General features: G+C 44.5%; 3 protein-coding genes and 1 non-coding gene across 14 annotated transcripts in view; 1 reads left to right on the top strand and 3 right to left on the bottom strand.

Moving 5' to 3' along the window:
• The window catches only part of FLCN (folliculin), a 20,020-nt gene extending 13,257 nt beyond the window's left edge, over nucleotides 1–6,763 (bottom strand). The window contains exons 1-2 of one of the 4 annotated variants that reach the window (XM_033090239.1): nucleotides 6,572–6,763; nucleotides 759–1,031 (exon numbers count right to left, since the gene is read on the bottom strand). In XM_033090239.1, the coding sequence (XP_032946130.1) occupies nucleotides 759–1,031; nucleotides 6,572–6,640 (342 nt within the window). In that variant the 5' untranslated portion in view covers nucleotides 6,641–6,763. The other 3 variants (XM_033090240.1, XM_033090238.1, XM_033090241.1) reach the window with 3 other exon arrangements.
• Nucleotides 6,764–15,808: 9,045 nt separating this feature from the next.
• COPS3 (COP9 signalosome subunit 3) lies at nucleotides 15,809–40,717 on the bottom strand. The gene is given in 11 exon segments (XM_033090942.1): nucleotides 15,809–15,922; nucleotides 21,535–21,618; nucleotides 24,925–25,098; nucleotides 26,660–26,689; nucleotides 26,691–26,798; nucleotides 29,371–29,550; nucleotides 32,459–32,551; nucleotides 33,992–34,041; nucleotides 34,130–34,242; nucleotides 36,770–36,899; nucleotides 40,594–40,717. Coding segments are annotated over 10 exon segments (942 nt in total). The 5' UTR covers nucleotides 40,649–40,717; the 3' UTR covers nucleotides 15,809–15,922; nucleotides 21,535–21,609.
• A 22,283-nt stretch (nucleotides 40,718–63,000) lies between these two features.
• NT5M (5',3'-nucleotidase, mitochondrial) lies at nucleotides 63,001–105,680 on the top strand. Of its 8 annotated transcripts, none has more exons than XM_033090792.1 (6): nucleotides 63,001–63,455; nucleotides 66,751–66,851; nucleotides 77,660–77,720; nucleotides 103,444–103,558; nucleotides 104,497–104,555; nucleotides 104,922–105,680. In XM_033090792.1, exons 1-6 carry the CDS (start codon nucleotides 63,186–63,188, stop codon nucleotides 105,426–105,428), a joined length of 1,113 nt encoding a protein of 370 aa, XP_032946683.1. In that variant the 5' UTR covers nucleotides 63,001–63,185; the 3' UTR covers nucleotides 105,429–105,680. The 8 variants fall into 8 exon arrangements, with proteins under 8 accessions (XP_032946683.1, XP_032946682.1, XP_032946685.1 ...); XM_033090791.1 differs by having other exon boundaries at nucleotides 103,444–103,576; XM_033090794.1 differs by having other exon boundaries at nucleotides 103,444–103,576; nucleotides 104,497–104,605; nucleotides 104,922–105,239.
• Nucleotides 69,155–69,228, bottom strand: TRNAM-CAU (transfer RNA methionine (anticodon CAU)). The gene has a single exon. It is a non-coding gene; the product is annotated as a tRNA-Met (tRNA).
• Nucleotides 105,681–134,304: the final 28,624 nt, after the last annotated feature.

Genomic DNA, 134,304 nt, shown 5'->3' with positions numbered 1-134,304 from the left:
TATCAAAAAAGGTAAGCAACATCGTTGCAAGTTCACGAACTTAAATTGTTACACCTCGTATTATGAAAAGCTCTGCATAAATTACCTCATTTAATCCAAAGCACAGCCCTGAGATAATTACGGTGAGAATGCCCATCACACAGAAGGCAAAACTGAGGCTCACAGCTGTGAGGTGGCTCACACAGTTCTCTGTGCTGGCTTCTGTCCTCGATCCTGACATAACCACATGGCAGGGGTCTCAGGAGAAAGCCACAGATGTCAGCATTGGTGTGAGCAAGAATCCAACACTACCCCTGATTGCGTGGCCCAACTCAGGTCCCTCACGTGAAGAAATGGCCAGTGAGGGAAGTTCAACTGCATTTCCCAGAGTGCGTGAAGCAGCATGAAGAGGAACGCCCAGAACCCCGCGAGGAGGAAGCTCCCCGAGAACACCAGACTGGGGCATCAGAGTCAGGTGTGCACATGAGCGTGTAGAAGGGAGGGATGAAAGGCAAATGTGGTAGTGGTGCCAACTGCTGGCACAGAGCGGACTGAAAAAGACAAAGCCAGGATAAAAGGAGAGAGCCAAAGGGACATAAAAGCAGCAAACCGGGTCCACAGAGAACGGTCAGCACACATCACCCGAACAGTACACCTTCTGTGAGGTTCCGTCCACTGTGCCACAAGGCCTGCTGTCCACCTGGGGGAGGCACCACGCACAGGCACCAGCACGAGCCCCTGGAGAGAAGGAAACGTCCCCAGCCCCGAGAGACACTTGCCTCGCACATGTCCGACTTTTTGGGCCCTGGGCTGCTGGACTCCGCACTGGCTCCTTCTGCTGGGCTGTGGGTGCGGGTCCGACTGCTCATCTGAATGCCGCCTTCCTCCTCCTCGGCCTGTTCGCCTGGGCCAGGGCTGTCCTCATTCTCAGCCCCTTTCGGAAGAGGGGCGTGCAGAACCTCGGTGCAGAAGAGGGTGCGGGGGCCATGGAGCTCGCAGAAGTGACACAGCGCGACGATGGCATTCATGGTGCCTTGGAGACAGCACGAGGCCTGGGGGTGGGAGGGGACACCGTGAGCGCCAGCGCTTTCACAGCCCAGAAACTGCCGGCCACTCTGGAGCACAGGGCCTGGGCAGGTGTCATCAACGGGCTTCCCGGCAGCAGAGGCAGGTCCGCCAGCCGGGCAGCACGAGTGGAGCACCTACTCCGTGCCAGCACTGCACTGAGTGTAGGGAAACCAGACAGACACACAGACAGACGGACAGGGTCCCTGCCCGTCAGGAGTTACAACAAACAGGAGGAAAAATGTAACTCAACAATCACAGAGAAAACCTTTCCGTTAGAACTGCGAGGGCTACGAGGCGGAGAGACAACACACTCGTGAGTGACGATGCAGCAAACGCCACTGGAGGAGATGCTGTTATTCACGCAGCAGCTGTTGAGCAATAGCTGTCCTGCTCAGGTCCTGGGCAGTTTTAGGTGCCGTGATGCTGCCCTCACAGTTTCCCTTCTAGGAGGGGCGGGACGCAAGGAGCTGCTTCCTCTCCTGGGATGACAGCATCAGGAATAAAATACAGAGGGCCCAGGGCAGAGAATCACCGGAGGAGGTGGGAGGCGGTTTCAGACAGAAGGGCTCCTGGAGCAAGAACTGAGGGAACAGAGAGAACCATGGGGGGACAAGGACAGGGCGTGACTGGGGGTATGAGCGTCGGCAGTTAAGGGAATGAGGACAGAAAAGTAGGGGGATGCAGATTTGGGGTACCCCTCCAGGCCATGGGAAGACCCTGAATTTTTTTCAGAGATTGGAGAGCCTTTGGTGGGTTCTGATGAGAAACATGATACATTGGAATCTTATTTTAAAAGGATCATTCTGGCTGCTGTGCAGGAAAGAGACTTTGGAGCCAGGGCAGAAGCAGGGAAACCAGCTGTGGCGTTCCCACTGCCTTTCGGGAGAAGAGACGGTGGCCTGGGCTAGGGTGGGCGGTGGGAGGTGGTAAGGGACAGTCAGACTGTGACGCTGTTCCCATAGCAGAGCCAGCACTGCTCAGGGGTGGGGCGGGAGCGTAAAGACGGGAGCAAAGCTAAAGGAATGTGGGCAGCAGGAGAAGAACAAGTGAGGGGCAGGGCAAGAGGCAGTGCCTGCTGGGCCTCCACAGGAGCTGATGGAATCTGGGGGCAGAGCGGAGGGGGGCGGGCAGTCCTGGGGGGGATGGGAGCACCTCGATGGGGTCTGGGGCCCTCCAGAGCTTAGATGTGAGGGAGAGAAAGAGCTGGCAAGGGGGACAGAGAACGAAAGACAGTGAAGCAAACTCGGGTTACTCCAGAGACAAAGTGAGCAAAACAGAATCACGGGAGAGGCCGAGTCCTGGAGGAGGTCGTGGGGGCTGGGCCTGGGCAGCAAGTCAGCAGCTTGTCCGTCGCTGAGGGAGGGGATGGGGACGCAGACACGAGTGCCCTCTGGTCGGGAAAATCGGGCAAGGCTTTCCAGGTGGGAACATGTCCACGCGGCTGACAGGCAGGAGAGGTCCGGAAATGAGAGAACCCAGGAGCAAAGCCATAGATGTAGGACAGTGGCAGCCCAGCTGGCCTGACCCGTGTGACACAGAAGGGCCTGAAAGCCAAGCTAAAAAGGGAACGTGTATTCTCTAGACCCATGTTGTCCAATCCAGTAACCATGAGTCATGTGGCAACTTACATGTAAGTAAAATGAAAAGCCCCTTTCCTCAGTCTCACTGGTCACACGTGGCTCAGTCACCATTTTAAAAGGCCAGTGCAGATCATGGAACATGTGCATCATCACAGAAAGTTCTATCGGACAGCCTTGCTCAAAACAATGGGGAATCATTTAAGTTTCGGAATGTCTGAGGAGTGGACAGTGGCCAGGTTCTAAACCCTCTTCTCCTATGGGGACCCCATCCCCCGTTGTGGAGCCAAAGATCACAATCCTCTGTCCTCACCCCGTAAGCAGCACGGGCACGGCCGTGGCGCGGCCAGTCACAGGTGCCTGTCTGGGACGCTGAACCTCGAGAAAGGAGGCAAAGCAGCAGCCAGTGTGAACACGCACAGCAGGGATGGGGTGTCCCCTGGCGGACAGCACCCTCAAAATCTATTTGCACTGTGTCCCTGGATGTGCCTCCGGGCAGCCTCCCTGCTGCTGGCCCTGCTCACAGCCTAGCCTGCCTGCCCCCTGTGCCACCCACCTGATGTTTTGCAATCAACCTCTCAGCTGATGTGGGCAGGGGCTGACACTCAAGTGGTTACAGCAGGAATGGCAGAGGCCGGCACAGAACAGACATATGAAGAGAATGGCAGGTGTGCTGACAGCAAGTCAGGCCTAGCGATCAGACATGGGGAGACGGGTGGCTGGCAGGTACGGAAACCCGGGGCATGGGTAGATTGTTCTGCAGGAGGTGGGCAGTGGGAGAGAAGACAGAGTTTAAGAGCTGGGAGAACATGGGGTTGAAAGCCCTGCGAGTTCCGTGGAGATTCTGGACCGCAGGATCAGAGAAGGCAGGCCTGGAGAGAAAGGCCCTGAACACCCCCCACGGCCTTCTCCTGCCTCGCCCCTCCTCACCAGTCTGCGTCTCCTTGCGCGTCCCCTTCTAGGAGAAGCTCCCGGTCAGCCCACCCAGAAGAGCTGTCACCTCCCACTTCCAGCCCACCACTCGATGCCCGCCCCGCTGGATTCCAGTGGGATGAACGTCCCCAAGGGAGAGGCTTTGTGTTGTCTACAGCAGCTCCCAACACACGGGAAGGACCAAATCACTAGGCGTTGGAGAAACGAGGGAATTTAGAAGCTGCCCACAGAGAGATGACAGTTGTTGCCACAGAAGTGGAGAGCTCATCAAGGGTATCGACAGGCAGGAGAGGTTCAAAAACGCAACCCTGGGGAACCCGAGTCCAGGAGCCTCGTGTCACCAGAACCAAATAAACCAAATTGACAGAAAGGTTCCACGGGGCTCCTTACAGGGAGGTCAAGGAAAATAATGGTTTCAAATCCACTGTGGAAGAGGCGGTGAGGCAACCACTGAGGGAATAAGAACCTTGAAGACAGGTATTGGGACTCAAACTAAAGGCAGAGGAGTTCACCCTGGACAAGGGGCCACGTCTCCCTCGGAGAAACAAAGAAGAGAAATAAAGACGGCTTCGGGCAAGACGTCCACATGAAAGCAGCCCTGGGCCCAGGTCACCCCACCTGCAGCGCATCCATACGAACTTCTATCCTCAGCAGAACCACGTCCCTCATCCTGCCTCGGCTAGTGCATGCAAGGCCATTTCCAACTGAGTCAAGGAGGACAACGGCAGCCATACTTCAGCTCTAAGACCTGACATTTTCTAGGTAAAGAAAAAAAACCAGAGCTAATTCTAAGGGCAATGCACTTTGTGGCATGAAAAAAAGTTCAAGCAGCTTACAGCCAACCTCAAATTAGAGCAACACAAAAGAGGATTTGGGGGTTCCAGTGGTTCTGCATGGCTTAGCAGGCCTTTCTCTTTTGAGCAGTAGCTGACAGCAGGCTGACACTGCACACAAAGCCTTGACTGAAGTTACACCTCTATAGCAGTACTTCATAAAGGCTCTCTTGAAACATAGTTATATTTAAATATTTTTGTTAAATATGAAACATAAAAAAGTACAATGTAAGTCCTACTTTTGGTTATAAGGCAGTGGGGTACTCTAAATAACAATTAGCTCCGGAGTCCCACAGACCTTCTGCTCCCACAGACCTTCTGCGTTGGACAAAAGCCTGTCTCCAGCCCTTACCAGCCACATGATGTCAACACGTTACTTTACCTCTCTGAGCACCACCCTAAAGCTGAGAAACAGAGGGCCAAACCCCACCTCTCAGTTAGTGGAATCAAAATTCTGGGCAGCATGAGGTCACTTCTTTATTCATGCTCCCATTCCTGAAAAAAAACAATCTGGTTTGCGTATGCCTAACAGTTCTTCCTTTCCAACAAGCTTTCCAGAATATAAGGAAGAAGCAGAAACCTTCACCCATCCAACATTATACTCAAAGCAAGTTCTCAAATACCTAGAAGCAGCAGCGTCCTTCTTCGTGTCCGGCTCCCACAGTGGCTGAGCCTGACCTGGACGCTGATGTCCCAACCGTCCTCCCACTTCTGTGGTGCGTCCCCCCCCACCCCCCCTCTGCACCTATTTAAATCCCCACTTCCTGTGGTCTTCTCACAAGACCACAGAGGATTAAAGATAACAGTTAAGTATGAATACTCTGCAATTAACTGAGGTATTAAAATGGCTCTTAACCAGTGGTCTGCATCAGAATCCCCTGCAGCTTCTCTAACTAGTCTCCCACAGGGGAGCCTGTTGGGATTCCAGCAAGCCAAGGTGGAAAGTTCCACAGGGGATTACTTCCTGCTCAGACCCACTCACAGGGTGGCTCTACTCTATCTACCGACTTCACTTGGATTTCTGTTTACAGAGCTCCCTGACGTATAACACTGGAAGAGCCAACAGTTTCACATGCTACTTGTGCCACTATTACTCTTATTTGATGACACTGATAAAGTCGTGTGTCCATCATGTTCTTTGCTGTGACATGGAGTCCATCTTGCCACCCTGGAATGTCACCAGGGACTGGAGAACCAGTAGTTCCTTTCAGCAGCCCCTCCTTGCCCCCTGCATCCGATGGCTGCTGAGGACCCCCGTGCACCTCAACCCACAAGGAGCCTATCCCGGGGCTAAACGTTCTTCCAGGCAATAGGATGTGTCCGCCAACACCCACCCAACTGGAGACAAATGTCCTCTCCCCTCCCTGGAGAACACTGATCTGGGCCTGAAGCTCATCAGAAGGCCCCCCTCGGAATGTCTCCTGGGAAAGAAGGAATTATGACACACACCCTCACCCCTAAACCAGAGGTGAGGCAAAAACGGGGGATGGGGACGAGGGGCAGGCAAAGAGTGCAGCCTCACAGCAACGTTAAAGGAGAACAAATCCACGGTGCTGAACCCAGGTCACGTTTCTCATCCCCTCCCTCCACACCTCGGGTGTCTGCATCCCCTTCCTGTCTGGCCCCTAACCACCCCGATCACGCAGGAACCCACCTCACACCTACTCAAAACTCAGTTGTGCCCCCTCAGCTAACCCGATGGCCGGCAGGTCCCGACCTCGCCACCGGGGCTCATTCCCCTTCCTGGTCCCAGACCTGCCACAAGCGACTCCCTCCAGCCCCACCGCCCACTCCTTTCTCGGCCCTTCGCCCGAACCCAGGCGTCCCGTTCCCCTCCAAGAAGCAGCCCAACAGCCCGGGTCCAGTCCCAGACCCGCCTCGGACTAAGTGGACGAGCCAGGTCGCCGCTCGGGGCCTCTGTCCGCACGGACCAGGTGGGGCCTGCCCCGGCCGCGAGCCCACCGCGGCGCCGGCGGAGCTGCATTCCGACGGGTGCGGGTCTGGCACTCGGGCCGCTGCGCACCTGACAGCGCGTCTTGCCCCGCGGCCCGCCCTGCGCCCCTCGTGGAGTTCGTCGGCCCCGGCGCCCAGCCCTGCAGGACGCCCGTCAGCTCCACGCGAGCCCAGGTGCCCCACTCTCTGCAAGGCAGCCTCAGCTCTGCCCACGACCGCCGCACTCACCCGAGTTCCGCAGCAGCCGCAGCCCCGAACCCCGAACCCGAGGCGCGTGATTCGGCCGGGCCGTACCATCCGCCCAGCTTGCGGAGGGGGCGCACGGACCGTCCGAGCGCGCCCCTACGCCGCGGAGCGAGCGAATCCTCCCCAGGTCCCCCACACCCGAGAAGGCCGCGCGAGCCCGGCAACCTGAAGCAGCTGCCGGCAGCCCGCTCTGCCTCCGGCCCTGTCCCGCACCCCCCACCGAGAACGGAATGGTTCAACCCACACCCGCTGGGGTTATTGGAGGAAACCATTTCAAGAGGGGGGAAATGCTTAAATTAAAAAAACATATATATATATTTTAAAGAAATTTGAGGAAAAAATATCGCCATCCTAGGACTTTAGGTCCACACTGAAGACAAAAGGAAAGAGAACGTCTCAACATTATAAAAACGTCTGTATTTTCTTTTAAAGTTGGTTTTTAAACAGTTGGTTTTATTAAATTGCCGAGGAACCCCCGTCTTCGGTAGAACGTGCCGGCCGGGGGCAGGAGGCGGTCGTCACGCGACACGAGGAACCGCCTCCCCTCCCAACGCTGGTGAGAGGGCCAGATCGGTTTCTTGAGGTGGGGCAGGGAGGGAGTGCGCATGTGCACGACTATGTTTTCCCCCTTCCCCCACTGACTCACCTACGTGAGTGGTATTCCAAGTTTTTAAAATATATAAATAAATTATTAAGTGATATATTTTAAACTTGCGCGCCAGTTATTCACTCTACTTAAAAAATTAATTTGAAAGTCATCGGTGACTGATGTAATGTGGGTAGAGATGAGAGGCAGATCCCGAGCCCTAGAAAATTGGGCTTGGCCTGCGAGGTGGTGCTGCCACCTTGTGTCCCGTCCCATCCAAAGACCGCTATCTCTCAACTGTGGGAACCCTGGTCGCTGTGGCTCTGGCAGGGTGTCCCCATTGTAGTTGTTCTGAAGTGTTGGGGGAAAAACATCAGCCTTCGTAAAGTACAAATGTGTGGTTGCGTTTTTTTTAAAATCGCCGAGGTCACTTCTCTCTCTCTGAATTTCCGTGTTATGCTGAAGGGAGGACACAAGAAATGAAAGAAATTGCAATTTGTTTTCTGCCTTCTTTTACTGGTGTGGAAGACAAGGTTTTTAAAAAAAGATTAGGCATATGGGATGGAATTATGAGGTTAGACATTGCATTTATGTTTAATTACTCTTACCAATACAATTCCTCTTGATTAGCACAAACTTCATATATTTTTTAGTAGTCACAAGATAATTTCTGAAGCAAACAATAAAAACCCACAAGGATATACTGATTTGGAATTCTATTTTTACTTTTGCTAAGATACTTGAGTTTCATTGAGTTTGTAAAATCTTTGTAAGTCTTAGTGAAAGGTTAAAGAAATATTTGCAGCCTCCTTGTACGATTGAGGCTTTCCCAATTTCTAAAAGAAAATACTTCCAACACTTGTCAAAGTGAACAGGAATCACCATTGAAAATGGCCACATAGCAATTCTGAATACAAATCTGATTAACTGACTTCCACGCTAACGAGCAAAGAGCAAACTCCAAAATGTTCAATTAGTTTCCCTGTTTTTTTTAAAAAAAAAAAAATTTATTGGGGAATATTGGGAAACATTGTGTTTTTCCAAGGGCCCATCAGCTCCAAGTCGTTGTCCTTCACTCTAGTTGTGGAGGGCGCAGCTCAGCTCCAAGTCTAGAGGCCATTTTCAATCTTAGTTGCAGGCGGCACAGCCCACCATCCCACCATCCCATGCAGGAATTGAACCGGCAACCTTGTTGTTTAGAGTCGAAGCTCTAACCAACTGAGCCATCCAGCTGCCCCTCTGGAAGCTCAGGGGCAGCTCGTTGTCTTCAACCTAGTTGTGGAGGTGCAGCTCACTGGCCCATGTGGAAGCAAACTGGCAAGCCTGTTCAGAGCTTGTGCTCAAACCAACTGAGCCCTCTGGCCGCCCTTAATACCATTTTTAAAAAGAAATCCGATTGTATATTCTATTGCCTCAATCCGGAAGACAGGTGTTTTTCTTTTTTTACTAATCTTGTATTTTCCCATTTCAGAGTTAGGTGTTCTTGAAACTAACATCTATTAGCCACGTTTTAAGCCAAGAAAAAACATTTCTTTCTGTCTTATAACTTTAATTCGAGGAATTAACTTTCTGTGTTAGTGGAGGACACCACCTTCCTCACATTACTCTTATTTCCGTGATGATGAGCTAATGAAGGTCCCAAGTGGAGGAAGGTTTATTCAACCACTGCCATTTTCAGTAAAATTCAATGTGCACTGGTCTACAGCTGGACACCGTTTATGCTATTATATCTTTTTGTTTGTTGCTTTTTTATGCCATTATATCTTTAGCTAGCACCATTGGCTTCAACCACCTTTTTCGAAGGTGCTTTCTCAAAAAATTATAAATCTGCTTAAAAGTAACAACTATGTGCCAATTCTTGCCTCAGTGAATTGTACCAAGGGCTAATTAAAACTGGCTCTCAGTGTAAACTTTCAAGAACATTCAACAGGAGAGACAGCATAGAAGTCAGAAAATGTACCCCACATTGTCACGTTCAACTCAACGTTCCTATTGCGTAACGGGAATTTTATGAAAAGTTACCAAAAGCATACTGAGGGGCCTTCACAGTCCAGAACATGTTTTTCCACCACTGAAATGAGCTCCATCAGAATGAAAGATTTCCTAACACTTTTCTGCCTTCCTAGTGCTACACTAAGAGGCTTAACGGAGTAGGTATTGATAGCTGAGCATCTAGGCTGACAGAGTGCTTTGGGATACCAGCTGCCAAGACTGCAGAGCAAAGGGAAGCCAAGTCAGGTCTCATTGTGAAATTTCTCAGAGGTTTTTAGGTGCACCCTCACCAACATAGGGCCTCATTTAGCTACAGAACACAGTTGGGCTTTGTCTTTGAGTCAAATCATCATGTCCCCGAATCAATTTGCAGTTTCAGGAAGAAGAGGTAGTTTCATTTGTAAGCAATTGGATCTGATAGTCTAAATCACATCTCATTATTTTGAGAGTACCATAGTAGTAGACTCCCTGTTGTAAAATAATTAATAGCCTAGGCTTTCCTCTCTTCCAGAAACCAAGACAACATTCTCTGTGTTTTCAGATGTGTTTAGCAGTGTGGGAGTTCTGGCTGGCTGCTGAAAGGCAGCAAACAATGGGTGGAACTCCATGCACATCCTCTGTCACTTATTAGACAATCAACTCTGCATATAAAGTGTCCAGCTAGTTACCCGGGCAAGAACTCTTAGTAGTAAGTAGTCCAGTATTTTTCTCTTTAAAAAAGCACATTAATGTTAACTTAGTATTTTTTATCATAGCACTTTTAGAATGCTTTTAAAAATTAACCCCCTCCCCCCAGTTAGAATTCAACTGATAGGTGTTTTGTGTTTTAATCTAATACTGGCTGCTTCTTAAATCACCAAGTGGTTTCTTTTCAGTCTAATAAACTTTAACAGTTCATTATGAATCCAAGCTTATTAAATGCCTTTTATAGTTAGCAAAAGTCATCTGGTCTCAACTTTTGATTTTAGGAAAGGAGGCAGATAGGATTTTGTTTTTGTTCACCATCATTAAGTAATTCAACTGCTTAAAAACAGTAGCCCTCTCATTTTCCTATTCACAAATACTGTATCTGATTTACCCGGTCATTTACTTACTCTGGGCTCTTTGCAACTTGCTCAGACTGAGGTCCAAATGTGTTCTTCTACAGATTGGCCACCATTTCAAGTTGCAACCCAGAAAGTTAGAACTTACAAACCCAAACTAACTGCATCTTTGAACAGCAACGAATGGGAGAGAATTAGAATACAACTTGACCATTGGCATAGAAAGAGGAGGGAACTTGAGCTAGGTAGTCCACCAATGAACACCAAGACTTCTATCTAATAACCTAAGACTTAACTTCCCCTCTGCCAAATTGTTTGCTAAAAAGGTAAAAGTACTTGTCCCTGATTAAATAGATTACACAGGCATTACTCTGCTATTAAGGCTACTTGGTATCTTATGCAATGTAAATACATAAGTGGAGCCACTTGAAAATGGAGGCAGAACTGTTATCCCAGGGGAACTGCCTTGCACCTTTTATGCCTCAAAGCTTTGGAATGTTAAACCAGGACAAAATACCTTTGGACTGGGCCTAAAGCAACACTGTTGCCCAAAGAACTGTTTGCAAAGATAACAAGAAAATAGTTATTATGACTACTGGACTGATGACTATTAGACTGAAAAGTAACACATTCTTTAGAATTAGCGGTTGCTATGTTAGCTTATCTGCCCCAATAGAAATGCTTTCCTTCTATTGATGTAATTGTTCCCCTTCCCTTTCTCATAAATACCCACTGCCTTCTCTCCTCATCGAAACACTGTTTGGGCTTCTGCCTAATCAGTGCCTCCAAAGAGCTATTCTTTTTTGATTTCAAATAAATGCTTGTTGTCTCTCACTTTGGCCTTCTATTTCTAGGTTAACAGTTCTACTACCTAGCTTTATTTGGGATTTTGATTTACTAAACAAAATAAAGAAGGTGCCATCCACACAAGGCAGGAAAATCCCACTGCTTTATTGCCAAACAATACTATTGTTTGGCTCAGAAAACATCTGCCATTTTCAAACATGCAGCCAAATGTTTCTTTAAAGAATACTTCATACCAGCCAGTATATCCCACATCCGAGATCACTCAGACCAAGCACATACATTTAAAAAGTCTATATTAAAAGATAAACATTGTCTCTTTCGACAGTTCACTTGGTACCATATGAATAGAAACATACATAATCCAAGTGTCCCTGCTTTTTGAAAATTTGCATTATGCCACTTCACTTTACAAAAGACCGACATTAGTACCTGTTTTCGCTAACTGAAAGAAATCTGAAGAGGATTTTCACTTTTTCATAAAAAGGTGAAAGTGAAAAGTGTTCAGTGTTTGTTTTGCAGCGAGCTGTTGTAGAAGCAGCGTGTGCCTCAGCAGCAGTGAGAGGCCCCCCTCCAGCTCACTCCACTTTATACACTGTATTTGTCATATCATTTGTATCATTCCTGCTTTTGCTATGTTAGTGTCACTTTAGGTTTTATGTGTTGTTTGGTATGATTTGGTAGGTTATTTTGGGGGTCTGGGAGCACTCCAAAATGTTCCCACAGAAATGAATGGCAATTGCTTCTTTGCTTTACGCCGTTTGATGTGCAGACAGTTTCGTAAGAATGCTCTCCTTTCCGACAGCGGAGGAAGCAGGTGTTCTAAGGGCAGTCATTCTCATTAATTCAGAGTATTTATTAACATCTGAGATTACCATGAAAAGACTTGAAAAGTTCTCAGAGAACTCTTAGGCTACATCCTTGGGCCTCAGGAACGGCCCTATTCCCCTCGTGCAAACTCACTCTCTTCTGGCATCATCAAAATGCTCCAGGTTTTCAGAAGGAAACTTGTTCACAAAGTAAGTTGCTGCTGAGAATTAATTCAGAGAAACAGCTAAGGCTGTCTTAACTATTCATGCAAACAGATTCTGATAACTATTCAAAAAGAAGAGAGGCATAGCCAGGCAACATATTTTTCAGGGGCAGCATGTGTGAAATCTTATTCTCCTTAATAACAAACGAAGCCACACATCCCCTCTACCCCTTAAGATTTTCAAAAGTAACTCCTGTCAGAAGAGACAAACCACTCCAGTTTCTTTAACAAAAACAATTGACTAGGTCCATTAATCAGATATTGGAGAGAGAAGAGTCTCATCAAGGCAGTGACTGCAGGAAGCAGATACCAGCACCCTTAGGGCTTGGGGAACAAAGGGAAGAGATCAGGATTAGCAGAATTTAGAAAGTTGGAGGAGGCGCCCCATGGAACTGGGTCCCTAATCTGTGGGGAGGGGGGAGGCCTGCCTCCTGGGGCCGGTATCTCTAAGGGGGTGCCATGAGCAGAAACCACCTGGGGCTCACTGCTGCTGCTGGAAGCATCCTTACCAGGGAGAAGCTGCTGCTGGCTCCTATCGTCAACAGGAAGCAGACAGCAAGGAGCCCGGCCCTTGCTCTCCCCTGGCTTTCTATTCTGCCTCCTGCTGGCAAAAAAAAGTGGTTTGCAGAGTTCTAGCCCTAGAATCAGAAAGAATAAAGGTGGCTGTAAAGCTGAAAGACAATCACAACCACCACCCTCTTCTCCATTGACCCAGGAGGGGCAAGGATGCGTGGTTCGCAAATAATATGAAGAGACCTTAAGTACCATACCCGGTTGAGTTCAGTTTCAAAATGATGTGGTGTTCGAATGAAAACATTTTGGGGAAAAAACTAATAGTGTCCTTTCATTAGAAGCTCACAAGAGTTACTCTACTTAAATGTCATAACTGGCAGCTACTAGGATTTTCAAACACATTTTAGGTGATTTTAATTCAGATCCAGGTAAATCAGTTGTCTAATTTGTTTTAAAAAGCAAAACTGTCTGTAATTCACTACACTGATAAAAGGTAAAAGGAAGATTTCCATTCAGTATTCTCTTTCCTAAGTATAAAGTGTAGGCATAAGTGGCAATGATGCAGCCCCCGGGGCAGCACCAATTTGAGAACTTGAGCTTCATTGAGGAGTCAAAGCCAGCCTCCGCCTACACTCGCTGACTTACATAGCAGATGGTCTGTGGCTGCTTTTCTGCAGCAAAGTGGAGTAGTTATCACAACAGACCACATGACCTTTTTACATGACTCATCAGGTTTCAGAATTTCTTTTTGTAAATAAGGAAAATGTGACTACACAAGTTGACACATTTAAAAACGTGAAGGTTGCTAGGGAGACAGAAACATTTTTTAAGGACCAAATTCTAGTTTAATCTAACCACACGTTACAAAGGCTCCACCTCACTGCAGGCCTAAATCAGTAAACCCTAGTCAGACACATCAGAGTTCTGTAGAGGAGGGACCCTGAACATAATCAAAATGCATCTGCACAGCTCAACTTGTAGAAGAAAAAGTTTGGCATCTGTCTCATAAAAAAAAAAAAAAATTCGCAAGACTTTTAGTGTATAGCACATAGCAAAGGTTAGAAAGAGTGCAATACTATCTCTTTAATTCATAATTCATACTGCCACTAAAATGCATGCTAATTCTAATTATTAAAAAATTAGCTTCTGCCTTAGGCTCTCCCAGCTTTTTTTAAAGGCAATTGATAACTTCAGATCCAAATCTTCCAAAAATGTCTAAAATCTACCTATTTCTGTTCAAAACAAATGTTTTTAAAAAATGTTTCAGAAGAAAAAGAGTGATACAGAAGACACATCAATGTTCAAATAATTTAAAACAAAAAGGCAGATTTAATGCAATAACAACATTAATCCAAGGATAAATAAATCCACAACAGATTTTAGATTTTTTTCTCCTTTGCAGAGAATGGTTTTCTGAAAGCACAAAGGACTGAAGAAGTCAAAACAAAATGTAATTTCTTAACGTCCAGGTGAAACAGGCTTGGTCCTCCCTGCTGCCCTCCTAACACTTGCTACTGGCCAAGGTGATAGATTCTCTCATTTCACTCAGGATGGCCATTTGTTTCAAGAGTAACTGGATGGTTTGTTTCCGGAATCATCTTCTTGTGACCCCATGCTCTGTAAGAGAGTGAGGCAGTGTATGTAGTCACGTGTGCCTTTGTCAAGAGTTTCCACCAGCCCCAAGCACACCCAGGCCTCCCAGAGGACGGCCCCCCTATAGCTTTGTGTACAATAATCTTTGTGTACAATGAAGAGCAGGCAATTCCCAGTCCGCCCTGCACATCCTCCTCCGCACACTTCCAGGCCGCAGTTTGAAAATGCTCTCAACAGTGTCTCTGTGAACTTAGTGATAAAGATTTTCAACAACTTCTGGCAGTTAAACATTTCACCTGAAATCAAGTTCACGTTCCTCATGTGGAACGCCCTTTCATCTCCATCCAGCCCACTTCTAGTTAATGAGGGAACCCTAATCACCTTTTGCACGAACTGGGGGTTCACCGTGATCTCCTGGTCCATGGCCTTCAGCCGCTCGTCCAGCTCTATGCACTTGAGCATCTGTGTGAGACAAGTTTAAGGTGGTCAGTAAGCCGGTGTAGGTCAAGTCCATCATCTGGAACCTAGACAATTACTACGGGTGCTGCAGGTTCACAAACCCCTGACCTGAAAGCCCTGGGGGCTAGACAGGTTTTGGAGTCAGACTTTTTTGAATTCAGAAAGTTAACACAGTGCAAGTATTGTATATTAACTAACATCCCAGTGGGATTTCGGGCAGCAACCCATTATCAAACACATTGATATCTTTTGCAGTAAAACCTAAAAATGTCCACACTAAGTGGGATAAATAAAGACTATAAATCATTCAGGTGACATTTGTCATCAAATGAGTTACCAAAACACTTCTAGATTTCAGGGTTTTACTCCGATTTTGAATTGCAAAAAAGGGATTGTGCAAGTTAAGTATACTACGCTACTATGCACTGCTTCCAGGTTTTTGAGATTTAACGTTTGGTTCAACCCACTTCCCTAACCAGAGATAAGAAACACAGACTGCCCAGGCCCGGCTCACGTCCAGAACCCAGAGGGCAGTCCGAGCGACATGACCTCAGAAGACGCAGCAGTGACTGCTCCACGGCCCATGGCTGCAGGCAACAGGGAACTGCGGGCGGCTTTCCTCGCCCAGCTACCCCACTCACCCCACTCCTGACACACAGATGTCTTCTGAACTCTCGACCTGGATCTCTAAATACATTTTACCACAGAAACCAGGCTCTACCTTATAGGTGGCAGGTGGGTGTGGGTAAAATTATACTCATTGTAAGACCTTTCAGGTGTTTTAGGAGTTAAAGTAGGCTTTGGTGAGCGAGATGGGAACGCTAACCCACCATTTACTTATAACCAACAATCTGGAAGGGTTTTAAGCAGCTCATTTTTTTAAAAATTTTTTTAATTTATTGGGGTGACAATTGTTAGTAAAATTACATAGATTTCAGGTGTACAATTCTGTATTACATCATCTATAAATCCCATTGTGTGTTCACCACCCGGAGTCAGTTCTCCTTCCATCACCATATATTTGATTTAAGCAGCCCATTTTAAAATTAACTTTCTAGGAACCAAGATATTCCTAGAAACTAGTTGAGAACTACCTGTATTTAAAACTAAAATAATCCTGTAGCACAAAGGCAGTATTTCAAATGCAACATCTTAAAACATCAATCAAAATATCAAAACCTGGCATCCACATTTACCTCTTGATCAATGTTATGAAGCATGGCCGGGTTATTATATTTTTCAGGGTTATCATGGAAACTGACCATACCATCCTTCTGATTAATACTTGCAAAAATTTCACCATCTTCTATCTATAAAAAAAGAAATCAGTAAACACTATGTGAATATACAGTGATTCAATATAATCAGGGGAAAGCACAGAAAACAATAAGTAAATTTGTATGTGTATTTTTAAGCACCAGCTGTTTATTCAACAAGTATTTATCGAACACCTACTATGTGCTAGAAACCATTATAGATACAACAGGGTGCAAAACTGACACATACACATACTCACAAAAATCCCTGCCCTTGCATTTTTTATTTGGATTTTATTTTATATGTGAGGCAAAATTCACATAATGTAAATCAACCATTTTAAAGTGAACAATTCAGTGGCATTTACTTTGCAATGTGTAGCGACCCCTTCTGTCTAGTCCCGAAGGGGATGATCCTGTCCTGTTACGCGGTGACTCCCTATTCGCTTATGCTCTCAGCCTCTGGCAATCACCAAGCTACTCTTTGCTCTATGGATTTGCCTGTTCTGGACATTTCTATAAATGAAATCATACAATATGTGCCTTGTGTCTTGCTTCCCTTAGCACAATGCTTTCAAACTGTCCTTGCATCTTTACATTCATTTCATCATATATAATTTACATTTGCCCTTGCATTTTAAAAGCTGAAATGCTAACACATTTTTATTTCACCCCACTAGAAATTATCTTCTTGTCCTTTAAGAAATCTTTCCTGCCAGTGCTGAGTCCAAAGTAGTCTCAAGGTCAGGTCTATGCTCTTTATTTTCATCAGTGATGGGGGATTTATTTGACTGATGCTCACAGCCCAGTCCTGTCCATGCAGTTAAAACGTGAGAGGCCAATAAAAAATAAAAGTTCCAAACAGGTATCATGATTCCTAACAAACTGCTCCACAAGGTGACAACAATGAGACCATTAGTTACAGAGGCACTGGCCACTCCTTCCTGGCCCTGACGGGACAGATGCTGTTTAATGATACAGCAACCAGCCCAACACGTATTCAATAAAATGCATAGCTCTCCGACCATGTGATCACAGGCAGCTTCCTCTTTAAACAGTGGGTGGAATGTATCCAAATGAAATGCAAACTTAGGGTCACCACAGCAGCACCTTCGGTAACAACTAAAACTGGAAACAACCCAATGTCCATCTAATTAGAATGGAAAGGTATACTCATACAGCGAAACACTGCAGCCCTGAAAATGAATGAACTAAAACCACACACAACAAACACTGTGTATGAATCCCTTAATGTTGAGCAAAAAAGCCAGAACCCAAAATGTATATTCTATGTTTCCTTTTATTTTATATAAAGCTCAAAGACAAACACAACTAAAATAGGATGTGAGAAGTCAGGACAGTGACCTTTCCAGCCAGGCGTAGGGCTGGAAGCAGGCAGGACAGATGTTTCTGGTGGGTGCTGGTACTATCCTGATTCATGATACGGTGTCAGTTGCATAGGTGTCTTCGCTTTGTGAAAAGGTATTTAGCTATACACTTAAGTGTAGTTTTCTGTACATAGGTTATACTTCAATTAAATGTTTATTTTAAAAAATACCCAACATACAATCTGAATAGGTCTATATCTATTAAAGAAATTGAATCAATAGTTAATAACCTTCCAAAACAAAGAGCACCAGAACCAGGAAGGTTCACTGGTGAATTCTACCAAACAAGTAAGGAAGAATTATGCCAATCTCTACACTCACTTTCAGAGGATAGCAGCAGAGGGAACACTTCCCAACTCATTCTAGGAAGCCAGCATTACTGATACCAAAGCTGACAAAAATATTATAAGAAAACTATACCAGTATCTCTCACTAACATACATGCAAAAAGTCCTCAACAAAATATAAACAAATCCAACTATACATAAAAAGAATTATACACCAAAACCTAGTGGGATTTATCCCAGGTGTGCAAGGCTGATAGGACATTCAAGAATCAACTAATGTAATTCATCATATCAGCAGGCTACAAAAGATCATGATCATATCAACAGATGCAGAAAAAGCACTTCATAAAATCCACTATCCAGTCACAATAAAAAGAACATCAACAAAAAACCTACAGCTAACATCATGCTTAATGGTGAGAAACTCAAAGCTTCCCCACAAAAATCAGGAACTAGGCAAGGATGTCCCATCAGACCCCTCTTTTTCAGCCTCGTACTGGAAGTTCTAGCTAATACAGTAAGATAAGGAAATCAAATGTATATAGATTGTGAAAGAAGACATAAAACTGTCTTTGTTCACAGATGACATGATCATCTATGAAGAAAATATGAAAGTATCAACAACAAAAAACTCCTTGAACTAGGAAGCAATTCAAGCAAGGGGTGCAGGATACAAGGTTAATATATAAAAGTCAATTGTGTTCCTATATACCAGCAATGAACAAGTGGAATATGAAATTAAAAACAATACCATTTACATTAGCATTCCCCCAATGAAATACTTAGGAATAAGTCCAACAAAATATGTACAAGATCTAGCTGAGGAAAACTACAAAAGTCTGGTGAAGAAAATCAAAACAGAACTAAATAAATTGAGAGAATTTCATGTTCATGGATAGGAAGATGTCAGTTCCTCCCAACTTGATCTATAGATTCAACACAATCTCAGTCAAAATCCCAGCAAGTTATTTTATGGATATTGACAAACTAATTCTAAAGTTTATGTGGAGAGACAAAAGACACAGAAAAGCCAACATGATATCAAAGGAGAAGAATAAAGTTGGAAGACTGACACTACCTGACTTTAGGACTTATTATAAAGCTATAGTAATCAAGACTGTGTGGTATTTGGCCTAAAAAATAGAAAACAACAAACAAACAAAAAGACAAACAGATGAATGGAATACAATTGGGAGCCTAGAAATAGACCCACATAAATATAGTCAATGGATCTTTGACAAAGAAGCAAGACAATACAATGAAGCAGATAGTTTTTTCAACAAATAGTCCAGGAACAACTGTACATCCACATGCAAAAAATGAATCTAGACACAGACCTTACACCCTTCACAAAAATTCCCTCAGATGGATCACAGACCTAAATATAAAATGCAAAACTATAAAACTCCTAAAAGATAACATAGGAGAAAACCTAGATGACCTCGAGTATGGCAATGACTTTTTACATACATCATGAAAGTCATGATCCATGAGAAAAATAAGCTAGACTTCATTAAAATTAACAACTTCTGTTCTGCAAAAAACAATATCAAGAGAATGAGAAGCCACAGACTGAGAGAAAATATTTGCAAGACACATCTGATAAAGGGCTAGTATCCAAAATATACAAAGAACTGTTAAAACTCAACAATAAGAAGACAAACATTAAAAAACGGGCCAAAGACCTGAACAGACACCTCACCAAAGACATACAGATGGCAAATAGGCACATGAAAAGATGCTTAACACCATGTGTCATCAAGGAAATGTAAATTAAAACGAGGTAACACTACACACCTATTCGAATGGCGAAATTCCAGAACACTGACATCATCAAACGCTGGTGAGGACGTGGAGCAACAGGAACTCTCATTCAGTGCTGGTGGGGATGCAGACTGGTGCAGCGACTTTGAAGGGCAGTTTGGCGGTTTCTTACAAAACTAAACATATTCTTACCATATGATCCTTGGTATTTGTCCAAGGGAACTGGAAACTTATGTTTACACAAAAACCCGCACAAGGATGGGTATAGCAGCTTTATTCGTAAAGCCCAAAATTTGGAAGCAACCAAAATGTCCTTCCACAGGTGAATGGATAAACTGTGCTAGTATATCCCAAGGCAATGGAATGTTAGTCAGTGCTAAAAAGAAATGAGCTGTGAAGCCATGAAAAGACACTAAGAAACCTTAAATGCATATTATAAGTAAAATAAGCCAATGTGAAAAGGCTGCATACTGTATGATTCTAACTATATGACATTCGGGAAAAGGCAAAACTATGGAGACAGTAAAAAGAACAGTGGTTGCTGGGGGAGGGATGAACAGGCACATCACAGAGGATTTTTAGGGCAGTGAAAATACTCTGTATGAGACCATAAGGATGGATACGTGTCATTATACATTGTCCAAACCCACAGAATTCACAACCCCAAGAGCAAACTCCCCTAAAGGATGGATTCTGGGTGATGATGTGTCAAGGTAGGTTCATCAACTGTAACAAATGCCCCACTCTGCTGGGGGATGCTGATAATGGAGGAGTCTATGCCTGTGAGGGGGCAGGGAGTGCCTAGGACATCTCAGTACCTTCCCCTCAATGTTACTATGAACCTCAAACTGCTCTAAACAGTCTTTTAAAAAAATCAGGCCCTCATGGCTCTTACTGTAGGGCAAAATTTTTCAAGCAGTACTGACGTTTTGGGCCAGATAACTGTTGTGTGGGCTCTCCTCTGCGTTGTAAGATGTTTGAAAGCATCCCTGGCCTCTACCCCTAGATGCAAGCAGCACCCCTACCTGTGACACCCAAGAATGTCTTCAGACATTGCCAAATGTCCCTTGGCAGACAAAACACCCCCAGTTGATCCAGGGCCTGTCAGGGTTTGTCTAGGTTGGTCACACAGTGTTGTCTCCTTTGACCCCTCAAAGCATTTTGCCAGCTCGTGTGTCTTGGCTGGTATCATAACCATTCATGTATTTCTTCTCACCCACCACTTACAGTGAGTCCCAGGGAGATTCTGTGGCTTGTTCACTCCCTGTAACCCGTCGGCTCAGCCAGGTAGTCTTCGTAGCAGGTTAAATCGACAACCTTGGTTAAATCGACACAGGTTTTGTTTGGGATCTGTATGTGTGTTTTGAGGGTTAGGGTGAAGGGAAAAAAAAACCTCAAAACATTTGTAAATTGAAATACGGAAGTAAAATACTCCATTATCACAATGAAAATAGTTTTACTACTCCTAGTCCTAACATGGCAGTGCTTCTGAAATCACAGCGGAGATCACCCAGCAGAAAAACGCAGAATGCTTACTTTCTACAACGCAAGATTTGCCTGACCTGAGCTGAGGACAGGTTTGTTCTGGTGGGTCAGATCAGAGCCATGTCTCCAGGAATATCATAGCAGGTAGGGCAGATGACAATGCATCAGCTTGGGTTACCGTGTAGCCAACTAAACAATGCTTATCCAAATACGGGGAGTGGCAAGTGCTGCATGGGGGTGTCAGGTACACTGGCAACACCTGATTTCTGCAGCTCAGTGCTGACCACTGGGTGCCTGCTCTAGCACCCTTTACGTCCACACTGGCTGCGATCAATGATGTCACTAGGCAACACTGCCGAGCTGAAGAGGACTCTGTTGGTGACGGCAAGCAGTGCCCCGAGCTACATATGGGTACAAAGTTCGTGACCTTACCACCGACCAGCACGTTAGCAGCTGCTTATGCATCTTATTATCCAAAATATTTCACGAGTATTTTAAATGATGTTTATAAAAACTCTGACCATGGAATTGTAAATAAGGAGCACAAACAGGACACATCATGTAAATTATATGCGTATACATGACCTGGAAACCCTATAGATCGTAATAACCAAAATGTCCACGGGGGGGACTGAGTGTCCTCCCCTTCCTCCTTTTTCATATTTTCCATAATGAACATCTATTACTTTTAACAAGGACAAAAATTCACCAATAAACTTTTTAAAAATGAAGACACACTTACCATGTGTAAGACATATTTTCTGCTCCTGAGGTCCAGATAACTGCACACGACTTGCCATATCTTGTAACGATAGTGTTAAAAGGTCTGAAATTCAAAAGTAGAGTTAATCACAGGTAGAAACACCTGAGGAATTTTATTAAAGGTGGTGCAGAGTTCTACTAAATCATTGAAAATGTGTTTTCCATTACTGTAACAAAACTGTTTTTTGTTGTGGAGATGATTCAAAATTGATGAACCCAGTAGTTTTAGTCATCAATGGGTACATACGTAGAATACATTTCTAGACGGCATCTAGGAGTAATGACGTCTAGAAATATATCCTACACATACGTTCCTATGTCTGAAATGACATGTGCAAGGTTATTACAGTAGCACTATTACGATAGCAAAAGATTGGAACCACCTAAATGCCCATCAACAGAGGACAATTATATAAACGGACTACTTTGCAGTTGTAAAAAAAATTTTAAAATGAGGCCCTTTTATGAACAGAAAAAGAACCCAAATATGTACATCATTAAATATAAAAGAGGAGGCTGCAGACAGTGTATGTGGCACACTAATATGTGTGTAAAGAAAAGGGAAGTGTATATGTATGTGTGAGTGTGAGAGCATACGCACGGTGTACGCATGCTTATACGTGCATAGACAATTTCTAGAAGGATACTGGGTTGCCTCTGGGTGAAGAAAAAGGGTGGCTGGGGTATACGAAATGGAGGAAGATGTTTTGTATCCTTTGAATTTTGTATTGTAAACATATTACCATTAAATAAATATATATATATATATATATATATATATATATATATATAACATTCATCTTCAAAATTCAAAGCAAACGTATAAACAAATGGACAGTTAGAAGGAAATCAGTGTTTACCACTGCTCTGCTTGGGACCTAGTCAACATGCATCTTCCAGGAAACAAATTAAAAGAGCCTTTTCTTTTTCTGAGGAAAGCTGGCAAAATCTCTAACAATGGCATTTTCAGAGCAGAGCACATTAAAACTCTGATTTTGAAAAATTCTTGATAAATCAATGACCAAAAATCCTACATATACTTTAGTTCAGAGAGTAGCACCCATGAAAATGAAATTACTCTTAATTTTAAGTACATAAGTAGTTTAACAGGAGAACTCTAAAGTGAACATTTCTAAGTACTCAGAACTATCATTTTTTTCTATTTCAAAATAAAACAGAAACTTCGAACTGAATGTCCGTGAGTAAAGGACTGGCTGGATAAATTATGAACCATCTGCACAAGAATTCTATGACGGGGAACTGACACAGGCTTACGTTGCCGGGAACAAGGGTTAAGACATATTGAACAGAATAACAAGCACAGATAGCACGTGGTGTACGACCCCAGCCACATTCACTGCCGAGTGTCCACATATACAGAATCTGAAAAACGTGCACCAAAGTGTTACCAAGGAGTAGATGTGACCTCCCTGTGACAGATAAACCCGTCCCTACTTGCCTTCCAGCAATATTACGGGACACAGTTCCTGTCACCAACAATAATACACAGTCTCCCTATTGAGACTTCTTGAAAAGCTTTTGATTTCTGACTTTTGAATAAGAAAGAGACTATTGTAGCTGGGAAATCCTTTGATTTTTTTCCCCTTTCTATTATTCTGGCAATAGAACGTGATGCCAAAAAGTGTAACAGCCACCATCAAAGAGGTAACCTTCTGACTAGACACGCCTTTAATGATTTAAGGACACTTTCCCTGCACACTAGCAGACCATGCTGTCCCTCCCCTATTCCCCTGGGCTGTGCTTAGGTGGTCCAGTGGACTCCAATCAACACGAGGGAGTACATGCAAGACCAGCCACGGCCCCAACCCTGACTAACCAATGGAGTCTTTCCTGTTCGTTTGGTCAAACTCATGGTTTGGATTTATGATCCAAACCAGAAAAACATACTTTCCTCTACAGCCTTCCAAAATATAAACTATCAGCTTATTCCTAAGTGACGGAGTGTGCTGGCTACCTCACAAGATAGTTATCTGATGATTTTCGCAGTGATGCCTACTTAGATTAAGTTCCAATCTTCATTTAACTTTACTCGCCATTTTACGACCTAACATTTTCTGAAACACATCATCTTTAAACCTGGTAATACTTTGGCTCTTATATCTAAACCTCAAGTACGAGTCACAAATGTGGTAACTTTTTCAAAGGCTACTTCTTCATGGTGAGACAGGAATTTACTTAGAGTGGTTCTGGTGGCACCTGGACCAAATAAACACTTTTGTGGGGACAATTAGGCTGCGTATTACTTGAGTCCCTTAGAGCCTTGTCTTTTTGGCTCCTGGGTCAAGTGTTTTTTTCTGGCTGACAGGTTACATTATTTTCACCTTTCTTGAGGTTGCGTTTCTCTCTTCACGTTCTTCATTTTCTCTTACAATTAACTTTTTACAAATTCCCTGGCTGCTTTCCTTAGGTTAGCCAGGGAGCTAGAGTTACTCTCTGTGGGGTATTTAGGAGTTTCCTTTTCTTGTTCAATGACCCGCCTCCTCACCGTCCTCCCCCTTCTCCTTGCGTTGCTCTCTCCGGGCCTCCATGGCTGGCCCCTACTCACCTCTTCTCTCCTCTAGAGAAGCTCAGGCCCCCAGACCACAGATCCATCATCTTTTCCCATCCTCCATGCAGAGCCCACCGGCCCTTCCCTTGCTAGGTCACTTAGCAACAGACCACCTATTCTTGCCTCTCTGCTTCTTTCCCATCGTCCCACTGCACCCATGTTCTCACCATCTGTGAACTGCTGCCTCTAACCACGCTACCTCTCAAGAGAAAAAAGCAATCCTCAATTTGTATAAGCTGCTCTTAGTTTCCTGTTCCTGGCAGTTTATGCCTCCCAGCTGACAGGGGATTTCATTTTTCTTTTATACTTTTCTATAATCAAAAAACATCAGGTTATTTGCGCTTTGAAAATACAAGGTATATAACTGGCTTACTTTCTACAGTTCGAATGCACATAGCTTATGCAGCTCTGGCCTATATGGTAATTAATGTCAGAGTAATACTATGTTCCAACAGAGGTCCCGAGGCTGGCACAAGCGAGTAACATCTGCACTGTCTGCGTCACCTCATCTGCCCAGGAAACTGTTTACTCTCTCAGGCCACTTTCCTCTGCCTCCCAAAGTAGCTGTATCTCCTACCTGCCTTCCTCTTCACCTGTCCCTCTTCTCAAATACCCTGCTCTAGCCCTGAAAAGACCAAAGGAGTATAAATTAAACTCTTACGAAGAAATTGGTTGCGACAGTTCTCTTATAGAAATCCTACCAGACTTAATCCCTGTACCTGCTTCCTCAACACTGACAAGGAAAGGAGGGGGGAGGCCCCGGGGAGCCCGGCGATGCATGGAGGGCAGCACTGGCCTCACCTTGGTTAGCCTCTGGATGTTCTTCTTATAGAGAGATGACAAGCACTGTTTCACCAGCCCCATGTTGTTGTCACGAGTGAAAGTTTCGCTGTGCTTATTCACCAAGTTGCGGAGTTCTGAGGGATTGTTGGTTGAATAAACTTGTGCTAACTCGTGGTATGCATTGCTAAGAGGCTAAAGGTTTGAAAGTGGGGGAAAAATAAGATTCAAACATTAGAGGAATAAACTCTGCATAGGAAGTGAAAGAAAACATGGCACTGTATTTTGAGCAAATACACTCAACATCCTTTATTGTTACCTAACAAATTCTAACTTACCCATCAAATGCCTAATTTTTAAGACCAAGGACAGACATTTACTGTGGGGTAATTTAGCGTTGGAAAACTTTGTAGTATACGGCAAGTAAGTGCATGGCAGGTAGAGGTGCCCGGTGGTTAGTAACAGCTGCACGTCGTTTTTCCCTCTGTCAACGGCTCAGGGTTTGTTTGTTTGTTTTGATAAATTACATTGGGAAGAAAGAATTCCCATCACTCTCAACTCTCTTGCACTCTCACACAGATACCCACCTTCCCAGAAGCAATGACGCAATCTGCTACTTTCGATAAGAAGGAAGACGGGGCTAACGGTAGCTGAGGGCCTACTAAGAGCCTGAGCCGCGTCAGGCATGTTATTTTATACACTCTACCCTTTAACTGAAATACTAAGAAATTGGGGCAGAAGTCCAAAGACTGCGGAGTGGTCATGGGGAACACAGGTATAAACTGGTTTCACACCTGTGTCTCTACTCTGAAGCCTGTGTTCTTTTCACCCTTTATGGTATCACCATATACTACTACTGCTTCTGAATGATGCCACTTTATAAAAGCATTCCTTCTACAATAGGCCAGCTCAAGGGCCACCTGAAGGACCCCTGGGAGAGCTCCAAAATGACCCGAGAACATCTACCTTGAGCCTGTCCTGCCATCACTCTTCATGGGGTCTCTCTTACCCACCTCCCCTCCCCCACCCCACTCCCAGTCCACAGCCTAGAGCCCCGAGACCCACAATAGGGCTCTTAGGTGAAGACACTGGTTATCTTCAACAAGACAGGATAAAAATCTCATCAGGAAGACTTTCAAATTGATATCCTGCAATTTTGAGTTTTGTACAAGGACGAACAGAGTAAAATTGTTACTAAAATGATTATGACCTTATAATCTTTTGAATTGCTCAATCTTTTTAAAAACTATGACCAGGTACTTCAAAAAACAAAGTTTTAATAGTTTATTTATTTTTTAATGTGATCCCAAAGCTGGGTCCTCAGGGAAAACAAACAAAAGTTCAGTGACCAGAACTTGTGGTTTTCATACGAGGGCTCTAGTAAGATTTGCCAACACTTGGGCAGATTGAGATTTCAATAAAACCAACATTACTTTTTCAGCATTTCCACTAAATTGTAATGAAGAAATGAAAAAAAAAAACTGTTTAAAAGCTCCTTATTGGAGCTTAACATCTACAGCTGTAATTACCCAGAGCAAAAGTCTGAAAAAATTCCTGAGAAACATTCTGTCCCAGTCAGGCGACCAGAAGGTGTGTGAACGGGAATGGAGGTACAGAGCCTGCCAGAACTGCTGCTCCTAACTGGAAGCTGTTGGGAGAGCTAAGTCACTATGAAATTACAGAACGACGTATCATGACAATTTCCCTATGGACTTAACATGTCACCTAAGAAATCCGTTTTATTTTAAAGACTCACCTTAATGAATCTACCCACAATTGAGATGTATATTCGGTAGCTGTTGTACTTTTCCAAGTAATATCAAAGAAACTAGAATATACTTTTTATATGATTCCAACATGATGTGACTGACCGCCATGGCAGGGGTTGTGATAGCCTGAGCAAGAGAACAATGTTTAGTATGAAGACAGCACACCGTAGCAGGGAAGAGCAATCAACCACATGTATCATTTAAATAAAAACCAATCCTTACATTCAATGTCCTGTTTTTTTTTATAACATCTTTATTGAGATATAATTCATACCCTTCAAAATTTACCCTTTAAAGTATACGATTCGGTGCTTTTGGTGTATTCACCAAGTTGTGCAACTATCACCACTACCTAATTGCAGAACATTTTCGTCGCCCCCCAAAAGAAACCCAATACCCATTCACAGTCATTCCGCATCCTCCTTCCCACAGCCCAGGCAACCCTTACTCTACTCCGACTCTATGGATTTGCCTGGTCTGGACATTTCCTATAAATGGCATCATAAATATGTTTTTCTTTTGTGACTGGCTTCTTTAACTGAACACACTTTCAAGGTTCACCCATGTTGTGGTATGTATCAGTATCTTATTTCCTTTTATGGTTGAATAATATCCCGTTGTATGGATGTACAATATTTCCTTTTTCATTCCTCAGTTGATGGGCATTTGGGTTTTCTTCTATCCCTGGCCACTATGAATAACGATGCTATAAACATCTGTGTACACGTTTCTGTGTGAACACTTGTCTTGGCTATATTCCTAGGAGTGAAATTGCTGGGTCACATGGTAGCTATGTCTAACATTTTGAGGAACTCCCAACTCTTCCAAAGTGACAGCAGCATTTTACAATCCTATTGGCAATTACGCGGCTTACACATTCTCCATATCCTCGCCAACATGTGTTCTTGGCTGACTCCTTAATGTCAGTCATCTTAGTGGGTGTGAACTGGTATCTCTGTGGTTTTGCATTTCCTTGCTGAGTAATGATGTTGAGCATCTTTCCACATGCTTATTGGCCATTTGTGTATCTTCTTTGGAGAAATGTCTATTTAAATCCATTGGCCATCTTTAAATTTCAGTATTTTTATTGTTGAGTTGTAAGAAGTCTTTGTGTGTTCTGGATGCAAGTCCCTTATCAGAAATATGATCTGCAAACATTTTTCCCATTTTGTGCCTGCCTTTTCACTTTTTTTCACCTGGGCTTATGAAGGTTAAGAAGAACTGAAAACCAGCACACCAAAGCAACCCACTGTTCCAAATCAAAACCCAAACCACTGAGCCTAAAAAGCATTTCTGAGATTATTCTACAAAAGCACTCATACAAGCCCATGAGGACACATGTGAAACGATCCTCACCACAACACTGAAATACCAGAATCGACTTAGACTAGTAAGCTAACGAGGTCAATCTGGGGTGTGATGAGAAGATAAGGTGCTGTAACTGTTTTATTTATACAATGCTGTACCGAATTCTTTTCAGTAAGTACCTCCTTTTGGAATTTTTCTTTTTAAAGCAGAGAAAAAATCTGAATCACCTTCTGAAATTAAGGTACTAATATCTATAACTCCATGCACATTATTAAAACACAGTGGCATAAAGTGGCATAACACTAGACAACGCTTCTCATTAGGACAAAATCAGGGAATAAGTATTTTTTCAGTTAAAAGGCCTTTACCTATAAATATAAAAAATGTTTTGCTTTTTACATTTTAATTAGTTGTGATAGAAATATTTTTCTAAGTACACCGCAAATTTTCCTGCCTTTTTAATGCTCATACCACCTTGATATTTCTCGATCAATATGCTCATCAGTTATTATGCTGGGCTGCAAAATGACAACGCATTCAGTGGCTATGAAGTGTGTGCTTATAATTTTCTGAAAAACTGAAAGGTTTGACTCTGTACTCGAAGATTTTATCTTCTAGACTCATCCTTTAATGACACCGGCACCCTCTGGTGACCCTTGCCTAGGTCCCCTCGGCACTGTCCACCCCACTCACCGAGGCAATGCTCAGTCACAGATGGGTGCATGTGTATTTACGTGTTAGCATTTCAACTAAATCGTGAGCTCCTTGAAGGCTTAGAATATCCTTTGTTACTTTATACGTGCTATAAATAAAATAAGAACTTGGGAACGTCTGACAGATTTATCTTAAAACACGAGGATTAGCCAATATTGTACATCTCTTTTCCTGACTCTGAGTAAACCTCCAGAATATCCTACCAAATTGTGTAGTATGTCTCATTACAAGACCAGAGGCCATTACATAGAGACAGACAAAGGTGGGAGGGACTTTTCACTGTGTACTACTTAATACCCTTTGAATTTGAACCATGAGAATGTTTTACTTATTAAAATAAATAAAACTTAACAAAATATCACACATGGTTTTAGAACAGGTCACTTCAAAGATCATTCAGTTCAATCTCTTACCTACATGCAAGGGAAGCTATGAAGGTCGAGAGATGTACAGAACTCAGCCCACCGCACACAGGGTGAAAGTGACAAAGCCCACATTACACCCCATCATTAGTGCTCTTCCCTCCACCGCTATGCCCGTCAGCTTAAGAACAGACTGCCACCATTTACATGATTTAGAGAAACAGCCTTTGAAAGGACCTCCACCTGAAACTCACAGGCCCAGGCTCAATGATCATACAGGTTCCCAAGAACCTCAGGGGCACTGAGATGATTACCTGTTCATAAAAGTAGAGCGCTCTCTCAAAGTTCTTCAGCCCGGTATAGATCATCCCTCCATAATAATAGTAACATAAAAAGTGCTTTGCATCGTAGGCTCCATTCTCTTTACAAATATCCATCATATCCACGTCAAGATACGGGAGGGCAGGCTTAAAGCACTTTGCCAGCAAACAAAGCTGTGAAAAAATTTATATTAAGTTATCATTTTAATTGTACTTTGGCAAACTTTAGCAGAATGAACAAATTCATAAATTCCAGAAAGTTTAAGAAAATGATTTTTGTTTACCATTTTTACATTTAATGTATTGATTAAAATGATCTAAATGTCAACATATTCCTCCATTTCTCAAGCATTCAGAATAAAACAGCATTTCCTTATAAAAGATTAACCAGCCATGAGATAAAGTATGCCACAGATGAATTAAAGCTCACCAGTCACTTAACCCACCCAGCACCCATTCTGTCTACAGATGTGCAAACCAGTGAGTCCTTTTTCTCTTTGCTGAACTAGTGGAATAGAAATCGATCAGCAGAGTGTGATAAAAATGGAAATTTTTCCTTTAATTATACCTTTTCAGTTTCTGAATCCTTCAGGTAAGCGGAAGGAATTGTGTAACTCAACATTCTGTGTGTAGATGATGGTGGCACAGGTGTAGACATAGATACAAATTCACTAAGCTGCACTTATTAGAGCACTTTAGATATGGTACATTATATTTCAATCACAAAAGGTTTTTAAAAGATAAAAAAGAAGAAGAAAGCACATCGTCATGTGAAACTATAACATGTGTTTGAAATAATTCACATACCATGCTATTCATTAAGAAAACAATTTAAATACCCTATAGGGACTGGTTAAACCCACATTATGGAATACTCTGCAGCCATGAAGTACTGATATGGAATCATCTCCGAGATACATCAACTAGAAAAAACCCAAGGTATATAAGAGTTTGTAGAGATTATTTATGTAAAAGAAAAAAAAAGTGAGAGAGAAAAATATACATATTTGCTTGTATATGCATAAAATATCTCTGGAAGGAAAATAAGTACCTGCTAACACTGGTTTCCTATGGAAAGAAGAGATGTAGCTAGTGAGCAGGGTATGGGGAGACTTTATTACATACCTCTCCCTTTCGCCTGCTGGATTTTGAACCATGTACAATAAAATAAATGAATAATTTTAAGGTGTAAGAAGTTGTCTGTGCTTATTTCAGGCTCCACAATTCCTTAAAAAGAAAACGACTTGGGATATTTTTTAACATCACAAAGCATATTTTGCCACGTATACTGCACACTTTTTTGCCAGGATTTGTGAGGGAAAAATAAGAATGCGCATTATACATGGGTAGTACTAATTCTGTATCTACATAAACGCTTTTAATTCTTTTATTTATGCTTATGAGTTAAAAGTGAAACTCTAGAAATTAATAATGATATCCGTATGCAAAATAATACCCTGGAATACGATGAGTAAGTTTTGTTGAACTTACGATGAACTTGCAACGATGAAGAGTTCTTGGTTTTATAGCGTAAATATCGTAAATTTGTTACCGGTACCTAAAATTTCTTGTACTTTGTATCTGTTCTTGTGTTTTGTAATTATTTGTTACATAAAATTTCTTGTACCGTAACATGTTTTTTTAAAAATGCTAAAATTCCTTTATAATACAAAAAACAAGTACCTAAATGTAAATGTAACGCAGGGTCTCTGGTCCCGTTCCCTGCATAAGAACGCAGGAAAGGGTGAGGCCAAAATGGAACACCAATGGAGCCATACATAGGGGAGTCATACCACTATATTCTCGATGGCACATGGTCAAGACACAAATCCTAACATCCACCAGTACCCCAACGAGGGGGTCTTCCTGCACCCCAGTCTTGCTGGAGGCCAGGCAAGACACAGGAAGTAGGATCCACATGATCCACAATCTGCTGTCCGCTTCTCTGCCAACCAACCAACCCCCTAATGTAGCCACAGCAGTTATATTAGTGGCTAATGGCTAACTGGTTACAGCTGATGGCCAACTAGTCACAGCTGATGACCATCTGCTACCCGAGCCAGCACCTGTCCACGTGAGGCCGAGAGCCTGGAAACTGCTCTCCTGGCTCTGTCCCTACACTAAACAAACAAAAATTTGAATAAAAAAATTAAAACAAGGGGCGGCCGGTTAGCTCAGTTGGTCAGAGCGTGGTGCTCTTAACAATAAGGTTGTCAGTTCGATCCCCACATGGGCCACTGTGAGCTGCGCCCTCCACAACTAGATTGAAACAACTACTTGACCTGGAGCTGATGGGTCCTGGAAAACCATACTTACAATAAATTTTGGAAAGTTAAAAAAAAAATTAAAATGAAAGATTTTTTTCCCCTGAAAGTTTGGGCCAAAAATGTGGGTGCATATTGTACACTGGAGTGCATTATACTTGGCAAAATACAATACTCTGCCTGTTCTACTCACATCACAAGCTCACTAGCTGAGCACCATTCTACAGTTGGCATGCAGCAGCCTGCTAAACAGCAGCCTGCTAAACTGTACCTGTAGAGAATAGGTACACCTGTGTATTTCAACTCCTAGAACACATCACGGTCTCCGCCAGATAGCTGCACACCCACAACCAGGGTTTCCGGGTGGGAATTCCTGCCTGCTCTCGTGAATTTTTTTCGCTTTCCTGTTCCCGAATCCCAAGAAAGTTGGTCGGGAAATAGGGAAAATTGGCTCCTTGAACCCAGTGATACCCACAATGGGAAATGAACACACTACTCACAGTGTAGCTCTTAGACATTCTTCCGATTTATCGCTAGGATTTCTCTTGGGAATTTTTTTCACTTTTCCATTCCTGAATCCCAAGACAAGTTGGTTGGGAAATCGGGAAAATCGGCTCCTTGAACCCAGGTGGTTGGTAGTGTCAGCTGTCACTTTGTGGAAACGATTCATCATGGAGAACAGAAAACAGTTTATATCTTGGGATTCGGGAATGGGAAAGTGAAAAAAAATCCTGAGAACGGGAGGGCATTCCCGCCTGGAAACCTTGCCCACAACCAACCCTCCACCTGCCTGTGATTCACACTCTCTGGCTGCTCACCTGGCAGAGATCGGCGTGTATGGAGGTCAGCTGGTTTGTGTTCATCTGCATCTTGTCTATGGCTTGCTTCAGGACGCCAATTCCTCGCAGGGGCTGTCAGAAACGACATCTCTTTCAGATAAGTTCTCAAAGATGGCAGCACATTGGATCTTATGTTGTCACTTACAAATAAAAAATAACACTAATTGATAGGTTCCTTTAAATAACAATATGAGGTTTCCATACTCTTTCAGGATTGTCCCTATTCAGTCAGAAAATGTTTTCTTAAGCTGTTTCTTGTGGTAGAGTAATTCAGCACCATTTTTAAAATCATAAAGCTTTTTTTATAATGAAGATCAGCAAAAGCGGTATTTTCTCAACAGTTCATTATATTTACATCTAAACAAAAATTTTCCAAATCATTTATTACAACAGATGAGAGCCTGTGCTTAGTAAACTTAATTGGGATAAGGAAGCTGGCATTTTCCTATAGGGCAGTTTAGGTGTCATCTATAAATTCTTTCTAACAACATCTCTACCTGATAATAAATGACTATTGAAACTGATACCACAAGTTATAAACAGATCATTTCCTGCTCTGATTATAAATAACAAGACTAAGTTTCAAGTGAGGTACAGTCAGTTTCTGGGTAGGAGATGCGACTCTAACATAGCTGAATAACTTACATGGTTTTTTCAGTAAAGATTTGTTGATTTTTTTTTTTAATCATCTCTTCTTTCAAACCACAATTTATTCAGTATTCTTACAAAATAAGAGTACCAACTTGTTCTGTTTTCAGTCTCCATCAAACCACTAGTCGAGTTCAATTTCAAATAAAAAAGAAACACCCAAATTATAATTTGTGTCAATATAACAAAAATCAAAGACCAAAGAACCGTTCCAGATCAAAGGAAACCAAGGAGACATGACAATGCAATGCACCCATGAACTGAGATTTTTTTCCTTATAAAATAAATTAGCAAAACAACTGGCAAAATCTAATACAGTTAGTAGCTTCATTAAAGGATTATATCAGGGTTCATCTGATGTTGATCACTGTATCGTGGTTATGTAAGAGAATGTCCTATTTTTTAGGAAACTCGAAGTATTTTGGATAAGGGGCATCATATCTGCAATTTACTTTCCAATGGCTCAGAAAAAAAGAGAGAAAAGAATAAGCAAGTGTGGCAAAATGTTAATATCTGGAGAATCTAGGCGAAGGGTACGTGGGAATCGTTTAGATCATTCTTGCAACTCTTTGTAAAGCTAAAACTGTGTCAAATTAAAAATTCAAAACCCCAGCAGATTCGACATAAGGGCACCGGCACGTAGCTCCACGCAGCAGCCTCCCTGAGGCACTGCTGGTACCCTGCATCCGCGAGTCCACAAGGGAGGGGCCGGCTGTGCCTGCCCCAGATGCTTTGTGTACTTTAAGGCGACCCGCAGATCTAAGTGTTGGGATGCTTAGTACTAACCTGGAAGCTTAACAAATTAGTTCACTGTGCAAGCTAGACAAATGAAAGAACTATAAATGCTTGAACAACATTGCCTACCTGTTTTCGTTCCACGAGGGCATTTGTTAGCTGATGGCAAAGCCCAGCAACTAGACATAATAACAAAATATGGAAAATATAAATGACTAGACAGGCAAAATACATTCCATGGAAAAGAACAAAATGTTACTAGCTTACACGTGTCTGTTGCGTATCGAATGTGCTCTCCATTAGCAGTACTGATGAAAAGCTGAACCTGCGAGAATAATGTTTCGAAGTCAGGAACACTGGGCATGGAAAACTTCACAAATCTGCAATAAAGAGAAAAGAATCCATTTACCCTGTTATTTCATGTGGTGGAAACCTAGAAACAACTGAGGACAGAGCCCATCCAATGCTCTGTGAATTAAGAGTCACAGTATCGTGAAAAATTAAGAAACAGAGTCTGTGAGAGTCTCCCGACCTGGTTCTTTGCACCATCAAGACACATAACATAGACACAAAAAGAGGTTAAGAAAAATATGCTTTTAAAAAAACTTTCAAAAAAGAAAACTCCATTAAATGAGGTCAATTATCAGGTCGTCCTAGTAAGTGTAAGAAACTGAATATAAACTTTTAACCAAAGAATTTTTAAAGTATTTTTCTTTTGAGCTCCAATGTGGTCAGGACCCTTTACTCATTTAAAAACCAGTTGCTGCTCTTCCTGCCTGAAGACAATAGGCTGAAGGGTACAAGGAATAGAGCTACGGATCAGCTGGAGGCCATGGCAGTTATTCAAGTTAAGATGCGCTGCCAGGACCACAGCCGGTGCTGCTGTGGTCCATGTGGCAGAAAGGACTACCCGCTGGCAGGACGGGAAGGACTGGGGTGCTGAGAAGAGGCGGGATTCCCACGGCCCATCCTCCGTCATTGGATGGTGCCTTTCAACTGCCCACGAGAACCACTCTGAGGGGCTGAAGATAGGTTTGGGGCAAGAAATCCTATAAGCTACCGCCTCTCAGGCACTGCTTACAACTAAACTTCAAGCTCTTCTTTTTCTCAAAAACGAATTGTTGAAACTATACTCGGGCGGCCCGGTGGCTCAAGCAGTTGGAGCTCCATGCTCCTAACGCCGAAGGCTGCCAGTTCAATTCCCACATAGGCCAGTGGGCTCTTAACCACAAAGTTGCCGGTTTGATTCCTCGACTCCTGCCAGCGATGGTGGGCTCCGCCCCCTGCAACTAAGATTGAACACGGCACCTTGAGCTGAGCCGCCTCCCGGATGGCTCAGTTGGTTGGAGCACGTCCTCTCAACCACAAGGCTGCCAGTTCAATTCCTCGAGTCCCTCCAAGGGATGGTGGACAGCGCCCCCTGCAACTAGCAACGGCAACTGGACCTGGAGCTCAGCTGCGCCCTCCACAACTAAGACTGAAAGGACAACAACTTGACTTGGAAAAAAACCTGGAAGTACACACTGTTCCCTAATAAAGTCCTATTCCCTTTCCCCAATAAAATCTTTAAAAAAAAAGAAAGTACACTCAAGAAAAATGGAATGAATAGATTGCCTAATACAATTTTTCCTATTAATTTGTACCTCCATCTATATAGTATTATTCGACTTAATGGCACCTTACACCTGTAATTACACTTTCTAATTAATTAGCAAATGTGTCTGAAACAACCTCATTTGGGCTTCACAATAGGTCAGTAAGGCGCTGTGGTTCCCACTTTATAAATAAAAACATGCAGCTCAGGGCCCCATGTCACATCGGAAGGCCATAATTCAAATCCAGGCTACTAGAAACAAGTTCAGGGTTCCTTCCAGATTTTCTTTCACTGATATACAATAGGAAAATAGCTTCAACATGCTCTCATGTATATTCTATCTCACTCGATATATACGTCCATGTAAGTTTACATGCATATAAAACATGCATGCTATGGGTTCTTTTAATCAGCAAACACAGACAGTAGAAATCTTCACCAGCTAGCACTATCCAATGGAACTTTCCACAACAGTAGAAATGTTCTTTATGTGCGCTGTCCCACACAGTAGCTACATGCAGCTACTGAGTACTTGAAACATGGCTAGAGCAACTGAGAAGCTGGATCTTTAACTTTTTAAAATTAGTTTGCATTTAAATAGCCATATACAGCTAGGGCTTACTGTATTACAGATCCTTTCACGTGGACAGAGTTCCTTCTGTAAACTGTTCTTGACCCATATCTTTGTCTCAAGAATCCCAGCACGAGGAAAGCCAGACCCTCGCTTTTAGGTCTTCTTAGTTTATTTATATTATTTCAACTTTCACAACATCCACAACGTTCCAATTTATTATACTCAACCATTAAGAGGAAAAATAATTCTACCGTCAGGTACACAGAGTGACAAGGAACCCCAAATGAAGTAAGGTCTAATCAATTTGGTCTTAAACTTGTTTGAAGAGAAGCAAAGCAATGTTGCTTGTAAGCACTGCTAACCTCACCCAGCGTATTCCACCAGGCCGTTTCGTCACTCTCCCCTATTTTCTTCCCAAGTTAGAAAATATGAACGATCCGATGGGTTGTATGAATAAAAGTATGCAGAGAAATGCAAACTATAGTGCCCACAAGGGAGATGGCCATTCATTTTTTTAAAAATAAATTTCAAATTTTGTAAGAACATAAACAAGAGTTAAAAAGTGATAAAACTGAACAAAATACAACAAGTAATGATTAGCTGGGATGAGTAATGACTTTACTTTTGCAAAAGAGCTCAAGGTTGTGTACATGGCTTACTTCCTACACCAAAAAACAGTCACAAAGTAAAGAGTGTTCCGTCTCAGCAAGCACAAAACTATAAAAGCAGATGCCCTTACAACACAGCGAGGACGCCCAAGGAGTGCTCTTGTACATCCAGCGCCCCAAGCACCGTGTCCAGATGGGATAGGTTCTTTGCGAGGAGTTCCCCACTCTTGTTGATCAGTTCACAAAGCTGAGTCATTTGCCCTGGAAAACAGGAATAAAACTGCATCATTTAGTTACAGCACTGACCAAACGAAGGGAAGTATAACCAGACTCATACCTCAGAGTAAGAAATACCTAAAGATAATTTCTTACATCTTTCATTTCACATGAAGACCCAGAAGGGCCAGAGAAGTGAAATGACCCTGCCCACGGCCTCACATCTTGACCTCCCATTTCCCTCTGGCCTTTGAAAGTTTTTCCTTTTCCTCCATTCCAAGCCAGAAATGTACACGTTACTATCACGACCACTCTCGGCTCCCTCTCTGTATCCAAAATGTCACCAAATATGATTTAATTTTACTTGTGTCTCAGCACCATTCCTCTCTCCCCTGTCTTAATTTGTATCACCATTTCTTGTCTAAACTACATCATAAATCTTCTAAACGGCCTGCCTACTCCACTCTTTCCTCCAACCCTTACTCCACATTGCTACCTGTGTGATATTTCTAAAATGCAAAATTTAATCAAATTACTCCAATGGCTTTAAGAAGCCCAAGTGCCTCAACCCAGTAACTGGTCCCTATGCCTTCCCAGCCTTATCTCCTGCTACTTCCCGTCACACAGCTTGGTTACACCAAGCTCAGAAAATTCAATCAACATTCCACGTTCCCTCACCTTCATGCCCCTACATGTGTTCTCCATGCTGAGTGCCCCTTCCTTCACTCTTCTCCCCAACGACCTCCACTACCTGACTCATACTCTTTGCTCACAGTCATCCTGAGCCTTCCCTGGACCTCATCTCACCCCCTTCCCATGGCTAACTTGTATTTGTCCCCTCTGTGCCCTCTTTGCATCACCTGGGGTGTGATCAGGTAATTCAATGTAAACTCAGTAGAGAGACTGTCTCATTTCTCTAGCTTCAGAATACAGTGCTTGCTTAGCAGCCTGTTGAATCTCCCAATGGATCCATTCATATTTCCCCTATACCACAATGTTATGCTTTAACAATTAAAGTATAGAATCTACTTAGGCCCAAATTGGTACTTTGAAGTAGACTCGCCAATTTTAATAGGTTATTCTGACACCATACAGCATGCCACACTCTATACTCTCAAATGCCACCACTTGTCTTTCTGGTGGGTGGCGATGGGGGGTGATGGTGGTGGTGGTGGTATAATATATAAGCCCATGGGCACCAACCTTTTAAACTCATCCCTTCAACATATTTTTTGGATTTTGCACTTTAAACTACCCACACCAGGTATTTCTATTTAGTAGCTGGGTGATATTTTCCATTACAAATCATTTGAGTACTATAATGCTTAAAATCCAAGTGATTGTAGCCAGGAACTTTGATAATTTAATGTCTGAGGCGCTATAATACTTTATATTTGATAAGTTTTACCAAAAATAAAGGAAATTTTCCATTATTAACATATGCATTGCAAAGCAAGAATTAAAAAACTCCATGGTCTTTATTAGGTATCATTTTTCAAAATAATAATACAAGTTAAACTGGGAAATACCAATTTACCATCATTTTTTCCAAAGATCTCACAGGTAGGTATGAAATACACGGCTTCTTCCAGTTAAATAATCTGACCCCCCCTTCAACCCACTACTCTAAATACATTTACAATGATTTGAAACACCCAGAAATAAGCATTTCAGTCCATTTTTTTCCCCCAATTAAATAATCAATGCTGAGTTGAGACTTAAAATAAAAGCTGGGTTACCATGAAATCATAAGAGTTAACTAGTGCAAGGCCTAGTGCAGGGAGAGTCAACAGTTAAGTTTAAGCATCACAGGGCACATCTAAAATGCGCCCAACCCAGAGATCTGGCTAATGAATTTCCTTCACTTAACGTCCATGTTAGAAAACTTGAATAAGAGCAGAGAAAATAGACACTCACAAACATTTAGTATGCTGTGAACATGAGGCACAGAAGCTGAGGACAGTAAAAGTGTATTTACCTCTGCCTGGCAGACTGTTCCTGAAACAATGTCTTGCACAGAGCATGTATACAAAGCTTTCAGATAAATGAAAGCTTTCTTGATGCTCAACAGCCAGTTCCGTTTTGTAAATGAGAAAATTGGCCCAGGGAAATTAAGTGGTTTGCACATGAAATGACTGAGAGAGGATTCCAACCCAAATCTTCTAACCGCACTACATCCTAGAAAGTAGAAACTAAGGTGTGTGTCATAAATTAATACATGATTGGTTTCTTCATTCATAGAATACAAGTCTATGCATTATCTGTGAACCTAATTTCTATCAATAATAAAAAAAATGAGGGGCCAGCCCAGTGGCTCAGGTGGTTGGAGCGCTGGTCCCCTGTTCGATTCCCACATGGGCCAGTGAGCTGCGCCCTCTACAGCTAAGATTGTGAACAAAGGCTCTCCCTGGAACTGGGCTGCCCTGAGTGGCTGGCAACCATCGTGAGCGGCCAGCAGCCAGAGAGTGCCCGGCAGCCAGCGTGAGCTGCCGTGGGCTGCTGTGTGCTATCGCGGGCTACTATGTGCTGCCATGAGCAACCAGCAGCCAGCGTGAGTGGCTGGCAACCAGCGTGAGCTGCTGTGAGCGGCCGACTGACCAGCGACCAAAAGCCTCAGCCGTGGGTAGTGCAAGGCTTATAATACCAGCGTGTGCCAGGGAACTGGGTCTTACACAACTAGACTGAGAAACAACGGCTTGAACTGGAGTGAGGGGTGTTGGGAGGCAGAAGAAGAGAGGGAAAATGAGATAGAAGTATTTCATTAAGCATGTCTCCTTACAACAGCGAGGTAGCTAGCACCTCTCCATTTTGAAAAATGGAAATAAAAAGAGACTAAAGGTGACTTGTCCCAGGTCACGCAGTTCCTAGAACTTAACAATTAATGGCCATTAACAATAATTTCTAACTGTATTTCCTGCACCCCATATGATAGGCTTACATGGCTTCTCTCATTCAATCCTAATAACTCCAAGAAGTACGGACTTTTTATTTTACAGATGAAGAAACGGGGTGGTTAAAGGGGCCTTCACAGCCAGCAGCTAATTACTTTAATCCTGAGCCCAGGGCAATCAAGTGATGATGAGATGAATGAACTAAACAGCATGAAAATCAAGGGCAAAGTAATAATGGTCACAATTCTACCCCGAGTAATGGAGTCCTACGAGCAAGAGCGCCTTCAATTTTCTGCAGGACTAAAATAGGCGCGGAGGCTTCCCGAGGGCGCGCCGAGCGGCAGCAGAGTGGCTGGCCAAGGTGAACCTCAGAGCCAAGGCACCCAGAAAAGATTGGCCTCGCTCGCTCTGCCCGCGGCCTAGCCAGGAGGCGGCTGCCGGGGACAGACCGGCCCGTGTACCAATCACCGCAGGCAAGGGAGGCCGAGGAGGCCAACAGGCGCTCGGGAAGGCGTCCAGCGGAAGTCACCGCCCCCAAATTGTCAAGCGAGGCGCCCGGGTAGAAGGGGCCCGGGCCGGGGGGGTAGGAGGATCCAGGCGGCCCCAGAGAAGGGAGGCGGCCGGGTTGCCGAGCGCAGGGCCGGCGGGCGGGGACAACGGAGCCCGAGAGCGCGACGGGGCTGCTCAAACTCAGCCGCGCTCGATCCCGCCCGGGTCTAAGCTCTATAACGGCGAACTCAGCCCCGGAGACGAGGCTCGGGACTAACAGGGCGGTCCCAGCCGCTCCCGCTGGCGGCTGGGGATGCAGGCCAGTCCCCGTGGCTCCGAGGGCCACCCCAGGACCTCACCTTGAGCCGAGAGCTGTCGGACGCTGTTCACGAATTGCTCCAGGGCAGACGCCATGTTTCCCCTGGGCGGCCCGAGCGGCCGAGCTAGCTCGCGCGAGAAAAGGCCGAGGTTCTGGGAGGTGGGGCCGCGGTTATCCAATAGAGAACCTCAAGAGTGGCTAACGTCACTTCCGCCGACTCAAGTCCCGCGAGATCTCACCACCTGGGAACCAGTTACTGTTTCCATGGAAACAGTTCCGCTGTTCGAAGTAGCCGGAAGTTAGCTTTCTCTTCCTTCTTTTTTCGTTCTGAGTACTGGTGAAATCCCTCCTCCTGTTTAATGGGGTTGGTAGGCAAAGGAAGAACCTAAACTCATAATTAGGCACCTATTTTTCAGATTTTGCTAGGAATGGCCATTCGGTTTTCCACCTGGCCAAAGTCTTCAGGAGCTGCTTAACTGGCACTTCTTCCATGAATATTGTCCTGTGAGGTAGTGAACTTAGACACTGGAGCCAGGCAGGTAGCCTCGGTTTATATCCCTTTCCTACCACTTAGTAGCTGTGTGACTTTGGGCAAGTTATTTGGCAGTCCTTTGCCTTGTTTTCCCCATCTGTGAAATTCTTACGATGACCTCAACTGCATCAAACACTTAGAATAGTGCCTAGCACATAGATCTATGTGTTCATTCAAGACATGTTGAATGAATTGATTTCCCCACCCTGAATTGATCTGTCCTTCCTCCACTTGACTCCTAATGCACTTTGTTCCTCTCATATAGCCACTTCTACTCTATTGCAGAAATTTGCCTCCATGATCCATACCATATCCACTGCTCTTAACTGTCATGGAGTTCCTTGAGGTCAAGCACCTGTCTTACCTCTGTACCATCTTAGGACCTGGCACAAAATTTGGTGCATAGTAGGAACTGAGTAAATAAACATGCAGTTTAAAATTTCATTCCACATATATTTATTGAACATCTACCACCACGTGCTGTGCTAGGCACTAACTATACACTAGTAAGTAAAAACAGTCATGATCCTTCTTCCCTGCAGAAAATGAACAAAAGAAAGATTGGGAAGCCATTGAGAGTTTTATACAAGCGAGTAGGATGATTGGATTTGCATTTAGAAAAGTTTGTCTGGCTTCACATGGATAACTTCAGAGAACCATTTAGGAAGATATTGCGTAGTTGACATGAAACATAATAGTAATATTTGTACATTGAAAGTGGAAATGGAAATACATTGTTGAATCTCGAATATGTTTACATGAATGACTTCAACACTGTACTCGAAGATGGAACTGCCCCTGAATGCTTTATTTGGTCCTCAATCTTTGATCTCTTGCAACATATAAGGCAGATATCTTGACTTACAGGACACATTTCTGTGGATGTACAGATTTTAATGAAAGCCAACTATGTTGCAGAGAAATAAAGCACTACAATAATTCAAACTATCTACAGCTACTGATGATACTTTAAAATTTGTTGCCTATTTAGATTGTGGCAGTTGTTCCCAAAGTGTGGTTCTTTAACCAGCAGCATCAGTATAACCTGGGGATTTAGAAATACAAATTCTTGCCTCCACTCTAGACTTACTGCATCGGAAACTCTGAAGGTGGTGCCCTGCAATCTGACTTTCACAAAGCCCTGCAGTGATTCTGATGGATACGAAAGCTTGAGAAAGTCTGGATTGTGATATAGAAGAGCCAGGATACAAATTATACTCATTTCAAAACAACTAATAGTCATTCCACCCTTTTTTCTTCCTCTCAAGAATGAAATGATGGATAACCTTGAGTACATTCTGATTTGTATTGTTTTAAAAACCAGTCATTTGTGCAATCTGGCAATTACTTGAGACACACAACAAAGCACTGCAGTGGGTGGAGATGTGACATTTAATCATCTGCTCTTTCATTCTTTAAATACATATTTACTTTGTTTCTAATATGTTTCAAGGGCTGTGCCAGCTGCTAGAGGCGTATTTGTGAAGGCAACAGGAAGTCCTCCTGACATGAAGTTCTGGATTGGGGGGTAAGACAAAAAGCAAGCAAATAAAATAGTTTCAGATAATAATATCTGTTATGAAGAAAAAACTCTGTGATGGGGTTTCAGAAGGTCGGGAAATGCTTCTCAGAACTGTAGGATGAGAAGGAGCCAGTTAAAAGTGATCTGGGGCAGAGAATTCCAGAGAAAGGACAAACGTGGTGTGCAAAGATCTTAAGACCCAAACAAGCTTGGAGTGTTTTTGGAAAAGAAAAAAATGCCCGTTAGGATAGAATATAGTGAGTAAAGAGGGTCCTGTAGTGTCTCAGTTGAGTACTACTTGTCTATAACAATAGTAATGGTCTCTCACATTTGTCCAGCTTTTTCCATTAGCAAAACATTTTTAGATCCAGTAGATGTTTTCAGGTTCATCACTGAAATATCTTCAAGTGCAGTGACTTGAAAGAAAGGCATATTAGATAATCCTGACGGGGTAAAAACAGTATCAGGCACTGGTGTAAACACTTTCCACACTCTCCATTTCTCTTTGGAGAGCCATGTGGTTCCAGGGAACATGACTTGGAGATCTGAGCCAGTGACCTAGGGAACCCATCCTCAGGGTTCACACCCCTCAGGCCACCTAGAGTATATGACTTAGGATGATTCAATTAGAGGTAAGCTCAGGACTTCTGGGGACACTCTTTCCTACTGTGTTGAACAAGGAGCTTCTGGCAGCTACCTTGGGGCCCTGAGAGGAGCAAGGCTTAAGATGGAACTAATATCTCAAAATACAGAAAAGAAAGACAGAAATAAACCAGTCCTGCCCATCACTGAGCCACTGGATCCAGTCTTACCTGAAGCAATCCTGTCTCTACACCTTTTAGCCAAAAAAAAACGTGAGCCAACGAATTCCCTTCACTCTTTACACTTTTATTGTTTAAGTTCACTCTTTACGCTTTTATTGTTTAAGTTCCGTGGTGTTTCCTCTTGTAGCTGCAAGCATCTTGATAGAGCAATTTAATGGCATTGTCCCCACAACAACCCTTCAGGGCAGGTTCTATTGTGGAAGTTATGGGGCTATTCATAAATATTCCATTTTTTCCCCCTTCCATACCCTTTGAAAGTAGGCGAGACTATATGACTTTATTTGGCCACCAAAACAGAAGTAGCAGAGGCATCTGTCACTTTTGAGTGGGAGTTGTAAGTGCCAGCATGCATCCCTCGCCTGCCAGGGTCATCAAGGGGCAGGTGCCGAGATGGAGCCTCTGTCAGCCTGAGTCCCGGACCAGTGTGGGCCAAACACCCCTTCCCAACTCACACTGGGCATGTAGTTATGTAACAAATGACCCTCAAACTTAATATTTCAGGAACATTTACTATCTCACAATTTCTGTTGATCAGGAATTCTGCCACAGCTTGACTGGGTGCCTTTGCCTCAAGGTCTTCTCACAGGGCTGCAGTCAAAGTACTGTCCAGGGATGTGGTCTCATCTGAAGGCTTGATAGCCAGCTTCTAATTCATTCACATGGTTGCTGCAAGGACTCAGCAACTCTCAGACTGTTGGACCTCAGTTGCTGACTGGCTGTTGGCTGGGATCTACCTTCATTCCTTGCTATCTGGGCCTCTCTGTAAGGCAGCTCACACCATGGCAGGTAAATTCCCTGAGAGAGAGAGAGAGAGAGAGAGAGAGAGAGAGAGAGAGAGAGAGAGAGAGAGAGGAATAGGAGGGAGAGAAGCAATACTAAAGTCACCATCTTTTTGTAACCTAGACTCAAGACCAGGGATTTTTCAAAAGTGTGACTCCCAGGAGGCAGGGCTTATGGGGTGGCATGTTAGAGGCTGACTACCACAATAAAAAAGAAATAAACTTTTGTGAAGCCACTGAGATTTGGGGGCTGGTTGTTACTACAACCTAGTCTACCCTTATTTGATACATTTTTTATTCCCAATTGTTCGGGAGAGGAAACTGATGCTCCGAGAGATTTATGGGTTTGGCCAAAGATACACAGCTAGTTACTGACAGAACTAGGATTCAAAACTATGTCTAACTGACTCTAGAGCCTGAACTTTTATTCGCTACATACCTTGGGAGATGTCGCGTCCAGTGCAACATGGGCAGTGAGGGAACAAAAAGGGGTGACTTTAGCTTAAGTTTTTTAAAAAAGAAAGAAGCAGAGACTTGATGCAGTTAAATCTCAGAAGGCCAGGGGCCTTGCAGTCATGGTAGACAGGAGCCCAGAATCAAGCCGACTGGTGGCTTTTATTGATATTCACATAAGGCAATAGCAGTATTTATTCCACGGTCTGTGAATCTCATACATCTTAATAGAAAACCGATTGGAGTCAGTCACCCTTGCCTGCAGGCCGCTGGACCCTAAGTCTCAACTTCCCCAAGGACAAAACCTATATGCATATGACTAGATGGAAAGCATTTCATTGAATCTCTTCCCTTGCAGGTTTTGGGAAGGAATGCAGCCACAGAGGCAGAGGCTTTCCTTAGCCTGAGGAAGGTGGGGGGCTGTGCCCACCTCTGTGAACCCTGGGGGTTCTCCTGTTGGTCCCCACGACTGCATCTGGCTTGGTTGTTCCTTCCATGAGGAATCTTACTCGTCATTGACTGTCCAGTCATCTGGACCAAACAGGGAGGCATAGGGGGCAAACACAAAGGTTTAGCAAAGTTCCTGAAAGGATCCGTCTTGCAGACTCTCCTTTCTTTGGGGGCAGGTAGAAGGAAACAAAACGGTTAAGCTGTTTCGTGGCTATACTTGGGGGCATGGGAAATGGGGGGATGGGGAAAGCATTCAGTTTCAGTCATTGGGACAGTAGTGACCCCCCATAGCAGCCAAGGTCTACAGATCATGTGAGGTGAGAGGGAGAGAAAAAAGAACCCAGACAAAAACATACACTACCATCTTGTAATCTGATTCTGAACAATTCTTCATTTCCTACAATATAGTGATCTAAATTACTGGCTTCAAAGCGCCTCCTGTTCCCAGATTCGTGATGTTTCTTCTGTCAGCAGGGTCAAGTTTCTACCCACACGCACATGCAGAATTTGTTTCTTGGGAAGATGGACACAATCAAGGACAATTTGTCTCAGAACATTTTGTCAACCCCTTCCTATCAACAAAGACCAGAGAGGAGCTGTAACTTGCCCAAAGTCACACAGCACACTGGGGATAGAATTAGGACTGTGACCTACATTGCTGGAATCTCAGTCTAAGCTTCTTTCTCTGACAGCACATGACAACTTCACAGAGATTCTATACAGCAGATATCAATGTCCTTTATATGTTAACAGCTCAAGCTCATCCAAACAAGCTGTACATTGTACAGAGCTGGAAGGCCAGTCAAGAGCTTTCCCACCTATTTTCTGCAGTACTTACCCTCCTATCTTTCCACTTCTACTTTTAAAATTCCAAAAAGTATTTGATGCCTCTGATTGCTTGTACCCACACCCTACTTACATTCTAGGCTCCATCCTAGTCGTTCAGAGATCAGGGATGTACTGCTCAGGACTCAGAATTGCAAGTGACAGAAAGCACAATTTAAAATGCCTTAACTTAAAAAGGGAATTCATTGGCTCATATTACTGGAAAGTTCAAGGGGTTAACTGATTGTTGATTCAGGAAAAGTTGGATTTGGCAATGTAGCAATCTGAATATTGTCTCCATTTAATTTTCTTTCTTTCCACTTCACGGATAAACTTTGTTTTTAAATTGAGGTGTAATTGACATACAAAAAATTGCACACATTTAATGTTTGATAAAGTTTGATAAAAAACAACTGCCATTGTTTTAATGGCACCGTGCAAATTTTATATGTTGTGTTTCCATTTTCATTCAGGTCAAAATACTTTCTAAGTTTTCTATTGATTTCTTCTTTGATCCATGGGTTATTTAGAAATGTGTTTTCAATTTACAAACATTTGGGGATTTTTCAGAGATCTTTTAGGCACTGATTTCTAATTTATTTCCATGTGGTCAGAGTATACTTTTTAGGATTTGTATCCTTTTAAGTATGTTGAGGTTTGTCTTATGGCCCAGAATACGGCCTATCTTGGCATATGTGTCTTGCACTGGACGAGAAGGTGTGTGGAGCATCATAGAAATGTCGGTCAGGTCAGCTTTCTGGACCATGTTGTTCACGTCTTCCATATTTGTACTGGTTTCCTGTCCACGTGTTCTATCATTTTTTAAAACAGAGATATTAAAATCTCTGACGATAATTGCGAGTTTGTCTGTTTCTCATTTCAGCTTTACATATTTAAAAGGCTATTTCCTCTTATTCTACCTTTATAGTCATTTTTGATACACAATTCACATAACAAAATTTACCATTTTAAAATGTACACTTCAGTGGGTTTTAGTATATTCACTATGTTTTGTAGCCATCAACACTACCTAATTCCAGAGCAATTCTATCACCTCAAAAAGAAACCCCACACCTATTAGCAGTTAGTCCCAATTTTACCCACTCCATAACGCCTGGCAATCAGTAATCTACTTTTTGTCTCTATGGATTTACCTATGTTCTGGACATTTTATGTAACTAGAATCCTACATTATGTGGCCTTTTGTGACTGGCTTATTTCATGTAGCATAATGTCTTCAAGGTTCATCAATGTTGTAGCATATGTCAGAATTTCCCTCTTTTTCAACACTGAATAATATTCCAATGTTTGTATATACCACATCTTGTTTATCCATTCATCAATTGATGGACACCTGGGTTGCTTCTGTTGCAGAAAAATCACGAGGACCGAGAGACTCAAGCGGCACGCAGAGATCAGGGAGAACACAGCTTTATTACGCTGGCGGGCTCAGTGGGATTGTTTCCAAAGAACTGAGCACTTCCCGGGGTTGGGCACTTTGTTTTATAGGGTTAGACCTCCGAGTTTGTGGGAGAAATCTGGCCGGGGTGCCGGGGAGGTCCGTCCTTAGCAACTGTGATTGCTCAACATTGTTTTGACAGGGAGGCCTCTAACTATAGTGCCGCGGAGACATCTCCGATAAGGGGATGGAGGGAGACAGTTCCGATAAGGGGGGATGGAGCTCTTAGCGGGGGGCCTGCAGGAAAAACCGACCCAACACTTCCACGTTTTGGCTATTGTGAACAATACTGCTATGAACGTGGGTGTACAAATATCCGTTCATGTCCTTCCTTTCAGATCTTTAGAGTATGTACCCAGAAGTGGAATTGCTGGATTGTAACTGTAATTCTATTTTTAACATTTTGAGGCACTGCCATAATATTTTCCATAGCAGCTGCACTATTTTACATTCCCACCAGCAGTGCATAAGGGTTTTGATTTCTTTATATCCTCATCAACATTTATTTCTGTTTATAATAGGTGTGATTTCTGTTATAATGGGTGTGAAGTGGTATGTCGTTGTGGTTCTGATTTGCATTTCCCTAATGATTAGTGATGCTGACCATCTTTTCCTGTGCTTATTGGCCATTTGTACATCTTTTTTTGGAGAAATGTCTACTTAAGTCTGCAATATTGTCATCGTGGATGAAAAAAATGGATTCTATGGAAAGTAACCTCACAGGGTGATTTGATCACAACTTCCTAACTGGGCCGGTCTTGGTGGCTCGTCATGCTCCAGGCCTATGACTTCTCTTATAAAAGGTTTATGTTTGCCTTCGGTAAGCCCTGCCCATTTTTTCCATGCATCTTGAAATAAGCTATAACTACCCTCAAGAAAGTGAATAATCTTGGTAACAATCCTGTAACCCAACCTCTGCCTTGCTTTTTCCCACCTCCATGTAATCTTCCTTATGTTCCCTCAATTTCAAGTGCATAAAAGAAGCTGCAAAACTGTTATTTTCCAGAGCATCTGAGATCTTGCTCCTTAGCATGTGTTGTCAGTTTGGCTCAAATAAACTCTTATAAAAAGGGTTTAAACATTTCTTACATCAACCTGATTTTTAAGAAATGGGGACCAAAAAAAGGGGCCACATATTAAACCTGATAGGCTCAGGGGAGACCAGCATGGCAGGCGCTACAAACTCCGAGACCACATAGGATGGTCAGAACATGAAAATTCCTAAATAAATGCAGGTCGTGGCTGGTAGTCACATCCTTGGCCTGTAGCTTCCTTGACAAAGGTCAGTCTTTACCTCATGTCTATCATCTTTTTTTACATCTAAGATAACATACCCTTGGAATGTCAGAGTAATCAGAGTAATCCCTTTCTCCTGACCCCTCAGGATACAACCCCCCACATCAGAGCAAGAAACCACAAAATCCTTCATTGTTGTTGTCCCTTGATTTCCATCTCTATGTGCTGTACAATGCTATTAACTACCCACCCACCGATGTAAAATAAGTACCTGTCTCTCCAATTTACTTTTATCCAATCCCAGAGATTTTCCCGCTTTGTTTTCTCCCACCCCCTTAATCTACCACCAGAGGATTTCATGTAACACTCTTTGATTCGAAAGTATAAAATAAGTTGCAAAACGGCCGTTTTCCAGAGCATTTTTTCAGTCTGTTGAGATTTTGCTTCCCGGCAATTGTCATCAGTTTGGCTCAGATAAACTCTTATATGCTTTCTCTTACGCTGGATGTTTTTTCGTCTACAGAAATATATATTTTGTCATTCAGATGACCAAAATATATTTCTCATATATATTTAGTTTTCATGTACAATTCCTGGCTCACAGCTCCTGAAACCCTTGGAATTTCCCAACTGTTGAGAGTGATAAGTGTGTCTTTTGTTATGCTAATGAGGTGACTTTTATAAAGCACCTAAGGATGGGGCTGATTGCCAATGGAGCCAACCACGTGATTAGAGGGTTGGAACTTTCAGTCCCACCCCCTCAACCTCCATGGAGGGCACAGGGGCTGGAGATGAAATATATTGCCAGCAGGCAATGATTTAATAAATCATCCTCATATACTGAAGACTGCATAAAAACCCAAAGGACGGGGGTCAGAAATCTTCCGGGTTGGTGAACACATGGATATGAGGCCAGTCATGGTCTTGGAGGGGGCGTGGAAGCTTGCACCCTTTCCCCATATCTTGCTCTATGTATCTCTTCCATCTGGCTATTCTTGAGTTATATCCTTTTATAATAAATCAGTAATCTAGTGAATAAATGGGTTTCCTGCTCTCTGCAAGCCATTTTAACAAATTTATTGAACTGTAGACTGAAAACTATAAAATGCCAACATAAGAAATCAAAGAAAATATAGGGGAGATGGTCTGCATTCATGGACTGGAATACTCAATATAGTTAAGAATTCAAATCATTCCAAATTGATCTACAGATTTAGTGCAATTCCAATCAACCCCAGCAAAATTTTTTTGTAGATATAGACAAGCTCATTCTAATATTTATATGGACAGACAATGGAACTAGAATAGCCAAAACATTCATGTCATTAGAATTACAGAAAGAGAAAAGGAAAACTACAGTGTAAAAAAAATATTTGAAAAAATAATAAAACACTACCTGTTTTTATGGCTTATTACAAAGTTAGAATAATCAAGACAGCTTGATATTCACGTAGAGATAAGCATACGAGTATAAAGCAAGGGAACAGAATAGAGTCTAAAATAGACCCACACACATATGGCTGATTAATTCTCTTTTTACACAAAGGTGCAAAGGCAACTTCAATAAATAGTGTTGGAAAATTGGACACCTACATGTAAAAATGATTTCATGTCCATTAATGTGACTATTATAAAAAAAACAGACAATGACAATTATTGGTGAAGATGTGGTAAAACCGGAAGCTTTGTGCATTGCTGGTGGGTATATAGCCGAAAGAATTGAAAGCAGAGACTCCAACAGACACTTGTGCACCCATGGTCCTAGCAGCACTATTTACAATAGCCAAGAGATGGAAGCAACCCAAGTGTCCATTGACAGATGAATGAAAAACCAAGATGTGATATATAGCTATAGTGCCAAAAAAATGTATACACATTTTAAGAAAGGAAAACTGAGTTAAAATTGTAATACTCAATATATACCGATAACAAAAGATGAATGAAAGTCACGTTTGACTTCTGCAATTACAAGAGGTGTTCAAAGTGGTTACCATCAACGTCCAGACACTTCTGCTTACAGCGAAATACTGCTTGAGTAATGCTGACCGATATATACCGGGAGTGCCAAAAAAATGTACACACATGACTTGTATTCATCTTTTGTTATCAGTATATATTGAGTATTACAATTTTAATGCAGTTTTTTCCTTTCTTAAAATGTGTATATATATTTTTGGATATATATATATATATACACATATATATGTATATATGTTTTGGATATAGGAGTATATATGTGTATATATATATATAGTCATATACATATATGTATATGTATACATATACATATATAATACACATATATAGTCACAGAATGTAAAAGTACAGCGTAGGGAATTTAGTCAATGGTATTGTAACAGCTGTATAAGATGTCTGAGGGGTAGTAGACTTGGAGGGGTGTTACCACTTTCTGAGGGGTCTAAATGTCTAAGCCTTACGTTGTTTTGTACACCTGAAACTAATATAAAAAAATAAAAATTAATAATAGAAATAAAGTTTAAAAAATTGTAAATGGGATCATTTTCTTAATTTCTCGTCTGAAAGTTTGTTATTGGTGTATAAAAATGCAACCCATTTCTGAATATTAATTTTCTATCTTGCTACTTTACTGAATTCATTTATTAGTTCTGATAGGTTTTTGGTAGGGTTCTCTCTATATAGTATCATGTCATCTGCAACTAATGACAGTTTTAATTCTTTCTTTCCAATTTGGATGCCTTTTATTTATTTTTCTTGTCTGCTGTGGCTCGGACTTCCAATATTATGTTGAATAAGAGTGGTGAACGTGGACGTCCTTGTCTTGTTTCTGATCTTAAAGAAAAAGATTTCAGCTTTTCACCATCGAGTATGATGTTAGCTGTGGATTTGTCGTGTATGTCTTTTATTATGTTGAGGTATGTTCACTCTATCCCCACTTTGCTGAAAGTTTTTCTCATAAGTGGATGCTGGATTTTGTCAAATGCTTTTTGTGCATTTATTGCTATGATCATATGATTTTTATCTGTTATTTTACATAAGTGGTGTATCACAGTAATTGATTGGTGGATATTGAACCAGCCTTACATCCCAGGAATAAAGCCCACTTGATCATGGTGCATCATTTTTTAAGGTAGTACTGCATTTGGTCTGCTAATATTCTCTTGAGAATTTTTGCATTGTTCATCAGGGATATATTCGCCTATAATTTTCTTTTCTTTCTTTTTTTCTTTTGTTTTCTCTTCTTTTCTTTTTTTGTAGTGTTGTGTCTGGTTTTGGAATTAGGGTAATGCTGGCCTCATAAAATGAGTTTGGGAGACTTTTCTTCTTTTCAATTTTTTTTTTTTTTTGGAATAGTTTGAGAGGGATAGGTATTAATTCTTCTTTGAATGTTTGGTAAAATCACCTGTGAAGCCAACTGGTTCAGGACTTTTGTTTGTTGGGTGTTTTTTGATTACTGATTTGATTGTGTTAATAGGTATCAATCTGTTCAGATTTTCTGTTTATTCCTGATTCAGTCTTGAAAGATTGTAAAATTCTAGGAACTTATTCATTTCTTCCAGGCTATCCACTTGGTTGGCATATAATTGTCCATAGTATTTTCTATAATCCTTTGTATTTCTGTGGTGTTAGTTCTTCCTTTCCTTTCATTTCTGATTTTATTATTTGGGTTCTCTCGCTTTTTTTCTTGATGGGTCTGACTATAGGTTGATCAATTTCGTTTATCTTTTCAAAGAACCAAGCCCTGGTTTCATTGATCTTTTGTGTGTGTGTGTGTGTGTGTGTGTGTGTGTGTGTGTGTGTGTGTATATGTATATATATAAGACTCTATTCATTTATTTCCTCTTTGATCTTTATTATTGTCTTCCTTCTACTCACTTTGGGCTTTGTTTATTCTTCTTTTTCTAGTTCTTTTAGGTGTAAGTTTAGATTTTTTATTTGAGATTTTTCTTATTTCTTGAGGTAAGCCTGTATTGCTTTGAATTCCTCTCTTAGAACTGCTTTGGCTGTGTCCAACAGATTTTGGGTCATTGTGTTTTTGTTTTTATTTGTCTCAAGATACCTTTTGATTTTCTCCTTGATCTCATTGTTAACGCATTCATTGATTAGTAGCCTGTTATTTAGCCTACATGTGTTTGTGTATTTTCCAATTTATTTCTTGTAATTGATTTCTGGTTTCATACTATTGTGATCAGAGAAGATGCTTGATGTGATGTCAATCTTCTTAAATTTATTGAGACTTGTTTTGTGGCCTAACATGTGGCCTATCCTGGAAAATGTTCCATGTGCACTAGAAAAGAATGTATATTCTGCTGCTTTGGGGTGAAATGTTCTAAAAATACTCATTAAATCCAGCTGGCCTAATGTGCTATTTAAGGGCAGTGTTTCCTTGTTGATTTTCTGTTTGGATGATCTATCCATTGATGTTAATGGAAGTTAAAGACCCATACAATTGCTCTATTTCTGTCAAGCTCTTCCTTAATGTCTATCAATATTTGCTTTTTATATTTAGGTGCCTTTATATTGGGTGTGTAAACGTGTACAAGGGTTACAGACTCCTTTTGGATTGATTCCTTTATCATTACGAAATGTTCTTCTTTGTCCCCATTATAGTCTTTATTAGCGATTTTGTCTGATATAAAAGTGTTGCTCTTTTTTCATTTCCTCTTCATGAACTATCTCTTTCCATCCTTTTACTTTCAGTCTGTGTGTATATGTTTTGATCTGATAGTGGTCTCTTGTAGGCAGCATATGTATGGGTCTTGTTTTTTTAATCCATTCAGCCACCCTATGTCTTTTGATTGGAGAATTTAGTCCATTTTCATTTAAAGAAATTATTGATGGGTATGTAGTTATTGCCATTTTATTATTCATATATACATTTTTCTTCTTCTTAAAGAAGTCCATTTAGCATTTCTTGTAATGCTGGTTTGGTAATGATGGACTCTCTTACCTTTTTTTTGGCTGGGAAGCTCTTAATCTCTCTTGCAATTCTAAATGGGTAGAGTCATCTTGGTTGTAATTCCTTGCTTTTCATCACTTCAAATATTTGTTGTCAGTCATTTCTTGCCTGCAAAGTTTCTGTTGAAAAATCTGCTAGAAGTCTTAGGGGAACTTCCTTGTTAGTAACTAACTGTTTTTCTCTTGCTGCTTTCAAGAGTCTCTCTTTGTGTTTTACCTTTGGCATTTTAATTATGATGTGTCATGGTGTGGGACTCTTTGGGTTCATCTTTTCGAATGTCCCCAAATAGGGACTCTCTGTAATTCCTGGACTTGTGTGTCTATTTCCTTCACCAGGTTAGGGAACCCTCCCTCAGTCATTATGTTTTCAGATAGGTTTTCAGTCCCTAGCTGTCTCTCTTTTCTTTCTGGTACCCCTGTAATATGTGAATGTTGGTATGCTTGATGTTGTCCCAGAAGTCCCTTAAACTATCCTAATTTTTGAAATTCTTTTTTTTCTTTTTGCTGTTCTGATTGGGTGTTTTCTGCTAACTTGTCTTCCAATTAGCTGATTTGATTTTCTGCTTCGTCTAATCTGATATTGATTTCATCTAATGTATTATTGATATCAGGTATTGTATTATTCTATTCTGACTGGGTTTTTTTTTTCACATTTGCTATTTCTTTGTTAAAGTTCTCACTGAGTTTATCTATTCTTCCCATAAGTTCATTGAGTAACCAGTGTGTTGGACTCTCCATCTGGTAGGTTGCTTGTCTCCATTTTGTTTAATTCTTCTAGAGTTTTGTCCTGTTCTTTTATTTGCAGCATGTTTCGTTGTCACCTCATTTTAGCTGTCACCTTGTGTTTGTTTCTATGTATGAGGTAGATCTGCTATTTCTCCCAGTCTTAGCCTTAAGTAGTAGGTGTCCTCTGGGGTCCAGTGGCGCAGTCTCCCTGGTCATCCGAGTTGGGTTTTCCATGGGTATCCCTTCTGTGGGTTGTGTGTGCCCACCTGTTATAGTTGAACCTTGATTGCTATTGGCACGCCAGTGAGTGGGATTGACCTTCAGGCTGACTGGCTCTGAGGACTGGCCATATTATAGCAGAAGAGCTGTTGTGTGGGGGCTAATCCCATGGAAAAGGATTCACTTTAGTGCCTGCCGTATCCACCCTTTGGGTGTGTAGTTTGTGGAGCTAATTGGCTGGTGCTCTGGTGTGGTCTGAAGCCAGCCACAGGGTATGTTGATTCTGGGGCCTCTTAGGAGGGGTTCTGGTGCAGGCCAAGGCCAGCTGCGGCTTGTGCCCAGCCCAGGCACAAGGAGCTACAAAGTCATCTGTGGTTGGTAGCTGACTTTGCTGGGCTTGGAGTTGTCTAGTAGAGGTTATGCTTCAAACCAAGACTGGGCTTGGAGCCACTTAGTGCTGGGCTTGGAGACACTTAGCAAATAGTACCAGGCACACCAAGGCCAGCTACTGCTTGTTTGGGGTTTGTGGACCTTTGAGAGATTTTGGGAAACTCTGCAGTGTGGACCGAAGCGGAATGTTTGTGAGGAACCTGCTAAAAGAAGTTCAGGTTGGTGCACAGTTGGGTGTATTGGTGTCTCAGGGAATCACTAGCGTAGGGCAAGCAGTGTTAGCCAGGTTAATGAAGACTCATATTTGCTGCTCGCCTGTGCCTGCAGGCTGTGTGGAGGTAGGGCTCAACAAAGAAACAATGACGCCTGCCAGCACCTCTGTCCTGGGGAGAGCTGCCCCTCAAGCCTTCACCCTGAAGCCAGACAATTCAGTTCCTCCCTGTAAGTCTGTGGCTCTTTTTGAGATGCTGTTTCTTCGCTGGATCTTCGTGCGAGTGTTTGTGCATGACCGAGTCTATGCTTGGGTCTTTTAAGAGGACACCTTTGTTTACCGAAATCCTCCATGTCATCCAGATGGTATCCCTGCTGATTTTCACAGCCAGATGTGCGGGGCCTCCTCTTCTTAGCACTGGTGCTCCTAGCTGAGGAGCCCAGTGTGGGGCTGGGATTCCTTGCTCCTGAGGGAGGACCTCCGCAGCCAAGATATATTTCCTGATTCTTGACTGCCACACATGGGTATGGAAGCAGCTAGTTTTGCTTTTCTGCCTCTCCTACCAGTTTTAATATTGCTTCTTCTTTATATTCTTAGTTATAGGAATTCTGTTCCGCTAGTCTTCAGGTGGTTCTCAAGGGTGGCTGTTCTATAATTTAGTTGTATATTAGATGTGGTCATTGGAGGAGGCAAGTACAGCATTTACCTATTCCATCGTTTTAACCAGAAGTCTTTTTATTGTTGAGTTGTAAGAGTTCTTTATACAAGGTATCACAATTAAGTTCGTGAACTCATACTTGAAAAAGTGCTGCATACCTCATTACGGTCACCTTCGAAGTACTCCCCTTGGGAAGCTATGCACTGATGCCACCACCTAGTCCACCGTTCAAAGCAATTTTGAACTCTTTCTGGAATGGCCATCAGAGCTCTTGGTGTACTACCCTCGATGTCCTGAATGTCATCCAAATATCTTCCTTTCAATATTTCCTTTATCTTTGGGTAAAGAAAGAAGTCACTGGGGGGCCAGATCGGGTGCCTTATTTGTTTACTGGCTAAAAACTCCCTCACAGATAGTGCCGTGTGAGCTGGTGCATTGTCGTGATGCAAGAGTCATGAATTGTTGGTGAAAAGTTCAGGTCGTCTAACTTTTTCACGCAACCTTTTCAGCACTTCCAAATAGGAAACTTGGTGAACTGTTTGTCCAATTGGTACAAATTCATAATGAATAACCCCTCTGTTATAACAAAAAGTTAGCAACATCGTTTGGACTCATGATTTGGACTGACACGACTTTTCTGGTCATGGAGAATTGGATAATTTTCATTGTGCACTTTGACGCTTTGTTTCAGGGTCGTATAGGTACATCCATGTTTCGTCACCAGTGATAACACAGCCCAAAACATCATCTTGCCTCTCCAAAAGGTCTTGGCAAACTTTGACCCTCCCTTGTTTTTGTTTATTGGTGAGCTCCTTTGGAACCATTTTTGTACACACCGTTCTCGTGCCAAGATTTTCAGTTAAGATTTTCCTAACTGTTTCTCTATCGATGTTTACTTGGTCTGCTATGCTTCTCACAGTCAGCTGACGATTTTGACACACAATTCAGTGAATTTTTCAATGTTTTCATCAGTTCTGCTCCTTACTGGCAGTGCCTGATCTCTCATATGTATATGTATGATGCATTCTCTTCCCCTCAGAAAAATGTTTAATCCATCCGTACACTGCTGTTTCCTTCATGGCATTATCCCCATAAACTTGGATTAATGTGTCCCTGATTTCATTTCCACTCTTGCCAAGTTTAATAAAAAAATTAATGCTTGTTTTTTGCTCTAATTCAAGCTCATTCTCGTGACAACACACAAAAACACACAACAACAATAATAAATGCCGCTCAGCAAGACACTGCCACATATCCACACAAACACAGCTGTGAGAACTGATATGCCAAGGTTATAAAACCTTACTGGGCTGTTTGTACAGTGCTGTCAATGTAAGCGCACGGTGGCAAGTTTGCGAACTTAATTGTTAGGCCTCATATATTCAGGATAAAAGTCACTTTCCATATATATGATTTGCAAATATTTTCTCCCATTCTGTGGATTATCTTTTCACTTTCTTAGTAGAGTTCTTTGAAGCACAAAAGTTTTTAATTTTGATGAAGTCTTTTATTTTTTGTTTTGTTGCTTGGGTACAGTATATTTGAAATACATTCTGTCAAGCCTTTTCCTTATCAGTCAGCTGGGTTCTTCTTTACCCATTTTGCTCCAAAAGCCTAAGTCATCAGGTTGATTGCCCTCCAGAAGGGAAAGGGAGGAAGCAGCTATCAATAAAAAGGTCATTTGACTTAAAGCCAGCTTTTTGGTTGAGATTTCTCAATTCCAAATTTCCCTCTATATACCAAAGATGAAGCATGGTGTTTTGTCTGAGGTTTGCTGGAATCCCTGTATAGAGAAAACTCTATGGAAAGGGAGTTCCCAGATACTTAAGGAGAAATGGGAATGGTTCTGCAACTGCAAATTTGAGAGGAAACTTAGATAGAGGAGCAATCAGATGCGGCCCTGGCTTCTTCTCACCCTTGTGAGTTAAAACTCACAAGGGGCAGGTCAGTTAGAAACAAACAATGCTCCCAGAGCTCCCTGGCATGAACAGTAAAAGATCAAGCCTTCTTCAACACAGCTCATGCTAATCCGGGGCTGGATCAGCACAGCCCCTCACTGGTAGGCCTGCAGTACCTGAGGGAGGCACCTACTAATAAGTGGACCTTTTAGGGTATGTAGGCGACCCAGATGTACCCAGTCCTGCTGCCACAGTGGTCAGAACATGGAGAGGACTTTGCAATGAGGTGAAAGGCCAGGATCACAGGCTTCAACAACAGGGCAAGCAGGCCCCCCTAAAAGGATAACAGGGTCACATGCGCCTCAGTACAGACCAGCACACGGGTAGGTACAAGTACAGCAGCTACTCCCTGCAGAGAAAGCAAGAACAGAGCACATCTGAGGTTCTGAGCCCCGTGAAGGTGCTACACTTTTTTCCCTCACAAGTAGCATCTCGGCTGGGAGAGACCCCCGCTTACATGATTCTGGATGATGGAAGGGGACACAGGCCCAAATGGTGGGTTGCTGGTCAGGAGCTCCCTGTCTGTTTAATATTCTTGGCAGGCTGGATCCTTGATCAATAGGGCAAAATAATCCTCTTTATCATAAAAAAACAACTTCTTTACACTTTGGGCTATTTTCATTCGAACAAGAATATTTTTTGTACCTTTTGTGTGCTAAGCATGGGAAGGAACCTGGGAAAACATTTTATAATAATAAGAGTATCACTGCTTTGGTGTGTGGGTAAATGAAAGACATATGGAAAGTCCTTATCACAGTGCCTGGCACAAGTAGGCCCTCAGTAAATGTGAATTCTCTTCCCAACTTACCCCGTTAGCAGAAAATCTAGGTTAATGCAGAGACTGGAAGATAATATGATGGGGAAAATTGGTTTGAAGTCATAGGGGCTTGATTCACAGGCTCACTGTGTTGGTTGCCAGCTTCGTGACCTGGGAAAAATCACTTTGACCTCTCTGAGGCTATTTCCATCCAGTGAAAGGATGGTGTCTACCTCATGGGGTCATTGTGAAGATACAACAAGATAAAGTGCTTTGCATGCTGTAAGTCACTGTGATTGATAGAAAACAACATGCGAGGTAATACAACCGATGTGTATTGATTGCCCACTGTATGCATGACTCAGTTCTAAATGCTTTAAATGTAAAAATCCATATAATTTCATAATATCCCTATGAGGTAGATACTATGATGATTTCCATTTTAAACAAGGAAATTTAATCTAAGTGATGTTTAAAGGTACGTCAAAGGATTGTAAGTGACAAGTGGTGGAATCAAGATTAAAACCCAGGCAGCTGAGCTCTAGAGCCTGAGCCCCAATCACTGCATACAGTGCAAGGATCGGGTCACTAGCCCCCAACCAAAGCAACTAATGCAAAGAGACCATTTCACAGGGCCTGGCACATGGGAGACATTCAGTGAAGGACAGATAGCATTATGAACATTGTGACAATTGGAGTCAGACCGTCTGGATTTGAATCCTAGTTCTAACACTTACTAGTGACCTAGTATACTAGTGATGTATTGATGTGTAACAATTACCCCAAAACTTAGAGGCTTGAAACAACAAACATTTTTCTATCCCCTATAGTTTCTGAATTACAAATCTGAGAGCAGCTGAGTTGGGTGATTCTGAGCCAGGGTCTGTCACGAGGTTGTAGTGAAAGTGCCAGTCAACGCTGCATCATCTGAAAGCTTGACTGGGGCTGGAGGACCTGCTTCCAAGATGGCGCACTCCATGGCTGTTGTTGGGAGGTTTCAGCTTCTCTCTGGTGGTTGGCACTCCTGAGTTCCTCCTCATGGAGGTGTTTTCTTACAGCTGCTGGAGTGTCCGCAGATATGGAAGGGTGAGTAATGAGAGAGAGAGAGAGAGAGAGAGGAGAGGGCAAAGAGGAAGCTGCAATGACTTTTATGAACTATTCTTGGAAGTCACAAACCATCACTTATGTTATTCATTAGAAGTAAAGAACTAAATCCAGCCCACAATCAAGGTGGTAGGAATTCAGCTCCACCTCTTGAAAGGTAGTGTATCAACATTGTTTTAAATTACCACACCAAGGAGCAAGTTAGTAGTAATGTCTCTGTGCCTCCGTGTTTTTATCTTTTAAAATGGGTTAATATTATTATTCTTCATGGAAATGTTGTGGGGATTAAAAGGGGCCTTCCCTGACCACTCCACCAATTCCTCCACCTCTCCATCAATTTACATAAAGAGCCTAGATGGTGCCTGGAACATAGTAGGCATCACATATGTTAGTTATGATTAGCATTTCTTATTAGCATTGTTGAACATGGTGAACTCTCTTGTCTCTTAGTCTCAATTTTCTCACTTGTCCAATGGTAATAATATTATTTGCTCTGCTCAAGGCTCTCAAAAGCCATCTGTTGGATATGTGCATGAATTTGTTCAGCACATACTATACGTTAGGCCCTGTTCTAGGGACTAAGGATGTACTAGTTAAAAAAAAAAACAGACAAGGTTTTTACCCTCATGGAGCACACATTCCAAAGGGGGAGGACAAAAAAATGACAATCCACATGTAAATAATAAAGAAAGTAATGGTGACGTATGCAACAGAGAATCCAATGAGGTACCACTATACACCCACCAGAATGGCTAAAAGTAAAAAGACTGACAGCATCAAACGTGGGTGAGGATGCGGAGCTAACCGCTTGCACACATTGTCTGTGGGGCTGTTAAATGGCACGACCACTTTGAAAAATGTCTGGCAGTTTTTTATAAAGCTAAACATATACATGTTCTGTGACTCAGCAATCCCACTGTTAAGTGTTTACCAAAGAGAAAAAAAATACATCCACAAAAAGACTCATATGAATGTTCATAGCAGCTTTATTCATAATTTTTCCAAACTCGAAACAGCCAAATGTTTACCAACAGGAGATTGAATAAACTCAGGTATATTCACACAGTGAAATAGAATTCAGCAATAAAAGAAACAAACTTCCGGTACACACAACAACATGTATTTTTGAGTGACTCTCAAAGGCATGATGAGTGAAAGAAGTCAGTCACAAAAAAGTACGTATCATATGATTCCATTTATAGTTCGAGAAGAGGTAAAACTCATTCATGGTTAAGAAAAAATTAGGACAGTGGGAGAAGGGGCTGGTGGAGAAGGAGCAGGAAGGAACTTTCTGGAAAGATGGAAATGTTCTATATCAGTACTGTTTGACACGCTGGCCACCAACCACACATGAGTTATTTAAATTTAAATTATTGAAATTAACTAAAATGGAACATTTAGTTCTTCAGTCTCAGTGGCTTCATTTAATCACACATGGCTGGTGCCTACTGTGTCTGGACAGCACAGATCGTTCTCATCACTGAATGTACTTTTACTGGACAGCACCGGTCTATATCTTCTAGGGATGCATTTGTCAAAACTCATGGAATGATAAAGTTAAGATTTATGCATTTCATTTGTAAAATTTACCTTTAAATATATTGCACTCACTTCAAGCTACCTGGGCTGACGTGTTTAGTGGTGACATGTGCTGCCGTCTGCAGCTTATTTTGAAATGCAACAAGGAATAACATGGACTGATGGAGAGGTGGGGGGATGGAGAAAGTCACTGATACTGGTATATGTGAAAGCAAAAGAGCAAACTGTTAACTACAGAACCCAGGTGGTGGGCATGTTTATCTTCATTGTACAGTTCTTTAAACGTTTCTGTATGAAAATTTTCATAATAAAATTATGAAGAAAAACATGGTGCTGAGATTAAAGAATGACTATCAAGGTGAAAATGCATGGTAGGAAATCTTAGTTAGGGAGTCATAGAATAACCAAAAAGTGATTGCAGGGATCACATTCCCTTACACACTCATTCATTCAGGATGTAGGGATGAATCAGACCTGGTTCCTGCCCTTGAATTCAGGAGATGCCTTAAGAGTAACGAGTTGTGCCCGGGTGCTGAAGACTTACCATGTGGCATAGTCAGTGGGACCCCACACTGTGCCACAGTGTTTTTTTGCTGGCCCTTGACCATCTCTCTGACCTCAGTTTGGATCACTCTACCCTTCCTTTATCATATTTTCAGGAGGACCCAGAAATGTCAGTTCCACGAGCCATGGGGACTTTGTTGACCGCTTGATATCCACTGCCCAGCACATAGGAGATGCTCAGCAAGTATATGCCAAATAAATACAAGAAGGAAAACTGGTCTCATTGGCTTTCTCGTCACTCTGAGGCTTCACTCTCTGCCTCAGGCCTTTGAGTTCGCGGGTCTTGCTGTCTGGACCATTGCTCTCTTTGGTTCCTGCATGCTCTTTCTCATCATTTGTGTCTCTGCTCCAGCATCAGCTCCTACAAAGGGCCTTCCCTGACCACCCCGCCAATCCCCCCACTTCTCCATCAACCTATACCAGGTATAAATAACAATATATTTATTTATAGATTTTGTCATGCAGGATGTCATGCAGGGTCTCAGCTCCCGCTCCCCACATAAGAACGCAGGTTATGGTGAGAGGCCACAAAGGAACGCGCATGGAGCCATGGATAGGGGGACTCATATACCACTATAGTCTTACTGGCCAAGCGAGACACACGAAGTAGGATCCCCAGGATCGGCAATCTGCGGACCACTTCCCTGCCTGCCAACCAGCTAACCAACCAACCAGTGCATCATGGCAGTTACATCAGCAGCCAATTGGCTAACCACCACTGGAGCCAGCACCCCTCCACCTGAGGCTGAGAGCCTGGAAACTGCTCTCTGGGCCTCCGTCCCCACAATTTATTTGAAAAATCACCAGGTTTTATTAAGGCTTTGTGATATTTGAAAGATATTTTTTTTTTTTACTAATACCAGCCTCTCCCCAGAGACTCACTATAAAAAAGAAGGGAGGTTTTCAGACTGCACACCACCCTGTCTTGGCGCCTTCATACTACTGTCACTCCCTAAAATTATTTTGCCTATTTTGTAGGTATATTTGTTTTTTGTCTGTCTTCCCTCATAAAATGTAAGTTTTAGGATGGCAGGGGCCTTGTCTATTTGTTCACACAGAAAGTGCTCCATAAACGTGTCAGTGGCTACAGGCTTGCTCCATCGGCGTGCCCTGCTCCTCCATCCTGCGGCTGCAGTGTGAGGAGGGTGCCCAGGACCAGGGTCCGGGGAGAAGATGTGAATGGAGAGCAGCCGATGGTGGATGTCCCATCCCAGCACACCGGGCAGTCGTCAGAGCCACGCCCTTCGGGCCCCGCCTCTGCGGGGGCGCGTGTCCCTTTAAGGGCAACGCGGCCACACGGCTGCGTGGGGCGCGCGCCGCAGCCTCGCTCTGGGGCCGGAGCCTGCGCGCTCGCTCCCGTCTCCCCGCGACCCCAGCGCGCTCCAGCCGGCAGGGGTTTCTCCTCCAGGCGGTCTTGTCTGTCAGCCCCGCGGGGCCAGGCGGCGCGGCCCAAGCCCCGCCGTCCGCGGCGAGCGAGCGTGAGAAGCCATGATCCGGCTGCGCGGCTGGTGTGCTCCGCGGCCCCGCGGCTCGGCGGTCCCGGGGGCGCGGCGCTGGGCGGCTGGCGGGCCGGCCGGCGCGATGGGCGGCCGAGCCCTGCGGGTGCTGGTGGACATGGACGGCGTGCTGGCCGACTTCGAGGGCGGCTTCCTCAAGAAGTTCCGCGCGCGCTTCCCCGACCAGCCTTTCATCGCGCTGGAGGATCGGCGTGGCTTCTGGCTGTCGGAGCAGTACGGCCGCCTCCAGCCCGGGCTGAGCGTGAGCATCCCCCGCCCCGGCCGCCGTGCCCGCCCCGGGGTCCCGCGCCCCCTTCGGGCGGCTCCGGACACCGAGGCCCGCCTTCCCAGCGCGGCCGGGGAGCAGTCGTGACCTTGGGTGGGTCACCGCCCGGAGCCTCGGGGGGTCCTCTTACACAACCAGGGCTTGGGGAGCACCGAGGGCGCAGCGCCTGGGGCAGCCCTGCGCTCGGTAACTGTTGGCCGTCCTCGAGGGCATCTCAAAATTCGGGAGAATGTAGATCGTAACATACCTAACTCTCTACCTTCAGCTAACTTTAAAAATTTGGGTGTATTTGGCCTCAAATCTTCTTTTTAAAAATAAAATACCATTGCAATTAAAGTCCCCTTTGACCTCTGCCGCAGTCACATTTCTGTTTATTCCTCCTCATGAATTTGAGTGTCTTTACCATTCTTTCCCCCCCTTTTCCATAAAAGCATAGCTCCCAGTGGTATTTGAAACCAGGAGAGATTGAGTGACTTTCTGGACATCACACAGTGAGTCCGGGGTCAAGACGGGATGAGATCAACTCCTTGGTTTATCTCCTTGCTCTGTCGGTCCTGCGGGACAGCGGAGTTCACCACACCCCTGGGTGTGTTCTGCTCTCCGAGTCCATGCTGGGGGCCCGGAGGAAATATCCGAGCAGCTTTGCAGACAGAGAGCTTGGCTTGTAAATTTAAACCATTTCGTGAAAGGAACAGCGTTTTTTGCCCTGCGTAAACTTAAAGAGGCTAGGTGTTTCCTGGCACCCCTTGATTGGCCCCCCGGGGCCACTACCAGAGGATTTGATGATGGTGATGATTACTGTACTAAAGCCTGTTTGGTAACCACAGGTTGGCTGTATTACCTCCTCGGTGAGGTAGACATTATGTCCAGTATGCAAGTGAAGAAACTTGTCCCAAGTGATGGAGCTGGTAAGGGGCTCAGCCAGGATTCAGACCAGTCTGCTTGCCTCCGGAGCACGAGCACGTTTAGCTGTCCCCGTCCCAAAGTGCTGTTCTCTGACATTCCTTTTGACTTACAATAGGAACCTCAACAATAATTTGGTTTGTTGAGGGGCAGGTGTTAAAAAGGAAACTAAGTGCTGTTTCTTGTCTGTAACATCAGGCACTTCAGAAGGTGACTTTCCTAGAGCCCAGTGTGCTGACTTCTCCCAGTCCTGATGCCTAATTAAAAACTTGAAAGCAGAGGAAATACCCTCGTAATTTTTGCGACCTCAGTAATATGCTCCCCCGCTCTGTGTGTGCTCATATATAGACAGTGCGCAGCACCGGCAGTCTGGGAACCCTTTTTCCTCCCAGAAGTGTATTAGGGTGATGAAACTAAGCCCACCCCCAACTCTGAAAAGGAAAGCGGCTTTTCCAGTCTCATGTACAGATGTGCAGACTCCAGGTCTAAGGAGACAGTTGCCATTTTCCAAGTACAAAGCAAAGAATAGAGATTCTGGGGCACTAACGAGGGGTGCTTTGGGAATGATGTGATTTCTGCTTCTGGGAACATTGCAGAAAATGGGATTTTTTTTTTTTAACTTTTATTTATTTAAGTGTGTTTTTCCGGGACCCATCAGCTCCAAGCCAAGTAGTTGTTTCAATCTAGTTGTGGAGGGCGCAGCTCACAGTGGCCCATGTGGGGATCGAACCGGCAACCTTGTTGTTTAAGAGCACCGCACTGTAACCAACTGAGCTAACTGGCCGCCTCTGGGATTTTTTTTAAATAGATGAACACATACGCTTTATCACTAGCACAGCTCACAGCAGGACATCCTTGAGACTCCCCTTGAGCCAGCTAACCCAGCATCTGGTTAAAAACAACCAACCAACTCACCAACCCAGCTTACATATGTAGGCACTTCTTTACAAAATAACGCTCTATCCATATTCCCTCTGAGCGTCACAGTTCCCTGAGAGGGTAAGCATGGCAGAGGTGGAAGGCAGAGTTCATTTGAACTGACTTCGAATCTCACACTGTTAGGACAGTTGAGGAATTGAGCGCAGAGAGAGGAAGTGTCTTGACCACGGTTTCAGAGCAAGTTAATGAAGGAGGTAGGGAAGGGACGCTGGGACGCTGATCACTGAGCTGAGACGGTTAGCCCAGGGTCACAGCAAGAGCCAGGACTTCTGATGTCCCCAGTGGGCATGTTTCCCCCACTCTACATGCTTCTGTGTGAGAGGAAGCCCCAAGTTTAAGTTCTGACAGTATCACTCATAAATGGCGTGGAAAAAATCCGTGAGCCTCAGTTTCCTTATCTATAAATCGGGGGTAGCAATTTTTACTCCGTGTGGGATGCGAGGGTCAAAGAGGGAATATATGTTAGCAGAAGCACTGTTTGCTTAACCCCGAGGAGTTCACAGAGCATTGCCAGTGTGGTCTCAGTGCCTCGCACCAGTTCTTGTGTGTTGGTGGCTCTTGATCTGGAGGGTGTAGCTTCTGATCTGGCGGGGGCCCTTCCTGCACAGTACTTCTCAGAGGCGGGTTGTCTCTCCTCCCAGCGTCACTTTCCTCGTGGCCTGGCCCTGGAGAGGTGTGGTACTCTGTGCACTTGGTTTTGGCTCAGCAACAGGAGGTTGGAACTCCTAGCCTGGGGTTCCGGAGATGGGGTTCTCCCTGCTTGCTCACCATTCTACTGTGTCACATCAGGTGAATCCCTTCCCCTCTGAGCTTTAGTTTTCTATACGTAAAACAAAAGTCTGAATTTTTGACTTTCAAACTTTAAAAGCAGCAGACTTCTTTGTTTTAAACAAAGGCATCCCAACGCATAACACAGATAAAAGAGCTGCTCTGGTTGATATGGGTAAGGATCCTGGAGCTCTGCCCAGTGTCCCCCGTACCCCGGAAAGCAGTGCTCTTAAGGATCTCTGAGTTCGTCCAGTTCTGGAATGTATGGACTCTAGGGCCATGGCAAGACCTGGTCTACCTTCAGAGCCTCCAGCATGCTCCTGGCCATAGAATCAAGCAAACGTGGTTCCTGAAGATTGGTCCCAGGCAGGGCCAGCTGTGCCTCCAGCAGACCAGGCCTCAGAGTTCACAGCCCCTGCCACCTTAGCTGGTCTCTGCTGGATCCTTGCAGAAGTCAGATCCCTCGTGGAGAGGGGCTGGAACACAGACATCCCCTTCTGCTCTGAAATATGTCCTTGGGTGTGTGGGAAGGGGGTGAGGGGAATGTGGAAGCCCCACCCTCTTCTTGTCAGTAGCCTTTTCCAAAAGCTGTGACATCCGCCCTGCCATGAGGCAGGGTGCTGAGGACCCTGGAAGTCACCTGCTTCTCTCCTCTTCTCAGGAGAAGGCCATCAGCATATGGGAGTCAGAGAATTTCTTTTTTGACCTTGAGCCTCTACCAGGAGCTGTGGAAGCTGTGAAGCAGATGGCCAGCCTGGAAAAGTAAGTTTGTCTTTCTGCCCCAGTGCCTGCACCTTCTTGCCATCCCTCTCTTGCTTCTGCCCACTCCCTCTCCGCCCTCCTGTCTCTCTCCTCGCCCCTGCACAAGGCGTGCCCATTCCATCTTCACTGGGCTCGGTAAAACCCTAACTGAATAAAACAAGTCTGCTTGTAGGCTATTAAGATGTTTTGATTCTGTAACTTGAGAAAATACCGAGTCTAATTTGACGTGGCTTACTAGGTGTGGAAAGTTCATTTATTCCGCACATATCGGAGAACTGACCTTTAGGTACTGCGGGGCACCAGTGATACAGAAATGAACAAAACATGGTTCTTGCCCTCATGGAGCTTACAGTCCAGCCAGAGAGTAGATATTAAACACAGAATCGTGCAAATAAAGATAATCACAGATTGTGTGTGATAAGTGCTGAAAAGAAAGAGTAAGGTGTGTAAAGAGGTGTCACAGGAGACCTGATGAGAAGGGTGGTGAGGAAGCAGGAGGAGCGTTGTGTGAGGTATCACTGTTTTGTTCTGGTGAAATGACTACTTCTATGGACTAAAGCCACTGGTCCACAACCAGCGCACACCATCCACTGAAATCCGTTAGGAGTTATAGACGATGTGCTTCCCTGAGAACTTTTTTTAAAAATAGACTTATGGAGCTGTCATTCACATACCCTCCCCCATTTAGAGCGTACAATTCTGTGGTTTGAGTATGTTCACAGTTGTGTAACTGTCGTAGTCAATGTCAGAACATTTTTATCGCCTCAGAAGGAGCGCTATACCTGTCAGCAGTCACACCCTGTTCCTGCCTGCCCTCTGCAGCCCTGGGCACCCACTGTCTACTTTATGTCTCTGCAGATTTGCCTGTTCTGGACATTTCATATAAATTTCAGACAATATGTGGTCTTCTGTGCCTGGCTTCTGTCACTCAACAGCGTGTCTCCAGGGTTCATCCGTGTTGTAGCACAAATGAGTACTTCATTCTTTTTGTTTTTAAAATGGAATCTGTATTTAATGAGGCGTTTAGGTTGAGAACCGCGGCGTTTCCAAACAGAATTCTCTCCTCTGCTGAGACATAATTTTCTGATTTGCATACCCTATGTAACTTGTTTTTAAAAATTGATGTATAATTGACATATAACATTTGTTTCAGGTGTATAACATCATTTGATATGTGTGCATAGTGTGATCATTCCTTTTCATTGCTAAATAATATTCCATTGTATGGATATGCCACATTTTGTTCATCCATTCATCAGTTGATAGAAATTTGGGTTGTTTCTACTTTTTAGATACTAAGGAAAATACTGCTGTGAACGTTCATGTATAAGTTTTTTTGTAGTTGTATATTATCACTTCTCTTAGGTGTATGCCCAGGAGTGTAATTGCTGGGTCATATGGAGAATCCATGTTTTAACAGCTTGAGAACTGCCAGACTATTTTCCAAAGTGACTACCATCTTACATTACCACTAGCAATGTTTCTTTTTTTTTTTTTTAAGGATTTTATTGGGGAAGGGGAACAGGACTTTATTGGGGAACAGTGTGTACTTCCAGGACTTTTTTTCCAAGTCAAGTTGTTGTCCTTTCAGTCTTAGTTGTGGAGGGCGCAGCTCAGCTCCAGGTCCATTTACCATTGCTAGTTGCAGGGGGCGCAGCCCACCATCCCTTGCGGGAGTAGAACCAGCAACCTTGTGGTTGAGAGGATGCGCTCCAACCAACTGAGCCATCCGGGAGCTCAGATCAAGGTGCCGTATTCAATCTTAGTTGCAGGGGCCACTGCCCACCATCCCTTGCGGGAGTCGAGGAGTTGAACCAGCATCCTTGTTGTTGAGAGCCCACTGGCCCATGCGGGAATCGAACCGGCAGCCTTCAGAGTTAGGAGCACGGAGCTCTAACCACCTGAGCCACTGGGCCGGCCCACCACTAGCAATGTTTGAGGGTTCCAGTTTTTCCACATCCTTGTTGGCACTTGTTAGTGTCTTTTATATTCTAACCATCCTCATGGGTGTGAAAGGGTATTTCATTGTGGTTTTGATTTGTATTTCTCTGATAGCTAAGGTTGCTGAGCTTCTTGTGTGCTTATTAGCCATTGTATATCTTTTTTGGAGAAATGTTTATCCAAGTGCTTCGCTAAGTTTCTCACCTGGGCTATCTTTTTTTATTAAGTTGTAAGAATTCCAAATGTATTCTAGATAACAACTCCCTCATCAGAGATATGATTTGCAAATATATTCTCTCATTCTGTGGATTGTTGTTTTATTTTCTTTCTTTCTTTTTTTTTAAGGAGGGCACAGCTCTCAGTGGCCCATGCTGGGATTGAACCGGCACCCTTGGTGTTATGAGCACCAAGCTCTAACCAACTGAGCTAACCGGCCATCCCTTGTTTTACTTTCTTGATGGCGTCCTTTGAAACACAAAAGTTTTTATTTTGATGTAGTTTAATTTATCTACCTTTTTCTTTTGTCACTTGTGTTTTTGGTGTTGTATCTAAGGATACTTGGCCTAGTTGATGGTCACTAAGATTTGCTCCTATGTTTTCTTCTAAGAGTTTTATAGCTTTAGCTTTTACATTAAGGTCATTGATCCATTTTGACTTAATTTTTGCACATGGTGTAAGGAAGAGGTCCAACTTCATTATTTTGCTTGTGGAAATCCTGTTGTCCCAGAACCATTTGTTGAAAAGACTTTTCCTTCCTCTATTGAATTGTCCTGGCATCCTTGTCAAAAATCAGTTGAAGGGCCGGCCCGGTGGTTTAGGTGGCTGGAGCCCCGTGCTCCTAACGCTGAGGTCGCCGGTTGGATTCCCACGTGGGCCAGTGGGCTGCACTCTCTATAGTTAAGATTGTGAACAACGGCTCTCCCTGGAGCGGGGCTGCGGTGAGCAGCCGGAGGTTGGCGTGGGCTGCCGTGGGCTGCCGTGTGTCGCCATGAGCGGCTGTGAGCGGCCGACCAATGACTGGCGACTGACTGCCTGGGGGGGCAGGGGGGAGCGCAAGGCTCATAATACCAGCAGGGGCCCGGGAGCTGTGTCCTACACAACTTTTCCTTCCTCTTTTGAGAAACAACGGCTTGAACCGGAGGGGTGAGGAGTGTGGCGGAAGAAGGGGAAAAAGAAACAGTTGACAGTGATGTTAGGATTTATTTCTAGACTTGTAGAACTTTTATTGGTCATAAGTTTGCTTGAATATAGCAACCTGAATGACAAATCAAACATAAGTATGATTGTCCTTCATTGTACCATATAAACACCTCCAAAAATTGTCCACTTTCAAAGTTCTAACATGATAAATAGGCATCAGAGAAACATAAACTGCTTAGAGTTTGAGTTGTATCATAGAGTTGTTTGGTCAATAACTTGCATTTAGATTTGAGTCCAGGTCCTGCAGAGTAGTATACCTTATGCTGCTTCACCATTGGAACTTGACTTATGGTAAAGTAGTGTTGTATAACTTCTTCCATCTGTCGCAAGAGCCTGGAGAGGCAAAGAAAATGTGTACTGCGCTGATGCTTTTCAAAACTGTATTCTTGTCTGGATCAGCGTTTCCTGGCCCACATTCACCTGGCTGTATTCTGGGGAGCTAGTAAAATAGTGGTTAAGATTAAGTCTTAACTGCAGTTAGGCTGCCCAGCCTCAGATCTGGGCTTCTCTAGACTCTGTTAAATGTTGGGCAAGTTTTTAAACTTTCTGGGTCTCAGTTTCTTTATCTGTAGAATGAGGGTAATGAGAAAGTCCTCAGTTTAGTGCCTGAGATGAGTAGGTGCTCAGTAAATGTTAGCTGCTGCTATTATCATTCTGCAAGATTTACTCGGTATGCAAAAAGAAAAGTATTCTTTAACCAGAACTGGGGGGGAAACGCTGAATTAATGTTTCTTTACTGTAGGACTCTTCAGAGCTTTTCGTTTGCTCGTGTGCATTGTGACTCTTCATTACAGAGGATGCAGCTTTCTTCAAATGTTTTCTAGCCTGCAACACTTCATAGCTTCTCTATTAAGACTTCTGCAGAAATTCTAGTCTGGGAAATGCAAGTCTAGACTACAATGGTTCTTTACCTTCAGTTTGGCTTTTCCCTGGGGAGGAGATTTCTACAGTCAGCCAGTGCCCAAAGTTTGGAGAAAGACAGGCCTCTAGTCAGTAACTAAGTGGACAGCTGTGTGTCTAGTGCTAAAGCAGGGGCCAAGGTTGCAAACGTAACTTAATGAAGATGTGTCTGCTCCATGTTTGGCCTTGAACCGTAGGATAAGAGAGTTCTTGCCTTCATAGAGTTCACTAGTGAGCAAGTGACCAGAATATAGTTGTGAAAGTGCTGTAGTAGATGTGTGCGTGGAGGGCGGGAGTGCAGCAGGCAGCAGCTCACTCCCAGGGACGGCGGTGACATTGTGCTGTGTCTTGAAGAATGAAAAGGAATCTGCCAGGTGGAGAAGGCAAGGGGGTTTCAGGGAGGAGGGGAACAGTGTGAGCCAAGCCCTTCTCTGCTCCACCGAGGGACTGGTCTCGAACAGCCTCCTTGGCGAGGGCGGGAGACCCCCGGGCATCGCCTCACACCCTCAAGAGCTAGCTGGGAATATCTTCTGCAGTGACTAATTTTAAAAAAATTATTCAGTAATATACAAGTATATTCTTATGAAAAACTCATACAATGTGAAATATGGGAACCCTGAGTTGCTTATTTCCCCCCCACCATACATCCCCTCCATCCCACTCTTTTTGCCCGAGTTAATAATTTGAGGTGTGTGCTTCCAGACCTTTTAAAATGCATTTACATACGTATTTGTACATAGATTTGTAAATTCATATGTTCCACCCAGCAGCCAGTGATATTTTTAAGCCAAATTCCGGTGATGTGGATCCTCTCTTAAAAGTCTCTCTTGGCTTCCTATTGCACTAAAATAAAACCCTAACTTAGCCACGCCCAAGGCTGTGACACCTGGCCCTCCTGCCCTCTGACCCCGTTATACCTGCCCCAGGCACACTGGCTTACTTTCGGCCCCGTGGACTGTGGACTGCGGAGCTTGTTTCTGGTCTCACAGCCTTTGTTCTGATTATATCATCTTGGAATGTTTTGCCCCAAGTTCTTTGCACGGCCACGTTATTTTTATTCTTCAATTCTATGCACCTCGAATATCACCTCCTTAAAGAGGCCATCCCTGACCACTGCAGCTGATGGGCCACTGTCCCCTGTCAGTCACTCTGCCCCATTACCCTGGGTGCGGTGTCCAAGCTGAAATTGTGTGTCTGTGTTTGTCCCTTTCTCTTTTGAATGTGAGCTCCCTGAGGTCAGGGATTGTCTTAGTTACAGCTGTATTTTCAGTCCTTAGAGTGATACCTCACACATGGTACACACTGTCATTTTTGATCTTTTTGAATGAATATTCATATACTACAATTTTGTTTTTAAAGCAGAAATGAGATCATCTATATTATTCTGTAGGTTTCTCTTTTTTACTTAACAATATGTTGGATATCTTTCCACATCAACACTATAGAACTATCTTACTCTTTTGAACTACTGCACACATATACCATAATTTTATCATACACATATACCATAATTTATTTAATTATTTCCACATAGTTAAGTCATTTCTCGCTTGTTCTTGCATATCAGGGCTACAGTGAGAGTCTTGGTGTACACGTGCAAGTATTTCTGTAGAGTAGTGGACAAGCTGGGAGAAGCCATATGCATTTAAAATTTTGATAGACACCCAGTGATACATTTTATCCTTTTATAGCAGATACCCCCCCCCCCCCCCCCCGTAACAACTAACATAGTATATTCCACATAAATTCCCTCAGGGAATGTGAATTGTCCTTTAAACTTATTTGGAGTCAGTGCCAGCAAATACATGCGTTATATCCGAATCTCCCTAGTGTTTAGAATAGAATGGATTTCAGAGTGTGTTGAATAAAAGACATTCATGATGTCTACAGCAATAAGTACCTTCTGATGTGATTGTAACTGGTTCCCGAGGTTAGTCCTTAAGAGAAGGTTGAAAAATCCTTGCTTAAAAAGTATATAGCAGAGGCGGCCAGTTAGCTCAGCTGGTTAGAGCGCGGTGCTCTTAACAATAACATTGCCGGTTCGATCCCCACACAGGCCACTGTGAGCTGCACCCTCCACTACTAGATTGAAACAGCTACTTGACTTGGAGCTGATGGGTCCTGGAAAAACATACTTGAATAAATAAAAGTAAAAAGAAAAAAGTATATAGCATATGTTTAATTTTGGAAAACTAAAATACAGGATAAAAAGTCATTTATAATCTTATCACTTTGAAACCACCACTTTCTTACACTTTGGTGTTTATGCTTGAGTTTTCTTTCCTATCTCTTTTTCCATGGTTGTTATTATATTGTATATAACTCCAAACATGTATTAAGCAGTAGCAGTATTTGTCAAAATAAGTCTTTGACCTCCTAAGGGACTACTGTTGAAGGAAACACCTCGTTTAGAAGGATACGTCCAGATGTGCTTAAACCTGTGTTTAAACATGGCTCTCATTGCTCTGTTGTAGCACCTAGAATGAGGCAATTGGTTCGTTCATTTACTGAACAGATGTATTTTTGATCACTTTTGTGCCTGGCCCTGTGCTAGCACTGGGAATGTAATTATAAACGAGACACGTAAGGGCTCAGGCCTCAGGGGAAGGCCTTCCAAGGGGGAAGAAGAAAACACGGAAACAAAATAATTTCAGATTGTAATAAGCTTTGTGAAGGAAATAGACAAGGTGATGTGTTCGGGACTAATTGGGGAAGGGGCTACTTCAGCAGGGGTGGAAAGGTGTCCCAAGGAGGTGACATTAGACCTCAGGCCTGAAGGGAAAGAATGACCCGCTAGTGAAGTACCAGGCTGGCGTCCTCCTGGCTGAGAGAAGAGCAAGTGCAAAGGCCCCGAGACGGACAAAGACGTGGCTTGTTTGAACGACATAAAGGAGACCAGTGTGGCTAGAATTAGGTCAATGTGGGGACGGGATGGTGGGGTGGTAGCGATGGGACTGAAGAGAGAGTCATGTGATCTGACATACGTTTGAAAAACCTAGGCTCGGGGCAATGAATTTGGACAGATATTTCTCTAAAAAAAGACGTACAAATGGCTAATAAGTGCATGAAAATTTGCCTTGATATCGTTAGTCATTAGGAAAATGCAAACCAAAACCACAATGAGAAACCACACCCACTAGAATGACTATAATAGATAAAATATGAATGGTGCAGCTACTGTGGAAAACACTCTGGAAAATAGCTCCTCAAAATGTTAAATATGGAGTTACCATAGGACCCAGGAACTGCTCTCCTGGGGATGTACTCGAGAAATAAACACAGGTGGCCACACAGACACTTGCTCCTAGCAGCACTTTTCACAGGTAGAAACGACCCAAGTGTCCATCAATGATAAATGCGTAAACAGAGTGTGGTGTGTCCTTACAATGGGGTATTAGTGAGCAATACAAAGGCGTGAAGTACTGACACATGTTACAACGTGGATGGCCCTTGAAAACATTATTTTGAAGGAAAGAAGCCCCTTACAAAAGACCATATGTCATAGGATTCCAGTTATATGAAATTTCCAGAATAGGCAAGTCCACAAAGACAGTAACTGCTGTTGGATACAGGGTTTCTCTTTGGGGACGTGAACGTGTTCTGAGATTGGTGATTATTGTAAAGCACGATAAACACGCTAACATTCATTGACTTATACTCTTAAAATGGATTGCTCTAATGGTATGGGAATATCTCAATTGAAAGTGTTTTATAAAATCAGTCTACTCAATTAAGAAAAGGAACAAACTATTGATACATTTAAGAACGTGAATGAATCCCCACAATAATGTTACTGGAATGAAAGAAGCCAGTCCAAAAACGAGTACATACTCTATGGTTCTATTAATCTAAAATTCTAGAAACTATAGTCCGATCTTTGGTGACAAAGAGCAGATCAGTGGTTGCCTGGGGCCCAGGAGGTGGGGCAGGGACAGGGAGGAGAACTTTTGGGGTTGGTGGACATGTTTATTATCTGGTTGTGGTGTCTTGGTCTGTGTTTCTTTCACACAGGTCAAAATTACCTTATCGTGCCCTTTTAAGCATGTGTAGTTTACTGCTTGTCAGTTATACCTCAGTAAAGCTATTTGAAAATAATCAGTGTAGATGCTGGGTGGGGATGGCTTTGGGGCGAGGAACCAGTGGGTGTTTGCTGTGAGAGGTAGCTCTGTTCTGGGTGGCGTGACGACCAGGGACAGCAGATGACAGGGTTGAAACCTGCTTTGGGGGAGAACCCATAGGATCTGGTGATGGATACTGGGGGTGGAGAAAAGTTAGGAAAAAGGGTAATTTTCAGTTTTTCTTGCTAGAGCAGTTAGGTATATGTAATAGTGCCATTAACTGGGGAAGACAGGTTTGGGGGGGCAGTAGGGAGAATCATGTGTTCCATTTTGGAAATGCTGAGTCTGAGATGCCAGTGTGATGTCCAAGTGGAGATATTCAATAGGATGTAAGGGTGTAAGCCTGGTGTTCAGGGAAGACGCGAGATAACAGAAAATATATATATTGGTCTCTGCCCCCGGCTCCTGGCACAGGGCTCGTAAAACCCTTGTGATTTCCTAAGTGATAAGAGCACTAGGAGCATCTGGTGTTCCTATGAGGAGACTCTGGATGGCTCCCGGGTGGGGGCTCGTCACCAGGAGACCAAGCCATGATTAGAAGCTGGAATTGTCAGCCCCAGCCCCCACTTCTCCAGAGGGGAGGGGGCTGGAAATGGAGTTAATGACCGATCGTACCTACGTGAGGAAGCCTCTGTAAAAGCCCAATAGCACGGGGTTCGGAGAGCTTCCAGGTCGGTGAACACAACCAGGAGGGTGACACACCCCAACTCCATGGGGACAGAAGCTCCTGAGCTCGGGATCCCAGTTGGTCAGACGCACAGGTTTGACAACCTGGCCTTTCAGCTGGCGTCTCGAGGGGGCGGGCTGAGCCCTGAGCCTGTGGGACTGACACTCTCCAGGTCGGCAGTGTCGGAACCGAGTCAGATTCTAGGACAGCCAGCTGGTGTCTCGGAGCATTGCTTGGTGTGGGGAAACACCCCCCGCCCCACATCTGGCGTCACAAGTGTTGTGAGTGGTCGTAGTGTGAGCGTGTAGGAGACACACAGCATAGAAGGACATGAGGGAAAAGCTGGGTGGTTTTTCCTACACAGGAGAGAGCTGGATCGTGAAGGCAGAGTGGGGGGCGGGAGGGAACCAGCCTCTGGCCAGCGTTTAAAGACCTCGGCCTGGGTGACACCATCGAGCAGGGAGCGTAGAGGGGGCGCCACGGGGGGCAGAAGCCCCCGAGGCTGGGAAACTAGGCTGGGCAGCTGGTTGAGGGCTGCAGTGGGGGCCTGTCCTGATGCGGGTGAGGGGTGGAGTGGGAAATGTGAGAATGCTGGGAGGCCAGCAGGTGGTGGTCGGAGGCGAAGCATGGAGCTGAGACTTCGGCAGAAGTGAGTATAGGCTCGGTGCGCGGGAAGAGGTGTTGGAGGCGGAGTGGAGGAAGCCGCTTTGGAGGTGGGCAGGCGTAGGACCTGAGCCCAGGGGCTGGCTCCACACGTGTGTGCAGTGTTTGTGTCCGTGTATGGTCGTGAGGATGGTGAGAGGAGTGGGCATGGAGTGGCGGCGGTGAGCCCGCGAGGTGGCGGAGGCAGCAGGGCGGTAACGGGCGGGTGGTAGGTGACAGCAGCTGGAAGGGTGGCACAGGTATGGCCGTAGGCATGGGCTTCATGGAGGCAGGGATTTGGAAGGAGCAATGGAGACGAAGGGACACTGTCCTCACCTAGCGTCTCTGAGGTGTGTGGGGTAGGAGGACAAAAGGACTGTCACTCGGAGGCACGGGGACGGTGGGCTTCCCTGTGCAGGCAGGAGGTGAGAGTGAGAAGGAGAGACTTCATACCCAGGCACTGACGGCAGGCGGAGGGGCCGGCCAGCTTGGCAGGGGCAGTGCTCAGGGAGCTGAGACGGGGGTAACCGGCAGGCAAATGCCTTCCGCCCAGGCACGGGGCAGCCTCACGGGGCACTCTCAGGGAACTCCTTTGCCAAGGAGAAAAGGAGCAGGAAGCGCCTGTCTTCACAGGCTTGGTTTGATGAGCCAGTTGTCGGTTCCAGGGGCGGATGCTGGCCTTATGAAGAGGTTTGGGCCCAGATGGCTCTGTCATTGAGTGACTGGGGGCCCTTGGGGCCGTGGGGAGAAGCTGGCTCCTGGGAGGCCCTTCCGGGTTAGCTCCCGCATTGACTCAGCACAGAAATACAGATTGGGGAGGGGGTGTTCCTCTGCAAAGTTGCTTCCGTCTGAGGGGACTCCCAGTGCCAGGGAGCTTAGCTGGGCGGATCGGGGCTCCTCCTCGCTGCACCCCCTGCCGGAAGGCTTGGCTGGACACTTCACCTGAAGTCTTGTCCTCAGGGTTTCTTTACTTTGCCTTGTACGAGGCCCCAAGTCTCCCTCAATAACTTGCCCCCCATCCTTGTAATGCCTCTCGTTTTATGTGCTTCTGCCTCAGTATTTCCCGTTTATATCCCAGTCTGGGCATCTGAGTAGCCCAGGTAACCCTTTGAGTCCGGTCATGCAGAATTGTCATAAGTCAGATGCCCACCCCTGAGCTGGTTGCCTGGGCCGGGGGTCGGGTCCCCTGGGGCTGCCCAGGGCAGTGGCACAGGGCAGACTTCTGTGGTATGGAGAGCAACGCAGGACAGTGGGCTCACCCATGCCAGGTGGTGGGCTCAGGCTCGAGAGGGAGGGCGGATGACGACCGGATGTGGCTCACCCTCCTTCCTCTCTCGCAGTACTGCTGTCTTCATCTGCACGAGCCCCATCAAGAAGTACAAGTACTGTCCCTACGAGAAGGTAAGACGTGCAGCTGGCTCAGAGTGGCCTGCTGCTGTGCCTCTCCCCCCTTTACCCCATGGGTTGCAGGTAAGGGGTGCTGGCTCTCGGCACGCCCAGCGGAAAGGGCACGGACCGTCATAGTGCAGCTGCCGCCGGCTGGGTGGCCTCGTTTCTGCGCCTTCTCCCAACAATCCCCGTCTCGTGCCATGGTCTCCTCTCCTGAGCACCTTCTCCAGCACCGGTCTGAAACCCGTCACCTTCGCTGGATGGGGCCTGGTGAAGATGCCAGGTCATCTGGGAAGGGTGACCATCACATTTCAGGGAAGTGGTATTTGTGCAGGATGGGACAAGGAGAGGAAATGTGTCTGTGGAGGGGCTGGAGGCGACCCAAATTCAAATATTTGGGCACATGAATTTACTTACACAAAAAGTCTTACAAAGGTGAAACAGTTGAGTTTTGCTGCACGTACATCTTACCATCTTTATTGAAAATATTAGAATTACTTGAAACTGAGACTTTTCTGGAAATTGAGTACCTGTGGTTGACCAAGCCCGAAGGTGGACATTCACACCGGAGGTGGGTTCAGGGCCCGGCCCCCTCCCCTGGGGCGTTCGCGCAGCCCTTCCCAAGCCCAGAACCTCCCTGCTCCGGGGCCCAGCTCAGACCTTCAGCATGCGTTCTCCTGAGAGTCTTCATATTACTTCTCCCCTCGCCAGCTCCGTACTAGAAACAAAATGTACACAGTCAGCCAGCATTGACCACCTTCTGTGTGCTTAGTGGGAGTGGGACCTCACACTTACCGAGCAGTTATTAGGTATAATGCGAGCCACTCGGCATCCGTTGCGGCATTGCATGCCTAGAGCCCCATTCCGTGGTTATCCTTACACCCTTTTAACATGTGACAAACACGAGTTTAGTTAAACTCGGGGGTTCATGACTTCCCACAGTCAGTAGTGTGGGGTTAGGACGGAGGGCCGGGTCCACTTTCCAGCAGAGCAATGATCCGAAGTCAGGTCCCCAGACCACCAGGGTCTGCATCCCCAGGACACTTGAATAGAAGTGGATGCTTTTTGGCCTCTCCCGAGACCTGAATAGAATCTCTGGGAGTAGCCAGGTGTATTAAACAAGCCCGCCGGGTGTACCCTTAATTTTGAGAAATGCTGGCTAGAGTAACTATTTCAGCTGAGGTTGTATGGGTGGTCAGGATGATTGTCCAGTACGTGCTGGAGGAAGATTGGGAAGATGGCTGTCATTCATCCATTCCCATGGATTTATTGTCATCTTGGTACCTGCCATCCCACCCAGGACTCTCCTCTGAACTCTGGACAACTCAAACCTGATAGGACTGTCCCGGGGGCTGATGTCCCCATCCCACGTCTGTCCCTCCCCTCTTGGGCTGAGAGCAGGGGCCCATCCTTATGACACCCTTCTTCTTCCCCCTCAGACCCAGCACATCAGCGAGTCATAGTTCTTATTGATGTGTTTCTAAAATATATCTGGCATCTGCTTCTCTGTCATTCCATTACCATCACCTCAACCTTCTTTCCAGAATGAAGATAGCCTCCTAAACTGTCTTCATTTCAATTCCACACGGAGCCGGAGGAGGTCTTCATAAGCAGATCATGTGAACCTCCTACTTTAGAACATTTTAAATAGTTTCCCACTGCCTTTAGAATAGAATTAAGGAAAAAAATACACATGCGAGTACACGCGTATACACGTAAACTCCTTTCCATAACCTACAAGGCCTTGCCTGGGCCCCTCCCACCCACCTCAGTTCCTGTCCTCTCCCTTCCTGATGCTCCATATTCCTGCTTCCTGAGATGCCCGGCATTCTTGCCTTGTGCCCTTACACGTGCTGGGCCCCCTGCCTGCCTGGTTCCTCCTCATTCATCAGGCCTCAGCTCAGCTCCTCCCCACAGGTTCCGACCACATCTATAGGACATTCTTCCTTCGCCGTGTTGTTCCATCTCTCAGCCCCTCTGCCTGTGTGAACACTTACCACCATTTGAAACGGGATATTTCTCTGTCTGTGCCTCGTTATCTGTTTGTCTCCTTCACTAGACTGCAGGGTCCGTGAGGGCAGGGACTGTCTCGCCTACTATTGATCCCAGCGCCTGCACAGGGCCTGCGTGCTGTAAGCACTCAGCATGTGTTGTTGGGTGAATAGATTCATTCATTCAACAGTTATCAAATGTTTTCAGGAATAATGTTCACCCTTTATTTGATGCCTTGAATATGCCAGGCACGATGTTTTATTGTCATTTTTAAGGCTTACAGGAACTCCCTGTGAAATGGGAGCAACTCGGGAGTTAGGAGCACCCTCTAGCCCCCACCCCGCAGTTGAAAATCTGCATATAACTTTATTTTTCTAAAAATAAAACACAAGTTTCATTTTCCATGTAATATCAACATCTTGATGTCTAAGATTCTCTACCTGTCTTTCATTTTCTCCTGTTTTTTTTGCCCTATGCCTCCAGTTGTTTGGCCCATTAGTTTCCTCCATGTTCAGCCTCTTGGCTTCTCGTGCTTCTCACCCTTTGCAGTAAAGCACCTGATAACCTGCTCTCTTTTAGCACCATGTGGCCCTCTCACTCCATCCATGAGCACTCCACACCTCCATTCTTCATTCTGGAGTTGCCTGTTGATTCAAGTATGGATTTAACTGCTCTTGGGTTCTTACTGCTTGTCCTATATTTTAATCATCATTTTTTGAGTCCTACTTCATGTTAGCCATCACCACATGGCATAAGAGTGTACCCCCAAACTCTAACCCCAATACTGACCCTCACTCATGCAGATGATTTTTTTCTCACATTAATCACCAGATTAATCACCAGCAGACATCTTCTCTGATTTCATCATTCCCCTCTTCAGAAATCTTCAGTGACTCCCCATTGCTGTCTAAATCAATCACAAACCCTCAAGGCATGACCCTCTCTTATGTTCTATTTTTGTTTTCAGTTACACTCGGGTAGAGCTCACTGTTTTCTGAACATCCCCTGTGACGTCCACCTGAAAAGTATTTTTCCTATTGCTACCTGTTAACATCCTGCCCACACTCCAGTGCCCATCTCACACGCTGTTTCCATGATGGAAGCAGCTGTGCAAGTCCTTGTCCGTTTTTGAATTCCAAGAGCACTCAGCAAGAGTCCTTTAAAGTCTTTACTACCATGTTTCCCCAAATAAGACCAGGTCTTATATTAATTTTTGCTCCAAAAGACACATTAGAGCTGATGGTCTGGCTGGGTCTTATTTTCGGGGAAATGGTACCTACATTTCAGAGTTTATTTCCCTCCCTGCCCCCAAGACTGTCACTCTCTTGAGAATATGGTCCAAATCTTATTCATCTTTGTACCTTGCTCTACCTGACATAGTAAAACTCAATAAATATTGGGTCAGTTAAGTTCCTGGAAGTTGTTGTTACATCTCTATTTTCATCTCAGTTATTAAATAATATACCAATGTTATATTACTTAAGAAAAACCAATAATCACTCTTGATATTGTTTCTGAGAATGATATTTATAAAGAAATAAGGAGCATGTATACATGTGTTAACTGTTAACCAAGAGATTTCATATATTTTCTCTCATTTGATCCTAAAACACTCTGGTAAGGTGGGTATGAGGCCCCTGTTTTGTTTTGTTTTCTTAAATTTTTATTAAAAATATAGCTAAAATACAGTATTATATTGTTTCAGGGGTACACCATAGTTATGTACCTAAAGAAGTGATCACCATAAGTGCAGCAGCCATCTGACACTGTACCACGCTATCACAATATTACTGACTGTATTCCCCATGCTGTACATTGCATCCCCATGACTTATTTGTTTTATGTCTGGGAATTTGGATCTCTTATTCCCCTTCACCTTTTCCCTCTTTCCTAATTTTTCAATGATAGTTGACATTCAATATTATTTTATATTAATTTCAGGTGTATACATAGTGGTTAGACATTTATATAATTTAAGAAGTGATCCCCCTGATTAGTGTAGTACCCACCTGGCACTATACATAGTTATTACCATAATATTGACTATATTCCCTGTGATTTTATATCCCCATGACTATTTTGTAACTACCAGTTTGTACTTCTTACTCCCTTCATTTTTCACCCTGACCTCCAACCCCCTCCCGTCTATCACCCCAGGAAATCTAGTACCCATCTGACACTATACATAGTTATTACAATTATTGACTATATTCCTTATGCTATACCCTACATCCCCATAACTGCTGTGTAACAACCAATTTGTGCTTCATAATCCCTTCCCCTTCTTTCACCCACACCCAGCCCCACTCCCATCTGGCAAACCATCGAACTGTTTTCTGATCTATGAGTTTGTTTCCGTTTTGTTTGTTTACTTATTTTTTCTTTTTTTTTAGATTCTAGATATAAGTGAAATCACATTGCATCTGTCTTTCTCTGTCCTACATTCCATTCAACATCATACCCTCCAGGTCCATCCATGCCACTGCAGATGGCAAGAACCCATTCCTTCCCATGCCCGAGCAATATCCCATTGCATATACAAGTATGTACCACCTCCTCTTTATCCATTATTCTATCTACAGACACCCAGGCTGCCTCCACTTCTTGGCCATTGTAAACAGTGCTGCAATGAACACATGGATAAACATGTGCCCTCGAAGTAGCGTTTGGCTTTCTTCAGATAAATGCCAGGAAGTGGAATTACTGAGTCCTTCTTTATCTCTTGTTATAGCCTTTGTTTTAAAGACTATTTTGTCTGGTATAAGTATTGCTACTCCAGTTTTTTTTTTTTTTCCGTTTTCATGAAATAATCTTTTTCTATCCCTTTACTTTCCATCTGTGTGTGTGTTTCAATTTGAAGTGAGTCTCTTGTAGGCAGCATATGTAAGGGTCTTGTTTTCTTCTCCATTCTCCATTCTCCTATGTCTTTTGGTTGGAGCATTTTATCTATTTACATTGAAAGTAATTGTTGATAGATATGTAGCTATTGCCATTTGATTACTCATAATTTTGATCTTTTTATTTTTTTCTGTCTTAAAGAAGTCCCTCTAAGAGTCCTTGTAATACTGGTTTGGTGGTGATGAACTCCTTTAGCTTTTTCTTGTCTGGGAAGCTCTTTATCTCTCCTTCAATTTTAAATGATAATTGTTGATAGATATGTAGCTATTGCCATTTGATTACTCATAATTTTGATCTTTTTATTTTTTTCTGTCTTAAAGAAGTCCCTCTAAGAGTCCTTGTAATACTGGTTTGGTGGTGATGAACTCCTTTAGCTTTTTCTTGTCTGGGAAGCTCTTTATCTCTCCTTCAATTTTAAATGATAGCTTTGCTGGGTAGAGTACCCTTGGTTGTAGGTCCTTGCTGAATATTTTGTGCCAATCCCTTCTGGCTTGCAAAGTTTCTGTTGAGAAATCAACTGACAATCGTACAGGAGCTCCCTTATAAGTTACTGGTTGCCTTTCTCTTGTTGCTTTTAGGAGTCTCTCTTTGTCTTTAACCTTTATCATTTTAATTATAATGTGTCTTGGTATGGGTCTGTGTGGGTTCATCTTGTTTGGGACTGTGCTTTCTGGACTTGTATGTCTATTTCCTTCTCAAGTTAGGAAAGTTTTCAGTCACTATTTCTTCAAATAGATTCTCAATCCCTTGCTTTCTCTCTTTTCCTTCTGATACCCATATGATGTAAATGTTGTTGCACTTGATGTTGTGTCAGAGGTCTCTTGAACTATCCTTATTTTTTGGATTCTTTTTTCTTTTTGCTGTTCCTATTGGGTGTTTTCTGTTACCTTGTTTTCCAAACGCTGAGTCAATTTTCTCCGCTTCATCTAGTCTGTTGGTGATTCCTTCTAGTGCATTCTGCATTTCAATTATTCTCCACTTCTGACTGGTTCTTTCTTATGGTTTCCATGTCCTTTTTTATGCTTGGTATCTCTTCATTGAAGTTCTCACTAAGTTCCTTGAGTATCCTTATACCCATTGGTTTGAACTCTGTTTCTGGTATGTTGCCTGCCTCCATTTTGCTGAGTTTTTTCTTTCTGGAGTTTTCTCTTATTCTTTCATTTGGGACATATTTGTTTCTTCATTTTTGATGCCTCTCTGTTTGTTTCTACATGTTCGGTAGCTCTGCTACGTCTCTTGCTAGGTGGCCTTATGTATAGGTGCCCCGTGGGGCCCAGTGGCACAGTCTCCCTGGTCACTTGAGTTGGGTACTCCAGGAGTGTCCCTTGTGTGGGATTTATGTGCCCTCCTGTTATATTTGAGCCTTGATTGCTCTTGGCACGTGATTGATCCTCAGGCAAACTGGCTGTGGGGTTTGGCCACATCCACAGCGTATGGGCTGCTGTGTGGGAGGCTTACTCTACTGAGTGGGATTTGCCCCAGTGGGCTCTGGTGCCTGTTGAGACCACCCGTTGTGTGTGCCACTTGTGGGGCTAATTGGGCAGTACTGTGCTGTGGTCTGAAGCCAACCTCCACGTGTGTTGTTTCTGGGTCCTCTTGGGAGGGGCTCCAGTGCAGGCCCAGGTCACCCACTGCCTGTGACCAGCCAGAGACGACCTGGTAGGAGATACAAAGTGGTCTGCAGATGTTCGCTGCCTATGCTAACTCTGGAGGTGGGTGGGAGAGGCCACACTGTGAACTGAGAATGGCTGTCACCAGTACCAGGCCTGGGGTTGCTCTGCAAAAAGCTAGGACACTCTGAGGCCTGCTGTCACCTCCCAGTTCCCTTAAAGTTCAGCCACTGATAAAACCTTGTGTGGTATGCAAGTTAGGTGAGGAAGGATATCAGAGAGTCACTAGAGTGGGAAGAGGTGTGGTCACCAGGTTAATATAGATTCTGGTTTAGTGCCAGTGCTGAGCCTGGAGCTACTCAGCAAAAGTCTCAGAGCACACTGAGGCCAGTCACCACCCACCTGGGGCCCTCAGACTCCTATAGTTTTCTAAGAAAGAGTGCAATGTGGGCGGGGCTGGCTGCTCACTGAGAAAGTGCCTCTGGCACTTTCTGGGGAAGTTGGGTGGGGAGGGGTCCTAGGGAGTCAGCAGGGTGGAGCTGTGGAGCTCACCAGACCAATCAGATTCAGATTTGGCCTGTGGGGCCATCTTTCAACACAAGAAAGATGGCGCCTGCCTGCTGGCTGCATGTGAGCAGGACCCCACACAGGGAAAATGGCGATTGTCTTTCAGCCTTTGTCCTAAAGCCACACACTTTAGTCTGCCCACTATGTGCCTTCAATGCCCCACCCCCCAAGTTACTGTCCCTCCACCAGAGCTCAGTGTGAGTTCCTGTGAGTGAGTGACTCTGTGTGCGGGCCCTTTAAGAGATCGCTTGGGTGTCCTGCAGCCTTCTGTCCCACCTGGATGGTTGAATCCCCACTGTTTTTCACAGCCAGATGTTGTAAGGGCTCTTCTCCCCAGCACCAGTGCTCTGGGCTGGGGAACCTGGTGTGGTGCTAGGGTCCCTCACTCCTCCAGGGGGAATCTCCGTGGCTGAGATATTCTTCCTGATTTTCAGCAGCCGCATGGAGGTCTGGGGCCAGCCCGTTTCACGTCTCCACCCCTCCTACCAGTCTCTACATGGCTTCTTTTTTATATCCTTAGTTATAAAACTTTTGTTCATCCAGACTTCAGATGCTTTTCCAGGTTGATTGTTCTATAATTTAGTTGTAATTTTAATGTGTTCATGGGAGCAGGCAAGCACAGTGTTTATCTACTCTGCCACCTTAGATCTCTCTCTTGCATATAACTTTTGACTCCCCGAAAACTTAAGTTGTCCCTTGGTATCTGCAGGGGATTGGTTCCAAGACCCCGCTGCGGACACCCAAATCCACAAATGCTCAAGTTCCCCTATATAAAATGGCATAGATAAATACATACAGGCAGCCCTCAGCATCCATGGACTTTGAACCACAAATCAAAAACAGTACAGGTATTTATTGAAAAAGTCCATGTGTAAGTGGAACTGGGCCATTCAAACCCAGGTTGTTCAAGTTTCAGCTGTACTCTTCAGATGAAGAAAGAGGCGGAGTGAAGTGAGGCAGCTCATCCACCTGGTGTAATGATCACACAGGCACTGGGTCTGTGTGTCCTGGAGCCCATGCCTTCAGCCGCTCCTGCGGCAAGGTGACCCCTCAGCTGTTGAGGGTTCGGAATACAGTGACTGTGTAAGAAGAGGGTGTTAGTTAAGACTCTTGAGTCACAAGCAACATCAACAGCATCTAGATAACTTACAGCAAAACTAGAATTTATTGGAAGGATGTTGCTTTGCTCAGAGAATCTGAAGAAGTGGCCCTTCGATCAGCAGCTTGGGAGCCAGACCTGCAGCTGGTCTTTGTTGCTTTGCTTGCACAGCACTGCATTCTCTAGCCTGGATTTCTTTGCCCAAGATTCATGTTCCCAGGAGAGAGAGGGAACCAGCTGAGTTCAGGTCGCATACCTGCCCTTGGCCAGGGGAAGGTGGGCATCCTGGCGATCCTGTTAAGGATGAGGTGGCTCCCCAGAAAACAGCTGAGGTGCTCATACCAGAGGAAGGGGCGCAGTGATGGTGGATGCCTTGATTAAAAGGAAAAAAGGAACAAAGGAACGAAGGAGAAAAGCAACAAAACCCCACTTCTTTGATCCTACCACCTAGTGATAGAAACACTGTTAAAATTTGGATGTATTTCTTTCTATCCCAGAATTGAACCCCTTCGTTTAACCTCAAATTAAAAACGTAGGCCATTTTTTTTTTAATTTAAGGAGCTAATAAATTTATTCATTTAGCAAATGTTTACTGATCACCTGCTATAATTAAAAAAACACTTCATCCCTGCTTTCAGGAGCTGATGACAGTGTCATAGTTAGCTGGTTATCACTGTGTCACAGGCTCTGTGGTCACAGGAGGAGGAAGCCAGGAAGACGTCTTGGGGAAAGTGAGACATGAGTCAGTTTATGGGAATGAGTAGGCAAAGAAGTGGGGAGACTGAGTTCTGGATGTTGGAAATAGCATGTGCAAACACAAAGAGGCCTAAGGGAGACCTTTTGGGGTGGGGGTGGCAAGAGGTGGGAGAGGCTAGAGATGAGCTGGATAAGCAGGCAGGGCCTTTCGTAATCAGGAGTTTGCAGTCCAGGCTACAGGTACTGAGAAGCCTTTGCCGGGCTTTTAAGCAAAGCTGTGTAACTGCACTGGTGTTTCAGAAAGCAAAGCTGTGTAACTGCACTGGTGTTTCAGAAAACTCCCTGCAACCGTGGGGGGTTACTTGGTGGACTCCACCCCAGCCTGCAGGCCACATGGAGCCTCCTACAGTGATTCAGGTGGAATATAGCGAGGACCTAAACCAAGACAGTGACAAAGGCCCAAATGGGCTGAGCACTCATCACGGGGACGACTCCTTACACCCATGGGAAACGGTGAACACGCCGTAGAGAAAGGGGCATGGATGTGAATAGAAAGTCCCCTGAAAGTACAAAACCACAGACAGTGAACCTATGCACAGATTACTTAACTTTGTTAGTAAAGAAATAAGACTTGAAATGATTTTACCTATTAGAATGAAAACCATTTTAAAATTATATAACTAGTGTCAGTAAAGGTTTGGAGAAACCAGCATGTTCAGATATGGCTGGTGGAAATAAATAAACTGATAAAACCTTTCTGGTTAGCAATTTGGCGGAACACTCAAAAGCCTTAAAAAGTGCCCTTATTACTTTTTGGTATCAGGTTTATGAAGATGTAATGTAAGCTCAATGAAGCTGAACTCCTTAAAGGCTAAGCACCACTAATCAAGACAGAACATTCCCACTCCCCAAAGCACTCTCTGTGGGCCCAGTCATGGGTCCCCCACACTTTTTATGAGTTTTACTTTCAAGAGCTCTATCAGGTTCTCACAGTAAAGTTTAGGAAAAGAATCAATTGTGCTTCTAGCAGAGGGAGGAAAAAGTAACTATTTTGAAATATGCCAGAATATTCTATTCTTCTTAACAAGGCCCGCCTTCAAGAGAAGCAGTTGTATCAGAGCCTAACTTGCTAGGGTTTTTCAGAGGCTAAGTGACCTAGGGGAAGGGAAATGCCCAGCTCTATCCCCTCTAGCCATCCTGTCCCACCTGAGGCGGGGAAAACGCCCGGGAAGCACTGGGGAAGTTCACAGACCAGAAGCGTTGGCTCAGTAAGAAACAGACCTGCACAGCAAAGGGGACCATCAACAAATGAAAAGGTAACAAATACAATGGGAGAAGGGATTTGTAAATCACATATCTGGTAAGGGGTCATTACCCAAAATACATAACGAATTTATACAACTCAATAGCAAAAAAAGCAAAAAAACATCAAATGATCCAATTTAAAAAATGGGCAGACGTTCTGAATAGACATTTTTCCAACGAAGACATACAAATGACCAATAGGTACATGAAAAGGTGCTCAACATCACTAATAATCAGGGGGAATGCAAATCAAAACCACAGTGAGATACCACCTCACACCTTTTGAATGGCTGTTATCAAAAAGACGAGAAATAACAAGTGCTGGCGAGGATGTGGAGAAAAGGGAACCTTGTACATTGTTGGTGGGGTGGTGACTTGGTGCAGCCACTGTGGAAAACAGTATGGAGGTTCCTAAAAAATATTAAAAATGGAACTACCTTATGATCCAGCAATTCCACTTCTGAGTATTTATCCAAATAAAAGCACTAACTTGAAAAGATATATGTCCCCCTGTGTGCACTGCAGCGTTATTTACAATAGTCAAGAAATGGAAGCAATCTAAGTGTCCATATTGGATGAATATAAAGAAAATGTGGTGTGTGTGTGTGTGTGCGCGCGCGCACGCATGTGTATACATACATGCACACACATGTGTGCACACACCCACAGAAATATTATTCAGCCATAAAAAAGAAGGAAATCTTAACATTTGCAACAACATGGATGGACTGTGAGGGCATTATTGAAATAAGTCAGACAGAGAAAGACAAATATCGTATGATCTCACTTATAAGTGCAATCTAAACAAACAGACAGACCAAAAAAAACAACCCTTTAACTCGTGGATACAGAGAAAAGATTGGTGGTTACTAGAGGTGGGAGTTGGGGGTAGGGATGGGAGAAATGGGTGAAGAGGGTCAAAAGGTACAAACTTCCAGTTATAAAATAAATAAGTCCTGGGGATGTAATGTACAGTTTGGTGACTATAGTTAATAATACTGTATTGTGCAAGAGAGAGTAGATCTTAAAAGTTTTCATCACAAGAAAAAGATTTGTACTATACTCATATATAGTGATGTATGTTAACTAGACATTGTGGTGATCATTTCTCAATATACACAAATACTGAATCATAATGTTGGACACCTGAAACTACAATGTTGTATGTCAATTATACCTAAGTAGAAAAAATAGTAGTACATATAGATAGATGGTAAAAAAAAAAAGTCTTAGGCAATAAGTAGATTGTCCAAAATAATGTAATTAATAAACAATGAAATGAGTAATGGCAGATTTATTTTTATTTCATTAAAGCCCTTGCTGTTTTTGACATAAGTCAAGATATGACTCGAGACAGGCCATAAGGACTTGGATGTTTGTGAGTACAGCCATAACTCATTTTATTGTGCTTCACTTTATTGTGTGTCACAGATGTTGCATTTTTTGATTTTACCAACTGAAGGCAAGACCCTCCACTAGCAAAAAAAATTGCAACTCGTTTTATTGTGGTAATTATTTTATTGTTGTGGTCTGGAACTGAACGTGCAATATCTTCGAGATATATTGTATGATGCCAACCTTTTTATGTCATGAAAAAATATTTGCCAGAACAAGTTCCTCAGCAATAAAAATAAAGTAAGAGCTAACAGTTAAAGAGTTAATTACTATGAGCCAGATACTATTCTAAACGTATCATATTCATTCATTCATTTAATCCTCATGACAACCCCAAAAGGGTGAATACCTGCATTTTACGAATAAGGTTTCCACGTCATCTCACATTACTGCCGTTTGAAACAGATCCTTGGTTGGAGAGGTCACCAGGCCCAACCCCACATTGCTGTAGTCAGGATGGTCATACACTTTAGGTAAGTGAGGTTTCAGAGATGGCTTCCCTTCATACAGCCTCTGTAGTTTTGACCTGTGAAATGTAAATTTTCATATAGTTAGGTTATAATGTGTTAGACTTCATCTTTTTCCCCTATTTCAAAAACCAAAAGCTCTTCCAGTCCATAGCTCAAATATTTCCTTGTGCAGTTTCATGTCATACAAAAATGTTTTCTTCAACTTTCTGATTTTGAAATAAAAAACATGCCCATTCACATAATTACTACTAATAAGTTAAAAATATGAATTTTGATTCTATAGAATAAGTCCATTTCACTTTTTTTCAATCCAAGTTTTCATCCAGTAAAACATTAGTCTTGAGAAATATAGAGACACTTTAATATCAGACCAAAATGAGAAAAAAAGACTGAGACCTAATCGTAGGCCTATAGAACACATGCCCTCTTCACACACCTCACCATCACACTACTTTTACCTGGTACATTGTGTGCAAGCATCAAGAAAAAATTACAAGGCAAACCAAAAGGCAAAAAACACAGTTTGAAGAGACAAGCATCAGAACCAGACATGGCAAAGTTGGAATTATTAGACTATAATTAATTAATTATTAGACTATAATATAATTAGATGGCAATTAATATGCTGAGAACTCTAATGGAAAAAGTAGACAGCTTACAAGAACAGATGGATAATGTAGTAGAGAGATAGAAATTCTAAGAAAGAATCAAGAAGAAATGCTAGAGATCTAAACACTGTTACAGAAATGAAGAATGCCTTTGATGGGTTCATTAAGTAGATTGGACATGGTTGAGGAAAGAATCTCTGAGCTTGAAGATATCACAATAAAAACTTCCAAAACTGAAAAGCAAAAAGAAAAGAAGACTGAAAAACAAACAACTACAAAAGACATAACATATGTAATATGAATACCAGAAGGATCCAAAAAAAAAAAAAAGAAACAGAGAAATTCCTGAAGCAATGACTGAGGATTTCCCCCAAATTAATGTCAGACACCAAATCACAAGTCCAGGAAGTTCAGAGAACACCCAATAAAAAAACACCTTACGAATAACAAGATGAGTTACATCTGACTTCTCCTCAGAAACCATGCAGGCAAGAAAGTAGAGTGAAATATTTAAAATGTTGAGAGAAAAAACCCACCTATCTACAATTCTGTATCCTGTGGAATTATTCTTCAACATAGACTTTCTCAGACAAACAGAAATTGAAGGCATCTGTTGCCAGTAGACCTGCCTTGCAAGAAATGTTAAAAAAAAAAAAAGTTCTTCAGAGGGAGGGAGAAAGATACAAGTCAGAAACTCAGATCTATAGAAAAACAGGAAGAACATTACAGAAGAAATAAGTGAAGGTAAAATAAAAACTTTTATTTTTCTTATTTTTAATTGATCTAACAGTTTGCTCAGAATATTAGCAACAATATATTTGATGATTAAAACTTCTATGTAAGTGAAATGAGTGACCTCAGTGATACAAGGGATGGGAGGGAGAAATTAGGAATACTTTGTTATTATAAGGTACTTGCACTACTTGTGAAGCAGTGTACTGTAATTTGAAAGTGGACTTGGATTAATTGTATGTGTATATTGTAAACTCTAGGGCAACCACTAAAAAGAGTTTTTAAAAAGTAAATGCTTCTTGATAGGCTAAGAAAGGATAGAAAGTGGAATCATGTAAAATGCTTAATTAAAACCACAAAAGGTAGAAAAAGAGTGGAAGACAAAAATAGGAACAGATAACAAGGGCAACAAATAGAAATCAGTAGCAAATACGGTAGATATTAATCCAACTATATCAATAATCACTTTAATGTCAATGGTCCAGATACACCAAGTAAAAGATAGAGATTGTTGGTGTGGATCAAAAAAACAAGACCAAATACATGTTGTCTGTAAGAAACACACTTTACGTATAAAGACACATACGGATTGAAAGTAAAGGATGGGAAAAAGATATACTATGCTAACAATGGTCAAAAGAAAGTGAGAGTAGCCATATTAATTTCTGAACAGACTTCAGACCAAGGAAAATTATCAGGGATAAAGAAGGACATTATATAAAATGATAAAGGGGTCAGTTTTCCAAGAAGACGTGACAGTCCTTAATGTGTATGTGCCTAACAACAGAACACAAAAATATATGAAGCAAAACTGTTAGAACTGGGCTGGCCCGGTGGCTCAGGCGGTTGGAGCTCTGTGCTCCTAACTCCGAAGGCTGCCAGTTTGATTCCCACATGGGCCAGTGGGCTCTCAACCACAAGGTTTCCAGTTCAATTCTTCGAGTCCCGCAAGGGATGATGGACTGCACCCCCTGCAACTAAGATTGAACACGGCACCTTCAGCTGAGCTGCCGCTGAGCTCCCGGATGGCTCAGTTGGTTGGAGCGTGTGCTCTCAACCACAAGGTTGCCGGTTCCACTCCCGCAAGGGATGGTGGGCTGCGCCCCCTGTAACTAGTAACGGCAACTGGCCCTGGACCTGAGCTGCGCCCTCCACAACTAAGACTGAAAGGACAACAACTTGAAGCTGAACGGCACCCTCCACAACTAAGATTGAAAGGACAACAAGTTGACTTGGAAAAAAGTCCTGGAAGTACACACTGTTCCCCAGTAAAGTCCTGTTCCTCTTCCCCAATAAAATTAAAAAACAACAACAACAACAAAAACACAAAACTGTTAGAACTGCAAGGAGAAATAGATGAAGCCACTATTAAAGTTGGAGACTTCAACACTTGGTCAGAAATGGACAGACTTAAAAATAAAGTAGTGCTTTGACGGTAACTTACAGCATTGAATGCATATATTAAAAAATAAGGAAGATCTAAAATCAGTGCTCTAAGCTTCCACGTTAGGAAACTAGAAAAAGAAGAGTAAATTAAATCTAATGTGAGCAGAAGAAAGGAAATAATACAAATTAGAGCAAAAATCAATTAAATTGAAAACAAGAAATCAATAGAGAAAACAACAAAAGCAAAAGCTGGTTCTTTGAAAAGAGCAATAAAATCAGTAAGCCTCTAGCGAGACTAAGACAAAAAAGACACAAACTGCTAATATTAGAAATGAAAGAAGAGACATCACTATAGATCCTGTGGATATTAAAAGAATAATAAAGGAATACTATGAACAATTCTGTGCCCCCAAATTTGATAACCTAGATGAAATCTACCAATTCCTTGAAAGACACCATCAGCTAAAATTCACACAAGCATAAACGGACAATATCACTAGGCCTATACAGACGGTTCCTGGCTTACAGTGGTTAGACTTACGATTTTTTGACTTTATGATGGTAAAGCAATACATATTTAGTAGGAACTGTACTTCAAATTTTGATCTTTTCCCGGGCTGGCAGTCTGTGGTATGATACTCTCATGATGCTGGGCAGTGGAGCTCTCAGCTATGTGATTACAAGAGTAAATGACCACTACTCTACACCTTAAATGTATTTTTGTAGTAGTAGATGCATTTTGACTTAAGAATGCACTTAATATTTTCAACTTAAAATGGGTTTATCTAGACATAACCCCATGATAAGGAGTATTTGTATTTATTAAAGAGATCAATAATTAATAACTTTCCAAAACAAAGCACCAGGCCTAGATGGATTTACTGGTGAATTCCACCAAACGTTTAACAAATAAATTATACCAATTTTCTACAATCTCTTCCAGAAGATAGATGTAGAGGGAATACTTCCCAACTTATCTGTCATAGATGTAAAAATCCTCAACAAAATATTAGCAAGTTGAATCCAACAATGTACTGTATTTCCTCGAAAATAGTACCAGATCTTATATTAATTTTTGCTCCAAAAGGTGCATTAGGGCTTATTTTCAGGGGATGTCTTATTTTTTTCATGTCCAGCTTTCTACATTTCTTCATTTATTCATGTACATAAATCTACATTTATTCAAATACAGTCATGTCGTCTTCTTCTGGAACATTGTCATAACTCTCCAAACCCCAAATTCTGGCGTGAATTTCTTGCGACTCCATTTCCTGTAGAACCATTGGCCCCAATCTCTCATGTCCAGCAACAGAGCTCTACTTAAATGAGCACTTCTTGTCCATGTAGCCTGCTCGTTGTGCATTGGCAACATAGCTGTCAGTGATTTTATCCCATGGATTCTTCACCCAAGTGATGACCGCTTGCAGGTTAGCTTCACAAAGTTTCCACACTGATTTCTCTCCATTGTATTTTCAGTGTAGTCGTTGATTTCCGAGCTCAAGTGGTCCTTGAATGGATTGTATTGCAATATCAAGAGTCTGGAGACAGGCAGTCAATCCTGCGGGAATCATTATTTGATCTATTCTTCTCTCCGCCAGGAAGTTCTTCATGTCTTTAGTGCGATGAGTGCTGGCTGCATCCCAGACTGGCAGACCTCTGTTCTTTCAAGAACAGACTAGCAGACCTCTTTGGCCACCTTGCAAAACAAGTGGCAGCATTAAATCGACCTACTTCCTTATAACTGCTTGTGTGCACTAGGCTTTTTCGTCTTCAAGAACATAAATGCTTGAACACATTCAACCTTATCTTTCTTGCCCTTAGTGATGATTAGAGGTGGGGCTTTCTTTCCATCCAGATGAATTGCCAAAATACAGGTAACACATGCCCTTTCGTAACCAGTGGAGGGAATGCAGATTGACAAGGCACCCCTCTGATCAATTGTCGTTTGAGATCCTTGGCCAATAAACACTGCAGTTTCATCCATAGCAATCATGTTGGAGAGTTGGTATTTGGAAAAGTCGATGCCATCAACAAAGGACTTGAATGCAAGTGCACTTTTAATAACTTCAGTTGGTCTTCCAGCTTGAACACTGTTGTTGATCTTAGAGACAGCTCATATCGCTGAAGGAAGCGATCCAGCCAGTGTAGTGATGCTTTGGATTCTTCTGGGGATATTTCTAACTGTGGTGCCATTGCAAGGGCAAATGCTTGAATATCAGCCCTGCGCACAACCAAAGCGCTGTGCTCTTCTGTCAGCAATCCATTCACAGATGATGTGTTCCAGCTCAGGAAATAATGGTTGCCGACCTGATCCACACTTGCACTTCTTAGCATTTCCCTCGCCCACCTTTTGACTGAGGTTATCGTACTCTGCTCGCCATTTCCAGACCATTTGGAGATCCAACTTCTCTTTGCAGAAAGCCATAAGATTCTTGCCCTGGGAGTCCTCCATGGTTCCTTTCTTGTACTCGATGGAATAGCTCTTTCTTTTTGCACTCATCTTTTCTGGGGGTCAAAATATTTTTCCCTTTAAATCTACCATTAGATCAGTGTTAATTGAAGACTTATGAGACAGGAGTGGCAACAAAAATGATGACAGTTAAGAATGATGGTCCATACAAAAGTGACGAAAAATTGCAGGCACCAAAATTCAGAAAACATTTCTTTATTTCACACGAGTGCATTAAGTACGTCCATTACAACACACGACATATTAATTATGAAGATTTGTATTAGACACAACCACGTCCGTTCATTATCGTGTGTGGTGTCTGTACCCCGATTGGTCATTTGGCGATAAGTCTCGAGTTCATCAGTTTACATAGGCGTTTACCTCTCATCCAAAGGCGTCCGCTTGGGTATTTACAAATACTTAATTATAATTTATATTATCGTTTATTTTAAGTATTAATGCCAATATTTATTTATGTTTAATTATATATTAATATTATTATTTTATAATGCAGTATGTCCGTCGTGTGTTGCAACGCACGTACTAAATGCGTCTGTCTGGCTGACGATCTTAATGGGCTTATTTTTGGTGTAGGGCTTATATTACGCACATTTGGAAAAATGATGCTAGGGCTTATTTTCAGATTAGGTCTTATTTCGGGGAAATCTGATATAAAAAATAATTATACACCATGACCAAGTGGGATTTATCCCAGGCGTGTAAGAACATTTGAAAATCAATTAATGTAATACATCATCATGCTGAAGATGAAAAAAAATCACATGATCTTATCAATAGATGCAGAAAAGCATTTGATGAAATTCAATACCCATCATGATAAAACTATCAGCAAACTAGGAATAGAGAGGAACTTTCTCAATTTGATAAAGGATATCTACAAACAACCTACGGCTAACATTGTAACTTAATAGAAGCTTTTCTGCTAAGATCAGCAATGACATAAGGATGTCCGCTCTCACCACTCCTTTTTAACACTGTATTGGAAGTTCTGGCTAATGAAATAAGACAAGAAAAGGAAGTGAAAAATATACCAATTCTGAAAGACATAAAACTTTGTTTGTAGATGACATGATCATCTATGTAGAAATCTGAGAGAATTTACCTAAAAGAAAGAAAGAAAGAAAAAAGATCTCTCCTAGAATTAATTGGCGATTATAGCAAGGTTGCAGGATACAAGGTCAACATGTAAGTCGATCACTTTTCCTATATACACATCAATGAACAAGCGGATTTGAAGTTAAAAACGATGCCATTTACATTAGCATCCCAAAAATGAAATACTCACATATAAATCTGAGAAAATCTGTACAAGATCTATATGAGCAAAACTACAAAACTCTGATTAAGGAAATCAAATAATAACCAAATAAATGGAGAGATTTTCCGTGGATAGGAAGACCGTATTGTCAAGATGTCAGTTCTTCCCAACCTGATCCAATTCAGTCAAAATTCCAGCGAGTTATTTTGTGGATGTTGACAAACTGATTCTAAAGTTTATATGGAAAGGCAAAAAAACCAGAATAGCCAACACAATATTGAATGAGAAGAGCAAACCTGCCTTTGACTTCCTATAAAGCTATAGTTATCAAGACAGTGTGGCATTAGTGAAAGAATAGGCAAATAGATCAATGGAACAGAATAGAGAGTACAGATAAAGACCAACACAAATATAGTCACCAGATCTTTGCTAAGGATCGAAGGCAATACAATGAAGCAAAGATAGACACTTCAACAAATGGTGCTGGAACAACTGTACATCCATGTGCAAAAAAGAATCCAGACACAAACCTTACACATCTTACACCTTTCACAAAAACCAACTCAAAAGAGATCATAGATAGACCTAAATGTAAAACACAAAACAAAGCTCCTCCAAGATAACATAGGAGAAAACCTAGATGGTAGTGATGATTTTTAGATAGAACACCAAAGGCACAATCCATGAAAGAATTCATAAACTGAACTTCTTTAAAATCTTTTGCTCTGCAAAAAGCATCGTCAAGAGAATGTGAAGACAAGCCACAGATTGGGAGAAAGTATTTGCAAAAGACACAACTGATAGAGGACTGTTATCCAAGATTTACAAAGAATTCTTAGAACACAACAGCAAGAAAATGGACAGCTTGATTAAAAAATGGGCCAAAGATCTGAACAGACACCTCACCAAAGAAGACATACAGATGGCAAATAAGTATATGAAAGGATGCTCAGCATTATATGTCATTAGGGAAATGCGAATTAAAACAACAGTGAAATACTACTATACACCTATTAGAATGGCCCAAATCCAGGGCACTCATGGCACCAAATGTTGGCAAGGATGTGGAGTAACAGGAACCCTCATTTACTGCTGGTGGGGATGCAAAATGGTGCAGCCACTCGGGAATATAGTTTGGCAGTTTCTTACAAACCTAAACATACTCTTACCATAGCGTCCAGCAGTCACGCTCCTTGGCATTTATCCAAACGAGTTGAAAACTTACGTTCACACAAAAACCTGCACAAGGATGTTTATAGCAGCTTTATTCATGATTGGCAGAACTTGGAAACAACTAGACGTCCTTCAGTGGGTGATGGATAAGTAAACTGGTCCATCTGGACAGTGGACTATTATTCAGCACTGAAAAGAAATGAGCCATCAAGCCACAAAAAGAAATGGAGGAAACTTTGATGCCTATTTCTAAGTGAAAGAAGCCAATCTGAAAAGGCCACGTGCTGTATAATTCCAACTGTATGGCATTCTGGAAAAGGCAGAATTGTGGAGACAGTAAAAAGATCCATGGTGTCAGGGATGAATAGGCAAAGCACAGAGGCCTTTTAGGGCAGTGAAACTATTCTGTGTGAGACTATAATGGTGGATACGTGTCATTACAGGCAGACCTCAGAGAGATTGCGGGTTCAGTTCCAGGCACCCACAATAAAGCGAGTTGTAATCTTTTTGCTGGTGGAGGGTCTTGCCTTCAATTTGTAATGAACACAACATCTGTGAAGTGCAATAAAGTATGCCTGTATACATTTGTCCAAACCCATAGAGTGTACAACACCAAGAGTGAACCCTAAAGTGAACTATAGACTTGGGGTGATGATGCTGTCATTGCAGGTTCATTGAATGTAGCAAATGCCCCATTGTTTCAGGATGTCAACAATGGGGGAGGTTGTGCATGTTTGGGGGTGGGAGGCCTATGGGAACTCTCTGTGCTTTTGCTGTGAACCTAAAACTGTTCTGAAAAATGAAGTCTGTTTTTAAAAAAGCACTCCTTTGTGTCCCTTTGCAGTCAGGTCCTTCCCCCTCCAACCCCCCCCCCCCCCCGCAGGGTGTGGTTGGTATGGGTGAACTACTGATACCATCTCCGTTCCTATAGTTCTGCCTTTTCCAGAATGCATAAATGGAAGCATACAGTATGCAGCCTTTTGTGTCTGGCTTTTACTTAGCATAACGCTTTTGAGGTTCATCCATGTCGTTGCATGTATCAGTCGTTTATTCCTTGTTACTACTGAGTAGCATTGTGCCGCATGGCTGTATGCACACAATTTGTTCATCCATTTGCCAGTTGAGGGACATTTGGGTTGTTTCTAGCTTTTGGGTTTTGTGAAAAAGTTCCTATAAACATTCATGTCTATGTGTTTAGGTGGACATAGGCTTTCTCATTTCTCTAGGGTAACTACCTAGAGTGGGATGGCTGGGGTTGTGTAGTAGGTGTGTATTTAACTTGTCAAGTTATAAGCAACTGGCAAACTTTTTAAAAGCGGAGATCCCACCTTGTGTTTCCCACGAACAGTGTATGAGCTGTTTATTTGCTTCACACTCTTTCTCTGCATCTGGTGTTGTCAGTCTTTTTCATTTTAGCTCTTCTGGTAGGTACCTAGTTACATCTAACTGTAGTTTTGATTTGTATTTTCCTAATGACTGATGATGTTAAACATCTCATATGTGCTTATTTGCCCTCTATATACCTTCTTTGATTGAAGTACTCACATTTTCGGAATAATATTTTCTTGGGTCGTTTGTCTTAGTATTGAGTTGTGAGAGTTCTTTATATATTCTAGATACAAGTTCTTTATTAGATAATGTGTTTTGCAAATATTTTCTCCCAGTCTGTGGCTTGTCTTTTCATTTTCTTAACAGTGTATTTTGGAAGACCAGCAGTTGGTTTTCATTTTTGTATTTAGGTTATTATCCTATTGAGTTCATCTTTGTATATGGTAGGAGTTAAAAACAGGTTTTTCTGTTCCCCCGCCCCATGGATGTCCAGTTGTTCTTCTGTTGGAAAGCCCATCCTTCTGCTATTGAGATTACCTTGGCACCTTGTGTCTGTTTCTTACGTATATTCTGTTCCTTTGATCTAAATATTACGCGAATACCACATTGTCTTGGTTACTGAAATTTATAGTAAGTGTTTTTAACATAGTTTTTTAGTAATTCATTTGAGTTCTCCCAACGTTAGTCTCATTTAAAAAATTGTTTGGCTATTCTAGGTCCTTTGTATTTCTATATACATTTTAGAATCAGCTTGTCAATTTCTACAAAAGCCTGGTTGGAATTTGGTTGGGATTGCATCGTAACTGCAGAGCCTAACAACTGAATCTTCTGATCCATGAAACATGTATACATTTTCATTTACTTAGGTTTTAAAAATTTCTCTCAGCAATTATTTGTAGTTTTTAGTATATAGGTCTTGCACATATTTTGTTGAATTTATTCCTAGTTCATTTTTTATAGATTAGAGCTTATTTTAAATTATTTTTAAATGTTTAAAGATTATAGTAAAGTACACATAGCAAATTTACCATCTTAACCATTTCTAAGTGTACAGTCAGCCTGTTTCATATTTTTTACACTATTATAAATGTATTGTTTGTTTCATTTCAATATCCAACTGTATAGAAATACTAGTGAGTTTTGAATATTGACCTTGTATCCCTCTACTTTGTAAATTTATTAGTTCAAGTAGCTTTTATATGTTTGAAGCTACGGAAGTTTAGCTATAGTATTTATTGAGTACTTACTATGTGCCCGGCATTACTCCGAGTGTCATACATTTAATGAGAACCACAGCACTGTGAGGACGCTGAGTCTTAGAGAGCTAAGTGGCTCGTCCGAGGTCCTGCAGCTCAGATGCATCAGACCCGCAGGAGAGGAGTGTAAGACCGAAAGCTAGAACTCTTTGTCCAGCACTTTCCTGAGCGCTTTCTGCATGCCAGGCGCCGCGCCAAGACTTGTACATACATTTTCCCACTTAATCCCTACAGAAGTCCCATGAGGGAGCTCTGTTATGCTGAGGCCTGGCTACTTGCTGAAGAAGAGACTCGATGATGAAAAGCCAGCACTGCCTTGGAAGTGGCCATACTAGGTTGCAGCCTGCAGGCTTGCCTGGAGTGGGGGGGGGGCAAGACCTTGGGGTTGGTGAGGCAGGGGGCGCAGGGCCTGGGCAGTGGCTGGAGGCACAAACCCAGTGTTTACGGAGGCTCTGCCCCTCACTGAACCTCTCTGTCTCGGCTGTTTTATCAGTACAGAATCTCTTCGCCCCTGTGACCCTTTAAAGATGTAAGTCTAGTTGTGTCATTCCCTGAACAAAAACAGTTGTTTGGAGCTGCTCCCCTTGTCTACAGACAGGTGCTGGCCCAAGACAGAGATGCAGAAACTGGGTGTGTGTGATTGGAAACTTTGGGGGCCGTTTGACACGGATGCAGCATCCAAGCACATGGCTGGATTTGAGATCTTACAGAAATATCAGTCCAAGATCAATTGGAAACTTAAAAAAAGAAAACAAGTGGTCCTTCTCCATAGACAGTTTGTGAAACCTGACTCTTAACGGCCCGGCGCTTCCCTCCGCCCTCCCTCCTCCTCCCCTGCTGTCTGCTCCAGCCAAACACACCAACACCAAAGCGTGTTCCTGCCGTTGCAGCACACTGGGATTTGTTGTTCCCTCTGTATGCCACGTTCTTCTCTCAGACCTTTAACGCCAGGCTCTGCCGTGTCACGCAGCTCCAGTCACAGGCGTGTCTTCTCAGAGAGGCCTTCTCTCGCCACCCTCTGTCTTAGGTCTTTGTTTTATTACCTCTGAGCCCTTGTTCCACAGGAAATTGCTTATCTGTCTGTCTGTTGTGTGTCTTCTCCCACTGAAATACGGATTCCATCTCTCGTACGCACCATCATCTCTCCACTTCCTAGAACTGAACCTCACACAGTGGGTGCTCAGTAAATATTTGTTAAATAACGGAAAGAATACATTGTTGTGCCGCTTAAATGAGCAGATGGCAGAGGAGTGCCCAGGGAGCAGCCATGCTGGAAACGTTAGCCGAGGCCGTTCCAGCCTCCGCCACCGTAAGGCACGCCCATCCCGCGTGCCTGGCCTGGCCCTCCAGTGCCCTTCCTCCTGCAGTGCTACCTGGGAAGGTCCTTGCCCTTGCCTGGCGGACAGTGCAGGTGAGCAGCACGTCCACTGTCCACCCAACTGGGGCACAGTGACTTGAGCCTCACTAGGCTGTTTTGTGCACTGATGGAACCCTGTTAGTTTATAATAACTGCTGACATCCTGATGGTTTTCCTGAGACGATGGGTAGCATGGGGTCCTTTGTCTGCTGAGTGAGTCACTGAGGAGAAGGATGTTTGGGGAACTCAGAAGTGGGCCATAGAGAGGCAGAGGGGGCACACCTGGTAGCCAGCAGGTGGCCGAGGGGCCACTCTGCGAACTTGGCCACGAGGCCTTCAGAATCAGAGCATCCTGTCCCTCGGGCAGGGCTGGGCGGGAACTCACCTCATTCCTCCCCGTCATGTGCCTGTTTTTTGGTTTGTTTGGTCATTCAGCAAGTATTCATTGAGACATGGTCCCTGACCGACCTCAAGGAATTCACAGTCAAGTGAGGCAGATAGATGTGAAACACATAATTATGCAAATACATAGCTACAGCTGCAACCCCTGCTAGGAAGGGTAGTGAGAGTGTGGTAAGTCAGGGAGGGCTGAAGAAGTGGCAGCTTTAGAAGGATTAAGAGCTCACTCGCCTGGGAGAATGAGTGTGTGTGCACGTGTGTGTGCATGTGCACACGTGTACATGTGGCAGGAAGTGTTCCAGTCAGAGGGAATATCCTGTGTGAAGCTGCTAGGCGGGGAAAAAGCATAATAGTCGAGAAATCAAAAGGAGGGGACCTAGAAAGGGAGGGGGTGACAGGAAGTTGGAGCTGGAACAGCAGGCAGGGCCACTCTGAGCGCTGCTGCCCCCTGGCAGGCATGGCAGGGGCTCTGTGGCACTGTGTGCCCTCCTGCCCGCCTGTGTCTCCACTTTGCCCTCAGTAGCTGGACCTCTTTGAAGGAGACTTTATAGGGCTGTTGTGGGGCTTGGCACAGTCGCCCTTTCAGCAGAAAGAGGCAGTGCCTAGCAGTGCTGGCCTTATCCCTCACTTCACACGTGGGGGGCCCTCCCGCGGAGGCTTTGCCCCGCCCTTGCGGCTCCCTCTGAAGCCTGGGGCCCCCTCGCAGCTGTGCTGTGGGTTCTAGTTGTTCTCCAGCCAGAACAAGAGGGAGATTTTGGAAAAAAGCACTCTCTTCCCTCCACTGCTTGAAATCCGTCTCTGGTTAAAACTCGTAGTCCTATCGGGAGCTTGTTTGCAAATGGCAGGAATTAAGAAAGACATTGAAGTTCATGCTGGGGAACTCCCGACTGCGGGATGGCAGGGAGGGGTGCTTGTCTCCCCTCGAGGCTCCCTCGTGGTGTCCGCTGACCCACAAAGCCCGGTGGTGGTGGCTCAGGCCGCTTGCCGTCTGCTTGGCCGCAGGGACGTGCTGAGAGGTGGAGGGCCTGCAGGGAGCAGCCAGGATTCATTTCTGCTTCAGTTATGGGAGGTCATCCCCCCATCGAGACCACACCCCACAGGGAAAGGGAGAGGATGTGGGCAGCCCGACAGCAGCAGCCGGAGCCAGCTCCCGGTGCCCCACAGGGCACTGCGCCCCTAAGGTCACTACGCCCCAGGTCACCTACTTTCTGTCAGCTCCCGAGACACACCTGCCCCTTTAGGCCTTAGTAACTACACACGCTGCCCATCTGCTTTAGATGCTGTCCCTGTGGCCTTATAGAATCGGTTTACAAGCAGCTTCTGAAGAAAGCCATCCTTGGCTCACCCTGGCAGGATAGGTGGACCGGCTACATCGGGGGCCTGCAGACAGTTCCTGGGAGCACTTCCCAAGTGTCAGTTACAGAATTGTTTCAGTGTGTCTTTGAGCTTTGTCCCCGCCCGCCGTTCCTGTGTCCCCAGAGTCTATGCATGCACACGTGCGAGGGCTGCATGGAGGAAGGAGGCCACCGGTCCTGTGTCCCGGGGGTGCTGTGCAGGATCGGAGCTGGGGCGCATCTGCTGCGTCCTAGCACTGTGACGCGGACAGGTGACACTGTCTCCCTGAGAGTCGGTTTCCTCCGCGGCCAGTGGGATAATCACGCTCCCTCGTGGGGCCCCGGCTCGGTCTGTGCCCAGGCCTGACGGCACTCCCCCCTGCCTGCTCACTGTGCAGTACGCCTGGGTGGAGAAGCACTTTGGCCCTGACTTCCTGGAGCAGGTCGTGCTGACCAGAGACAAGACCGTGGTCTCCGCCGACCTTCTCATAGACGACCGGCCAGACATCACAGGCAAGTGGCCTGCGACAGGTGAGGAGTGAGTGCAGAAGGCCCAGTGCCGCTTGGACAGACAGCTCGTGGGGCTTGGCCTCACCCGCCCCATCCTGCGTGGCTCCCACTTAACCACCTGATACGTGTCAGGCGACCAGCGCTGAGCCTCTTCCCTGTTGAGAAGACAAGGCTTTTCTCAGCATTCACCTGGGAGCCTGGAGAAGTGGCTCCCAGCTCCAGGCAGGACTTGCAGGGTGACCTTGGGTGAGTCTCTTACACCTGGAAGCTTTGCCTTCCTCGTGTTAAAGGAGGCCCCAACTATGGCTTCACAGTGTTTGTTTTTAGCAGAAAGACCTTTTCTTTTCCTGAAAGCAGTTTGAACTGAACCTAATGTATAAAATAGAAAAGTGAAGCATAATTTCTCCAGTTGAAGGTGGTTTGGGAGTTGTATTTGTCCCTTTTGCTAATGGATGCCTCCTCCCCCAAACAAACAAACAACAAAAATCCCCCAAAACCCTTGAACAGGCTTTAAAGGAGAGGAGAAATTCACTGGTGCAACCTAACTGAAAAGGCGGGACAAGAGGCCTTCAGGCATGGCTGAATCAGCAGTCCAAATAATGTCAGTCAAAATTCAGTTTCTTTATCTCCTTATTCTGCTCCGGTTTGCTTTTATACTTCGGCAGCCTCTTTCCTCCTGGTAACCACCTGTAGTTTCAGGGTTAAATCCTATTCTTTTGGACCCTCAGTGGCACAATACAGAATATTTCTTCACTCACGACAGGTGGTTTGGGAAACATGGCCATCTGTATACTAGTCACTGTGTCCAAAGGGTAGAGTCCATGGCGTGCCCACCCCCGGCCTCCCAAACCATGCAGTTTCTCAAAGAGAGTCAGGGCTCAGTGCCAGGGGGGACTGTGGACCCTGAGGGTCCCAGAGACCCACTCGGCTTCCATCTTCAGCCAGGGAAGAGGCCGCTGCAGGAGGAGTGAGGCCGGCCATAACCCGAAGGCCAGTGCCGGTATGGACATGTGCACACGAGGCGGCGTGTGGGCCCCGGGCCAGCAGCTGGTGAGCTGCAGAGCTGATGCCAGCCCATGCAGGATGCCTGTGGGAGTGAGGAAGGGCAGGGCATGAACACGGCACGGTTTATCACCGTGACCGGGCTGGTCACAGCCTCCGCAGTCACTGCTTGCCGAGCACCACTGCATGCTGGGCCACTGCTTCACGGGGGCCCGTGAGACAGGTGCTGGGGCGGTCACTGCTTTACTGAAGGGGAAACCGAGTCTCAGAGGTGAGTTGCTTGACTGAGGACGCTCGGGAATTGGTCCCAGGTGGCCTCTCCAGGCTCCTGACACTGGACTGACTGCTGCTTTCCTGCCCACAGGGGCCGAGCCCAACCCCAGCTGGGAACACGTCCTCTTCACAGCCTGCCACAATCGGCACGTACAGCTGCAGCCCCCCAGCCGCAGGCTGCACTCCTGGGCGGACGACTGGAAGGCCATTCTGGACAGCAAGCGGCCCCGCTGAGCTGGACTGTGCTCTGGGCTCCTCTGCGGGGCCCCTGACCTCAGGGCTCCCAGCCCCAGGGCCTGGGGGGCTGGTGCTCTGGCCTGAGGTCTTCCTCTCAGGTACCCCAGGCCCACTGCGTGTCTTCTCCCTTTCCCCAGCCCTGCCAGGCCTTAAAGTGACCTCGGGGCAGGACTGGCCGTGGGCCCTGGACTGGGCCCGCGCAGCCAGGCAGTGGAGGCTGCCCTCAGGTCTGGGGTCCAGTCGGACGGGAGGAGCAGGGGCGTGGTCCTCCCCTCAGGGAAGGCCCCTTCCCCGGCTGGCGGCCCATCCGGGAGGAGGCGGCAGCAAGATGGCTGAGGTGCTCCCGGTCCTGAGAGGGTAATGAGCTGGCCCAGGTGGGGTGAGCCAGTCTGTTCCCAGCCCGGTGTCCCCAGTGTCCTGCCGCGGTTCGGCACTCGCTTCACCGAGTTCCAGGGCGTGCCAGGCTGTGCTGGGCGGGTGCCACACACGTCCTGCCTCTGACCCCGCGCACATGGTTCTTGTACCTTGTGCTCGGGCCCCGCTCAGGGCCAGCGGAGTCATCAGGCTTGAACGTGGATGGAAGGCATGGAAAATAAATGCTGTTTACGTGTCACCTCCGGCTGTGGCCTCCTCTAGCCCCCACCCTCGGCACCAGCTGCACATCTTGTAAGTACCTGGCCCAACCCCGCTGCACTGGTGGGAAGGTGAGGAGAGCGCAGCTTCGCCCGCCCCAAGCACCGGGCCCTGGTGAGGCGGCCGGGCTGGCCCCACCCCACAGCCCACACTGATGGTGAAGTTGGGCAAATGCTCTCCACTCAGGTGCCTCCTCCCCACGCCTGCCCCTGGTTCTCCAGCCCCTCCTGGCCCACACGTGCCGCGGCATTCCCACCCTCTGCTCCTCTCCCATGGCTCAGTTTCTGTAGGACCCCAGGAGCCATGTGAGGTAGCAGGTTGATGTGATAGTCTCAGCAGTTGTTCCTTTTGACCCACTGGGAAGTGGCAGCTTGAACAACCACCTCCCTGTGTTTCTCAAGAGGTCTCTTCACTCTTCCTGCTCCCCCTCTGTCCTCCCCATCATTGCCCTTGCAAGGAACCCCCTAATTTGGGGCCTGGCAGACCTTTCAGCCCCCTGTGGCAGGCACTGCTGCGCTACCCGGGGTAAGTCAGCTGGGAGAAAAGATGAGAGCAGGTGCCTGAGTCTCAGGGCTGGCGTTCGTGACCTGCTGTTCTGGCTCTGGGCCTCTGGAGCCTGGGCTTGGTCACCCCAGATTAGGAAGGACTCGGCTTGGCCAAAGGCTGGCAGAGTAGCGGGCTTTGCACTCCTGACGAGGAGTATATTTGGGATTGCATCACGTGACCCAGAGGCCACCTGGCCCAAGCAGGGGAGGGTCCAGGTCCCAGCCGTCCTGATCTGAGGCCCTGGAAGAAAGCCAGACCCGGGAAAAAAATAATTGCAGGGGTAACGATGCTTCAGAATGCGGCTGCAGCAGGCAAGAGGAGGTGGCCACCAAGGAGGGGCAGAACGACCCTAGGGCTGAGGGCTGCAGGGGACGGCCCAATCTGGCTGGCTGGGCTGAGAGCAGACCTCGTCCGTTACCCCTGCTGCAGAAGCTCAACAGTGAAAGCAGGTAGGGCAGAGGCTGCTCCCGCCTCCCCCCCCACCCTCCCCCGCCCAAAACTGGGCCATGTGACCAGTGCACCAAGCAGAAGCCACCTCCTGGATGCAGATGTCCCCTTGACAGGGACGAAAATGAGGGAGAGTGAGGGGATATCAGCCCCTCCAGGGAGTGGAGACTCTGAGCTAAGTGGGTCTACTAGGTTGGTGCAAAAGTAATTGCGGGTCAAAAAGTTAAAAATAATTGCAAAAACTGCAACTACTTTTGCACCAACTTAGTAGAGCCTGAGTTAGAGAACAAAGATGACCATTTTAGGTGGAAAGAGACTCAGTTTTAATTGAAAATTTAAAAAAATACTGTAGTGATAAGTTATTAGTGACCAGTTCTAGTTAATAAAGACATACCTGGTCTTTCCCACATTCTGCAGAAAGCCAGGGCTCAGAGAGGTACATTGATAAGCCCCAGGCCACCCAGCAAGCAGGGCTGGGTTTGGAACTCACCTCCCAAAGCCTGTAGGGAAGATCCAGAAGGCAGCTGGGCAGTGGGGAGAGACTCAGAACAGGGAGCTTGGAGAGTGGGGCCCACGTTTGCCACGGCTTGCTGCGTGACCTTGCCTGTTTTCAGAACTGATCAGCTTCCATGAGAAAGGGTTGCAGGAAATAAGACGTTTATTTAGTTCAGAACCTTGCTGCGCAGTGGAAGAAACTGACTTGCTCTGTGAGACATGGTGGTGGGCTCGTCAGCACTGCATAGGGGAGGAGCGGTGGGCTTTGCAAGGTCTGATGGGAGCCAGGGGTCCTGTCCAGGTCTGGCAGCCAGGTGGCAGCACAGCCCACTTGAAACGCAGTGTGCTGCGGCTAGAGGAAGAGGGACGGGGAGGGGCGGGTGCTAGTGATTGGTGAGGGCACAGGCAACGGTAGGGAGGGAAGACCGAGTTCCCTAAGCCCCCTTCGGGCCCTCCTAGACCAGCTTTCTGCCCCTCTTCCCAGGCTGCTGTGGCAGGTTGGACCCTTGGTGTCAGCCAGGCTGATGATGCAAATCCAGCCTGCCTGGCCAGCACAACACCTTGTCTCCAGCCACAAACCTCAAACACCCACCAGCCTCAAGATCTGAAGTTGTCCTGAGGAGAAGTCATTTTACTTCTGAGTTGGGAGTTTGTGCAGGTCCCAGGTGTCAGGCTTGCGGCGAGATAATGAGGTTACGAGAGTCAGGCGGGTTGAGAAAGTGAGTACTTTATTCTGCGCCCCCGGGCGAGGTTCAACGTCCGCAGACGGGGGCGGCGAAGTCGCGCCCAGGGCAGAGCGAGGGAGGCTTATATGCGGTTTTTGGGGTTGGGGTTGGCTGAGTGAGGTGGCAGATGAGCAGGTCCCCCCAGCGCAGATCGGGCGCGAGCGGCTGTGTCCGGAGTTGCTTATCGCACCAGCGGTCTGCTGCCTTTTCTGGGAAACGCCAGGGGCCTCAGTCTCTGTCACGCGGGGACGGGTCTGACTTGGCAGAGGGGCATGACTTGGCTCCTGGGGACGGGTTTGACTTGGCAGAGGGGTATGACTTGGCTCCCGACTGCTTTGACCATGTCCATAGCTGACCTAACACCAGGCTGGCTCTGGCCTGTACCTAACCCATCCGTGGCTCCCTGTTGCACTGAAGATGGTGTGGAGACTTCTCAGCACTCAGGAGGTCCTTCACGACCTGTCCCGCTCCCAGCCCTCAGACGTCCTGGTCTCCTTGCAGTTCCTTGAATGCGTCGTACCTGTGTCTGCACATGCTGTTTGTTTCTATTGCCAGAGGGCGTTCTTTCTGCACCAACCCCAACTCCTGGTGAGGAGTCAGCTTGCTGTCTCCCCAAGCCCTGTGCCATCCCCGGAATCAGGGCTGGTCTGTGGCAGCAACTGCATTTGCAGGGGTTTTTTTGTCCAGAGCTGCCCAGTCTTTGGGGCTGGGCCTTGCAGAGGGAGAGGCCGGCCTGAATCACAAAGCAGCAGTCCTCAAAAGACTATGCTGGGGTTGTGATGAAATGACTCTGAAGGATAGAAATAGGGGCCAATTACCCGTCTAGTGAACACCTAGGCCCTGTTGGCAATTTGGATGAAACAAAATTTTTAAATCTTTGATTAGACTCAGCAAACTGGCTTCGGTGCACCGGATGAAACCTCAAGGGGGCCAGAAGTGATCAGGGGGTTCAAAATGTAGAAGCTGGGAGAGAAGTGGGCCTGAGACGCAGCCTGTGATGCAAACATTGTTCTGACCCTCCCAGGCTGCACTCATTGGTGATGCAGGCTGCGTGGCGGAAGCTGCAGTTCACATGTATGGCCACAGGATGACAGCAGAGGACCAGTCCTGGCTGCTCACCGCCTCCCTGGGGCCCTGGAGCCCATAGTCACCCTCCTGGACCAGACCGGCCTTGTGTTCTAGTCCCACACTGGTGTTCCCAACCGCTAGCATCTCTTTCTGACCCCCTGTACGTTCTGGAAACTCCCGTGGGCAGGGCTTGGGCCACGGCTACTCATTGCTGAGTTAATGCGTGAACCACATTAGCCTTAACCCCCAGGTAAACGACAGAATGTGTGTGGGCACTTCGGGCTCCAGGGACAGGCCCAGAGGGGCTGTAGTCGGTGGGCCTAGCTAGGGGAGAAGGCAGGCACCGAAAGCCCTGTGGGTCCCTGTTCTCATGGAGATGCCATCGCCATGGGGTCCCATCCATGCTTCCTGTCTCCCCTCTTTCACAAGGGACTCCATACAAACCAGAGGTGCAAACTGGAGCCCTCAGACAGATTTTATTGGGTGACAGTGTTTTTTCAGGGGGACTTTTAAATTCTCCCACTGCAAACGCCCAGGAGTCTGGCCGGGAGACAGCTGACGGCTGTTCTGCTTGGGCAGTGCTGAGTGGAGCCTTTGGATCCATGTCCCGTGTGCCTGCTGGCACACCCCCTCCATGGTGCAGGCCTGTTCACGCCCCTGGTGATGTTTTAGCCCCCGACCTCTGACCTTAAACAAGACATACTATTGTACTATTTATTGTTGGCTTCAACAGTCCCCACACTCCACTTGCCGTGTTCCTCTGCCCAGCCCACGCCAGCCGGCGGTCCCCCGTTCCTCTCCACATAGCTCACCCCTGCTTGCCTCTGTCTTCCAGAGAGTTCTCCCAGGTTGCCCCAGCCCCAGGCCATCTCCCTTCCCAACTTCCTCCTCACTAACTGCCTGTCCTGCTAACTCCACGCTCAGACTTCCAGGGCAGGCTCTTCCCAGCTAAGTGAATGGAAGGAGAATGGGAGAAAAGGGGAAGGACCCTACATTTATTGAGCATGTGCCAGACCCTTGATTATGTCATAATATTCCCACGTGACTATGAGGTGAGGTAAAGATAAGTTCATTTTAATTTTGTGAAAATTGAAACTGAGAAAGTGGAGCCTGGGTTCTATTTGAGTCCAAAGGCTTTTTTGTTCTTCAAAGCGGCCGTGAGGCTGCAGAAATGAAGAAGCCCAGAGGCACACAAAAATGGGGTGTCGGGTGGGGAGCTGACTCACACTGAAGCCTCCCTCACTGTCCCCAGGCCCAACCACACTGACAAAAATAGTGCTGCTCGTGACCAGGGACTGTGCCTTAAAGGTGGAAGGCAGCTGGGCAGGATGGAAGGAGAGTTGTGGGAGGCGGTAGCTCTTGCGAGTCCTGGAGGGATGGGGCCGGGGACTCAGCGTGGGTAATTGTTCAGGGTGCCTCACTAAGGAGCTGCCAGGTGAGTGGAACCCTCTTCCATACCACATCCACGTGTGCACACACATGTGCGTGAGCACACACACACACACACCTGGACCAAGCAGAGAACACAGGTTTCTGTGTTTTGGGGTGTGGGGAGGGAGGGTGCTAGAGCTGTTGTGTCTAAGAAGGCTAGTGACACCCACAGAGAACGGAGAGCCCCAAGCACAGAACACGGGTTTGTCTATTGGTGCCATCTACTCCCCCATACTGAGGGGAGGCAGGCTGTGGGAAACAGATTTGATACTTGCAGCTAAATGAACCTCAGATACCAAGAGGAGCCCATGAATGATGGACATCAAACTCCTAAAGAAGAGAATTGACACCCAAGGAGAGGGAGATAATGTAATCAGAGCAAGAATTTAGAACATGTTTGATCAATATCCTTAGAGAGATGTGATAGAATATTGGATCCTCAAAAAGAGCAACTAGAGAATTTGGAAAATCAAAGTCTGAACCTTGGGGGAAGAATAATAAAAGAGCTGAATAGCAGAATAGACATAGCTGAAGAGCAAATAAATGATTTGGAAGATTAAGCTGATGACTCATCAAATGCAGCACAAAAGGACAAAGAGATGGAAAGTACAAAATCAAAAGGGACATGGAGGACAAAAGTTTGTTTCCTAGTCTAAGAGGGGAAACAATGCAGGGAAGAGATTTTTCAGATGTGAGATTGAAAACGTCCCAGAATTCTGATTAAAAGAGACCACCAGTGCCAGCCAAGATGCATGAAAAGAGATGCACTATTGTACAGTGTTGAAATTTTAGAGCACTGGGGATAAAAAGTTCAAAATATTACAGACAAAATCCAGACTACTTGCAAAAGAATGTAATACTAGAAGTAGGAAGAAAATGAAGTACTTCAGATTCTGAGGGAAAATAATTTTAAACACAGAATTCTATACCTAGCCAATGTAAGGATAAAAACATATCCCAAAGGTATGTTGTGTCTCAGAATGTTTAGCATTGAAAAAAAATCTGTTTTGAAAATATTAACTGGCATGTTCTAACAAAAAGAAAATTTAATCCAAGAAATGGAATACAAGAAACAGTGTGAGCAAAGAACCAATGAAACATTAAATCCAAGTAAGTGCTGATTGCTTAAGAATAACAATCTGGAAATAAAATCTTAGATATTAACAAAGGAGTTAGGAGTTTGTGGCTCAGAGAAGAGTAAAAGTGTGCTAAAGCTCTTGTGGGAGGGGAATATAGATTCTGATTAATTTTAGTATTGATAGAATAAGACTAAGTATGTGTGTGAAAATGTTAAGGGAAATCGCCATACACATAGAAGTAGAATGTATACTATGAACTATTAGAAGGAAAAACTGAAACGGAAAAAATAAAACCAAAACAACAAATCCAACTTTTCTTTCTAGTAGAGAAGAAAAACAAAGTATAGGAAATAGAAAACAAAAGTAACATATCAGGAATAAGTTTAAACATTTCAATAATTGAAATACATGTGAATGGGTTAAATTCACCTAAATTTAAAATGGGTTAAATTTTTCAGGAGAAAATCTCCACAAACAAAAAATAAAATCCTGTCTTTAAGAGACCTATAAGTGATCCCCAGAAGGCTCTAAATAGAAGAATGGGGAAAGATACATTGTTGCTAAAAGAGAAAATCTACCAGCAAAATAAGTTATGAAATTTTATGCCCCTAACAACATAGTTTCAAAATGGTTAAACACCCAAACTAAACTATAAAAAGAAATAGACATTTTTTTCCAGAAATTGACAAAGAGGCAAAAATAAGACACACACACACACCGTGCCAAAAAAATGTATACACATTTTAAGAAAAGAAAACTATTAAAATTGTTATACTCAATATATACCGATAAAAAAAGATGAATACAAGTGACATTTGACTTCTGCAGTTACAAGAGGTGCTCAAAGTGGTTACCATCAATCAGCGTCCAGACGCTTCTGATTATGGCAAACTACTGTTTGAGCAATGTTGACCAAAGTGTCCACTTGCATACATTTTTTGGCACCCCGGGTGTACATATTATCTAATCCTTGAGGTGGGTGCTATTAATACACCTATTTCACAGATGAAAGCCCTGAGATATACACAGGCCTAGAGCATTCTAGCAGGGCCAGGATTTGGACTTGAGTCCATCTGATGCCAACACTGCCATTAACCTCTAAACAAGGTAGAGAATGTAAATCACCCTGCTCTGGGTCCCTTCTAGGGACAGTCTTATCAGTTTTATCCAATTCTCAAAGACGTCCATGATCCAGAGAATATTAAGAATTCCTGACTCAAATGTTGGGATACTTTCCGTGATTGGAAATGAGGGACTCTGGAAGCCTTACATGGGGGAGTTGCTGGCTCCACAGTCCCTGGAGCCGTTGGAAGCCCGGGTGAGAGGTCCTGGGATAGACTGAGCTGGCCGTTCCGATGCTCCCACGAGTCAGGACAGGACATCTGGTTTCACTCAAGCTCTCAGAGAAAGAAGAGACAGACTGTCCTTAGATCATCTCTCTGGTCCAACCCTGCTGTTTTACAGAAAAGATCTCTGAAGCCCAGAGAGGTTGTCCAAGTCACCCATGGTCCTACAGCTGGTTGGTGGCTGATGACCGGAGACGTGGAGCAGCCAACACCCTCTCGAAATAGCCCAGCCTCTCTGTCCACAGCGCGACTCCCAGGGCTGAAGGAAGAGCCCAGTCCCCCCGCCCCCCAGGAGCCTTTGAGGCAACAGGGGACCAGAAACTTTCAGCCTATGGCCAGATGGTGTGACTTGGGTGGATTTTTTTATTCAGTTACGGTAAAATACACATAACATATTACCATTTTAACCACTTTTAAATGTACAATCCAGTGGCATTAAGTCCATTCACAGTATTGCGTGACCAGCACCACTATGTAGTTCCAGAACTTCTTCATCACCCCAAACCCATTTGCAGTCATTCTTCATTCTCCCCTCCCCCAGCCCCTGCAAACCACCAATTTACTTTCCATCTCTGTGGATTTGCCTGTTCTGGGTATTTCATATGAATAGAATCAAGACACTTGCCTTCTGTGTCTGTTCCTTTTTCACTTAGCATAATGTCGTCAAAGTTCATCCCTGCTGTAGCATGTAGCAGGACTTCATTCTTTTTTATGGCCAAATAATACTCCATTGTGCGGAGAGACCACATTTTAGTGGTTTCCCATCCGTCTGTTGATGGACACCTGGGTCATTTGCACCTTTTGGCTGTTGGGAATAGGGCTGCTATGAACAGCGGTATACAAGTTTCTATCTGAACACCTGCTTTCTGTCTTTTCGGGTATATACTTAGGAGCAGAATTGCTGAGACATATGGTAATTCTGTGTTTAACGTGAGGAGCTGCCAAACTGCTTTGCACAGCACAGAGCAGGTTTTATTGGCCCTTCCTGTCTGCATGGAGCACATTCCCCCAGACGTTACCCCCTCCAGCTGCACCCAGATCTTTACTGCAGTCCCACCTGCTGTCCTGAGTTCCAGACCTACAGCCGCACCTGTGTGACCCTTGGGGCCCCCCAACACAGTCTCTGTTTCTCCAGCCATGTCACTGTGCCCACCCCTCTCTCTGACACTGACACGCCTCCACTCAGCGTGGGTCCCAGCCGATGACGAGCCTCCACCTCAGGCGGGCACCTGGGCCACAGGTCATGAGGGTGAGGGTGACACACCTGCTGTGTGTTGCTGGTCTAACTACAGTCGTGTGCTGTGTAATGACATTTCAATCAATGACGGGCTGCATATACGATGGTCCCATAAGATTAGAATGGAGCTGAAACATTCCTATTGCCTGGTGACATCGTAGCCATTGTAATGTCACAGCACGACGCGTTCCTCACGTGCGTGTGGGGAGGCTGTAAACAGCCTATTGCACTGCCTGTCGTATAAGAGTACAGCACGTGCAGTTACGTACCGTACATAAGACGATAATGATAACGAACCTCCTTGGTACCAGTTTATGTATTTACTAATGTACTGCTACTGTTTTAGAGTGTGCTTTTTCTACTTATGAAAAGTTTGCTGTGAAACAGATGCCACGTTCGGCCAGCAGCAGCCTCCTACATCTCCTGTTCACCGTGCCTCTCGATGGCATCATTTTCTCTGTGCTTGATCTAATTTCGTATTGTTTTGTACGGCGACATGCTGTACAGGCTGTAGCCTGGGAGCAAGAGGCTGTCCCGCGTAGGTTTGTGAAGTGCGCATTATGACGCTCACCCAAGGATGAAATCGCCTAACGAGGCGTTTCTCAGAACATATCCCTGTCCTTAAGCGGCACGTGACCTTACACGTATTATCCCATTTAAAACTCATAGCAAGCCCAAGAGGCAGTTACTAACATTGTCCCCAGTTTTTGGATGTGGAAACAGTGGCTCAGAGAGGTTCATTGATTTTTCCCAAGACCACACAGCTAGTGACCGGTGGAGTGAAGGTTTGAAACAGTCTGCTTGGGGGTTAAGACATATCCCTGGGCTCCTGGGAACAACAGAACCGTCCCACCCCCCACCCCCCGGCGGCTTTGAGAAAAGAAGGTCAGGGGTTAGGACTTGGGCTCTAGAACAGACAGATGTAGGAGAGATGGTGGCTGTCAGGACAAGCGACTCTCTCAGAGGTGACGTCAGACTGAAGGTCCATTCGGGGGTGGTAGTGGTCCGATCCTGCATTTCCTGGCTTCTGAGGGCCTGCTGAGCCTGGGGGAGTTGACAGAGGCTGGTGCAGGAAGCACTTTGGAGCTGGAGGATGGCTCAGAGACTACGGTGGTATTCCCATGCCGTTCATCAACTTGAATGCATACGTGCGATTTCTTAGTGACGTGGTCTGGGATTGGCCGGCTGGGAGCAGAGGGGTGCCCCCAGGCCGGGGTGTAATCTGCAGCTTGCTGGTACCTCCTGGCGGTGGGCAGAGCCCATAAGCCCACGTGCCACAAGCACCCCGGCAGGTGGCCATTCCACCAGCCCCTCTCCCGACGATGAACCAGGCTCCAGGGGCCAGCAAGGATGGCTCCTGTGCCCCCAGGGCAGAGACAGCCCCTTGGATGGCCTGCCCTAGCCAGAACCCTGGGGGCTGCACGCCCTCCTTCTCGAGCAAGGCCTGGCAGGAAGCCTGGTGTCCCCTGCAGCTGCATTAGGGCCGGGCGAGGCCTTGGAGTGCCTCGTTGCCTCTGGTTCGAGCTGATCTCTGAGGGCAGAAGGCAGAGGGGTCAGCGGTGAGCCAGGACTCTCCAGGTGCAGGGCCGTGCTGGGAGGGCAGGCCCCGTCCCTGCCTTCCTGATCAGGGGCCACACAAGCAAAAAAGGTGGTCACAGGCTGTGAGGACCCCCACTCTTTTTCCTGCGTGGATTCCAAGTCGGCTGTACCAACTCTCAGGCGCTGGGCGCCTCAGGACAGCAAAGAATGGACGCCCCGACTCGCATCTGAGCAGGTCAGCTGTCGGGGGCCTTCGGCTCTCCTTGTGGGTACACTGGTCTCCAGTTCCTGCCCCTGAGCCCCTTCCCAACTGGGGCCTCTAGAAGACAATTTCTGGGTTCACGAAGCTGAAGATCAGGTCTCTAATGGTGAAGACCTTGCTGAGTAGCCAGTGTTCTGTGAACCCTGGGAGGGAGAGACATTTAAACTGGGACAAGAAGGAAGAGTAGGAATTAGCTAGGCAGTGAGGCGGTAGGGGTGGTGGCAATAGGAACAATGTGTGACGTCCCCAAGGCAGGAGGGAGATGGCCTTGGCTGGCTGCTCAGTCGCTGTGGCTGCAAGTGTAGGCAGGGACGCGGAGCAGGTGTGGGAGGAGACAGAGGTGGCCTCAGCTTGTTACGGCACCAGGGGCCGTCAGCCTGCTGTCACAGTGACCTGCGCATACCCTGGTCCCCTGGGTGACTAAGTGTCTACAAGGTCACAGCCTGCCTTTCTCAGCTTCATCTGTACCCGGCACAGGGATTGGTTGGCATCCAGTGAGTGTCTGCAGGATGGGTAAATAAATAGATGTGCAAATCAACCGACCAGTCTCACAGAGCCACAACAACCAGGGTTAAGTGAGGTCTGTGGACCTGTGTACAGCCCTGCTTTAGCCCCGAACTCCCAGGATGGGTAAGGCAGCCACCTGAGAGGGGCTTCCAGAAGGCAAAGGATGTACTTAAAGGGGCCAGACAGGAAGAAAGAGAAAGTACGTCTCCATGACTCTCTTGGGAGGTAAAGCACCCTCTTGAAAACTTGGAGGGCTTCCTGGAAGAGGCAAATGCAAGGTAGCTGGCTGGTCCCACTCCACTGGGGGCTTCTGACCCATTTCTCCTGGAACCCAGAGACCCAGCCCATTCCCCTTCCAGCAGGGACTCTCCTCCCCTGGTCCTCAAGCGTGGGAGCAAGCCACAGGAAGTGGGGCCGAGGCAGCTGACCTTGCTCAGGGACACTGGCTCATGAATTCATCAGGCTTTGCCACTTTCCCAAGCTCTGCACCGTCCGCGGAATATTCAGGCCAGCTCCTGGCTCATCCCTGCCTGCGTCTGTGCAGCTCTATTTTTATAGCCCTGGGGATGACTGGTGAAAACATTTAAAAAGACACACACACAAAAATAAAATAAAAAAATAAAAATAAAAGCTTGGTGCCAGCTGTTTTGTTCAGAAAGCAGGATGACGTCTGCGTTCTGTCTCATTGATCTGCCCCTGCCCTTTTCCCCCCAGAAGTGGTCCCCCCTTTGCTGCTTACTGCCTATGTGACTTTGGCCAAGCCCCTTTCCTGTCCTTGTGCCTTAGTTTCCACTATGTGAAAAAGAAATTTGGACAAGTTGATTCTCATTGGACTCCAGGTGATTGGAGAACCTGGAGGGGCTGGGTGTGGTGGGGAGGCAGCCCCTCCCGTTTCTCATGCTTGTGACCAATTCCCCTAAAGCAGTTCCACTGCTTGTCCCAAAGGAAGGTCCCCCAGGCCCCTGGTGGGTTGGGAGGCGTGGGGCTGGGATTTAGCAGTGCTGAGTCCTCGTCATGACGCTGCAGCTCGCGTGCACTCAGTGTGACACTGGGCAACACACGTAACCTTTTGGGTCTCAATGTGCGTGTCTGTTCAGGGGGGTAATGACCACCTTACTACCTTCACAAGTCAGGATAAATGCATGTAGTTCACGGCACTGGGAGTCCCTTCAGTGTCCCTCAGTGCCACCATGTTTCATGTTCCCCAGTCCAGATATTAACTGCAAGGACTCAGGGTGTCAGAAAACACATGGAGTGGGGCAGCTACCTGGGTGAGGTGACTTCTGAGATGCCCAGCAAGGGGCCACAGTGCCCCCAGTTCTCCAGGATGTGCTGGGGTTCACCCACATGACCTCCTCTGCAGGGTGTGGTGGCCACACGAAATATCTCTGTCCCACATGTTCTCTGCAACGTGACTTTCCCTCTTCCCTCTAGTCTGGGTGGATTGTAACTCACTTTGGAGCAATGGGATGTGCAAAGCTACATGAGGCCAGGACAGAAAGGGCAATGGGGTTTCTGCTGCTTTGCCAGAACAGTGTAAGCAGTGCCGCTGTCTGAAGCCACCATGCTGTGAGGAAGCCCAACTAGTCCCTGTGGTGAAGCCTGCAGGTCACACCAGGAGAGACAGGTGCCTGGCCTGCCCCAGAGGCTCAGGGCCCACACTGCAGAAAAGACGGCCCCATTGAGCCCTCCCAGAATTCCTGACCCACAGAAATTGTAAGACACAAAGTGTTGTTATCTTAGCCATTAAGTTTTGGGGTGCATTGTTATGTAACAATAATAGCCGGTTCAAACTGTGAGTGCAGCGTGGAGAGCAAATTCTCCTTCTGAGATCATGGGAAGGACCATGATCCAGAGTTGCAGTGGTGCCTTTGGCCTGGGTCGCTGTGGACCTTCGCTAAGCTGGCCTCTCTGGTCCTCCGTGTCTCTTCTGTCAAATGCAATGGTGGGGGGATGATGGTTGTGATCAGCTTTACTGGTGCTCACCAGTAGTTCCGGCCCTCCCCTCCCGGGCACACAGCAGGTCTGCACTCCACCTCTCCACTCCCTAAAGCCAGGTGTGGCCACATGACTTGTTGGGCAACGAAATGAGAGCAGAAGCGATAGGCGCCACTTCCTGGAGGAAGCGCCCACGTCCGTTTTCTGGTCTCTGCCTGGGCAAACCCTAAGGCTTCATTCTGAGATGGTGTCATAAGACAGTGGCACATCGCTCAGTCTGCGTCCCTGCACATCTGCAAAGAGAGGCCCCTCCCACTAAGCCAAACCTTGGTAGTATTAAGTCACTGTGATTTGGGGCTCTTTGTTGTTGTTACTGCAGCATAAAATAGCTATCTTGAGAGCTTCTTTGGAGGTTCTAGCAGGGCAGCGCAGCTACTCGTCTGCCTTTGACGAAGAATGGTCCTCTCCTCTATCACGGAAGGTCTTGCTCTTTGACTGAGCCTGCAGCTTTGGGAGGGACGCACAGGACGCGGTGGGGGGAAAGGGGCCACCCGCCCAGCCAGCCAGATCAGCCAAATCAACCCTGGCGATCAGTGGGTGACAGATGTCATGGCCAGATCACCCTCACATCCTAAAATAACTGTCTTGACTGGTTCAATGAAAGGACAACAACTTGGAAAAAAGTCCTGGAAGTACACAGTGTTCCCCAATAAAGTCCTGTTCCCCTTCCCCAGTAAAATCTTTAAACGACAACAACTAATGAGAACTAAAGATTCCTCATTTCATGGCTGAGAGCCTGGGTCATCGCGGGCACTCAGTTAAGTGCCAGCTCTTGTTGTAATACTAGTTCTCATGTCGTAGGTGGGTTTTCTGCCAAAGGAGATCTGACATGAAGATTTGAATGCAAGCCATTTACTTGGAAAGTGATCCCAAAAAGTCTGGATAGGGGAGTAAGGAAGTGAGACAGGGAAGGAGAAGGGGTCCACTTACAGGGTACGGGTGAGTCAGTTCCCACTGTGGGCAGCCGGGGGTCAGTCCTGCGGGGGACGTCTGGGTGACTGTGCTCAACGGACTTCAGGTTGTCTCAACCCAGAAGGTCAGGAAGTTAAGGATTTGCCATCAGCTCCCATCAGTCAGTGGGGGTTCAGAATGAGCCACCCCAAGATGTGCCTCACTGGTATGCAGATTGTTCTGAGCTAAAGGCAACTTTCTCTAAGGGCTCAAGAGAAAATTCTGCCCCTCCCTTAACTAAGTACCTAGAAGAACTTGAATTAGGGTCCTTGCCCATAATAAGCGATTATCAGAGAGAACATTTTTTGACCTCTCTATAGGTCAGGACAACTGTCTATTTACTCAGCATCTGCTCTTCTTATCTTTGGCAATGACCCTTTGAAGCCCCCGAGGTGCATTACCTCCTCCCTAGTTCAGGATGGCTTTTATACCTAGATCTCTCTTTCTAGCTCTGGACCTCCTGTGCATGTGGGGTCTCTGACTCACTCATGTATGTGGGGTCTCCATACATAGGTATGTATGAAATTTGGTTATTTTCTCGTGCTAATCTGTCTCATGTCTATTTGATTATTAGACCAGCCAGAAGAACCTTGAAGTTTGTTCTTCCCCCACAAGTCACTAGTTGAGGGCTGCTCCTGGAGGTGCCTGGCCCCTGGCCTGCCCTGCCCTGCGCACATGTCTTGGGTCAGAGGAAGTCCTCAGGCAGAGACCTCGGGGCTTGTGCTGAGGAGCTGTCAGTGAGAAGGGATGGGAGTGCGGGCGACACATCTCATTTCACAGAACTGGGTACATGGCAGAGCTGGGAGGCGACCCCTGGCCCATCTAACTCCCAGGCTGCGTTCTGAATCTGGATGCTCCTGGTGGGAAAAGTGTAAACACCAGGAACAGAACTTCCAGTCCTAGGTCTAAGATCTTGGTGGGAAGAGACTGTGTCTCTTTTGCTTTGACCAGCAGCTGCACATCTGTGCAAATACACCGCAGGGCAGCGCCCTGAAACCCAGGAAGCTCTAAGTGAGCCACTTTCACACCAGCTGGACGAGCCCCAGTGTGAACATGGGGACCTGAGGCGTAGCTCCTCCCCCAGCATCTGCAATGCCCCCAGGGGCCACTGTGCCACGCCCACGCTGCCCGGTACTTCTTGCTGCCTCTGCAAGCTGCCTGGCGAGAGCAGGAGGCTTCAGAGAGGGACTGGCTCGAGGGGGGGGTGAGAAGTGTGGCTTTTCAACCTGGCACTCTGTGGCCCCATTTAGGCTGTTCAAGAAACTGAAGAAGAAACTTACCCTGTCCGTTGTGGGATGTCCATGACTGAACCCGAGGGTCCTCGTAATTCTGATTTGATTTAAACTGTAGTTTCAAATCAATGAGTTTTTCCTTCTTTCTCTCAGCACGCTCCACTGATCTGGCCTTAGTCTCTCACCTTGACAGATCGTTGACCCCTGAGGCAGCAGAAGACGATAGCCTGGTTCTGACTAACGGTTGTAAGGTTTACGCCCCCACAGGCTGAGGAGAAATCTTAGTCTAACTTACAGTTCAGCTCCTGAGCCCTAATGGGAAGGGGCGGGGAGATGACCCTCCCCTTGGATACCTCTCCCTGAAACCAGTTCTGGATGCTGGAGTTGACCTGAGCTGTCCTCAAGACCTGAAGAAATGACTTATTACCCTTATCGCACCTCTGACCAATCAGCTTCTAACACGACCCCAAACGCCTAACCCAGGGTGTCTTGTGATTTTGCCCTATATAATCTGTAACCTATATGTCTCGGGACTGGCCAATTCTAATAAACCAATTCCTTCCTTTACTGCAAACCCCTGCTCATGTATTTTGTGGCCAGATCGCACAGGCAGACAAACTTCATTATTGGGATTCAGTAACATAACCAGTGCTGGACTTTGGGGAAACATGAGCCAAAAATTGCCCTGGATTAGGTGTCAGGCAACTTCTATCCCTGGTTCTGCCTTCCTTAGCTGTGTGACCTTGGGCGGGACACTTTGCCTATCTGGTTTTAAAGTTCTCATCTTTAAAACTAGAATGTTTGGGTTACACTGAGTCAGGAGAATCTCCTGTAAGGGACTGACTTAGGAGTCAGTTGGACCGCAGTTCAAATCCTGGTGCTGGTGCTTGCTGACTGCGTGATCTTGGGCTGGAGATTTCCCCCTCCCTAAGTCCTACTTTCCTTTTCTGTTCTGAGGAATAAGTGGGATCGGGCATGCTGAAGGGTCTGGCACACGGCCTGGTCCTCTGCAATCCGGTATTCTCGGGGTCATGGCTGACAGGGAAGGTCTTGGCTCTTCCACTCTTGCTGTGTGACCCTGGAAAAACACAGGACCTCTCTGGGCCCTGGTAATAATATCTGACCCTGCTTTGTGCAGATTTTTGCACAGACAGATGAGATGCTGGGTAGGATGTGAGGGATTAGGGCCAACGAAGAAAGAACAGGGATTAGCCGTGAGCATTATAATCCATGGGAGGATTGGAGATGAAGAGATCAGACCCCAACCTGGTGTGTGGGGAACACACCTGTCTGTCCTCTATCCCTGTGCTCCCTCTCCCCTACCTCTACTCCCATATCTGACTTTTAAAAACCAATTCCAGGCAAATTCCATTTGTTCATCCATCCTTTGGACATATTTAGTATCTCTGGGAGAGGAGGATTCAAGGCTTGGCTTCAAGGGAACATATGATTGAACTGGGGTGAAAAGTATATAATCAAATAACTCAAGACCCAGAGAGTCATTGAAACTTACGGAGAGCGGTGTCACACTGAGAAATTGCTCGTGCATTGTGTGATGCTATAAAGGCCTCCTAAAGGAGAGGAAAGGCCCCCTGTTTCAGAAGGCCTGGGACAAGAGTCTGTGCCCTCCCAAACCCCAGGGGCAGGCAGGAAAATGTTTTAGGACTTTAGGGCTGGAAAAGAAAGGGTAAGGCTGCCAGGCACATCACCAAAAAGCCTTTGACTGGGAAGTTTGAGAGGGGGCAGGAATGGAGGTCTGAGGTCTCCAAGGCTGAACCAGACAGGGCCGTTTGGACCCTCAGAGACTGGGAGAGTTGGAGGCACCAGCCATTTAGTGTGGTCTGAGCAAGGGGGCGGGGGTGATTCCCTTTACCTGAGGGTCAGGATTTGGCCATGTAGTCCTGGAGTGGCCAAGTTCTCATTTGTTCTGCAGGTCTGGGGAGGGAGGAGATCCCAACATTAATTTGTTCTGACTTCTCCCTAACCATTGTGAAGTGGCTGCTCAAATGGGATTTAAAATGACTTTTAAAAAATAAAGAGAGATGAATGAAAACAAAAACACAACATACCAAAACTATGGGATGCAACAAAAGCAGTGCTAAGAGGGAAATTTATAGCTGTACATGTTTACATTAAAAAGGAAAACTATGGGGCCAACCTAGGGGCTCACGTGGTTGAAGCACTGTGCTCCTAAAGCCCAGGTCCCGGGTTTGATTCCCACATGGGCCAGTGAGCTGCGCCCTCTACAGCTAAGATTGTGAACAACGGCTCTCCCTGGAGCTGGGCTACGGTGAGCAGCCAGAGGTTGGCTTGAGCTGCCGTGGGCTGCTAGGAGCGGCCAGTGGCCAGTGTGAGTGGCCGTCAGCCAGCGTGAGTGGCCAGCAGCCGGCAAGAGCTGCTGTGAGCTGCTGACCATCAACCTGCTCATAATACCAGCATGGGTCAGTCCTACACAGTCAGTCCTAGACTGAGAAACAATGGCTTGAACTGGAGTGTCAGGGCCGGGGGTGAGGGAAAGGCAGGAGAAGGGGGAAAAAGAAAAGGACGTTCTCAAATCATCAACTTAACTTTACAACTCAAGGAAATAGAAAAAGAAGAATAGCTAAAAAAAACAGAAGGAAGGAAATAATAAAGATTAGAGCAGGGATAAATAAAATAGAGAATAGAAAAACAATAGAAAAAATCAATGAAACAAAAAGTTAGTTCTTAAACAGATAACATTGACAAACCATTAGCTAGATGGACTTTAAAAAAGAAAAAGACTCACATTATTAAAATCAGAAATGAAAGTGCAGGGGCAGGCCCAGTAGCTCAGGTAGTTGGAGCTCCGTGCTCCCAACTCCGAAAGCTGCCAGTTCGATTCCCACATGGGCCAGTGGGCTTTCAACCACGAAGTTGCCAATTCAACTCCTGGAGTCCCGCAAGGGATGGTGGGCTCCGCCCCTGCAACTAAGATTGAACACGGCACCTTGAGCTGAGCTGCCTCCCAGATGGCTCAGTTAGTAGGAGCGCAGGCTCTCAACCACAAGGTTGCCAGTTCGACTCCCGCAAGGGATGGTGGACTGCGCCCCCTGCAACTAGCAACGGCAACTGGACCTGGAGCTGAGCTGCGCCCTCCACAACTAAGACTAAAAGGACAACAACTTGACTTGGAAAAAAGTCCTGGAAGTACACACTGTTCCTCAATAAAGTCCTGTTCCCCTTCCCAATAAAATCTGGGGGAAAAAATGATTCTACAGAAACAAAAATGGTTGTATAATAGTATTATGAACAATGAACAACTTTATACGAACAAATTAGATATTAGATAACCTACATGAAATGGACAAATTCCTAGAAAAACACAACCTCCCAAGACTGGATCATGAAGAAATAGAAAATCTGAATGGGTGATTGAATCAGTAATCAAAGATGACCTCACTTATGAATTCTATCAAACATCTAAAGAACTAACAGCAATCTTTCTCAAACTTTTCTAAACAATTGAAGAAGGAACACTTTCTGAGTCATTCAATGAGGCCAGAATTACCCTGATCTCCAAACCAGACAAAGACACTATAAGAAAAGAAAGCTACAGAGCTATCCTTTATGAACTTTGATACAAAAATCCTCAGCAAAATACTAGCAAACTGCATTCAGCAGCATAGTAAAAGGATTATACACCATGACTAAGGGGGGTATATTCCTGGAATGCAAGGATAGTTGAACACACAAAAATCTATTAATGTAATATACCACATTAATGGAGTGAAGGAAAATAAATTAAAAAACACACACGAATTGAAAGCAGAGACTCAAATAGATATGTACACCTCTGTTTGTAGCAGCATTATTCACAATAGCCAAATGGTGGGAACTACCCATGTGTCCACTGATGGATAAATAGATAAACAAAATGTGGTTTATGCATACAATGGAATATTATTCAGCCTTAATGAGAACAAGAATTCTGACACATACTAAAACATGGATGAAATTGAAGACATTATGCCAAGTGAACTAATCCAATCACATGATTCCACTTATATGAGGTACCTAAAGTAGTCAAATTCATAGAAACAAAAAGTAGAATAATAGCTGCCAGGAGGTGGGGAGACAAGGAATGGGGAGTTAGTGTTCAATGAGGAGAGTTTCAGTTTGGGAAGATGAAAAGTTCTGTGAAAGGATAGTGATGACAGTTGCACAAAAATGAATTCATTTAATACCACTGAACTGTACACTTAAAAATGGTTAAGCCAGGTGTGGTGGAGCTCATCTGTAGTCCTGGCAATTTGGAAGACTGAGGCCAGGATTACTTGAGCCCAGGAGCACCAGGTTGCCTAAGGTGGGGTGAACTGGCTCAGGTCAGAAATGGAGCATGTCAAATTTGTTAAAATGTTCCCAGACAAGAAAAAGCTGAAGTTCATTACCACCAAGCCAGTATTACAAGAAATATTAAAGGGTCTTCTTTAAGAAGGAAAAAAATAAAAAAATATTGAGAAAAAAATATTTTCACTGACAAAGGCAAACACATAAAAAAGCAGTGGAGGGGCGGCCAGATGGCTCAGTTGGTTAGAGCGTGAGCTCTTGACAACATGGTTGCTGGTTCAATTCCTGCGTGGGATGGTGGGCTGCAGCCCCTGCAAATAAGATTGAAAATGGCAACTGGACATGGAGCTGAGCTGCACCCTCCACAACTAGATTGAAGAACAATGACTTGGAGATGATGGGCCCTGGAGAAACACATTGTTCCCCAATATTCCCTAATAAGATCTTAAAAAAAAAAGCAGTGGACAAAGTTCTGGTCAAGACGGCAGGGTAGGTAAACACTATGCTTGCCTTCTCCTATGATGACATTAAAGTAACAATTAAGTTATAGAACAACCAAACTAGAGAACCATCCAAAGTCTAGAAGAATAGAAGCCCTAACTAAGGGCTTATTTATACAACTAAGGATATAAAGAAGAGGCCACATCAAGACTGGTAGGAGGGGCAGAGACTCAAAACACCTTCACTCCAAACCCACAGATAGTGCTTGAACACTGGGAGAGACACCTCAGTGGCAGAGGTACCCCCCGGAAGAGGGCGGGGGTCCTCCTAATACAGGAGATCTACCTAATACAGAGACCAGGAAGAGGAGTTCCCACAACATCTGACAGTGAAAATCAGTGAGGACTCTCTCTGCCCATCCCAGTGAGACAGAAGGTGTCTGGAAACACAGATGCCTTCTTAAAGAATCTGGATAAAGACTCACTCACTTGCAAACACTCATCTGGTCTCTGTGGAGGGGTGGCAATTTGAAAGGTACCAGAGACATGTGGGGAAAGACTGAATTGTGTGGCTCTTGGGTCGAGGGCTGTAGGGACAGCAGCCGTTATCCCTGTGTGGAGCCTGCCTCATGTGTAGCCTACAGGAAGGCACCATCTTTTCTATGTTGAACCTTTCCCCAAAGGGCCAAATCTCAGACCGCGTTGGTCTGGTAAAATCCACCAGTGCACACTACCTTGGTGACGCCCTGGGTCCCTGCCCTACAAAGCTAGTGCTGTATCACCCAGTGCACTGTCAGCTACTGAGCAGCCGGTCCTGCCCCACACGCTGCGGAAGACTTTTACAGAAGCAGATGACCTTCAGTGACCCAGGGAACTTTTGGTGGTGGGCAGTGAGCCACAACCTGCACCACAGCCTCTCCTGAGCGGCTATCAAGGACCTGTGGGCCTACGGCAAGCTGGCTGTGGTGTTCCAGGGTGTTTTAGCAAAGTGGACATGGGCCCAGCATTGGTGCAAGAACCAAAACTGCATTAACTTTATAAAAACCACCACCTGCACCCCGTAGTTCCCTGGAATCCTGCCACGCCCACCTACAGCTGCATTGCCAGGGCACTCTCAGCTCCTGGGATGCCAGCTCCACCCCACAAGCTGGTACAAGAACTGAATCTGCGTTAACCTTGGAAAAACCACTGGCTACGCCTCGTGACTCCATGGGACCCTGCCCTGCCCACCTGGTGCTGCATCACCGAATGCACTGTGAACACTGGGTCAACCAGCCCAGCCTGAACACTTAAGGAGGCTCTTTCAACGGCTGAGCCTTATGCTCAGCCAGCAGGTGGCAACAAGCTGAGGGGGCCCTGCGTCTTTTGCTAAGGTGCCCCAGGTCCAATATTGGTGACAGCCAGCCTCAGTTCACAGCGAGGCCAGCCCACAGGCCTCTAGGTCCAGCATAGGCAGCAGCCAACCACATATAGCTTTGTAGCTTCTACCAGGTAGCTATGGCCTGGTCACAGGTAGGCTGAAATTGGCCTGCAAGGAAGCCTCTCCTAAGAGACACAAGAAACAATACACCCGGAGACCAGCTCCAGACCACACTAAAGCACTACCTGGTTAGCTGCACAAGTGTCACACACAAACAGTGGTCTCAACAGGCACAAGAGCCCATGGCAGTGAAGCCTTTTCTGAGGGGTCAGCCCCCACACAGCAGCTTATACACTGTGGGCATAGCCAATCCTCACAGTCACTCAGTCTGGGAGTCAATCCCCTCCACTAACCCACAAAAATCAATCAAGTCTCAATTACAACAGGAGAACACACACAACACACTTAGGGACACTCCTGGAACACACACCCACAGGAGATCAGGGAGACTGAGCCATTGGAGCACACAGGACACATACTATATAAGACAACTTAGGAAAGTCAGAGAGACATAGGACATCTACCTAATACAGAGAAGCAAACAGAGTGGCAGCCAGAATGAGGAAACAAACATGTCCCAAATAAAAAAACAGGAAAACCCTCCCAAAATAGAACTAAATGAAATGGAGAAAACCAACCTACTAGAGACAGAATTTAAAACACTGGTTATAAGAATGCTTAAGGAACTTAGTGAGAATTTCAACAGAGAGTTAGTAAACATACAGAAGGACATAGAAACCATAAAAAAGAACTGGTCAGAAATAAAGACTACAATAACTGAAATGAAGAATACACAAGAAGGAATTAGCAGCAGATTAGGTGAAGAAGAGGATCGAATCAGCAATTTAGAAGACAATGTAGCAGAAAACACCCAATCAGAACAGCAAAAAGAAAAAAAAATAAACAAAAGATGGCTTAAGGATTATGTGGGACAACATCAAGTGTAACAACATTCCCATCATAGGAGTACCAGAAGGAAAAGAGAGGGAGCAATGGATCAAGAACCTGTTTGAAGAGGGCTGGCTGGATGGCTCAGTTGATTAGAGCGCGAGCTCTGAACAACAGGGTTGCCGGTTCGATTCCCGCATGGGATGGTGTGCTGTTCCCTCTGCAACTAAAGATTGAAAACGGCTACTGGACTTAGAGATGAGTTGAGCCCTCCACAACTAGATTGAAGGACAACGACTTGGGGCTGTTGGATAAACACACTGTTCCCCAATATTCCCCAATTGAAAAAAAAAATTGAAAAAAAAAAAAGAACCTGTTTGAAGAAATAATGACTGAAAACTTCCCTAACCTGGCAAAGGAAATAGACATACAAGTCCAGGAAGTGCAGAGAGTCCCAAACAGGATGATCTAAACATGCCCACACCAAAACACATAATTAAAATGGCAAAGGTCAGAGCAAGAGAAAGACAGCTAGTTACTTATAAGGGAGCTCCCATAAGACTATCATCTGATTTCTCAACAGAAACTTTGCAGGCCAGAAGTGAGTGGCAGGAAATAGTCAAAGAAATGAAAAAAAAAAAAGGCCTACAACCAAGACTGCTCTACCTGGCAAGGCTATCATTTAAAATTGAAGGAGAGATAAAGAGCTTCCCAGACAAGAAAAAGCTAAAGAAATTCATTAGCACCAAGCCGGTATTACAAGAAGTGTTAAAAGGACTCCTTTAAGCAGAAGAAAGGAGAAAATAAACCAAAAAATGAAGACAAAATATATGAATAATAACATGGCAAAAACTATGTACCTATGAATAATTACTTTAAATGTAAATGGATAAAATACACCAAACAGAAGACAGGGTAGGTGAATGGGTAAGAAAACAAGATCCATACACATGCTGTCTACAGGAGACCTACCACAGTTTGAAAGACACACATAGACTGAAAGTAAAGGGATGGAAAAAGATATTTCATGCAAATAGAAATGAGAAAAATGCTGGGATATCATACTTCTATTGGAAAAAATAGACTTTAAAATGAAGACTATAATAAGAGACAAAGAAGGACATTACATAACAATAAAGGGATCAATCCAATAAGAGGACATCACCCTATTAAACATCTATGCACCCAATGTAGGAGCACCTATATATACAAAAGAAATATTGACCAACATAAAAGCAGAGATCAATGGTAACACAATCATAATAGGGGACTTTACCACCCTTCTGACACCAATGGACCGATGTTCCAGGCAGAAAATCAACATGGAAACAGTGGCCTTAAATAACACACTAGACTTGATGGATTTATTGATATTTTTAGAGCATTTCACCCCAACGTAGCAAAATATACATTCTTTTCAAGTGCACATTTTCCAAGATAGACCACCTGATAGGCCACAAAAGATGTCTCAATAAATTTAAGAAGATTGGAATCTTACCAAGTGTCTTCTCTGACCACAATGGTGTAAAACTAGAAAACAGTTACAAGAAGAAAAAAAAAACCTGAAAAGCACACAAACACACGGAGGCTAAATAACAGCCTAGTAAATAATGAAAGGCTCAACAATGAGATCAAGGAAGCAATCAAAAGATACCTTGAGACAAACCAAAGTGAAAACTCAACAACCCTAAATTTGTGGGACACAGTGAAAGCAGTTTTTAGAGGGAAATTCATAACAATGCAGGCCTTCCTCAAGAAACAAATAAACAAAAATCTCAAACCAAAAGTCTAAGTTTATACCTAAGGGAACTGAGAAAAGAGCAGCAAGCAAAGCCCAAAGTGAGTATAAGGAAGGAAACAATAAAGATCAGAGCAGAAATATACAAAATAGATTAAACAAAAATACAAAAGATCAATAAACTGTTTTTTTTTAAGATAAACAAAATTAACAACATTTAACCAGACTCATCAAGAAAAAAAGAGAGAGGACCCAATTAAATAAAATCAGAAGTGAAAGAGAAGTGACCACAGACACTACAGAAATATAAGTTTTTTTTTATGTTTATCTGAGCTCAGTGTTTTTTGTTTTGTTTTTTTTGTTGTTGTTGTTTTTTAATTTATTGGGGTGACAATTGTTAGTAAAATTACATAGATTTCAGGTGTACAATTCTGTATTACATCATCGATAAATCCCATTGTGTGTTCACCACCCGGAGTCAGTTCTCCTTCCATCACCACATATTTGATCCCCTTTACCCTCATCTCCCACCCCCCACCCTCCTTACCCTCTGGTAACCACTAAACTATTGTCTGTGTCTATCAGTTCTTGTTTCTTATTTGTTTGTCTTGTTCTTTTGTTTTTGGTTTATATACCACATATCAGTGAAATCATATGGTTCTCTGCTTTTTCTGTCTGACTTATTTCGCTTAGCATTATATTCTCAAGATCCATCCATGTTGTCACAAATGTTCCTATATCATTTTTTCTTACTGCCGAATAATATTCCATTGTGTATATATACCACATCTTCTTTATCCATTCATCTATCGAAGGACATTTTGGTTGTTTCCACGTCTTGGCCACCGTAAACAAAGCTGCAATGAACATTGGAGCACACGTGTCTTTATGTGTAGATGTTTTCAGATTTTTTTGGTAGATACCCAGGAGAGGGATTGCTGGATCACATGGTAATTCTATTCGTGAATTTTTGAGGAACCTCCACACTGCCTTCCATAGCGGCTGCACCAGTCTGCATTCCCACCAACAGTGTATGAGGGTTCCTTTTTCTCCACAGCCTCTCCAACACTTGTTACTATTTGTCTTGTTGATGATAGCCATTCTGACTGGGGTGAGGTGATATCTCATTGTGGTTTTTATTTGCATTTCTCTGATGATTAGTGATGTTGAGCATTTTTTCATATGTCTATTTGCCATTTGTATGTCCTCTTTGGAGAAATGTCTCTTCAGGTCCTCTGCCCATTTTTCAATTGGGTTATTTATTTTTTTGTTGTTGAGTTGCATGTGTTCCTTGTATATTTTGGATATTAGCCCCTTATCGGAGGCACTGTTTGCAAAAATCTTCTCCCATTCAGTTGGTTGCCTCTTTATTTTGTCGATGGTTTCTTTTGCTGTGTAGAAGCTTTTAAGTTTCATATAGTCCCATTCGTTTATTTTAGCTGTTACTTCCATTGCCTTTGGAGTCAAATTCATAAAATGCTCTTTGAACCCAAGGTCCATAAGTTTAGTACCTATGTTTTCTTCTATGCAGTTTATTGTGTCAGGTCTTATGCTTAAGTCTTTGATCCATTTTGAATTAATTTTGGTACATGGTGACAGATAGCAGTCCAGTTTCATTCTTTTGCACGTGGCTTTCCAATTCTCCCAGCACCATTTATTGAAGAGGCTGTCTTTCCTCCATTGTATGTTTTTAGCTTCTTTGTCAAAAATTATCTGTCCATATTTATGTAGTTTTATTTCTGGGTTCTCGATTCTATTCCATTGGTCTATGTGTCTGTTTTTCTGCCAATACCATGCTGTTTTGATTATTGTAGCCCTGTAGTACAAGCTAAAGTCAGGGAGTGTGATACCTCCAGTATTGTTCTTTTTTCTTAAAATTGCTTTGGGTATTCGGGGTCTTTTGTGGTTCCAAACAAATCTGATGATTTTTTTGTTCTATTTCTTTAAAAAATGCCATTGGGATTTTGATGGGGATTGCATTAAATCTGTATATTGCTTTGGGTAATATGGCCATTTTAACTATGTTGATTCTTCCAATCCATGAGCACGGAATGTCTTTCCATTTTTTTGTGTCTTCTTCAATTTCTTTCAAAAATGTCTTATAGTTTTCAGCATATAGGTCCTTCACATCCTTGGTTAAGTTTATTCCTAGGTATTTTATTCTTTTTGCTGCAATTGCAAAAGGAATTGTTTTTTGTATTTCTTTTTCTGAGATTTCCTTGTTAGTATATAGGAATGCAATGGACTTTTGTACATTGATTTTGTAGCCAGCAACTTTACTGTATTTGTTGATTGTTTCTAATAGCTTTTTGGTGGAGTCTTTAGGGTTTTCTATATATAGCATCATGTCATCTGCAAAGAGTGATAATTTAACTTCTTCATTCCCAATGTGGATGCCTTTTATTTCTTTCTCTTGCCTGATTGCTCTGGCAAGGACTTCCAACACTATGTTGAAAAGCAGAGGTGATAGGGGACAGCCCTGTCGTGTCGCTGAACGTAGAGCAAAGGGCTTCAGTTTTTCACCATTAATTATGAGATTAGCTGAGGGTTTGTCATATATGGCCTTTATTATGCTAAGGTATTTTCCTTCTATACCTATGTTATTAAGTGTTTTCATCATAAATGGATGTTGTATCTTGTCAAATGCTTTTTCTGCATCAATTGATATAATCATATGATTTTTGTCCTTTATTTTGTTTATGTGATGTATCACATTGATGGATTTGCGGATGTTGAACCATCCTTGTGCCCCGGGGATGAACCCCACTTGGTCGTGATGAATAATCTTTTTTAATGCATTGTTGTATTCGATTTGCTAGAATTTTGTTCAGGAATTTTGCATCTGTATTCATCAGAGATATTGGTCTGTAGTTTTCTTTTTTTGTGTTGTCCTTACCAGGTTTTAGTATCAGGGTAATGTTGGCCTCATAAAATGAGTTAGGGAGTACTGTCTCTTCTTCAATTTTTTGGAAGAGTTTGAGCAGGATTGGTATTAGATCCTCTTTGAAGGTTTGGTAGAATTCACTAGTGAAGCCGTCTGGTCCTGGACTTTTGCTTTTGGGAAGGTTTTGGATGAGTGATTCAATTTCATTATTGGTGATCGGTCTGTTTAGATTTTCCAGTTCTTCATGGTTCAGCCTTGGAAGGCTATATGTTTCTAAGAACTTGTCCATTTCTTCTAGGTTATTGAATTTGGTGGCATATAGTCCTTCATAGTATTCTTGGATGATCCTTTGTATTTCTGTGGTTTCCGTGATAACTTCCCCTTTTTCATTTCTGATCTTGTTTATTAGTGTCTTCTCTCTTTTTATCTTAGTGAGTCTAGCCAAGGGTTTGTCAATTTTGTTAATGTTTTCAAAGAACCAGCTCTTTGTCACATTAATTTTTTCTATTGTCTTTTTGTTCTCTATTTCATTTAGCTCTGCTCTGATTTTTGTTATTTCCTTTCTTCTGCTGACCTTAGGTTTCACTTGTTCTTCTTTTTCTAGTTCTTTAAGGTGTAACATGAGGTTATTTATTTGGGATATTTCTTGTTTCTTGATATAGGCCTGTAATGATTTAAATTTCCCTCTTAAAACTGCTTTTGCTGCATCCCAAAAATTTTGGTAGGATGTATTTTCATTGTCATTTGTTTCTATGTATCTTTTGATCTCTCCTCTAATTTCTTCTTTGACCCAGTCGTTCTTTAAAAGTATGTTGTTTAATCTCCATGTATTTGTGTTTTTTCCTGCTTTCTTTTTGCAGTTGATATCCAATTTCAAAGCCTTGTGATCAGAGAATATGCTTGGTATGATTTCAATCTTCTTAAATTTGCTGAGGCTGATTTTATGTCCCAGTATATGGTCTATCCTTGAGAATGTTCCATGTACACTAGAAAAGAATGTATAGTCTGATGTTTTAGGATGAAGTGCTCTATATATGTCAATTATGTCCATTTCATCTAACGTGTCATTTAGGGCTGCTATTTCGTTATTTATTTTCAGTTTGGATGATCTATCCATAGCTGTCAGTGATGTATTTAGGTCCCCTAGTATAATTGTGTTTTGATCAATTTCTCCCTTTAGTTCTGTTAGTAGTTGCTTGGTATATTTTGGTGCTCCCTGATTGGGGGCATAAATATTGATGACTGTTATGTCTTCTTGTTGTATAGTCCCCTTTACCATTATGAAATGTCCATCTTTGTCTCTTGTTATCTTTTTCACCCTGATGTCTGTTTCATCTGATATCATTATGGCTACACCTGATTTTCTCTGGGTACCATTTGCTTGGAGTGTCAATTTCCACCCTTTCACTTTGAGTCTATGCTTGTCCTTGTAGCTGAGATGTGTCTCTTGGAGACAGCATATGGTTGGGTTTAGTTTTTTGATCCAATCTGCTACTCTGTGCCTTTTTATTGGTGAGTTCAGTCCATTTACATTTAAGGTGATTATTGATATGTGAGGATTTCCTGTCATTCTATCTTTAGTTTTCTGGTAAGGCTGTGTCTCCATTGTTTCTTTGCCTTTTTGTTGTTGTCTATTATTTCTATATGGTGGTATTCTATGATGTTTCCCTCTGTTTCTTCTTTTATTACAGTATATATTTCAGTTCTGGATTTTTCTTGAGTGGTTACCCTTAAGTTTAAGTAAAAGAAAGTTTGATATTTAGAGTATTCCATTTTCTTTAGCACGCTTACTTTCTCCATTCCCATGTTCCAGTTCAGGCCTTTACTCTCCCCCTTTTTATGTTTTGGTTGCCACAAATTGTCCCTGTTGATGGTGGTCGAATAGCCTCCTTTAGTATTTCTTGTAGTGCAGGTCGTGTATTAGAAAATTCCCTCAGCTTCTGTATGTCTGGAAAGGTCTTTATTCCTCCTTCATATGTAAAGGATATCTTTGCTGGATACATTATTCTTGGCTCATAATTTCTCTCTTTCAATAGTTTGAATATTTGGTTCTACTCCCTCCT

This window comes from Rhinolophus ferrumequinum, chromosome 21 (assembly GCF_004115265.2).
Source record: "Rhinolophus ferrumequinum isolate MPI-CBG mRhiFer1 chromosome 21, mRhiFer1_v1.p, whole genome shotgun sequence".
Classification (NCBI taxonomy): domain Eukaryota; kingdom Metazoa; phylum Chordata; class Mammalia; order Chiroptera; family Rhinolophidae; genus Rhinolophus; species Rhinolophus ferrumequinum.
This window is presented reverse-complemented; position numbering and strand designations above follow the sequence as displayed.

What these genes read in the sequence shown, in the direction of transcription:
- NT5M (XM_033090791.1), top strand. Translation starts at nt 63,186, where the DNA reads ATGATCCGGCTGCGCGGCTGGTGTGCTCCGCGGCCCCGCGGCTCGGCG. An exon ending in GCCTCCAGCCCGGGCTGAGC is followed by an intron (nt 63,456 to 66,750) that starts GTGAGCATCCCC and finishes TCCTCTTCTCAG; the next exon opens with GAGAAGGCCATCAGCATATG. An exon ending in CAGATGGCCAGCCTGGAAAA is followed by an intron (nt 66,852 to 77,659) that starts GTAAGTTTGTCT and finishes CCTCTCTCGCAG; the next exon opens with TACTGCTGTCTTCATCTGCA.